This window comes from Oryzias latipes, chromosome 21, assembly GCF_002234675.1.
Source record: "Oryzias latipes chromosome 21, ASM223467v1".
Taxonomy (NCBI): domain Eukaryota; kingdom Metazoa; phylum Chordata; class Actinopteri; order Beloniformes; family Adrianichthyidae; genus Oryzias; species Oryzias latipes.
In genome coordinates, this window is record NC_019879.2 from 28,453,246 (window position 1) to 28,595,557 (window position 142,312).

General features: G+C 41.3%; 6 protein-coding genes and 1 long non-coding RNA gene across 14 annotated transcripts; 3 read left to right on the plus strand and 4 right to left on the minus strand.

The window, feature by feature from the left end:
• Positions 1-13,511: 13,511 nt before the first annotated feature.
• LOC110017347 lies at positions 13,512-15,910 on the minus strand. The gene is made up of 4 exons (XR_002872583.1): positions 15,517-15,910; positions 15,130-15,337; positions 13,883-14,700; positions 13,512-13,698 (listed from the first exon to the last, which is right to left on the minus strand). It is a non-coding gene; the product is annotated as an uncharacterized LOC110017347 (long non-coding RNA).
• A 1,539-nt stretch (positions 15,911-17,449) lies between these two features.
• Positions 17,450-22,884, minus strand: LOC105356863. The gene is made up of 5 exons (XM_011489986.3): positions 22,755-22,884; positions 22,481-22,601; positions 20,715-20,911; positions 19,233-19,402; positions 17,450-18,184 (listed from the first exon to the last, which is right to left on the minus strand). Exons 1-5 carry the CDS (start codon positions 22,801-22,803, stop codon positions 18,074-18,076), a joined length of 648 nt encoding a protein of 215 aa, XP_011488288.1. The 5' UTR covers positions 22,804-22,884; the 3' UTR covers positions 17,450-18,073.
• Positions 22,885-31,399: 8,515 nt separating this feature from the next.
• Positions 31,400-64,337, minus strand: LOC101173752 (cytotoxic T-lymphocyte protein 4). 4 transcript variants are annotated; one of them, XM_023950469.1, is made up of 9 exons: positions 63,129-64,337; positions 60,381-60,570; positions 47,062-47,192; positions 45,632-45,740; positions 45,389-45,539; positions 33,927-34,123; positions 33,520-33,676; positions 33,300-33,442; positions 31,400-31,756 (listed from the first exon to the last, which is right to left on the minus strand). In XM_023950469.1, exons 6-9 carry the CDS (start codon positions 34,044-34,046, stop codon positions 31,652-31,654), a joined length of 525 nt encoding a protein of 174 aa, XP_023806237.1. In that variant the 5' UTR covers positions 34,047-34,123; positions 45,389-45,539; positions 45,632-45,740; positions 47,062-47,192; positions 60,381-60,570; positions 63,129-64,337; the 3' UTR covers positions 31,400-31,651. The 4 variants fall into 4 exon arrangements, with proteins under 4 accessions (XP_023806237.1, XP_020568602.1, XP_020568603.1 ...); XM_020712943.2 differs by lacking the exons at positions 45,389-45,539; positions 45,632-45,740; XM_020712944.2 differs by lacking the exons at positions 45,389-45,539; positions 45,632-45,740; positions 47,062-47,192.
• Positions 52,371-85,874, plus strand: LOC101173988 (leucine-rich repeat flightless-interacting protein 2). 5 transcript variants are annotated; one of them, XM_023950464.1, is made up of 27 exons: positions 52,377-52,973; positions 68,222-68,308; positions 73,120-73,137; positions 73,229-73,300; positions 73,742-73,783; positions 74,272-74,322; positions 74,446-74,481; positions 74,707-74,766; positions 74,838-74,879; positions 74,977-75,033; positions 76,159-76,224; positions 76,331-76,393; positions 76,548-76,619; positions 76,954-77,025; positions 77,271-77,297; positions 77,902-78,027; positions 78,430-78,501; positions 80,491-80,661; positions 80,805-80,897; positions 81,010-81,102; positions 81,223-81,315; positions 81,414-81,543; positions 83,356-83,405; positions 84,728-84,848; positions 84,920-84,999; positions 85,075-85,179; positions 85,260-85,874. In XM_023950464.1, exons 1-27 carry the CDS (start codon positions 52,884-52,886, stop codon positions 85,365-85,367), a joined length of 2,097 nt encoding a protein of 698 aa, XP_023806232.1. In that variant the 5' UTR covers positions 52,377-52,883; the 3' UTR covers positions 85,368-85,874. The 5 variants fall into 5 exon arrangements, with proteins under 5 accessions (XP_023806235.1, XP_023806234.1, XP_023806233.1 ...); XM_023950465.1 differs by lacking the exon at positions 78,430-78,501 and having other exon boundaries at positions 52,375-52,973; XM_023950466.1 differs by lacking the exons at positions 81,010-81,102; positions 81,223-81,315 and having other exon boundaries at positions 52,374-52,973.
• Positions 85,875-86,023: 149 nt separating this feature from the next.
• tyw5 (tRNA-yW synthesizing protein 5) lies at positions 86,024-90,191 on the minus strand. The gene is made up of 8 exons (XM_004084083.4): positions 89,965-90,191; positions 89,259-89,413; positions 89,114-89,183; positions 88,996-89,040; positions 87,562-87,699; positions 87,403-87,490; positions 87,218-87,334; positions 86,024-87,148 (listed from the first exon to the last, which is right to left on the minus strand). Exons 1-8 carry the CDS (start codon positions 90,043-90,045, stop codon positions 86,850-86,852), a joined length of 993 nt encoding a protein of 330 aa, XP_004084131.1. The 5' UTR covers positions 90,046-90,191; the 3' UTR covers positions 86,024-86,849.
• A 103-nt stretch (positions 90,192-90,294) lies between these two features.
• On the plus strand, positions 90,295-93,138 carry maip1 (matrix AAA peptidase interacting protein 1). Its single transcript, XM_004081996.3, has 5 exons — positions 90,295-90,661; positions 91,416-91,487; positions 92,000-92,126; positions 92,204-92,357; positions 92,429-93,138. The coding sequence occupies exons 1-5, from the start codon at positions 90,362-90,364 to the stop codon at positions 92,505-92,507; spliced, it is 732 nt and encodes a 243-aa protein (XP_004082044.1). The 5' UTR covers positions 90,295-90,361; the 3' UTR covers positions 92,508-93,138.
• An 861-nt stretch (positions 93,139-93,999) lies between these two features.
• pgap1 (post-GPI attachment to proteins 1) lies at positions 94,000-108,178 on the plus strand. The gene is made up of 26 exons (XM_004082046.4): positions 94,000-94,258; positions 98,931-99,084; positions 100,128-100,303; positions 100,408-100,579; positions 100,659-100,819; positions 100,921-100,973; positions 101,054-101,120; positions 101,196-101,301; positions 101,806-101,864; positions 101,971-102,054; positions 102,133-102,182; positions 102,256-102,307; positions 102,391-102,468; positions 103,470-103,551; positions 103,636-103,709; positions 103,775-103,826; positions 103,897-103,963; positions 104,039-104,144; positions 104,228-104,266; positions 104,359-104,543; positions 104,682-104,912; positions 104,985-105,120; positions 106,342-106,392; positions 106,477-106,676; positions 106,822-106,926; positions 107,004-108,178. Exons 1-26 carry the CDS (start codon positions 94,127-94,129, stop codon positions 107,140-107,142), a joined length of 2,811 nt encoding a protein of 936 aa, XP_004082094.1. The 5' UTR covers positions 94,000-94,126; the 3' UTR covers positions 107,143-108,178.
• Positions 108,179-142,312: the final 34,134 nt, after the last annotated feature.

Below are 142,312 nucleotides of genomic sequence, written 5' to 3' on the forward strand. Positions count from 1 at the left end.
GCTGCTCTATATCTATTGGTTTTGTATTTGGCTGCTCTGAAGTGTTGTCCGTTGTGCAACAACTGATGCACATTTTCATCGGTATGTCGTAAAAAGGGTATCCATGAATTCTAAGCTCAAGCTGGACGCAAAAATATAAAATTGTGGGCGTGGTACACAAAAAACCCTCGGAAAAAAAATCTACTGACACAGCTAAATAATGAAATTTAGGGAAAAAATGTTACAGTTCTAAGGAAATTAAGTTTTTTTTGTTTGTTTATCAAAATAATCTTTAAACTTCTTCTATTTATACATTGCAGAGCACAACCTTATGGTGTTTGTTGTCACGGCAACAAATATGCTTGAAAATCCAGAATAAAACTGGAATTTATTTCTGATCATGGCTCATTTGATGCCTGATGGAAAGATGCAGGTTCCATCATTTCGTCTGAAGTAAAGCCATAGTGAATAACAAAAAAAAGAAATGTAAATCATAATTTAAAGTCAGACAGTTACTTCCTTAAAAGAATTTAGGCAGTTTAGGCAGCAACTCCATTTTGAAAACCAAACCATGGTCAATACTTTTCTTTCAATTTATTTTTTTTTGGACAAAAAAAAAACAAACCTTCATTCCGCAGGTGTCCTGTACAGTGTACACAGGTGTACAGTCATAGTGTGATAGTGTACAGGGGTCCTGTACACTATCTAAAATAAACAGCCTGTTTATTTAGTTTTTATTGTCTCAACAAAACGATGATGTAACCCGTGACATCACTGAAATGAAGGAGATGAAAGATGACATTAGTGACACGGCACCATCAGTCATAATGCCTCATGCGCATGATGTTATGTGACCTCATGACTGACATCATATAACATCATATGACGTCAGTCATGAGGTCATATGACATCATGCGCATGAGGTAATGGCATTACTTGTCCTTTGGAAGTTTACATATAGGTCTTCTACTGACTTACAGGCTATTGAAACTTGAGGCGCGATCAGTGAGTGTTTAAGACTTTGGAAACTGTTAGAAAGCAGTTTTTTTCCCCTACCGGAAACGAAAAAACTCAAGAGGATTTTCGTTTTCACACATTAGCTTAAAGGCAATAAAAAATTTTCCCCAATTTGTTTCATACCGTTTAATCTTTTACTAAATTTTGAGAACAAAAAGGGTAAAAAATGTTTCTGAATAGACTGTTCCGCTCGTTCTTTGAGCCCACCACGAGCATCCCCCATGAGTTTGTGTCGTTGGAACCCATGGATCCAGAATACCTGGAAGATTGTTCTAGAATTCAGCTTCTGCAGCAGAAAAGCAAGGCTCTTAGGGAAGAACTGCAGGATCTGCAAGAGAAATATCAGAAAAAAGCGGAGGAAAAATTTGATTATGCCACCCTGAAAACTGAGACGACTTCTCTGATGAAGGAGCAATCAAACATGGAAGAGCATCTGCAGGAGCTGAAAATGCAGTATGACTGGGCTCTGAGAGTAAATCCACACAACTTTCCAATCGATCAGCACAGATTAAGAAAGGAAAAAGAGGAGCTTCTGGAAAAACGTGATGGACTTTCAAATACAATCAGCCAATTAGACCAACAAGTGTCCCAATATCAAAAGGATCAAATAATCACCTTGGAGCTGGAAAAAGAAAATAAAGAAATTATTCAGGAAGTGGAAAAGATGCAGAACAAATGTGTTGATTTGTCAAACTTAAGAAACAAGTTTGTTTCTGCAAGAGACACATGTAAAACTGCTCAGGAGCAAAACTACCAACTCAAGGCGCAACTTTCACATCTGAAATCAAAGGTCCAACAAGAGGAGGTTCTGATGCTGACCAGCTTGGATGTTTCTGCAAGTAATATGGAAGAAAAATACAAGAGCGAATGCGATCACATCCAGGCTTTGCAGCAACAAAAAGCAGATCTCCAGAAAGAGTTAGAAGATCTAGAAAACAAAGAATGTGAAGAATCGGCCCTGAGAATCAAGTTATCCCACCTTGAGACTCAAAAGAGCAAGTTAGAGGGTCAATGTGAGCAAATTAAAAAGGTTACTGACATATTCACCAAACAATGTAAAAAGACAGCAAGCTGTCTTGAACAAGTGGATGACCTAAAATCAGACATCGACTCACTTAAAAAGGAAAAAGAATCCCTCCTGAAAGAAAGGAAAGAAGTAGAACTCTTAAAATCGGAATTACAAGAGCTGCTACCGAAATATGAGGAGGTGTATTCCAGTGTCAAGACTTTAAAAAATGAAAAGTTTGACCTGAAAAAGGAAATCCTAAATCTCCGTTCAGACGCCTGCAAGTCTAAACGCATTCAGGTTGAGTTAGAAGCTGCAAAAAGCGAAGAAGCAATCCTGAGGAAACAAAATTTATCTCTGGCTAAAGTGGTTTCAGACTGCAGATCCAAGGTCCAACAGCAAAAACCGATTCAGAACAACCTTCGGCGGGCTGCAGTCAGACACCCGGGTCTGACACTTAGACCTGCATTGGAGAAGAAATCTGCAAAGACACAAGTGAAGAAAGCTGCTGTGAAGAAGCCCCTTACCAAAGAAGCTAAGCAGCAGAGTCTCTGCGCACGTGAAAGAGGTTGGAGATAGACCAGGTGGTGAGACACAAGAAGAACCTGAACGCTCACAGAAAAAACCTGACTGGAACTTTGTCCACACTGTTCATCCAAATGAGAACCACTAAAGATGAGAAGTTTGGACATGCTCATACATTAGACCCCCCCACCCACATACACGGCATCTACACAAAATAATCAATGTCGTGAAAGATAAAGCAGTCAACTGGACTATTTCATCTTTTAGTAATGAAAATGTTTTCTCTCTTCTCCAAGAGGCTTTTCTCTATTCAGAGCTTCAATTCTCAAATCTGAGAAAGCCTGTATGGAGGAAAAATGTCATTTAGAGTAAAAAATAGGTAAAAAGGTGGTTTTAGAAAGAGTAGTCTAGATTTCAAACTTGTAATAAATCTAGCCACAGGGATAAAACCTGTCACCATAGTAGGACTTGAAAAAACAGCGCGGCACTTCAGCTTGTTGGGTCAACTTTGTGACCTCACTGACTTGTGTCTGAGTGGGTTTTCTCCGAGGGGTTCAGTCCCCCCCACCCATCTCAATCCACTAATGCTGTAGAAATTACATTTGGAAGTAGTAGATTAAACAGCACTTTAGTGGATTTGGTTCATATATTAGTACTGAAGACGTTTTTCATCTTCTCCAAGAGGCTTTCTCTATTCTGAAGTTTATTCCTCAGAACTGAGAAAGGTTCTTGGAGAAAAATTTATTTTATAGTTTATATAGGACTTGAAAAAATAGGGCAGCAGGGTTTGTAGGATCAACTATGTGATCTGACTGACTCGTGTCTGAGTGGGTTTTCTCCGAGTGCTTCGGTTCCCCCCACCCATCCATCCAAAACATGGTTTCATGGTTACCATTCAATTTGCAGGTTCACGTCAATAAAAATGACAGTCATTTTGACTTAAAAATACATGAAATATGCAGAAAACACAGATTTAGAACAAAGGCATTGGAGAGATTTCTGTATACGGACCTATGGAATGAATTAAACAAAGACTGTTCCTTGTCCTTTATTAAATGTTATCATTTTATTTTATATTGTATTGATGTTTTGTATTGTTATAAAATGAAATACATGTTGAAAATTAATTTAAAAACTCTTATAATGTAAATATGTAAAGATTTGTAGTTAAAACAACATTTAGGGGATTTGGTTTATTTTTAATTAAGATGTTTTTCTTCTTCTCCAAGAGGCTTTTCTCTATTTTGAACTTTAATTCTGAGAATTGAGAAAGCCTCTTGGAGAAAAAATGTATTTATAGTAAAAAAAATAAAAAATAAAAGGGAAAAAAGTTGTTTTAGAATGGCTAGACTAGATGTTAAACTTGTAATAAATCTAACCATAGGGATAAAACTGGGTCACTGAATTAGGACCTAAAAAAACAGGGCGGCACGTCAGTTTGTTGGGTCGACTTTGTGACCCGACTGACTCGTGTCTGAGTGGGTTTTTTCCGAGTGCTTCGGTTCCCCCCACCCATCTAAATCCACTAATGCCTGACCGGAAGTAAACATGGTGTTCATTTGTTTTAACATGTTAAACACCATCCATCCATTTTCCAAACCCATTTTTACAGTATTCCGTCAAAAAAATGTGCAAGTATTTGAAGAAGCGGGGGTCACCTTTTTTCTCAAAGAAATGTAAAGTAATAAAAATAAATGACATAAATACATATATAAATAAACAAATAAATAAACAAACAAACAAACAAATAAATAAGTAAATAAATATCAGTCACCAAAATATATAGATAATGAACGAAATTAAAGCCTGGCGGTCCTGTGGGTCTTCTCTTTTTTCGGCTTCCCCACAGTAATTGTTAGTGATTGGGTAGTGACTGATAAACACCCCCTCCCTGAATCGCCACCTTATCGTGGTGAAGGGGTTTGCGTGCCCGAATGATCCCAGGAGTCGGTAGCTGGTTGGTGTTCCACCTCAAACCGGTCCTGGGAGACGGGCCAGACTAAGGGCGATTCAAACAAAAAACATTTCATTGCTAGATCCACTTACTCCCCCAATAAGAGTTACCAGGTCCCCACCCTGGAGCCAGACTAGTTCTTGTCTGGTGGCTTTTAATTGCACTGGGGAAGTGGACAGGAGGTTTTGTCAACAGGTTTTGTCTAAAATAAAAAATTAAAATTACCCACGAAAAAATGCTTCCTTCTCTTCATATTTCAACATTTCTTGATGAAAATAAAACAATAGTTCAGATACAAATCTTAATGGTAATAAATGTAACTTCCGGCTGGACGGAGTCGGAGCTCAGATGTTTTTTATGCTGTAAACATTTTAAAGACGCTGGCTGCTTTACTAGCATAAAAAAATACAAAATCCTGTTTTATTTTTGTGGCTTTGATGCTCCTTCTGGGTTTTACTCAGAGAAAGGGGCAAGAATGGTGGAAAACGTCAGAATCCCTTTCGAACAGAACCAATACAAAGTCTATCTCTGTCCAAATTCCCACCCGAATCCCTAACTACTAAAACAATATGTAGTGCGGCACGATATAGTTCTCTAGATTTTAAAAGCAATTCGGACACCATGCTCACTACTTTTTTCTTTCGGGTGTTGTTCATATGGCGCTTGACAAGAAAACAGAGTGGCGCATTACTGCCACCACCTGGTCGGGAGGAAAACTATTTCTATTTTACGCGGGTTATGATACCCATTTTCCAAAGTAAAAACCTAATAAATATGAACATTTTACGAAGACTATTTATGAATCGGCACACATTGGTATAGATTTAATGTATTTGTTCAGAAATTTCCTGCCAATTTACCGATCCATTCCATGGCAATGTTTATATTTATTTTTGTGCCGCTGAACTATTTACGGGCTTGTGCGGGTTGGCATTTTTTTCTGGGGTTTTCTCTTCTACTTTAATGAAAATGGCTTTGAATATTAATCTGCCCGTGTTCCTGTTGGCAATAATTTAACCGTTTTTCGTGAAATCAAACCAAAAACGATCAGATATGCATTACAGGGTGGCAAGGAGGAGAAGCAGACGTCTCAGAAGATTTCCTTTGACTGCCCTGACCAGACATGAACAACTTGTGGGTTAAACTAAAAGGATTTTTTTTTTACTTAAGCATTTTTCACATTTGTCTGCTAGGCAAGAGTTTAACATTCTTTTTCAACACTGGAGTATGAGTTGCATAGTCTAATTACATGTAACACTCTTGTGAATTCAGAAAGTTTTTTTTCTTCTTCAGAGTCAAACCATATCAGCCTTCAACAAAAGGGTTCCATATTAGTTAATTTAGAAAAAATATTTACAGCACTCTTATTTAAACAAAAATACTTTCATTTTTAAAACTTGATATTAAAATCCAAAAACCCAGCCAGGGCCTTTGACATGCCACGGTCCACTGTGAGTGACGTTGTCCACAGGACGGCAGACCACATCCTCCAGGTGATAAGCAGGGTCATCCGGCTTCCCAGTAAGAATGAACAGCCATTAGTCGCCACTGGTTTTGAGCAGCTCGCTGGGTCTGCTGTCTTCCAAAAGGTTGTGGGGAGCATTGTTGGCTCCCACATAAGAATAAAGGCCTTAACCCTTGTGCTATCTTAAATGACCCCACCCTTGCATTGACGTGTTCTCTCTTCCATGACAAAGGTGGATAAAGGTGGAAAGATTTCATGTAAACCATGGACACCAGTGAAAATCACAAATCATTGAAGAAAAAAGGTTCAGAGCACTGTCTAGTGGGTCTAGATGACCCAATTCCCAATGTAACAGTGCCTAGGATAGCACAAGGGTTACAAGGAAATACAGCTTGTTATTTTAACAGGAAATTGTTTTATTCCATTCAAATGCAGGCTGTATGTAAGATAAAATAAGATAAGAAAAAGATGTATGTGATTTCAAACTTGTGATAAATCTAGCCACAGGGATTAAACCAGTCACCTAAGTAGGACTTGAAAAAACAGGGCGGCACGCCGGTTTGTTGGGTCAACTTTGTGACCTGACTGACTCGTGTCTGAGTGGGTTTTCTCCGAGGGCTTCGGTTTCCCTCACCCGTCTAAATCCTCTAATGCTGTAGAAATGACATTTGGAAGTAATAGATAAAACAGCACTTTAGAGGATTTGGTTCACATATTAGTACTGAAGACGTTTTTCTTTTTCTCCGAGAGGCTTTCTCTATTCTGAAGTTTATTCCTCAGAACTGAGAAAGGCTCTTGGAGAAAAAATGTATTTTATAGTTTATATAGGACTTGTAAAAACAGGGCGGCACGTCGTTTTGTAGGGTCAACTTTCTGATCTGACTGACTCGTGTCTGAGTGGGTTTTCTCTGAGTGCTTCGGTTCCCCCCACCCATCCAAAACATAGTTACATGCTTACCATTCAATTTGCAGGTTCATGTCAATATAAATTCATTTTGACTAAAAAAAGACATGAAATATGTAGAAAACCAAGATTTAGAACAAAGGCATTGGAGAGATTTCTGTATAAGGACCTATGGAATAAATTTGTCCTTTATTAAATATTATAATTTCTTTTTATATTGTATTGATGTTTTGTATTGTTATAAAATGAAATACATGTTACAAATTAATTTACAAAAATAATGTAAATATGTATAGAATTTGTAGTTAAAACAACCTTTAGTGGATTTGGTTTATTTTCAGTTAAGATGTTTTCCTTTTTCTCCAAGAGGCTTTTCTCTATTCTGAACTTTAATTCTCAGAATTGAGAAAGCCTCTTGGAGAAAAAATGTATTTATAGTTAAAAACAAAAAAAGGTAAAAAGACTAGACTAGATGTTAAACTTGCAATGAATCTAGCCACAGGGATAAAACTGGTCACCGAATTAGGACTTAAAAAACAGAGCGGCACATAAGTTTGCAGCCCGGCTGCGTGTGAAGAATGTCCTCTGGATGCTCTCTGCACAGTGGAGTCTATATTGACGCCTGACTGAAGATCCAGAGCAGAGTGTGAAGTTCTCGTCTTCTGCAAAGCTTCATCAGGTACTCAGGAACCTGCAGTGATGAGGCTTTGGTAACTGAAGACCAGCCGCTGCATGGGATCAAATAGGTTGCTGCCAACAGAGAGGCTCTCCAGCTGAGAAACTCCTTCATGATCTACTTTCCTGCAGCTGGCAGATCCAGAATGTTTTCTGTCTTTCAAGGACCGACCCACAATGGCTCTTTTGAGAGCCACCCACAAAACCTTTAAGAGCTTGATTCTCTCTTTTTCACAGTTTTTACTCAGAACCTTTAAAGTACTTCAACTACAGTACTGAACATTGGTTTTTGTACGCACTTCTAGCTTCCGGCGTTCACACAGGTCTGTCGCCATCGATGTATGACTGGGTTGGCCGTCATGTGACATGCGACACGCATGTACCATTACTGTTTATTGAGTATATTTCTTCCAGTATATATTGAGTATATAAAATAAATCAAAATACGGTAATGAAACGAAAACACACGTGTCAGGGATATCCCAAGGAAGTTTTGAAATCATTATGGGATGGCCACACGAGCTACGGCTTGGCAGCAATTTTGTGGCGATTTTTGTGTTTTTTGACAACATGGGAAAACAACCTTTTGGTTTGTGCAATTTTCACAAAATTTCCCACACTTGCTGCCAGCTCGAGTCTACCAACAACACAGAAGTTTCGTTGACCTTTGACATTTGGAAGAGGCCGCCCATCTTGAATCTTTTAAATAAAAAGCACCTTTAGTACCGGATTCATACGAAAACTCGTCCTGGGGTTTTTTATCGATCGTCTCGTAACTTCTCGGGCATTAATGGCAAGCTACTGTGGAAAAAAATTTGGAATTCGATGCTGTGAATTTTGAACGGCATTCACTTGGCAAATTCACAATCAATCAATCAATCAATCAAGCCCACAGCTTCAACATAAAGAACACAGCAGAATAAACATTCGCAACGAGGACCAGGGGGGCGGGAACACATTACACCGATTTTAAAGTCGCTGCATTGGCTCCCTGTGCGTTTCAGGATTGATTTTAAAGTTCTTTTAATGGTTTATAAGTGTTTTTATGGTCTTGGGCCTTCTTATTTGAATGATATTCTTTTAAAATATGAGCCCTCGCGGACCTTGAGGTCTTCCGGTGCTGGCCTCTTAGTTGTTCCTAAGGTGAGGACCAAAACTTATGGTGAGGCTTCGTTCTGCCATTACGGTCCTCGCCTGTGGAACGGACTGCCGGAGGGCCTCAGGGCCGCAGAGACTGTAGAGGTTTTTAAGAAGAGGCTCAAGACCCACCTTTTTAATTTAGCTTTTAGTTGATTTTAACTGCTAATTTATTCTATTAGTTTTATTATAGGCTATATTCTATACTATATTTCATTTCATTTTATGCATCTTATTCTCAGTTTTTTTTTTTTTTTAATTTATTTATTTTTTTATTTTATTTATTTTTTTATTTATTTTTAATAAATCTTATAATTTTAGTATCTTATTGTGATTTTAGCCCCAGTGTTTCTTGTGGGAGTCTTTTCTGCCAGGGTTGCCGGCTTGCCCGGTGGCTGTTGTTGCAGTTCTTGCCCTTGCTGGGGCGGCTGGGGTTTAATTTTGCAGCCTCACGGCTGTGAAGTGGACCCTGGTGTTGTCCCGGTCTGGGTTGGCGCTGTGGCGATGCTCCCGTGGCCGGGCTGGCCCCTGGTATGAAGAGATTCCCAAATGCCGTTTCCTCGCAGCAGAGCCAAGCCTTGTTTGTTTGTTTGTTTGTTTGTTTGTTTGTTTGTTTGTTTGCTTGCTTTTTTATTTATTTATTCATTTATTTATTTATTTATTTATTTTAACTTGCATTGGTAGTCAACATTCATTGTCGTAGGTCATGTGCTTTATTGGAGGGGAGTGGGAAGGGTGTAGGGTGGGTTGGGTTTTTACTGTAATGTTGTGTGTTTTTTGTCTTTAATGTTAAAGCGCTTCGAGCTGCATGAAATGCATGATAAGCGCTATTTTATAAATAAAGTTTGATTTGATTTGAATAAGACAACACACACAAAAATAACAACCCCATAAAAATAACAACCAGAGACACTTGCTCTCTAGACCAGGGGTGTCAAACTCATTTTGGTTCGGGGGTCGCACTCAAAGCGTCTGATCCCAAGTGGGCCAGACCAGTAAGATAAAATCAAAAAACTGTTTTTTTTATTCAGTTGGAAAAAATGCCTCAGCCAACATGGTAGCCTAATAATTTATTATTACACATTTATTCATAGAGGCCAATGGATGTAAAATAAAATGCATTTCCCTTAAAAAAATTGGTTTATTTAATTTTATTTAGACTGAATATTTTACATTTGATACTGAATCAATCCTTATAATAAACTCAAGAGGGGCTATGGAAAAAATTAAACACCTGCCTAAAGAGTAAATGTGCAAATCAATGAATAATTTCACTAAATTAAACTTACAAACATTTGTGAACATAACAAGAATTTGGAGTTAACCTCCGTTCTCTCCTCAAACTTCAGCCAGCCATTAATATCAGGATTCAGATCCTGAGCAGAAACATATTTACTGTCATTCAAGTGTGCAAAACAAATGTCCAAGAATCTTTTCCTGGTTTTTGCCTGAATTTTGTGGCAACACCTGCCTTCTTCCTAGCCTTTAATGGGCACCATCAGTGACCAGACTGACCAGACTGACCAGTTCACTCCAACATGGTCCAGCACTGTAACAAGATAACTGACTATGTCCTCAGCTGTTGTTGTGTCCATCAACTCAAGAAACTCTGCTATGACGGTCTTTTCAGCACCTCTAAGAAATATGCACTGTTGTGCAATATCTGTATCTGTGCTTTCATCAATAGTGACCGAAAATACAATAAATGACCGGATTCCTTAATATGGCGCCCAAATCTCCTCAGAGATGTTGTATCTGCAATCATAATCCTTGACAGACTGCTTTTTAGGGAACAAGACTTCGGCAGCCTTCAGCATTTTTCAATAGGTACAGCATCTGAAAATGGTTTGGATGTTTGCTCCAACTTGTCTGCAATCAGGTGTCTGTCACTGCTCCATCACTGACGTCACGCTGCAGTAAATGCAGACATTTTTTTTTTAAGGCCAGGTTTTAGTTGGTAAATCCTCTCTTTTCTTAACTGCAAATGGTGAAACTTTCCTCATTGTCTCATTGTCTCATGGTGGTGCTGAATATTATATTCTTTGAGCACTGCTACCTGTTGATGACATAACAAGCACGCAGGTTTTGCATTCAACTCTGAAAACAAATAAAACTTTGTCCATTGTTCCTGGAAAGCTCAGCACTTCACTTCAACCCTTTTTTTCTTTTTGACAATATCTTGGTCATTAGGGTTTAACTACTGATCATTCTTATGACAATGTAACAGCAGTGGGGCTTGCGGGGAACCAAACTGCATCTTATTCAGACAAAGAGTCATTAGGTTTCACTTTTGGCAGGTGCAAAGATATGCATTTTCACCTGTTTTGCTTAGCCTTTGTTCCCCCTAGTGGCGGAATTGCACATTTCGGTTATTTCTTTAAAAAATCATAACTCGCCACAGGAATGGACTAGAAACGTGCTTGTTTTTTTAAATATTCTTATAATTTACTCTTTATGACTGGGGCAGATTGAACCATTTGGCGTGCCGGATACGGCATTGATTGCCGTATTGATTGATTGTGTATGTTTGACACAATGAGTTATATCAATAGAGGAGACACGCCCGGTTTGGAAGCCTGGCCAGCAGTGGCGGAGCGCGACGCCATCTTGGTGAGGGCGAGGGCACCCACTTGACAATGCTTTCTATAGCCGTTAGTGGCATTTAAGTTGTTTTTATATCATTTATATATATTCATATTTTATATATATATATTATATATATATATATATATATATATATGTATACACATCATTTGTTGTTGTTAAACAAGACAAACCATCAGCCTTCAAAGTTCAAACTGAAATTAATAAGGCATAGTTGCTGAACTTATAAATAAAAAAAATGTACAAAGAAATTTTAAAGAATAAATTCTAAACATTTAATAATTTTAGACCTCTTTGACGTGTAATAAAATTATTTATACAATCCCAACAATATCCAAATAATAATAATAAAAATGAATAAATCTATAGTAAGTAAAAAACAACAATAAATAACAATAGTAAATAAACAAGTCAACAATAATATATAACAATAATCAGTCAATAATGATAATAAATAATCATACATAAATCAAAAATAAATAATAATAATAATAATAATAATAATAAATAATAATAAGTCAACAAAAGATTTACCCTAAAAAAACCCAATAGATTTACATCCCCAAAAATAAATAAATAAAAGAATAGACTTAACCTACTGATTCATTTGAGTAATCAGTTTTGTGTATTTCTGCCTAATGTTAATTTTTCTGCTTTGAGAGTTGTGCAGTTTGGCAACATGGCCTTGTCTTAAACAAAAATAACTTTGAACAAGTAACTCCAACAAATCAAAGTAATGATTGTCAATGCTATATTGACTGTCAGTAATGTGAACCTGTAAATTTAAAGCATCAAGAGCACCAAACTCCGACTTGACCATTGATGATCACCTGCACAGGGCACATGTGCCTTGCTGAATGGATATTCTGGGACCACCTGATGGCTTTCTCTGCCCCTATCAGGATATCCACAACACCTTGAGATGGTATGACAAGCCCCTCGTTGTCTTTCAGCTTCAGCAGGTGATACATTTCATTTAGCTGGAAATTTGCAGGGTGCGACACCAAACAGTCCCTATCACATGTGACCTGAGACATAACCTTCCTAAACACAAAACCAGCAATATAGGCTACAATATTGACCAAAAATTCCAAATGCAAAGGAAGGACCCATTTGCTGTAGTCATGTTCAAACACTGTAGATTCTTCCACAAAAGGTGATGGAGCATCCAGGTTTGATTTCGATGTCTTGGAAACTGTCAGGCACACTGTGTTGTCCTGACTGTCGATGTTGCCTCTTGTACCAGTTTTCACCCCGCTGTGAACCAAAAGGTGCCGGAATGTGGCATTGAACTGCCTACATGTTGGGTTATTATTCCAGCCACCTGCAAAAACATAATACTTCATCGATGTACAATACAACTGATTCTTATAAATTCTGCAACAACTGAACTGAACGAAAGTGAGAGCATTTTACACATAATCCACTCCACCGTGCTAGAAGTAATTGTTGATGGAACTCTCCACACTGCCATGAACCAGCCTTCACTGCGATTAGTAATAACTGATGCAGTCAGAAGACAATAACTGTGATGTTTACATAGTTGCATGAACTGCAGGGCCAAAATCACACATCTCAAGAGACTCCCTCAAACACCAAATTAAACAACTTAAAAATTTAGCCCTTGTACCTGCCCTCCGAATGGCACTGAAGAAAAGTTCTAGGTGATCCTGGCTGAGTTTATATGTCAGGAGAAAACTTTGCATTTGTAGGATTTCAGGCACCAAAGCCAACAAACTTTCGATGTTTATGAGAAAACCCAAAACATTAATAAATCTGAAATACAAATATTAAATAAGATGACCAACAATGAATAGGTTTCTAAAAAGCAGTTTGTTTTAATTAAGGATTGTATATGCGGTGTTCCTAATTCATGAACAGTATTCTTTTTCGGAGGAACATAATCATAATAAAGAAACAAAAGCATGAATTAATAAAAAATTAATTAATTGCTGATCAGGAAGTCAGATTACCTGACCGCGAGGAATGCACTGGAGTTCCTTCTGGAGCTTTCAATGACAACAAGAAAAGACGGATTTCCTGAAGTTTCGTTTTGATATCTTCCCAATTTTTTTCACTAATGGGTTTTTTGTAGCCAGGACACTTCAAATTTCTTGAATTGAAGATGTCAAATAAAGTATCAAACATCTGCAAATTAACAAAGCAATGATGGTAATGTTTTATAATGGAAATTTTTGTAGACAATTCTCTATTCATGACCAGGATATTTCAAAATTACCTCAATGAAAGTTGCTGTTGCTGTTGCAGTCATCATCGCTGAAATTTTGAAGCCCCAAAGTGTTTGCCAGCCGCAGAGCTTTGGCAGTAGAACTGCTCAGGAGTTGTGCCGCTAGATTTACTTTCATCTTCTGTGTCTTGAAGTTAATATGATCTCGCGTCAACTTATTCCCAGCTCGAAGTCCACAATCATCCTGCCATGGATAAGGATAATTAATAAACAATCATACAATATTCAACGAACCAAACAGCAAGACCCCTGTGCTGTGCTTTAAAGGTGTTTTTATTTTATTTTCAAAGTTCTCTTAAAATGTATACTAGGCAAAACCAACAAAGCAAAAATTTCAACCTGATTAACATTATATGTAATGTACTAACCTGAAGCTTCTGGAGATCTTTAATATGTTGCCAGCACACCCTTCCTTCATCTGAATGCACAACCTGGTAGTTTTCCAACATATTTCGAACTACCTTCATCATATGGCAGGCATCAAAAAACACATGAACATCCTGTCTGCTTGCTGGATCATCAAAAGAGGTTTTCAAACTTTGTGGGTCAAGACTGCATCCCAAAATTCGACACATAGCAACATTGCTGGCATGCCCATCCATTGTCAATCCTCTTGCTCTCATTCCAGTTTCATTCATAAGATGAAGCAGATGACGAACAAGCTGTGCCTGTGCCGAGGCACTTAGGGTTCTTGTAAAGAAGTGACCTAATGGCATTTCCCATGATCCATGCAGTCCAACAGCCATAAACACGAGGGCTTCTTTGGCATCATCTTCCCGGTCACCAAGTGGCTCCACGAAACCAACCATTCTTTTGTTAGCATTGACATACTCAATTTGGTGTTTGATTGCCATAGATAGATAGACAATTTTATTTATCCATTTGGGAGGTTCCCGCATGGAAATTGACAAAAAAAATTCCGTATCCATAGGATACCTATCAGTAAAACGTAGGATAAGAAAAAGAAAGAAAAACAAAAAAAGGATTGAAAAACGAGAAACAGTGCTGCGGAGCGGCTGGAGTGGCTGCCGTCTCTTACAGCGCCCTGCTCAATGAACGCCCTGCCATCGCATCAAGGGTGATGTTACAGAGAGTGTAGTTCTTCGGATCTTTTTCATGCAATTCTTTCAAGGTCCCAAAGACATCCTTATTAAAACCTGGTGAACCGTCCACCTTTTCAAGCCATCTATGGAGACCAAAAAAAGAAAATAAATTTTTTTCAAAAATTTGTATGAAATATTATTTGCAGTCAGGATGATAAAGGGAAATATAAAAATTTATATTCGTAATGTTTTGAAGAACTGTTCTGGAGATGTACAAGGTGAAGAGAGCACAGTTAGACTGGAGTATGAACATTTTGTTTCACAATAACACATAACAAAATCAAATAATCATAAGCTTTCAGACTATAGAAATGCAGTGTGAGGGCAAAATCACATTGTTCTTCACTCTATTCCTGCACTGGCTTTTGGAGAAGTTCCACAGGAAAGTCTGATTTTTTTTTTAAATGAGCTATATGTAAAGGTCCTCCCCAGTGAAAAAATAAATATTAAAAAAAAGATGCCTTTCAAACGACTAATGTTTTGCGCTGGACACAATCAGGGACATGACTTACCTGCAAAAGAACTTAGTTTTTCTTGCAATTCACTTGTCAACATGTTTTTTTCACTGAGCTCTTGCAAAAGGCAATCACAGGTTACCCTTGCTCGTTTTTCTCTCCTCCGAACATTTCTCAGTTGTTCTTCTAAATGTTCTCTCTGGGAGTTGAGTCGATCCAACCGATTCTTCATTTCAGCAGCATCAGGCAAGTCATATGTGTGATCCTGCAAATTAAGATGAGTCGATTTTATCTAATTCGTTATTTAAAGACAGGACTGACGGTTGGACAGAAAATTAATTTCAATAGAGAATAACTTAATCAATGCAATAAGTGGACACATATACAACATATTATCATTGATATTACAGCCTCAGAATATAACAGAATTAAACTAATATTCACATTTATTGAAGTAGACAGATTATGATCTTCATCTGAAATCGGTGATTGTTGCACTTCTGTTACATTGGCAGTCTCTGTAGAACGTCTGCTGTTTTTGGTTGTTCTTTTCAACTGTTTTATGGTGTCAACCTGCAAGATGGATAAATTCCTTTAAACAATAAATACATTTTATTTATTAATAATACTAAAATTTTTGTTGTCAGGCATTACTGGTGATTAATGGGTTGGGCCCGAGGACAGATATCATTAATGCCAGAGCAGAAGGCCAAGGGCCCAACCCATTAATCACCAGTAATGCCTGACAACAAAGATTTTATTGTATAATTAATACAAGGTAATGCCCACAAACCCTGATGTTGTTTGAAGAAGGTTATACAATGTTTATGGTGACCATTAGCACTAATTATTTTTGTTCACCTGTAAATGACTTGGAAAATCGAACACAGATGGTATGGTGCCAACTTTCAAGCGAACAGTCTGGCCAGTCTTGTCAAAATCTGTTTCCAAAAAATGTTTAGAGCATAGCCAGACTGTCTTGCTTGTTGGCAACCACAGAGATCCATCTGGGTTAGCTCTTTTTACAGCTAAGGCCCATTTTTTCCTTAACTCAGAATCCATTGGAAATCTGCAAAAAATGTTCAGTCACTGAGTCAGAAATGTATAAATCTGTATTACAATAATAGCCTAGTACTGGTATACTGTATATAGGTTTTTTTAAAAAAAGTTTACATTTATGTCGACAGCAAATTATGCATACATCAAGTAGCATGTTGATCATGCTATCCCTGCAGTATGATCATCATGCATGCCAAAATGTGTACTATTAATGATGCCCCTGCAGCTTTATATTAAAAAAAAATTTATTTACCTGTGAAATGTTATGCCTTCCTCCGTTGTAGATTCATTTCTACAATTTAGGCAGTTAAAACCCGCACAATGAGCTGGCATTTTGGAAAAAATATGTTCACATCCATTCACCAAAGCAGTATCTTGACCTCACCAAGATGGCGGTGCGCTCCTCCCATGAGGAATCACGTGATGTCTCCTCTAGTGATGTAACTCATTGGTTTGACACCCCTGCTCTAGACCATTTATAGTATGTTCAGCAACTTATGGCTGGCGGAACGAACGAGTTCTTATCTGGTAAATGGCGTATACTTTTAAAGCACATTTCTACCTTCTTCGAAGGCCCAAAGTGCTTTACATTCACAAATTCACACACTGGTGGCTGCTCTATATCTATTGGTTTTGTATTTGGCTGCTCTGAAGTGTTGTCCGTTGTGCAACAACTGATGCTCATTTTCATCGGTATGTCGTCAAAAGGGTATCCATGAATTCTAAGCTCAAGCTGGACGCAAAAATATAAAATTGTGGGCGTGGTACACAAAAAACCCTCGGGAAAAAAAATCTGCTGACACAGCTAAATAATGAAATTTAGGGAAAAAATGTTGCAGTTCTAAGGAAATCAAGTTTTTTTGTTTGTTTGTTTATCAAAATAATCATCAAACCCCTTATATTTCTACATTGCGGAGCACAACCTCGAGGTGTTTGTTGGTTGTTACGGCAACAAATATGCTTGAAAATCCAGAATAAAACTGGAATCGATTTCTGATCATGGCTCATTTGATTCCTGATGGAAAGATGCAGGTTCCATCATTTCGTCTGAAGTAAAGCCATAGTGAATAACAAAAACAAGAAATGTAAATCATAATTTAAAGTCAGACAGTTACTTCCTTAACCCTTGTGCTATCTTAGATGACCCCCCCTTCCATTGAGGTGTTCTCCCTACCATGACAAAGGTGGATAAAGCTTTCATGTAATCCATGGACACCAGTGAAGATCACACATCATTGAAGAAAAAAGGTTCAGCGCACTGTCTAGTGGGTCTAGATGACCCAACTCCCAATGTTAAAGTGCCTAGGATAGCACAAGGGTTAAAATAATTTAGGCAGTTTAGGCAGCAACTCCATTTTTGAAAACCTGCAATTTTACAATGACGTTTATCTAGTAATTAAATATGATTTAAGAACTCAATTTGTGGAAAACACTTTTTTGGAAAGCATTTTTCTGATTGCAAAAGTGTTTTTTTCTTTTGAATTTTCCCCTTTGACAACATGACAGAGCTGGAATGTTCCTAACTCTGATCTCTACTGCCCCCCTCTGTTCACGGATGGAAAACATTTCCAAATATTTTTGGATTTTTGTCATGAAGAAGTCACAGAACGGTTTTGAAACAGTTCTTTTTAAATTGAATTAGTTTGGTTTTCATTTTTACAGTAATGAAGATATTTGATAAAAACAGTAATATTGTATGGATGAGAAAAGCCACTGAGAAAAGGTAGAGAGACAAAATAGAAAAAAAAGCATTAGAAACTCAATGCTACATAAAGATGAATATATGGATGCTTCATTTCAGTAATTGATCTTTAAATGTCATGGTGCCAAAATGCAAAGCTGTGAACCTTCTCCAGGGGTGCAGATGAGGATTTGTCCTCCCCTGCTGGTCATTTTTGACATGACACCAAATATTCTGCAGAAACAGCTGCTATCATGAAGGCTACAGCACTGTAGCCGCGCCCAGCCTCAGATTATCGTAGATGTTGTTCAGGGATGGAGGACCTTTCCTCATTTCCACGTAGGTCGGGTTCTCAATGTCTTGTTTGCTCCTCTGTCAAACAACAGGAAAAAAAATCTGAAACACTTCATTAAACCCACAAAGATATTCTTTTAAGTGGGTTTCTCTGTTCATTATGAAAGATCTGGCTGGTTGTGTAACGATTGTGGTGGTTTTTTATTTTTGGTAACAATGACATGATTCCAGTTTGAGAGTCCTGAGAGTTCCTTTTGCTTAATCACTTAACAGAAAGTGGTTTACAACCCACCACTAACGTAAATTGTATCATAGCGGTGCAAAGCTGCTTTTCTCCATGAAAGAATCCGTACTGTCACTGCTGTATCAGCGCTCTTCATGCTACGTACACACCAGGTTTGGAAACACGTGTTCAAGCAGCCACTTTCAGTTATGTTTATGTGCATATATGCACGTTTCTGCATTCAAAATTCTCGCGTCTAGCGCATTCTTGAATGTGCATCAGGTGTCTGGTGTGAAGGTAGCATCAGTATCTGCGTTACTTGCGTAAACGGTTTAAGAGCTGTAGGCTACGTCCGAATTCCCACCCTAATCCTTAACTACTAAAAAACCCAAATAGTGTGGAACTATTTAGAGATCTGGATTTTAAAAGTAATTCGGACACCACGCTTACTACTTTTTGTTTTTCCAAACTGTGAACATGACGTCACCAATTTCACTAAGTGAAAATGGAACTGATGAGAGTCTTACGATTATTCATGAATCTTGATGTTCTGATGATTAAAACGTTGATGGTATTAAAACATACATTTAAATATATTGGCTATGTCCAAATTCCCACTCTATCCCCTAACTACTGAAAAACTATATAGTGCAGCACTATGAAGTGCCCTGGATTTTAAAAGCAGTTGGGACACTCTGCTCACTACTTTTTTTTTTTTTAAATGGCGAATATGATGTCATCGATTCCACAAAGTAAAAAGTTATTAGAGGTTTTTTTGCGGGGGGAATAAATACTTTTCCCCGGCAGTGCGGCTGAGATGTTTGGAGAGGAGTCATTCTTCTGAACTGATCAGGATCAGGTTTGGATCGGGTTCGACCCGATGATTCAGCAAACAGAAGTTACCATAAGGCGGATGTAGCAGCAGGTGACGAAGCTGCTGTACAGGAGGGTTGACAGTAGCAGACCAATCAGGATCCACATCAGGACGGAAATCTGTTCGTTAGGAGGAGGTGCTGCAGTCTGTGTCTTTGGAAGAAGAGTGTAACTTTTTCCGGCTTCATCCACGTGAATTACTGGTGAATTATGAAGTGCAACAATCATACAGAGAGAATTTCTGTTAGAAAAGTAAAAATAAAATTCTGAATAAATAATATTTCATATGAAAATATTAAAATAAATATCTAGATCAAAAAGAAATGCTCATGGAAACTTCCTAGAACATGTTTTACTCACCAGATTAACTTTTTCTATGTTTATTTTTAATAATATTTGCCCATTTTAAATATAAAATGCAAAAAGCCACATGATTTAGGAAAAATGTAATCCCTGTCAATCTAAAAGCCTAAACTGTCCATAATTCAGATGAAAGAAGTCATGGAAAAGTGAAAAAATATTAATTACAAGAAGTGTATGAAAATGAAAATGTTTTTAAAAATCAAGTTATCCATTTTAAACTCTTTCTTGAGCAGTAAAAGTGAATTTCCGTCAATTTAATTTTTTTTTACACAGGTCAAAACCTAAATGATTTTTATTTTTAATTTTTGAAATAGAGATGCAAAAATATCTGCATGTGGTTACAGGTGATGCTGAACGGATAAGGGCTTATCTCTTGCTACACAAGTAAAAATGTGACAGATGCTACCGGTAATTTAGCAGCAGATCTGATTTAAAAGAATATGTTGCACTGGTTCAATCCTCGGTTCTATCTTCTCCTTGACAGAAAAACTCAGTTCTTTTCATCTGATTTGGAATTTTTCAGTCATTATTCTGAAGTTTTCTTCCTAAAAATAGTTCACTTGGGGCTTTCATTTGTGTGTTTTGTGTTTGAAGTTGGCCTGCAGTGTCAAACGCTCCAGCCTTGTTTCCACTGAGCGGTGCGGTCCGGTTTAGAATAGTCCAGGCAGTTCAGGCAAACGTTTCTAATCCAAGTTGGATCCTCACGATGCATGTGGGGTGAAACTAACAACATCAACAATGGAGGTGATCCAGCAGCTCATTTTTTCATTTGCCTTTTGGTTCTTTGCAGATAAAAAGCATTTCATGCTGTCTGAGAGAAGATTGCGGGCGGCTGACAGGAATACAGCTGCTTTCTTGGAGCTTAGGGTTTTGTAATTTCAATCACCAGGTTCCAGCAGTAGCTGCGCCCTAACCGATCCAGTCCATTTTTCTATGGACTTACAACCAACGGGAGCTAAATAAGTGGTACGGTTTGGTCCGGCTTTATGGATCTATTTTATAATGGACATGCTGAAAATACCGGACTGGACTGGACCGCTCAGTGGAAACGAGGCTTTTTAGACCTTCAAAGAAGAGATAGATAAAGAAGAACATGTGGTAAATCAAACTAAATGAAACTACAGACCTCTGCACAAATTCTCCAGTTACCTTGTAGTTTGGATGGTTTTCCAGTTGCGGTGTAAAACAGACCACCATGGCTCAGTGTGAACTCGCACTGGTAGGAGAGCTGCATGGCCTCCTCTCCAATGTTGACCAGCAAGAAGACAGTCTTGTTTAAACTCGCTTGATAAAAAACATTCGCGCAGTTGGAACTTCCCTTCTGGCAGAGCAGCTTTTTATTATTTCTGAAATACAAAACGAGATTACAGGTCCTGGTTGGTTTCTCAACATATTAACAAACATATAAATAAACATATTATCAAAAATATTCAGAATGAGTCAAACGGTCTGTGGCCTAAATTTCTGATCGACTGACAGAAAAGTGAGAGGAGAGGCTGACGGCTGTTTTCAGTGATGGATTTGCTGAGGTGAAATAACTACCTAAATGAAACGTGTGCATGTAGACAAAGTTTTTCAAAACAACACAAATACAACATTTCCTTTAGGTTTAGCATGACTGTTGTGAGTAGAATTTTTCTTTAATTTGAATATGAAATTTCATCTGCTAAATTACTGTCATTACCTTTTGGGCTGTCCCCTCTCCTTTTTATATTTTTTAAATTAAATAATTATTGTCACTGCAATTTTACGGAATATTGCTGGGGATGTAAAGGCAGATCAGGGTCAGTGAACCTCCACCATGAATCTTGGGAGTGTAAGAACATTTCTGCAGCTACAATTTCTTAGGTTAATATCTGGTCTGTATGCAAACTTCAAATTATGTGGAATTACTTTGTCTTTGTAGCTGCCTGCCAGAGAGCTGTATAAAATTCTTCTTCTAAGACAAATTAGAAAATGTGACCTTGAGATGGACCTTCTACAACGTAATGCCAAAAAGACCAGCTTTGAAATAGAATTGCTGGAGCACCAGCGTAAGGTGAGAAAAAGTTTGTGAACATTTAATCTGTTATTTGTTAAATGGAGTATTAAGCAATAAATTCACTTTTTTTTATTACAGCAAATAAATAATAAAGAAAGAACAATCAGCCTTTGACTCTTTGACTAATTTTATTTGACATAATTTTGGCAAATATTGTTCCGTACAAAAAACATGATGCATAAAATGTGCTCGGCGCTCAGCGCTGCTCCACCGTGGGTCACGTTGGCTAAGAGCGGCTTCAAAAGATATGTTAAGTTTCTATCGCAACTTAACATTCCCTGAAACATACCTTTGTTTTTGGAACAGAAGGCTGAGCTTATCCGCTTTCTTAGCCTCAAACCTACCGAGGTAACTCACATAACTTGCTTTCTGGAACAGGGCCCAAGCTGTTGGCCAGATTAACATCAAGATGTTTATACCTCTCCCCCACCTCCACAGAAAAGCGCACACGGAAAAAAGGTATGGCATGTTGCTGCCCCACTTAAAAACCACAATCTTCTCTTTTTTTTCTTGCCAACATTCAGTATGAAATGATTGATTCCACACCAAAGAGGCCCACCATTACTCTGTCTCATATCCATCTCTGATGCAACAGAACAACTGTGAGGTAACCGGAGTATTTCTGTAAAGCTCATCCCATGATGGAGTAGTGAGCAACAGTCGATGTTGCATGTTGGCCCTTACTTTGACCCGACTGTGGACTCAAACCCACAATTTTCCATATTGAAGACGTACACTCACTCTAGCCCACTGATCTGGTGGACAATCTACCCCAAATACCTCCAACATAAAGTCTATTGAAATCAACATCAGCACAAACACGTATTAGGCTTGAGTCATGATGTGTCGTGATTTGTTTTGACGGGCAACTTACCCTGAAATACTATAGAGTCGAAAATCTTCAACATTTCCAGATTGGCCTGTGTGTTCACAGCCAATGATGGCTGACTGATTTGGGTAGACGTTGTAAAGCAGAGACTGGATAACGACAAAACCTGAAAAGTAAAACAAAAAAACAATTTGCAGGGTTTAATTTCAAACCAAAAGTGTTTTTAATGAAGGCATTGTCACAGATTCTGAAAATAAAGCATCAAAACATGCAAATAAAACAATGCAACGTGTTACTAGATGATAAAAATGAATCCTACCGTGGCTCATATGAGCGATGAAGACGACCCTGAGAATGAAGGGTACCATCTCAGCTTGGCTGCTGCTTCAATCTGTGAAAAAACACACATGAAACTGAGCCATCTCATCACAAAGACTACCCTCAAGCGATCAACACGTCAAAAAAAAGGTGTGACGCTGCACAAATAGAGTCAAACAAAGACACCAGAGGTGATATCTTTACTTGAGATCTTTAAGCCCTTTCCTGTTTCATCTTGCTATGCAAACAGAACACCAAGTCATATAAGGTAAAACACTTTCTGATCAAGAGTCTAGTTCAGCTTCCTTTTGTGCAAGCTGAACTAGTAGATAATGTTGTGGGTTAGGGTTAAAACCCAACAAATTCATGTTTTAAAGTTAAATTGCCTGCAGGTTTAAAATGTGAAGAAGTACATTTCTACGAAATAAAAAACGTGTTGTGCTGATCAAAGTATCCTTGAGGCCTGAAACCATTTTTACACTTGTGTGTCAAACTGTTACCATACGAATATTATTTGACATTTCATATTTGGGGATAGGATAGTGGGAAGCAGATGGAGATGGTTTGGACACAGGAACAGTGATGATGTGGGTAAAAGTATGCTGCAGTTGGAGAGGCCTGGAAGAAGACCATGGTTCTTGGATGTAGAGAAGGAAGACACGAAGGTGGATGAGTGAGGATGATGAAGGTCTAGGTGGAAGCAGATTATTTTTGAAGTTGAACCCGCAGTTAGAGCATTCATCTTGACTTGACTTGACTTGCAAAAGTCCAGAGCTAAAGGTCAGAAAATCCACCTAAAGTCCAACTAATAACAAAAAGAAAAAAATACCGATCTTTTACACCAAGTACCAAGAGGCCAAACTGGTTTCAGCAGTTTCAAGGGCCTGGAAAACCAGATGATTGAAAAATGTTTTTGCTGCAGTTGCTGAACAGATACAGAAATACTGAGGTCTTATAATCAATGCATGGAAATTCTGAGGTAAATGTTTGGTCCTCAGAGTTTAAGAGTGCATCAAACACAAATGAATAAACATTTGGAACAAATACAGCTGTCTGGAGCACTTATTTGTCAAGTTTGACTTCTACTCTAATGGGAGAAGCCACAACTTCTCAGAATGGAAAGGTTGGGGATGCCTTTGCATTCTTTAGGACAAGCTGTAGAAGTGACAGATGAAAGAAAGATAGATATAATTATGTATATGGATGGATTTACATAGCCATTTCTGTTTATTGATTAACCTACCTCTGTTTTATATTCTCTCATTCACTTCTACAGCTTGTACACAAGAATGCAAAGGCTTCCCCAGCCCAGCTGAGCGGCAGTCCAGAGTTTGACACAGGACCCCCTCCTGGTTGGACATATTTGTGATGCCTTAACAATAATAAATCTAGCTACTACAGCTGGACTATATGGTCAAAAAATAGTAATCTTGGATTATTTCATACCAAATACAATTTTTGATTTTAATTGACTTTTTTTATCCCTTTTTTTCAACTGTCTTAAACAAAAAGGGCAAATGATGGAATATATTTAACAAAATTTTATTTTAACATGTCCTTCGGAATTTGGCCCCGACACAATTTTCAGCTAAATACAAATTCAAATACAAATTAATTTTATTTATATAGCACCTTTCATGACAGCAAAGACAGCTCAAGGTACAAAAAAACAAAATCAAATGAAATAAAATACAATAAGATACATTAAATTAGCCCCACACAATAAAATACACAAAGACAAACACCAGTGGAAAATAAATAAAGAAAAACCAGAGAAAGCAGAAGGCGCCGTCTGCCCTGTCCTCCTGTTGGCAGGGGTGTCAGTATAAACCCAAACACCCCAGCAAAGGGTGAGAAAACACTCGTAAACAGTCTGATAAAATAAATATGTGTTAAAATATCATAAAAAGTATACAAGTAAAATTCTAGATTAAACAGAGATGTCTATGATAAAATGTCATAAAATACAAAAATTCTAGATTAAGCAAATAAAATGATAAAATGATGTGATAAAACATCATAAAACATAAAAAGATTGAAGAATAAATATATATGATAAAATATCATAAAATATAAAAGTTTAAAAAAAATATATATATATATACACACATACATAGATTAAACAAGTAAAATGTTAAAATTATGTAGTAAAACATACATTTTAAAGAAGACATAAAATCTAATTAAAAGCTAATTTAAAAAGGTGTGTCTTTAATTTCTTTGAAAAATATAAGGTGTAAAAATGTTTGCAGAACAATACAGCAGATGTTTAAGTATCTAAATATATAAAGAGAAATACTAGAATGCACTCAGCAGAGCCTTTTTGATAGCAACAGCTTTGAAACGGAAGTCTCAACCACAAAAACCAAAATCTAATTTTTGACTCACTGGACAAGTTGGCTGCATTTCACAGTACCAAGAGGTGCTACATCAGCCAGAAAATTCTCTGAGGCTTAAGTTGCGGCGCTTTTAGGACATAATCAAAGACAGCCCCTTTATACACATCTGTAAAATACTGCATTTACTTGAAACCATCTATTAATTCATTGTTTACTGGACCAGCTAGATCTGTGTTCACCGGCTCAAGCTCCAACTTTGTCAGTTGGATTTCTGTTTGGGTGAACCTTCCCTCCATGCATACATCGCATTCTTTCTCAGACTCACGGTTTGCAGCTTTAATGTGCATGCTTACTGTTACATCCTGCAATCGCAGGACGCCACGCATTTCGTGCCAGGTTTGACTATCGTAACTGAGATACAAACATCATTTTCATTACAATCTGCAGCTAGTACATCCTTTTAAACACATGAATCGTACATTTTGGGCATCTCAAGAACTTCTTTACCTTCATCAAAGTGTACCTTCACACCATTAGCAGTGGCCCACTTCACTGAGAAGAGTTCTTATGGGAATGAGGGGATGTAGAGGGCGTTCTTCTGCATCACTGTACATACCTGTGCATCTCCTCTGCCTTGTGCCAACCCAAAAGTACGCTTTCTGTCTGCCAGCATCTTAGCATCAGTGTCTGCAATTTAATACTTTTATTGAACTTTCTATTGGTGGTGTGGGTCCAACGGGAAAGCAAAGACAGCCAAGTCACTTTTCCTGAGTTGTAGTCATGAGATTTTGATATTTCTTATTCTGCTTAAGTTGACAATGTTCTTGTGTTTCACCAGAAGCTTTTGCAGGGAGCTTCAAAGTAACTAACCCTTTTAAAATGATGTAATCGTATAGTAGTAAAATACTCATTTTCACCCAGTGCCTACGTGCTTTATCAATCCTTCAAAATGCACACATCATATGAGACTAAGTAAAATGGTGATTACATCTATTGTCAGAACTGTTTGTTATTAGAATAAGTTTAAAACACGTTCTTACCTTCTACTGCACTGAAGTGCCTATAGTTTCTGCTCAGAAGCAAAGTTCTTCAATTACAGAATTGCATTATAATGGACCAACGGTTGTTTTACGGTTGTTGCGTTATAAGTTGTAGACGCCTGGTTTGCACTCTTTATACAAAGGGTAAATAGTCGGGGTGGGTGGGAGGGACTGGATAAGATGCATTGATTACCATCCATAAACCATTCTGAATTGTTTTATGTATTTAAAATAATCTAGAAAAATTAATGGGATTTAAAGTAAATGAGGCAGGGTTTCTTGTTCTTTCTCAATTGGCAAAGAAAAACCAATGCAATCCAGGTACAAGTGTTTCTGCAGATCGAGTTTCTTCTACTGCACACCTGTATCTGAGCATGTGGATCCCCTCAGAGGTTGTGAAGAAGGCCCAACAGCATCTCCACTTTCTGAGGATTCTCAGGAAGACCCGTTTGAAGAGGGAGCTGCTGACCGTCTTCTGCCGCTTCTCCATTGAAAGTGTGCTGACATTTTGCACCCGCTGTCTAAAGAGGGCATGCGGCATCTTGAGGGGCCGCACACATCCAGGACACCAGGGGTTTGAGCGGCTGCCCTCTGGCAGGAGCTTCAGAGTGCTGAGTGAAGGACAAATAGACTAAGGGTCAGTTTTTAATTAACGCAAACCATGAACACCAGGTCATTTGTAACCATTTGTTTTCTTTAGATTATTTTTTTAAACTAGTTATTTCTTTTTTTTGTCTCTCAATGCACTGATGTGGGACAGTATCCCAATTTCATTGTACTTTGTATGAAGTCTCACTGTGCATGAGAAAGATTTATCTTATCAGCTCTGTTCCTACACAAGAACAGGCACATGTGCATCACACAAAGTAACATTTGACCCAGAACTTTATACAATAGTTCATTGTTTCCTTTTTACTTGATGTCAAAAATACAACAAAGGAAATCTTCTTAAAAAGGGACATTTTTTTCCGCCCAGCTGCTTTTTCACACATATATTATCATCCTCCATCATTGCCAAGCATGCAAAATGATCTTGTATAATTTTTGTTAGCAGAGTTTTTTCACATCCTGTTTTTCAGCACTTGAGCTTTTGCTGCTTTTTTGGTGCATCTGCTGAAAAACCACAGTCAACACTGACTGATAATTTGATATTGTGGTTAGTTGGTTCCCCATCTTTCAGACTATGGAGTGATATTTCTGCCACCACGTTGCACACAAAACCATCTAAGTTGCACACAAAACTTTATAAGTTGCAAGTGAAAATAATAAATATTTGCTTTTCAATAATATTTTATTCTGCTCTGATTTTTTTTTCTTTCACATTTTTTTTTTGCTTTCAAATAAGTTTTTTGCGTTTGCAAAACATGTTTTTGCATGCGTTGTGTCAAATCTCGCTTTTGTCCTGTCTTTGATTTTGCTGACCACTTTGAGCGCGACTTAGGCTACGTTCACACTGCCGGGCTTAATGCTCAATTCCGATTTTTTTTTTTCAAAGCCGTTAACATTTCAAAATATATGTGAACATTTTTGATCTCCTGTGTGACCGTGAAATGACCCAGAATTGACCCGCATGCGCAGAGGAGTACTCAACGGGGAACGACGTCTCTCGTTGTTTGTTGAAGTAGCTAACGTTAACAATAGAAGTTTGGCCTGAATAGAACTGTCAGCCCAAATATGAATCCCATCGGCGACCTCGCTTCCCTTCCACTGACTGGTCTCAGAAGCATCGTCCGCCATGGTTGATGTTTATGTTCTAGTTCCCGCCTACTTCAACGCAGAATTATGACGTTTGTAGTGTATCAATGACGTACAGGTCGGATTCATGTGGCCTGGACGGTAAGACGGCGGTCGCATTTGAAAAGATCGGATACGTATCAGATTCAGGACCACATACCAAAGTGGCCTGGGTCGCATTTGAAAAGATCGGATCTGAGTCGTTCAGACTTTCATGAAAAGATCAGATACAGGTGGCATAGGGGCAAAAAAAATCGGTATTGGGTCGTTTCAGCCTGGGGTGTGAACGTAGCCTTAGCGTGATATGACTGCCACTGCCAAAGCCAAAAACGTTTTCGCATGTGTTGTGTGCCATCTTACTTTTTTCCTATCTTTGATTTTGCCGAGTTAAGTTTCAGTTTGATGTGACAAAGCTGCCAACAAACAGCCTGCTGATTGGTCCAGAATCTAACCAATCAATCTTTCCTAGCCATATTTATCTAACGTGTCTGCTACCGAGGCTCAGAGGCTGAACCAGCTCTTTTTACCCTCAATTTTGTCTTTTTGGATGAAGATGTTTTTATTTTTTTTAATCAATTTAACAATAATTCATACTTTTTTTTTGCATTGGTTGATTTTTATGAAGTTAGATTTGTGAATTTTTGGCCAAGGAAACTGTAAAGTTTATCTGCTGACATTAAATCAACAGCTCTGTGTTTGATCTGTGAATCCTGCAGAGCAAATTATGTGTAAAAAGTGTGATTTTATTTAAGATCTGTTTGTTAAAACAAAACAATAAAAGATTTAAAGCACATATTAATTTATCCTGTACACATGTTTGGTATCAGATGAACAGCAATAATAAGCAAAAGAATAATGGCTCACCAAAGGAACCTCAATGTATTTAACAGAAGAAGCATTTTTAACTTTTATGTTCATTTTCACAGTGTCTCATGTTTCAGAAATTGTGAGCGTTTTAAAAAATTAGTCATAAAAAATGCTATTTTCTCTTACTATTTAAACATTTATCGATCAAAATAAAACAAAAGTTCAGATACAAATCTTAAAAAGTGTTACTTCCTGCTAGACGGAGTCGGAGCTCGGACAATTTTTTTTCTGCTGCAGACATTTTAAACAAGTTGGTCACTACACTGACATAAAGAAATACTAAACCCTGTATTATTTTAGCTGCTCCTTCTGGGTTCTACTCTGAGAGAAACGGGCCAGAATGGTTGAAAACAGTAGAACCCAATCAAACAGAACCGACGGAAAGTCCATGTCTGCCTCCAAGCACCGCCAATATGAGACTGAGACACGTGATTGGTTAGAATCTGGACCAATTAGCAGCTGTTTGATGGAAGTTTTGTCACGTCAAACTAAAACTTAACTCAACTAACAAAGATAGGAAAAAGGTAAGATGGCACACAACGCATGCGAAAGCTTTTTTGCCGGTGGCAATAGTTGCGCTCAGAGAAGTCAGCAAAATCAAAGATAGGAAAAAAAGCTCAAAAATCGTTTTTGAAAGCAAAAACAAGTTTTTGAAAGCAAAAAAAAAAAAAATTGAAAAGCAAATATTTAATATTTTCACTTGCAACTTAGAAAGGTTTGTGTGTAACGTGGTGGCAGAAATATCACTCCTTATCAAGCAAAAGAAGATTTTTATAAGAATAAATATGAGCCAGCACCCCCAATTGGGTTTTTATAAGCTTTATATACAGAAGTTTGTAAGTTTTTTCATTCCGCAGAATTAATTTTTCTTTTTTTTGCAGGAAAATGGTATTTAAGACAAGATAATGTAAATGTAAGGAGCGGCATTTCAAGCTATAATTTATCAAATTCATCTTTAAATTACATTTAAATATTAAAAATGTCATGTTGTACAATGGCATTCTTATTTGCACCTTGTATCTGCTCATGTCTCATCGTGAGTCCAGGAAGATCATCTCCCTGCTTCAGAGTTTCTTGTTTTCTTTCAGCTTCTGAAATCGCCCCTCCTACGCCGTGTCGTTTTTAATGCCCACTTTTCCTGGTGATTTATGATACGTTTCGCTTCCTAAAGCTCGACGCCTGTAGAAAAATGTGTTCATAAGCTTGACGCCTGGGCTGTACGTGGGAGGAGCTACCACTAAACGTTTTCAGCCTGATCACCACATGGAGTGGTGTCTGTGCATCTCTTTGCAAAACATGGAAGACATTAAGGATGTTTAGAGCAGTGAGGTGCACTGAAAGGTGGTTGGTGTGGCACGGTTTCAGAGCCAGATTTGCTTGTGTTTATTGTGATTTGCTCTGTTGAACATTTGGAAAAGCTCTGACACTCGTCTACAGTAAAACTCCACAGCTCCATCGTGATGAAACACTGATCACAGCATAAACTCCTGCATGCACACAATGCTCTGCAAATGAGCGACATCTGGTGGTTCCTGCACAACATGGCAAAGATCAGAAGCTAAACTTGTCAGCTCTCCGACAACAAAGCAGAGCACCTTTGTGCACAATATTCAAGACTGAAAGATGAAAGCAGAATTATTTTCCAACTTCCTTGGTCATAAAGAAAAAAAAGCTGGTGTTTTTGCTTGTTTTTTTATTCCTCATTTGTAGTTACTTTGGATAATAGTGTCGTTTAAATAATTAAACTTAGTTGTAAGATGTTCATAGAGGAAAATTGATCTCAGGCAGAGGACATCAGCGTGCAGAACTCCATGTAATGTGATTGGCTTCAAGGTCCTCTAGTAATAGAAAGCCATAGTCAATTGCACTCATACGGGGGGGGGGGGGGGGTGAGCTTTGACTGTATACAAGAACTGGAAGTACCTGCTGGCTATAAAAAGCCAAAATCCCATAGACTTCTATGGAGAAATAAACAGCGGTTACTCAGTCATTCTACTGGTCAGAATAACTATCCTTGATCTGATACATTTTTTAATCTCTTCTTGATAATATTTTTTCATGATACTTTTTAAGTAGTGCAGTCAACTGAGCCATCAGATACCTTAGTAGAAGTAAATGGAGCCTACTGGCCTGCGCATCCAACATTAAAAACGTTTAACAGATTTTATGTGGCTCGCTTTCAAGGGTTAGGGGTGTGGACTTCCAACAAGCTCAATTCCTGACAGGCGAGAGTGGTTGCCACAGAAACGATGACTCAGACCAACTCAGACTGATCACTGCTTACTGATGTCGTCTGGTTCCAACATGAGGACGTCCATATCACGAAAAGAAAAAGCTGACTGAATTTACTTAATTTTGTTGGAGCCGGAGTAAGCTATTTTCAGTGGGTGACCGACCGACCGAGCGCTCGCTCACTCGCTCCTGTTCTCATATGCAGTCAGTAGGGTTGACTTGTATGGGTACAGGAGCTTTTTGGGTCATCTTGGCCCATGGAGGAATGTAGAGAGGAGTGGTTACATCTTAAGGGGAGCACAGGTGTGTCTTGCAGTTCCCTCGAGGGATGTCATGAAAATGGAATGTACCACTGTCGTGCATGTGATAAGTGTATCGTGAAGTGTTGGGAAGGCTAATGGAATGGGGGAAAAAATGGTGATATTAAAACATTCTAAAGATATTTCCACTTTATTTTCAAGAAATGCTACATAATTACATGATCAAAAGCAGTTCTGATGAACAAGTTTCCTACTTCATTGAGATCAATAATCTGATCCATCTCAGTATGAGTGATAAATCTGTACATGGTACTCCCACCTGAACAAAGCTGCAGCTTCAATACAACATGTGTTTACCAGAATGTAAACAGGATTTGGTACTTGACAAGTACATAAGTGTGCACACGTGCACCGGTTTGTGAATGCTCATACAATGCTCTTGGTCAGAAATGAGCTTGGATTGGGTCTGTGATGAACAAAAGGCAGCGGTTTCCTCACCACCTCCCTCCTGTTTCGCTCACACTGAAGAATCTGCAGAAGAAAAGAAAAAAACTTTACTACAAAAGATCTTAAAGTCCTACAGTATTTTTATGGAACGAATTGAACAGTTTTTAAATTACCATTACACAAGCAATCCGCTTTTGAAGCACCGAAATACAGTTGAAGTCAAAAACAGATTTAATGTTATGTAGTAGGAAAAAATAGATTAAATTGAGGCTTCTATTACCTGAAAGTAAACTGAAGTATTTCAAATAAAATAGGAAAATATTTTGGCAACAAGATACGTCTGAGGATGGTAAATACATTTTCCTTATGATTTACCATTACTTATTTATAAATTTTGTTCTGTGCCAATTATATAAAAATAAAATTTGTGCACTTAGATTTGGATCCTGGATCAGTCCTGTACTGCAAAGAGATCATCCCAGATGGCAAAACCATCATAAATTCGAATGGGGCTAAAAGGTAAGTTTATAAATTCGCGAACAACACAAAAACACGTGTTGGGGATATCCAAAGAAGGTTGTGGGATGCCTCCACAATATGGGGAAAAAAAACGTTTGAGAAATCTTCACAAACATTTACACAGCCGACAAAAGGTTAAGCCTGCAACCACAAGCAAAGTTTTGTTGACCTTTGACATCGAATTAGAAAAATAAAAATCACCTTTAGTGTCTACAAATGCAAACTCCTCCAATGGATTTTGATCTATCGCGTCCAAACTCCTCGAGCCTCTCTGCGACTCTACTTAAAAGATATCTTCTTCATCCTGTACTTGACGGTCAGCGGAGGAATCTTTTCCAAGAGGCTACGGCAGCTTCGCTGTCACACCAACCGCTACAGGAAATCATTCCTACCTCACTCCATTGGACTTTATAACCCAACATTCTTTTGCCATATGATAAACTCATTTGATGTTTGCTTTTCTCAAAGCTGTTTGCTAACTTATTGCTTCCCTGATAGTCACTCTCCGTCAACCGAAAAGCTGGGATCACTAAAGTATTCTTATCTTATCCAAAAAGTCTACTCATCACGTGAACAGGACTATCTAGCTCTTCGCTCAGTCATCCATACGACTTGTCTGCATCTCACCTACTTCGTCTTTAATTACCCTTACGTGTTGGATAGTTGTTCGATACAACCTGTTGCTCGCGGCATCCCCGAAGAAACAAATGTTCATGAACCTTTTCACTGTTCGAGCGGTCTACGACCTTGATATTTGTGCGGACCACCTATGTGATCAGTTCAGGTTTGACTATTTTTCACCCACAGAGAGCCTGTATTCACCCGTAGAGGCGGTTGTGGGTAAGCCCTAAAGCAGCAGTACTTACTAAACTTATTACTATTATTCATTATATTTACAACACCCAGCTTTATCTCAAAATGTTGTGATCAGGATCTAATTTCTCTTTAATTTTGCCAGCAGAGCAAACCCTTTGCTTTTGGTTTTAGTTTCAGAAACGTCTCTCTTCCGAACAGAGTGAGTAGACATTAAGGACTCTCAAGGGAATCCCAATGGCATCCAGAGTGAAGTCACCCTTTAGTGAAAGATGGTTTGGTGTGACCTTCTGACCTGAAGGTAGATGATGATCACTAGGACGCAGATGATCACCGTCACCAGAACAGCCACAGGAGTGCTGGCTGCTGCCAGCGTCGCCTCCTTCTCCCCCTCCTCATGCCGTCTCTGTGCATTCACAGAAGGACAGTCCGGATGCTCTGTTGGTGGAAGCAGAGGTTGGAAATCAGACGGAGCAGCAGGTGATTGTGAACATACCTGGCGGGGGGGGCCTCACCTATCACATGGATGAGCGTGCCGTTTCCAGTGAGCTGCAGGTACGGAGGCGGGTAGAAGGTTTGAATCTTGCAGCGGTAGACGTCTGTGTCTGCAGCTTTCAGATCAGACAGGGTGACCTCCACTGCGCCATCTGCAGTTTGACCTGAGCACTGCACCTGAAACACATCCCAGAGTCTGTACCTCTGCAGATATTCAAACTTTTTTCTTTATTCGTTTTTGTTTTTAATGTTTAGACTGTTGTACATTAATGCTGTTTTTTTTTTATTAAAAAGATTACATTTCCTTAAAAAGCTGCAGCAGCATCATCTGTCCTTGTTTTTCAGTTTATTAATTAAACGATTTTCACCTAAAAATGACAAAAACCTTCATCTTTGTTTAGGAATAAATCCTCGAAGAAGCCCTCACCTGTCCTGGTCTCCCTCCATGAGTCTCCGTTTGGCCTGTGAGGTTAAGGAAGAAGGAGCAGAGCTCCTGATGGCCGTGGAGACCTCTGAGCAGAGTCACTCTGAGATCTTCTAGGTTCATCTCCGGGTGGAAGGTACACCGGATCCGTGCAGTGCCGTTGGTGCTCTCCACCCTGTAGGGCTGCACCACCTTCACAGCTGGAAGGCAAAATGGAATTGAGATGTGTAGGTGCTGTTCAGGTGCTGTGCCTGCTTTAGAGAAAAATCTGGGTCTTAAACTAACACAAGTCTGTTTCCACAACCTTTGCACACACTCCCATCATAAACAAACCACACAAGTCCTTAGTGTAAAAACCGGTCATCATCAAAGTCATAAGAGACCAAACAAATGAGAAACAACACCTTTTTTTCAGTATTTTCGTGTCTTTTTTTGTTTTTGTTTTATTTCAATTAGATTGGTTTTTATTTCTGTCAGCTGAGAGACACAATTTAGGAATAAATTGGGCCTAAATGTGATGTGCTTGAACTAAACTAAGAGTATGCTCTCTATCTATATGTTGTAAAAAAAAAAAAAAGGAACTGATCATAATCAACCTTGTTAGCAGACAAGTACATTTTCTAACAACAAATTATGTTACAAACCACTTTGAAAGCAATTATATCATAAGCTTTTTAAATTTTTAAATAAGTTAAAACTTTGGTCCTGAAAATGAGCTCATTTATTAAATGTGACATTGGTCTTTTGTTACCAGATATTTAAAGGTCAACACAAACATTTTCTTTAAAAAAAAATCAAAAGAGAAATCAATTGAGTTAAAGAAGGTTGACCATCAAAAAGGGAGTTCCACAGGGTTCTAGCATTGGCCCACTTAACATATGAGATATATTCATTATTTTAAGGCTTAAAATAAATTCTATACAAGTTTTTTATGCAGATGTATGAAAACAAATGTAGTCATGTAGTGATACGTTACTCCTAATGTTGATATAAAGATACAATTTCCTTTTCCTAATGCCTTGAGTTGAATAATTGGATGTATCCACAAGATAAATAACATCAAACCAAGACAAACTACAGTAGTTAGTGAGCTTGTCAAGGAGCCTTTTTTCTGCTACTCTGATGGTCACTTGGTAGTATTCACATTTATAAAAAGAAATAAACACACATTTTAAAAGATATTTAAAAAATGTAAGTCACGCAAACTTTTTATTTAATACTTAATTTAAATTGGGGTCAGTTGGAAAAAAAGGGGATACCGCAAGGCTCTTTTCTTGGACTCTTTTTATTTACTTTTTAACTTTATGTCCAACATTTGTTATTTTTATTTTTTTATTTTTTTAAATTAAAGCTCAAGAAAGTATAAATTAATAAAAAATACTTAAACCTGAAGTGATACCTCGGACTAAAGGTTGTCAGAAGTTGTAGAAGGTTAAAAAAAACCCTCAAACTTTGGATTTTGTTAAAGTTTGTATTGATCTACTCTTTTGTAATCATCTTTAGAAAGCTTAAATTGTTGTATCTACTCTCAGTACTGCAGTATCTGTACTCAGGATCACTTTCTGATCTCAGGAATAAAAGGGAACATAAAAACTGAAAAGTCTTCAAAGTCAGCTCCTACTCACCACTGTACAGAGGCAGACAGACACCTAGGACTGTAAGCATCCTCCACCCAAACACACAGTCAGCCACGACCATCCTGCAGTGTTTCACTCAGGCACACAGAAAAACCTCTAATTGTTCACTAACTGCAGCCCAGATCAGCCACTGTCACTGATGTGAAACGTTAAAAAATGCTTCAAAAACAATGAAACTCATCTTTATAGTTGCTCGGCTCTGATGGAAACTGTCGCAGCGCAGGAAATGACGTCAGCCTTTGCCAGTAAAGACAACAGTAACTTTGGCAGCTACAGTTCTGCAGGATCGCAAATTCTGTTTTTTCTTTCAACCAATCTGAATAAAATGTAAATAGTAAGTGTGCTCATTAAAATAAACTTTTGTGGTGTCAGGTTGTTTGTCATGTGTTAGAGACATGGGAGAAGATAAGGAGGGGGTTATAGCTTTTTAGCATTTTCCAGTGTTTTTATGATAGTCTTGCACATCGAGGCTGAAACCTGTGTCCTACTTACCAATAAATACGAACGTAAGGAGAAAAAAAACTTGAAGCAGGATTTCTTCTACATAAAGGTTTGTAAGTCCATCTAAGTTCTTCCCCTTTCCACATGTCTGGATCCCAAATTAACTAATTTGTTTTAAACCCTTGTCAAAGATGAAGAAAATGAAGAAGAAAATGAAGGCAGTCCGTGATTTTTTTGCAGGCAAGCATGCAGAGTGGAAACGAAAGAACACAAAGTACAAGTGGAAATATTTCTTCACGGTGAAATTTTGATTTGAATTTATGCGGCTTCTGAAGTTTCCCTTTGAGGCTGAAATAACACCACGTAAGCTGCAAAAACATAAAACAAGCGAGATCGTAGTCCTGTTATTACCACAGCAGATAGTGAAGATTTCCATTCATCCATCCATTTTCTCAATCTGCTCAATCCCTATAGGGATCATTGGGTGAAGGCGGGGTCGCCAGTCTGCTGCAGAGACACATGACCACACTTTCTCACAGTCACACCTAGTCATCAATGAAGCTGTTAAGCACGTTTTAAACCAGGGGGGCTCATTACGTCGATCACGATCGACCGGTCGATCTTCAAGGACATGAGGGTAGATCGCAGGCCAGCAAAGAGAAATAACCAAAAAATATACATATATATTTCTAAAAAAATCTGTCAGTGAATCAAAAGTCCCTCCGAGAAGCACGAGACTTGATTGACATGGGCACCCCTGTTTTAAACACTGTTGGAGGAGACCAGAGATCCTGGAGAAAAGCCACACATGCATGAGGAGAACATGCAAAGTTTTAAAACGGTCCCAGTTGGGATTTGAACCAGGGTCTTCTCAGGTAAGAATGCCATCAACTATGCCACCGTGCAGCCCATTGGAATTACATTGAACTCTCAAAAATCTATTTTTTTTTAAAAAAGGTGACTAAATGCTGATTAAAAACTAGTAGAAACTAAGAATCAGAATCTCCTGCAGCTTTTGAAAAACCTGTAGATTTCAGCCAAAGGAGAGGGCACCTGTCCAGCAGGTGGTCGTGCAAAAAGACAATGAAGATGTTTACATGGATGGCACAGCATGCAGAAAAAAAGACATGTTTGCATATGTAGAGGCAACGTAAGCAAATCATTGGCTTCCCCTCTGCCCTCCATCTGAACTCCTGCTCTCTCAGCAGGACCAGAAACCTTCTCATCCTGGTTTTCATCTCCTCAACCTGCTGCTTTCTAGCAGACATTTCAGGTCCAGACCAACCAGGAAAAACAGACTTGGGGACATTTTATTTCCCAAAGCTGCCGCCATAAAGAGAGTAAATATGTATTTGTTTTTATTCTATATAATTGTCTGTTATGTGTCCACTTTTAATTAATTTAATTATGCTATGCTGTCACTAAAAGAGTTCTATTCTATTCTATTGTGTGTATTTGTTAATTTCCTGAATCATCAAGTAAATCTTTGATGAAAGTACGATGGGGTCACTGTACCTTACCATGGCGTGTTTGAGTTACAAGACTTTTTCGCTCGCCATTTTCGTAGCATCTGTAATGTTAGGTTGGGGTTGTGAGGGGCTGTAAGCTAGTGGGAGAGCATGTAAACAGAGAGCTCTCAGCAAAGGAGAGGGGAATGAGGCTGAGTGCCCACAACTCAGGGGTGAAATTGTAATGAACTCCTCTGCCTATGAAGAAACTATGTGTAGAAATCAACTCACGTGTTTTAATTTGGGGAAAAAACATCTTAATTATGATTAAAATACCACTGGGAACACATTGAAAATAGATCAAAAGATGATCGGAGTGAGACTTTAAACAATAAAAAAAACACATTTATTGTTGAAGACTGACAAAAAAAAGAAGTATTTTACTTTCCAGCTGATATCATCTTTCCCGTCAGCTGCTGATCATAACGCAGAAAAAGCTGGTTTCTATCAAAAATCCCCAGAATGAGCTTTGCTGCAGTTATTTTTTGATATTTCATCATATTTTACGGTACAAGAAGCTATGAAACAGCAAGCAGACCGCCCTGGAATGTTTGAAAATAAATGTACAATTCAACAACATTAAGAGTTTCTCTCAGAAAACAGTTGGTTTTAATGCTTTTTACGAGTTCAGGATGTGATGTGGAGGCAAACGCAGTCATGTCTGTGCTAAAAATTCTAGAAAGAGAAAAGAAGGAAAATGTTTCAATGCCCCAAAGTTCTGGTTGTAAAAACATAAGTGTTTTTTGTTTTTGTTTCGTATAACTGTTTTTGCGGGGTAAACTGTAAACGGATTTCTGTCTTTGGTGACTGAGTCACCCCCCCCCCCTAAGGTGGGTTTCCCATTTAGGGTTCCCACTAAGGTTTCCCATCAACCCTAACAAGACCCAGAGAAGCTGGAGCTCTCCCAGCTGAGTCAATTTAAGCAGAACTTTGCAGCTTCAAGAAGTTTTTTAGCCTTTTCAAAGATTTCTGATTACAAGAATAAACTTTTTCAGAATAAAGTCCTACGTCACATTCACAATTTCTGAGTGTAAACGGCTGCATCTCGTGCAGAAAATGAAGGGCGATAACTAATTCTGCGAAGGTAACCTCCCACTGGGAGCGTGCTGATGCAGAGATTTTCGGTGCCCTCCTGAAGCTGCTTGTGTCTTTCATGTGGAAACTCTCCGTCGGTTAAGCCTGCAGCGCTGACTAAGGTTACAGTCAGGCCTCCGTTACCCGGAAAGCGGCACCTGCTTTCTGATGCTGTCATTCTTACATTGCACAAAAATCTGGTTTCAGTGTTGTGCCGAAGTATCCAAACCAGAGCGTCAGCATCTTTTTCTAGCCGAAGCAGGCAGGTAGGGCTCGACTAGCAAACCGTTTCCTGCTGAGGTGCATGTGGGAAACTGAATTAACTCAAGAAGTTAACAACTGAATGCACTTTATTAATGGTAAAGCACTTCATTGATAAGTCTAAAGGAAGAAGCCAGAACTTAAACTAGGAACATTTTGCACTTTACCAGACTTAAACGGAGCCCCACAGGCTTACTTAACAGATTTATTTACAAGGATACGTGTGAAAATGATCAGAAGTGGGTGTAACATAGCTGAAGATTTGAAAATGCCAAAAATGGAAAGGGTGAGCCAGACACCAAAATCTACAAACTTCCATAAAACCACCATGAAGTCAGATCTATTTGACTTTTGTAGGAAACTTACCTTGGGATCATACATAATGAAACTTTCAAAAGCTGCCACAAGTAAACTGTCTGTGTTTTGTTTGAAGTCTAAATAGGCTCAGTCGCTTAAATGTCTTAAAGGTCATAAAAACATTTTCCTCAGCTTTTCTTGTTTTGTTTTAAATGAGCATAAATCAGATTAATTCTTCAAAAAACAAATAAAAGTAAAGAGGAGCAGAACACATCAGACTGATCATAATAGCTGCAATTATCCTGAATCTTTTGTATTCAGAGGTCCATGTCATTTCGCCCAACTGTAGATGGTTTGGCTCTCGCAGCACTGTGACCCTGAAAGGGATTCAGGGGTATTCTGAAGAGGGATGGATGGAGATCTACAACCTCCTGACTATCAGAAAAAAAAAGTATTATGCGGTCAAAATTCTTTTAAATCCCCCAAAAGCTGCAATTCTCAGAGTCCCAGCTGTACACATTTGGCATCATTGAAAAGCCCCAAATGTCCTCTGTAGAAACCAAAAGGAGTTCATTCAGTGGGATGCAGAGGTCGCGAGATATTCTGGGTTAGAGATTTCCTATGGACAAATTTGCAAAGCAGAAAATGATGTCCAGTGTGAACGCTGCCGAGCTTTCAATCAACAAATGTCTGTTTTTAACTAGGTCAAAAAAAATGTAATACTAAGAAATTTCCTGCCGTATTTCTGACAAATCTCAATATCATAGGTGTGTAGTTTCGTGTTGAGGAATTTCAAAGTAATCCAGCAATCTCTCATTAAAAACAACACATCACAACCCCAAAAAGTGAGTCATAAAACAAAGACTTTATGCTGACGGATTCAGATCCAGCCCTCATGCCACGCTGCATGCCTTCCAAAAGGTTTGCATTTCGGTTTGCGTTGTAATTTCCGACACGTTCTGCGTTTACAGCTGAGAAGCTGGTTCTCTAGCAGGGAAACATGACGGCTGTGTGGTAAATTGTTGCTCGAACTCATTTTAACTCAGGAAACCGATGTTAGCGGACAAAAAAGGAAACACAATGAAGTCAGTTTCTGCAAACAAAACAAAGGAAGAAAGTCTGTTATTGGGTTTGCATCATCAGTTTTATACGTCGATGGACTGACAAGTGCAGGGCGACCGCTGTTGTTCTTTGACCTTGAAGAAAAATGCTGATGATTGGGATAAATGATTTCATTTTTATTGGTTTTGGTTAATTTTTGAGTTTATTAAGTTTTGTTATTTATGTTTGGATTTTTATCTTGCCAAATAAAAAGGCTAAATGATGGTAAAAGGTTTAAGCTCTGTTAGAAAATAAGCTACCCTCTGAAGCACCACAGTGTCGAGTTGCTGTTAAACACCAAAATTTTTAAGTAAAGAATTACATATGTATGCAGATTTAAAAAAAAAAATATTCAACAACATTGTTATTACCAATATTTGGTATTAAAAGGAATAAGAATGACTTAAAAGCACCAAAGTCATAGAAATTGCCACAATTGAAACTTTCATCTTTAATTCAGGTCAATCTGCTGCAGCAGGAGGATTTTATTCAACATGGTCTATTTTATTTTAAAAGGATCTTGTGTGTGGTGCTGTCAAAGTAAAAGAAGTTAAAATTCTTATAAAATAATATAAAACTTTTCTAATTAAATTGGTGTAATTATTTAAAATATACATTTCATAAATGATCGCTTTAATTTCCATTAAAAAACAAAGTTTATTATTCTAAACTGTAAAGTGAGACTTTGCAGCTACTGCTGGATTTTGGTTTGTAAGAAACTGGACAAAATGTCATCTTTAGTGCTGGAGGTTGCAGACCCCTGAACTAAAGTCTCCAGCTTTGTAGGAGCTTAAGTCACAGTCTGATAATTTGCAGAACAGCTTGGGGTGGGCAAATGAAGCTTCACGAAGCACTGAGGCTTTCCTAATAATTGTTTTGAAAAAATACTTCAATCATTTTGACATCTGGTGGACACCTGAACCCATAGCAACCTCTACAGATCATGACTGAAGCGCTGGCACCGGTTCAACCGTATGACCGCTATAAGAAGTCTTTTTGTGGTCTTTCAGGTGTTTTGTTTATCAAGGATTTCATCATCATTATAATAAAATATTCACATGCTATGCTCCATACTCTAAATACATTCCAGATGAACCCAAAGAATAAATGCAAATCATATATTAAGGTTTAAATGTTGGTTAAGGCAGTGGTGCCTAACCCCCGAGCTGCTTACCGGTATCGGTCTGTGGGACAGTTGGTACCCGGTTGCAGTGGAAAAAAAAAACAGACCTATATTTTTTCTATTTTATTTATAATCTGATTCCAAAGAGAGTTTTATTTCGTAAAGCTCCTGGATTCTCTCCACCACATCCGACTCCTTCTTGAGGCATGTCAAGTCACTCCATCAGGTTTAAAAAACACATCTGCTGCTTTCTTAAAGCGGCTACTCTGACTGCTAATTTGAAGCCCCCAAACTAGCAAAGTTAAACGAAAACAAACGTATTTGGAAAGTGTCTTTAAGTTACTACTGCCTAACTATGTAGCCACAAAGGGGCCCCAGGTCTGGATCTCCCTGTGCCGGTCCCCAGCTCGGATAATAATACATGGTTGTGTCAGGGAGGGCATCCAGCGTAAAAACCGGCGTACGATTCAATGAAAGCTGATTCGCAGAGTGATATACCGAAAGTTAAACAACAACTTTTGGCAGAAAAGAGCCAGGAAGGAAACAGAAGAAAAGCTTTTGACTTCAAAATAAAAGAAATCTGCATTTTTAGAGACAAAAACCAGGAATCTTCACTCCAAATATGGATATATTTTGACAGTTGTTCCCACAGATCAGAATAATGAAAATATTCAGCAACCAGCCGTCTAATGTTACAAGAATGTTGCTAATAAAGTTGTTCAAAGGGTGGATTCACCTATATTATTGTATTATTTTTGTGACTTATTTTCTGTATCTATCCATCACACCTTAAAAGTAGGCTGAAGTTGGCGCCTGATTTTTTTTTTTTTAAAGCTTCCTCCTTGACAATTATGGGTTAAGGGAAAATCTATATCACAGCAGCTGATGTTATTTTACAAAGGATAAAGATAAACTTTACCCTCAAAAGTTAAGAGAAATTGGAAGTTAAAAAACTACGATCAGATGTCCACAACAGCCTTGTACAGGTTGGTCCCTGAAAAAATTGTCTGCCATTAAACCGGTCCATGGCCCAAAGGTTGGGGTGCACAAATGCAAGTTCGCAATCACTGTACGAAGCATCACGTAAGCTCCCTCACACATATTAAACTCTTCTGGTATCCCAAGTCTATGGGATCATAAAAGGAAGTAGCATATACTGGGGGCTCGTCCGGGATTTGTTGACAAAAAAAGCAACTATTTACAAAAACAAACAAACGTAACAAGAACCGAACACAGACACAAAAAACCTTTCCTCCAACAGAAAAAAAGTGCTTAAATCTGACTTCTGCTGCAGCTTCTTCTGTATTCATATCTGCAGAACCTGATTTAAGGGAAAGGTTTAGGAAAAACGGTTGCTGTTTGAGTTTTACGCTATAATCAGATCCTTGGGTTGAAAGGGATCAACAGAGACGAAACCATGTCTGCTGTCGTTCACCTAAAACTGTTTCTTTCCTAACATCGGCTGTGCATTTGTCAATTTGCTTTTCAAAGTTTTATTCAGAAACTTTTGCAATTTGCGGCGACATCTTTATGATCTTGAATTATCACCGACTGAGTCAACCCGTTAGTCTCTGAACAGCTAATCACTGTATTTTCAAATCCTTTTTCCAAGGAAATATTAAAAATGAAACTTGAACATTCATTTTCTTCGATGTGACATTTTCTGTTACGCTTCTATTTTTGCTGCAGATAAAATTCTCTCTAACTAATTAAAATTGGAGAAAAAAATGACAAAAGTATCCAGCTGTCAAAACCAGTTTTCCACTCAAAGACCATGAGCCCAAAAAACAGAATGGTGCCTGCTGTAGTGTTTATACGTGCTTCAGTCAAATAAATGCAGTAAAATTAAAAGTAGGACGGTAAAAATTGCTTTGGAAGACACATCAGAATAACTGGTAAATAAATTGAGTTTTCAGTAAAAACATAAAGTTTTGATTAAACAGGGGTCCAAATAAAACACATAGTAGTGTAGTGAATACATAAAAAAAACTTAAACATTTAACAAACAAACTTAAATATGACAAAACCAAGGCAGCAACATACGAGCGACAAAGCAGACGACCTGAAATGACGACAGCAGTGGCTCATCAACCAAAACCTGCTGTGACTGAGAACAGAACCCTACAAGAACCAAGGGAACAAAACTGACTGATCCAAGGGCATAATCCTCACAGATCCTGTAAGGACTGAGGAGAGCAGAAACTCTAAAGGATAGACGTTCTGCTCATGCACCGAAAAGGTTTCTAGCTTCATTTTTACACCTGAGCAGACGCTGAACCTCCTGCATTTGTCAACATCGGAGAAACAGGCACAACTAGAGACCCGGTTCCTACGGTTCTGCTCATTTTATTGTTCTTGGCATCCAGCAGCTGCTTACATTTAAGATATTTTAATACTAAAACATGTAAACAAAATACTTCAGGTCTGTCTAGTAACTATTAGAACAGAGAAAAGACACTAAGCTACAAAAAAAGAAGAAGAAAAAAAGGAAAACACTAAAAGTGACAAAATCTTTAAAGAATATCCTTTTTATTTTTAGGATGAAACATGTGGCTCATTCACTAAATTAACGTTAGAATCATAAAGGGAATTAAAGCAGCATCTAAAAAACCATGTTGATTCAAAAGCTGCTGATGTTAGAGTTCAGTTTGAACTTTTGCCGTTTGTTTTCAAAGCTCTTTTCCAGTTTACTTAGCAGATCTTTGCAGCTGTTCTAGAGTTTTCCCTGAAGGACCCATCAACAGCTTTCTTCTGGGCTTTTATGGACCCGCTGCAGTCATCTTCTCATCTGTTTGCAAAGCGTTCGCAGTGTTCTTTTCATTGTGATTACGCAGTTTTTAGCCTAAATAATGAAGCATGTGTCGTTTTCCAGGACGTAATTTCTGCAGAGCGGCAGGACTTCATGTGAAATTGTTGTGGGCGGGGCTATTTGCATGGAGCAACCCTCTTCCCCCTTTCCGTTACCCATAACTGAAAGTTCTCCGTTTAAGCGGAGCAGGAAGCTCGCGACCCGGCCAGCGCATTTTCTACGTCACAAAACGATCTTTTTCAAACGACATTTGTTCATCTCCTCCTGATTAAAAAAAAAAACAAAAATAAAGAAAAACCCACAAATGCAATTTGAAATTATTTTCTTTATATAAGGACTCCTTCAATAGAAAAAAATGCAGAGAGAGAGAGGTATCTCTCTCTTTAAAGATAATTATCCTGTCAAAGATGTTGTTAAAAGAATAAATAGGATCTGAAAGGATAAAAATTGATTTAAAAGGATATCAAAAGGTTTAATTACAGTCAGCTCAAGTGTATGTGACGGCATATCTTCCTGCTACTCCGTCACATTGCTCTCAAAGTTAAAAACACCAAAAACACAATTTTCATCAAAATGGGTCTTTAAAGTTGATTACAAGATTCTTTGTTTGTATCGTGCTGCAACAAATAACGGCAACCAAATAAATAGAAAATAAAAAATAGAAAAATATTAAAAAAGATTTAAAAAAAAAGAATTAATCCAGGTTTAAGCTTCTTTTCTATTTTTACTTAGAAAAAAAATTGGTCTGAAAAAGACCATAAGTGTTTTATTCAGCAGACTTGTTTTGCTTCAAAAAATAAAATGTTTTTTGCAAAGTTTTGTCTGTTTATTCAGTCAAATTACATGCAGAAGGGTTCTCCTAACTTTGATCAGTTCATTGAATTGTTATTTTAATTGTTCTTCATATTCTTACGACTATGTAGAATTGTTTATTTCTCCTTTATAGAAATTGTTTTATTTCTTTGATTCAGTTCGGTCTTTAAAGGTCAGATAACAAATTAGGCCTTTTGTGTTTCGGTGAAGATGCTAATGAGTTTGCCATTTCCACTTTGCTCGTTTCTGGTTTAATTCAAACGTTTCTTACGTGCTGCCGGATGAGATGGAGACGCTGGAAGTGGAAATCGAGCAGAAAATCTCAAATACTCAGATTTACTGAAGAGAACGTGCGAGTTCTGCTGAACTGTGGTGTCGAAGGAGCCGTCCGGATTCCTCACCAATGAAGCACTGCTTCTTGTTAACGTCAGCTCCTCTGATTGGCTGCTTTCAGCTGAAGAGGAATTTAAAATGGGTTGCAAACGCCCCACAGTCATTTTGACCTCAATTCAGTCAGCTTTGGTTTGAGTCGAGGAGAATGAACTGCAGCTCCTGCAGATGGAGGAAAATGATGTGTCAAACTCAATATGAATGAAAGAAACGTAGAGAAGATAATGAATATATTTCAACGTGAAGGCGCAGACGTTTGGTCCAGGTTTTGTAGAACGTTTGCACGCCTGGCTGCGATCGTGGGTTAGATTGCTGGATGAGACTCGAGGTGCCTCCGCAGGTGGATGAACCACATCCTGAGTTCTGCAAATGCCACACACATGATCAGAGACGCTGGATTCACAGTCAACACATCATCCTGAAGGCTGACATCCTGACAAGTCCTTTGACTTTAACCAACAGCAGACGATGAGGAGCTCTGATCTTTTTGCATGTAATAAACCTAAATTCCTAAACAGAAGACTGTGACTGAAGTTTCTTGTGCATTTTTCTTCAGCATTTGTCGGTGTTGCTGCAGATCTGAAGAACCGGCTAAACGAAGACGCTGCTGTTCCATATGGGTGATGTGCAGACTGCACGCATTGCTTCTCCTTATGGTGGGAAGCTTTTGCAGAAAACATCCAAATAAAACAAGGTTTCATGTCCATGCTCAGCACAGGAACGAGGCTCTTTATCCTCTCCTGATCTCTGGCTGTAGTGGTGCAGCAGATTTACAGAAACGTGGCGCTGTCTCATTGTAACAAACGCAGCAATCCTGTGTTTTTTGGTGAATATTGTGTCCACCTGTGGAGACCAAAAGTAGGTGGATTTGGGCTTGAATCTCAGTCATTTCTTATTCTTTGAGCTTGATAGAGATTGCAGGTCCTGATGGAACCATTTTACAGAGCAAGAAAAGTAACGAAAGCAGCAAAACCAGTGTGAACTCCAAGCAGAAACAGAAGATGAAAACCCGTCAGGCTGAGAGCAGCTGCTGCAACAAGCAAAGATGCTTTTACCCTTTCATAATGCTCAAACTCGTGTGAAAACAGCCACAGGAAGCTGTTCATCTGCATGCTGCTAAAAGGATCATAGCATCAGCTTAAAACAGGGAATATCTGTCAGAAAATAAAGACACCATGACATTGTTGTTGGTGGAAGAAGATCTTTTCCGTGTAGATTATAGAGCATTTGACTGTCCCAGAAATGTGTTGATGGGTAAGAAAAATCCACCAATATGTTCTCTAGGCGTGGAAGATGTCCCATCTGTAGGTGTTCTCCTACTAGTGCCTTAAAATGATTCAACAAAAACATTAACTGATCAGGACTTTGGGACAGGAGAAGTCTGATGTTTTGGAAATCTGGAGATTTTGGATTTCGATTTAGCAGAAAAGGACCTTTCTCAATGAAAAATTGTGGTTTTCTTGCAACTGAATCCGTCCACGAGTTTCATAATGCAAGTCAAAAGTTAGAATTTCTGCAGAACATCTCTTTAATTTCTGAAAACTTGAACTTTCGTGTTCCGGTGCTCCTAAACAGAAGCTGCTGTTTATAGATAGACCATCAGCAGTTTTCAAGCTCTCAGAGTCATTCTGAAAGTCGTCAATGACTCTGACGTGACTCCAGCGAGGACAAAAACTCCTCTTACCTGCGTTCCTCCAGACAGCCTAGACTCTGAGTGCGATGGCCGTCTGTGAAGGTCTCAGCTGCTGGAAGATGGGAAGAGATTTGGCCGTTTGTGGTGAGAGTCTGTCAGACGCACTTTAACCGGCACCATCTCTGCAGAGAAGGTGAGGCTGCATGTAAATTCACAGGAACACTTCCTGCATGAAGCTGTGAAACCAGCGTTCTCACACACGAGCCGACATGAAGAGCAGATCTATAGAACCACCATAGAATGAACTGTCCACTTCTTTCGAACCATCAGCTGACACGTTTCAGTCTGAAAGGGTCACAAAGACCCTCCTGCAGCTTTTTGTCTGAAGAACCGCGGTTAGAAGATTGAAAGATGTACGGACCTAAATTAACTAAATTAAGCCACGAGGGGGCTCAAGCCATGGTCTTAGTGAGCTGGTCCCAAGCAGGGATCAATGTGTCAGGAGGGGTATCCGATGTGAAATCTTTGCCAAACCAAATATGTGAATCAGACTTATGATACCCCTGATTTGCTGTGGCAATGCCTTAAGGAATACAGAGCAAGGAGAGGCAAAATGTAAAGTAGTTATTTCAGTTCCCCTAATAAAATTACCACAAGCTTTATTGGAAGCTCATGTCTGGCATCATTGCAACTAAGATAAATAGGCACATGGTTTAAAACATGAGCAACACACAGAAGGGCATTGGTAGAGACTCCAGAGGAGCCAAACACCAACTCCTGGTTGACAGAACAGTCGCTCAAGACTGCAGGTCACGACACACCAACCTGTGCACAGCCGGAATTGATTACAAGAAGGCCTATGACTCAATGCCACACACGTGGATCACTGAATGCTTGGAGCTGTACAACATCAACAAGACTCTAAGAGCCTTCATAGGAAACTCAATGAAGCTGTGAAAAACCACCCTTGAAGCCAATGGGAAGCCACTTGCACAAGTGTCCATCAAATGTGAGATATACCAAGGTGATGCTCTGTCCCCACTGCTGTTCTGCATAGGTCTGAACCCCCTCAGCCAAATAATCAACAAGACTGGCTATGGATACCGACTCAGAAATGGGGCCAACATCAGTCACCTCCTCTACATGGATGACATCAAGCTATATGCTAAGAGCGAGCGTGACATTGACTCCCTGATCCACACCACCAGGATCTACAGTACTGACATTGGGATGTCATTCGGGCTCGAGAAATGCAGCCAGATGGCGACAAAGAGAGGCAAGGTAGTCCACACAGGAGGGGTCTCACTCCCAGAAGGAACAATAGCAGACATCGAGGACAGTTACAAGTACCTTGGAATTCCACAGGCAAATGGCAACCTGGAGCAGGCAACAAGGAAAGCTGCAACAGCTCAATACCTCCAACGAGTAAGGCAAGTCCTGAGAAGCCAGCTCAACGGCAAGAACAAGAACCGGGCAATAAACAGCTACGCACTGCCAGTTATCAGATACCCTGCTAGAATAATAAGACGGCCAAAGGAAGAGATACAGACCACGGATGTTAAAACACGAAAGCTCCTCACCATGCATGGAGGGTTCCATCCCAAATCCAGCACCCTGAGACTGTATGCTAGCCGCAAGGAAGGAGGCCGAGGACTAGTGAGCGTAGAAGCCACTATCCAGGATGAAACATCCAAGATCCATGAGTACATCAAGCTCAAGGCCCCAACTGACAGTGTGCTCAGTGAATGTCTCAGGCAATGGAGAGCAGAGGATACAGTGCTGGAGCTGAAGACTTACGAGTTAAAGGAGAATTTCGCTGTGAATTAACTATGAAACCTTTAGTGAAGTGCTCAGGAGTATTCCCTTCACCAAAAAGTATTTTGATGGTGATGATGTGATGAAAATGTTCACTTTCAATACACAGGTTTACACTCTCATCCCCATCTGTGGGAGTTTTCCTCCAAACCCGGCAGCAGCCGTCGCTGCCATGGTGTTTAAAATAAAAATACGTTTTTTCAGTATTAGCAAATGTCAGTTACCACCTATGAACTCGCATGATTCATTTACATACCTGAACTGAAGGCTTAAGAAGGGAAAAACCCCAAAACACAAGCAGCCAAACACAATAATCAGATTAAAAGTAAAGACAAAATCAGCGATGACACACTGAGCGCACAATTTAGCACCACCACTAGAGGTCAGCGAAGAAGGATAGAGTTCATTTCTAAATGTTGAATGGATGAATGGGTTTAATTCTGGGTTGTGCAGACGTGAAGATAAATTGGCATCAACTTCTTTAGGAACCTGAGCTGTAAAAAAAAAAAGAAAAAGAAAAAAAAGACATTTGGCGACAGAAAAGTCAAACTGAAAACAACCAGGTGGAGGTTTTTTATTCTGGTTTTCCATTGACGGTCCGTGAGAGTTGTCAGGGGGACGTCCCTCTTCTGTTTGCTAAGGCAGACGGTTACCGTGGTGACGCCATTGTTACAGTCTGCCTTTCTGTGGGCGTTTCGACTTGCAACCTCTGATACTCAAAGTGAGGTTTGAGGTTTGAAATTTGGATCGTTGATGTGAAAACTTCAGGGGAAACATCATTTCTGAGGTTTCAGGACATTCCCACACAGGTCAGCACACATACCTGCAAACGTTCACATGCACGCACATGCAGACACATGAAAACAAGCACACACATGTACACTCGTAGAGACACGCACAAACATGTAGACACAGACATGCACACACATGTAGACACATGCACAAACATGTAGACACATGCACACAAGCACACACATGTACACATGTAGAGACATGCAAAAACATGCAGACAACAAATTTGCAGACACAGACATGCACACACATGTACACATGTAGACACATGAACACACATGTAGACACATGCACACACATGCAGACACATGCACACACATGCAGACACATGCACACACATGTAGACACATGCACACACATGTAGACACATGCACACACATGCACACACATGCACACACATGCACACACATGTAGACACATGCACACACATGTAGACACATGTAGACACATGTAGACACATGTAGACACATGTAGACACATGCACAAAATCAGCTGCAGCTGTCCCCATCTCTAATCGCCTCTTTTGGCAAAAGGTAATCTCGTCTAAAAGAAACTTTTATTGTTTCTTAACTTCACTTTTGGTTTTGTAGCTTTAGCCTTATTAAGACTTTTAAAACAAAACTGTTTTTTTCTTTATTGAGAGATTTAACAAAGCAAACACTTCTATAGTTTTTTTCCCCCTGAAACCATGAGGTTCAACGGAAGAATGTCTCTCTAAAAACAAGTTAAAAAAATGTTAAAATCTTTTTTAATAAGTTTGTTTTTCTCTTAACTGAACAAAATCTACCTATAAAACAAGTAAAATCTGTCTTGTGATTTCCAGATCTTTTAAAACAAACTTAATCCTGACATTAGCTATAAACAGTAATATTTAGATATATTACTCTGGCAATTGGAAAGATAAGTTCCTAAAATAAATGTATATTGTTAAAAAAAGGTTTTACATCTTTAAATTAGGTAAATATGTGCCAATATTCTTTCTCCAAAAAAAGTAAATTTTAAGCCAAAAAAAAAGTCCAACTGTCCTTATTCTAATTAAAATAAGACAGGAGTGACAAATTTTAGGATAAAGTTCTATGTAAGTTAGTCAAACAAACTGGTTTCATTAGAGGCATTACTTAAAATGAGATGATCAAATGAAAATTTTCTTAAAACAAGTCACTACAAACAAAAGTTAATAGTCAGTTTTGTCTTGTATCAAGTGTGAAAAGAATACTTTGGGGTCTTTGTCGTTTTTTGCAGTGCAATCCAAACAAAACCCCCACAGCTGTGACTCTGTCATTGTTGGAGGTTATTTTCGTTTAAATCCATTATATTTTTTAGTAAAGCATGCTCTGATCGCTGACAGATGCAGGTTTCATGTTATTACAACGGCTGAGTTCATAAAAATAAACGCCAGGCTGAACTAAATTTCTATCAGTTTTTTCAGTAGAAACTTCCTGCATGACTCCGTTTCTGCAGAAGAGGGCAGCATTGTACACATTACCCCAGAAGCTCATCTCACATAAAAAAACATCTGGATTATACCAAATTTTATGGATAAATATCAATTTCTTGAAAGCTACAATTGAACTCTGAAAACGTAACATGAATTGAAAGACCCTTTCACACCATAAGTCAAACATGGAGGTGACAGTGTCATGATCTGGAGCTGTTGAGTTTTTTTAATTCAATTCTATGCTTAACTGGCTGAGACCAGTTTTTATGACGATTAACAATTCTTGCCGTTATTTTCCTTGCAGTGTGATGGAATAAGAGCAAAACAAGTAAAACTCAATTCTTCTGCTTGTGAACCGTGTGTGCGATTGATTAGCATTACATAGGCTAGCTTTTTAGTTATCAAGTTATACACTGACCACTCAGATGCCTCAATAAAACCATGTGATCTCAAGTTAAATGTTCAAAACGTTCAATGACCGATTCACTTTTAAGTAGGCGAGTTCCAACAAGCTCACTCCTGATTGGCAAGAGTGGTTGCCAGAAATGTCGACTCGGACCAATCACCGCTTACTGACGTTGTCTGGCTCCAACACAGCGGCGTCCGTATATCAAAGAAATGCCGGTTGAATTGACTTCATTTCACTGGAGCCAAACCTAAACTATAAAGTACATTTTCAAAAACCAATTCGCTTTCAAAAATATTTCTTAAGGGGATTTTCTTGTATTTTAATTAACTGAAATTCATTAAAAACAAACGTTTTCTATGGGTGACGTCACACTCTGTCCAGTTCTCACATACAGTCAATAGTACTTACAAGTTAAACATAAATTACAGGTGTTTTAAACTCCCTGACAACTCTCATGATTTAAAGGAAGAGAGAAACAGAGACATTTTCAACCCAGGTATTTTGTGGGAATAACGTCAGGTCTGGCTGTTTTTAATTGCCCACAAATGTCATATTTTGGTCATAAATTCATGGACGTTTGCCACACGATCAGCCTTTTCAGTTAAATTACAGGATTTGCTAAGGACTATGAGGGGGAAAGCTGCACCTGAGCATGGCCCTACATCTTCTATCACGGTGAGGTTCCATGAAAGAACCTCCGTTCCCCTCAGGAGAACCGTGGGGCCCTGAAGAAGTGTGTTCCTTTAAGACATTTAAAACTCTGTTTAGGAGGTCTTCAGTAAAAATAGCAGAGGGGGTGTGGGAGAGTGCCCGGCCAGGAGCTGAAACTCAACCCCTGAGCATGTGTTGAGCCCCCGCGCGCAGCCTCGTGCTGAGTTCAGGGAAGAAACGGAGACTCTGGCTGGTTGTAGTTTTAGTACTTATTTACACTCGTTTAAAATATGTGAATAAATGCGTTTATATTTGTTAGTGGTTGCTAGTGATGTTGAAGTGAAGGATTCTGGGTGATTTGTATCGTTCATGCCTGTGGTTGTAAAATATTGAAATCTCCGACAGCCCTGAAACGCATCTTCTTAGAGGGACTTTGAAGTCTCTCTGTGGGACAGTAAACGCATCAAGTGCTTGGGTCCTAGAATTAAATTGTAATCAAAAAAATATATTTTGTTTATTTCCTTAGTGTGTTTATTTTTCCATTAATTTGATCTTTTTAGCCCGTTTTTGTTTTTTTCTCTGAGCTCCAGATGCTGCTGCCCCCCCACCCCCCACCCCTACGGCGGCGGGGGGGAGCGGATGTTTGACAATGACCGGCCGCGGCTCGCGCTCTTTCCTCCTCTGTAACGGGACTTATTAACCTCACGTGAGAGCTCGGGAGCACCGAACCGGACCGCCGAACCGTCCCTGGCGGAGACAGAAGCAGACATGGGCACGCAGGGAACGGGACGCAAACGGTCCACCAAGAAGGAGCGCGCGACGGCGGAGGACGAGGCTCTGAACCTCATTGCGAGAGAGGTGAGAGGCGGGCAGCTCCGTTCCAGTTCGGTTCGGAAAAACGAGGCTTTCACGGCTGTCACGTGGTGCGAGCGCAAAAGTTTGGGGTTTTCAAGAGCCTCAAGTGTGTAGACAAATAATAAAAAAGCAAAAATGACCTGGTTGGATAAATGACAGCTGATTAAACACACATATGTTCCCCTGTCTGCATGTTTCCAATTGAAAAAAAAAGGCATTTGACAAATTAATTCAGAAAAGTCAGTTTCAACTGAAACTCCTTAATGTACATTGTCTCACCACGAATCATAATTGTGGACACCTGACTTTTATGAAGGAGATCAGTTTACGTCGTAAAGATCTATTTTACAGCAGCCCTACGACTTCCAGTTCCAAAGCAGTTAAAAATCAGAACCATCTGGAGCCAGGTCACTTCATAAAGTAACCACTAGGGGGGGTGTTACAGAAACTTGCCACTTCAATGAGAATATAGCCTTTCGTACAAAAAATTCCTAAATTCTGGTTTAATTTATGTTATAGATTACACTCGAGAGTGTTGACCTGTAGTCGTCAAGCGGCGGCTGTAGAAAAACCCAATCTGGTGATGTTCCTATATCTGACAGTGGCCTGTCCCTCTTATTTACCTAATGTTTACCAATCAAAGGTTTGTCTGTTTGAAGTATGGTTCCAACAGCTGACAGTTAATGTTTAGTTGTGTTGACATGGCTAAAGAAGGAGAAACTTTAGACCTGAAAAAACCAATATCACATCTGTCTTGTGTGACGTTACTCCAAACACGGTTATTGTGCGTTCAGATGACCACTTTCAATGGAAATTCTATATAATCGTGCATTTGAGGCTTCCACGTTCAAAACTCTTGCGTTCTCGCATCGCTACACAAGTTTTTAAGTCTGTTTTCAGGCTCTTCAAACAAAACCCACAGCTGTTGAGCGGACGTCGTAAGTTTAAATACTAGTTGAACTTTGACCAATCAGGAACTCTGATTTGGTAGCGACATACGAGTAGCACTAATTCACAGAAGTGCCATACATTTGAAAATTGATCATTGAGTAGAAATGAATAATTTGTGCCCGGCCAGAATCCTATGACACCAACTCTTTCATATATCAGAATAGAGCCATGAAAGAAAAAGCCTTTGAGATTTCTCAGCAAGCCTCTTCCAGCTGTAGGGACATGCGCTAGTATTGGGTAGCGACGGTCCAGTGTGAACACTGCAGCTAAAAGCGCATTTAAGAACCCACGTTCAGCCTGTTCTTGAATGCGTGACACATCACTGGTGTGAATGAAGCAAAATACAAACCAGTGGGAGGCATTGCACAACCTTAGACCGTGCTCCTAAAATAATGACGCCATAGCTTCAGTGTAATGGAAAAGTCAAAGGAGTCTGCGAAATTGTCCTTTTGGCTTTAATCTTTAAGTTTAGTAAACTGTGGTAAGACGGTCCATCGTTGGGAGACAGTATGGCACCCAGGCGTCCAAGTAAAGACGAATTCGGTTCAACCAGTTTTGAAGTAAGTGACGTAAATCCAAAACACCGTCAGAGGGGCTAAACATATTACTTTATGAATACGTTTATATTCCACTCAATGTCTTTTTGGTAACGACACACAAAATGTAAAATTAGGAGCCGATTGAGATGTTGAAATGGGTTTGCTAACGTCATGTTCCCAAATTTGAAGCAAACTCTTTAAAATCAATTGTTGCAATTCTTCAAATAACCAGTAGAGGGTAGTTTCAGAAATGAGTAATTTCTATAAAGTCTAAAAAAGTCATTTTACATTTCATTTCTCCATTGTAGAATCCAACGGAGCCTCAGAGATGATCAATTCGGTGTACATAAGTCTATGGGTTGACTACATCGTTGGTGGGTTTTCATCCACCCGTCCATTATCTCCTCTTTATCAAAGAGACAGCTGTGTCAATAAGTACAGACCTCCCTCTCTAAGGCCAACTCCGTTTGCTATTGACCCCTATTGTGTTGACAACAGAACAAACATGTCTAAGATGTATAGTATCTTAAGCAGGTAAAATGTATTTTTGTCCATAGAACAGTAATCTGTTCCAAATTTGTGACTACAATTTGTAGGAAAAGACCAACTGTGAACATGACCTCTGACCTCCCTAAGGGTCAAAATGTGACAGCACCAACTAACTTGACTTCTGTATAGCATTTGCAAGCTTCCGATGTTGGATTATATCTACAAACTGGTCATGAAGTTAACTAAATATAGACCTATGAGCGATCGCAAGTTAAAAACACGAATGTTCGTCTGCTGGAAAGAGTTATTTCACAGTTAGAAAAGACTTTCAAACACTCGGATACATATTTGGTATATCCTGACTGCAATTGGTGTAATCTATTCCAAACTTCACTATAATGCTGGAGTTTAAGCTCCAGTGTTGACGTCTTTGAATTATTGTAGCTCTTCAACTGTTTTTGTATTTCCAATGGACTGTTAAGTGGAAAAAAAAAAAAACTCTTTGTGCTCCACTTTTTGTTAGTGAAGTTTATATGCAATCAATGTAAATCAGCTGACTCTGATGCATAAGAATCTGTTAGAAATACTTTAATTGTGTAAACAGTTGTCGAGTTAGGGTAGTTCAAAGAGTTTGTGTTAGTTTCGTATAGATTTTTTGTGTTGGAAAATGAGCTGGAAAAATAACTAATATTGGATTTTAAAAAAATTGTTCTTTAGTGGGTCAAAGGTAAAATATATATGGATATAGTTTACTCTGAAAGGCTTAAGAAAAGCAGGATGTAGACCCTACAACAATGAAAAAAGACAGTTGGTTCCCTTATTCTAAAATGTAATGGCCTTCAAATCAAATCAAACTTCATTTATAAAGTTCTTTCATAACACATCAACACATGGTGCCTTTCAGAATAAAACCATCTTTAAAACCACATAAACTTAGAGCCCTGGAGGCTTTTATTTTTTAGGGTCAGCGGGGTTGTTTTAGCTCAAAGTAGAGCTGAATCTATTCGGAACCCCACCTGTTATTGTTGGGCTTGGTGTGGTTGCTGGTCCCTCTCCTAAAACAATGGTTGATCGGATAAGCAGACTGTCTGCCAATTGGCTGGTTAGTGGTTTAAATCCCTTACGCAAAAGATCTTCTACTCTTAAGCAAGGCACTCAACCCCACATTGGCCAAAAAGAAAAACATCATGTAATTTTGTTATTTTCAAGCCATAGTTTGGCCTCAGAATAGTAAATTTGTCGCTAAAATTCGGCACTGCCTGTGGTTCGAATGTAATTTGTTTGTTGAAGACGAGCGTGTGCTAATCTGCCATGATGACCCAGCTGGACTACATCCTGTTTTGGAGGCAGGGTCAGCTCGTTACTGCAAGGTTCAAGAGATCAGCATTCCAAGCTCTGCTTTCCACTGGATCTGAGCTCCTAACACATTTCAAAGTTACTTCTGCAGTCAAATTAGCATATTTTAAATTATTTGAGCAGGTCTATGTGGTAGGAATGAAGTCTGCTCTGTGGCTGAGGTCTATTCTTTTCTGCCTCACTATTTACACTGCTGTGGGCTGTCTGAGGTTGCAAATTCCTGTAGCTGTAATCATCTCTGGTTGTAGTGTATTTGCAGTAGCAGAAATCTTAGCCAGCTGTAGTTTTAGTGGCAGCCTGAGGGAGCTGAGGCTCTGAAGCAGGAGCTTCAGAATCCAAACAAGATGATGTGGATTCAGAGACAGGACCAAACCACAGAGGGGAAGTGTATGCCTTTAAGTAGCGCTGGGTGAAGTTTGTTAGAGCTGCTGCCCTGACAGGTCAGCATGCCAGCCCTGATGAGTTCTGCAAAAGAGCTTTAAAAATAGACTCCCATGGAAGATCAGCAGTTGTTGCACCCCAGTTTTAGGCTGTGTCTGTGGGAGGGAGGGGGATGTGCACGGAGGGGGCAGCTCACCAGCTGACCGGCTCTCTTGGAATGGACCGGCACTGTTGTTGCCGTCGCTCTGTAGCACCGAGGGTTTGGCTCGGGTTTAAACTTTGAATGTTGGTGTTTATTGTTCTGATCCTGCTGTGGTTGTTTTTTTGTCAGTTCTATAAACCCGACTCTGTCCAACAGACAGCAAACGAGGGCTAGAAGTATAGATCCAATACTCCAGGAATTGGACCGATATCAGGAAAAATGACTGGCTGAGATATCTAAATCCAATGGTTTAGTCCATCCAATCCAAATTGCATGGCCTCCAAATTATTCATGTTGCCTGGTAGTAAAGCTCAAATGCAAATCTTCCTGATTTTAAGGCTCAAGTGACTTTTATAACCTAAAGATAAAGATTTTGTTTTGCTAACATTTGTATGGCAAACTTGATGCCTATTTACAAAGTTGAATATTTTTTATTTTTATTTAGAACATTTTAGGATATTCATCAATAATTTCAAAACCTTTAGTTGTGTAAACGGGTTAAAATGATGCAAAATGAAAAACAGCACAAATGAAATCATTTTGCAGGCTGTTAGGATGTTGTTTGGAAAAGGCAAATGATGGCATGATTACAGTATCCATGTTGGCAGATCATTCAAAACCAGAATGTTCCAGTTATGAAAAAAATATTTCACGTATGTTTTTGCTTTAAGTAGATGCTACGTTTAGGTCATTTTAGAGCCGAAGTGGTTTGTCGCATATTGGCGTTAACAGGCATTGAAGGATTAAACCGTAGTTGACATCTTTTATCGTGAAATGAGGCTCACTTCTTCTTAGCTTTGAGGTCAGAATCTTTGGAAATAAAAAAAAGTTGGTTTGAATTTATACTTGCAAAGAAATCACTGCAAAACGAACTTATCAGAAGTTAATTGGAGTTCTGACTGCAAACGGAAAACTTTATTGATTCCAGTCTTTAGAACAGCACAAGAGGAGCCTGAAAAGAGTCTAAACTAAACTTAACTTGGAGTCAGTACAAAATATACATTAGAAAATCATCACAATCAGCCTTCTTTAACCAAAGAGATTCCAAATTTCCATGTTTTTCATCAGCTAAGGTCAGGAAAAAAGCTGTTTTTCAACAAAGGCACTGATGTTGAGTCGAGATAACTCCCATCTCTGGGTTATTTTTTGAAAAAATATCCTAATTCTGGAATTTTTTCAAAGTTGAACAGAACACTTATTGGTATTACAGTAGACAATGACGGAGTGTTGATAAGGAAAGTGGAAAAAATGAATCATTTTTACTATAAAAGGAAAACGAGTGGCTCTATGATTGAACCCTGAGGTACACCAAAGACAAAGTGAGCTGAGAGAACCACAACATTGAAAACTGAAGGAAAACATCTAACTCAACTGTTGGACCTCTTGTTTTAAGAGGTTTTTAGAGCTCGTTCAATCCTTCTCTGATCTGAATTCTGATCATTAGAACAGTTTATGTTTTTATACTTTTTTGACAGTATTTGGTAAACCTTTAGGATTCAGTAGAAAAAGTCCCTGAAAACATCTTTCAAGCATCTTCAACCAGTTCCTTTTAGAAATCCTGAAGAACAGGATCGGCTGACGAACAAAACAAACTGACTCTTGGAGATTGTCCAAATGCCTCTTAAAAACAGGGAAATAAACTTTTATATGGACCGAAGGTTCAGTTGAATCGATTCCTTCTGATGATTTGAGCGCAGTACTGAACGAGGAACGCACAGTTGCAGACTTACTGACCTGCAACTGTGCAAAATACTTTCCGCCAAGAATAATAAGAGCCGTTTGCTGCAGGCATGTCTAAAAATAAAACAGGGGATGGACCACCAGCGCTACATAATGAAGCCGAGGGAGGCAATTCTCTGCATTCCTTATGATCTTCATCGTAGACAAAAACAGAATATCAAAACTACCATCCCAGCACATGAACTAAACTAACACGGAAGTTTCCCTTTTACCCAAGAGAGACTAAGTTTCTTGTTTGGCTCAGACTGAACTGACACTTAGTGGCCATCTTTACTTTCCTTGTGAAGATAAATCTTTGCTTTATGAGGTGTCAGACACTATGAACCTCTATCAAAAAAACAATGAGTTGGTCCCTAAAAAGGTAGAGGTTTCCAGAAATTTTTCATAATTCCACGGAAACATGATTTACATTAGTTGATGGCACAGATGTTCATAAACCCGCAGTTCACCTGCATTTAAAGATCAGAGTCCTGAAGATGTGGAGAACATCTCAGAACAAAAACAGGTTAAAGGACTAAAGAGATAAAAACTATGAAAGGGTCTTCAAACAGCAGAGACAGCAGTTCAGACAAAAGCCTTCTTCACAACTGCCCTTACGGGTGGAGACGGGCCGTCTGCCATGGAAATGTGTCAAAACCTGCATGGGCACGCAGGTGGCCCACGCCAAATATCAAGGTCGTAGACCGCCCAGTGGACGCGTAGAGAGAAAATGTTCATGCAAGAGAGGCAAGGGAAGGCAAGTTTGTTTGTAGATTGAATACATTAATTAAATAAATTAAAGTGCTTTGCATACAACATGAAAAGAAAGAATCAAAATAAATAATAAAGGTGTCATCATTAAAACTCAATTTGAAGAAGGCTCAGAAGAGCTGAATTGAAAGTAACAGTGCGGATTTAAACTTTTGAATAAAAACTAATCAGATGTAGCTAAGAACAGGTGGGTCTTTAACCTGGATTTAAATAAACTGTTTCTTCTGATCTAAAGCTTTCTGGAAGTCTGTTCCAGATCTGTGGAGCATAGAAGCTGAATGCAGTTTCTCCGTGTTCTGCACTTCTTTAAAGCTTTACAAACCAGCAACAGCACTTTAAAGTCTATCATCTGGCAAACAGGCAGCCAGTGGGGAGACCTCAGAACTGCACTGATGTGGTTCTTCTTTTTTGGGATTTGAGAACCCGACCAGTTCTGAAAGAGCTGCAGTTTCCTGATAGATTTTTCTTTGGTCGTCTTGTAAAAACACTGTTACAGCAGTCAAGTCGACTAAAGATGAAACTTTCTCCGCATACTGCTTTGACATCAGATCTTTAATGCTTTCAATATTTTTTAAGATATTAGGGTGTTTTTTAATGTGTTTATCAAAGTTTAGGTCTGCGTCCATCAAGAAGGTGAGATGCAGGCAGGTCGTACCCATACAAAGAAGCCCAATAATGCTGTTCACGTGATAAGTGCACGCAGCCTGACTGTTACACATGAGATTAGTGTAGTGACATTTTGAAAACTGTTTAGATTTTCACTTTTTTTCCCCCCACATTTACAATCAGACAGTGTAGTTTGTTTGGACATTCTGCAGGCGCCCTACGAACACTTACGCATCCACGTCCACATCCCATCCGTGCAGCATTTGCGTGCTCAGTAAGGTGCTAGTACTCGCACCTTACCAACGACTTGAGTGTGGCGTAGGGATACCGTATACCTGTACGTCATAAGTGCGTTTAACTTACATCAGCCTTACGAACACTTCACCATACACTTACCTTAGGCACGACAATACCATTTTCACGACGTCCCGTTCTAGCCGCAACAGAACTTCAAAACAGACTTTAGCTCTTCTTAAGATGCAGCTGCCCCTCTCTACGACCCTCCATGGACACGGACCACCCAAGAGGGCTCCGCTAGTGCTTCAAGTCCGGTTTGGGGACCCAAAAAAGGTTTGAAGGGGGGGTGCTGCAAGAAGAATACAAGAAAAGTAATGGGCTTAAAAACCTTTTCATTCAATGCTCTAAAAAACATCTTAAAATGTATTGTAAATTAAAAACAAGACAAAGAAGAAACACAAGTGCGCCATACTTCTGGATCACATATAGTCTCTAAAGATATACATTTGAAATTGTTTAGATTTTGTGTTCACAGTTTAATCTAAAGCTTCTTTGAGGAAAAAAAAAAACAATGAAAAACTTGTCAGATTATCTTATTTTGAAAAGGTTACAGATGAAAAATGCTGATTTCATTTAAAATATTGTAGCACAAAAACATCTGAATGACTGTTTTTCAGATGGTTTCATTTCTATAATAAGATGAACTAGTTTGCTCAAAGAAAACTTCATTTAATATTTGTAAGAATTGTAAACTTTGCTTGTTTTAACCTAAAATATTAGCACAAAAATGAATACAATCAAACCAGTGAAGTCATTTTGCCAGGAGCTGACATAACTCTCTGGAACCAGTCATGTTCCTGTAAAGGCTTTCACGAGAACATTGTTCCTCCTTGTTATGGCGAGCACGTGAACACGCCCGAGTTTGTTCTTTAGGCGTCCTCACAGCCAGTCGTACCGTCAACATCCCTGATGTGCACCTGATTTGATAAATAATCACATGGGCACTCAGTCCCCAAACGCCACCCTCCTCTGGAAGAAAGTCAGCCATGCTTAATAAACAGGAAGTAGTTTGTGATAACAATCTGCATGGGCTGTGCCTGCGGTGATGTCATCCAGAGGAAACCAGCACAGAGAGACTCGGCTTCCTTTTAAGGAGACTAAAGCCGGGCGACTGGAGCCGGTCTTTGTGTTGCACATGTCAGGAAGTGCAGAGTTTGGAGCAGCACCACGTACTGAAGCGGACCCTGCATGGCACCATGAGCTTCCATGTGAAGCTGAAAGCATGCTTCAGCGGGGGATGACCCGTCTGCAGCTCTGCAACGCGTCCCCAGATGACCGCAGCCGAGTAGAGGAGACGGAATAGATCGTCTTTATTTATAAAGCAATTTCCCAGACAGAATCACAAAGTGCTTCACAAAAGGAGCTCAACATCAAATGAAAACACAGAGAAGTAACAAAATACAATAATAAAACAAAACACAGTGAAACGTATAAAGCAAGGAATAAAAACAACTAAAACCTGAATAAAAACGTCTTGACCTGAGATTTAAAACACTCAACGGAGTCAATCTGACACAACGACAATGAAAGGGAGTTCCAAAGACGAGGATGAGAGACGTCCTCTAGCCTTAAAGCGGGTTTTAAAGTAAAGATTGTGACTTGTAATGGTTTATTTCAAGCAGTCAAAGCAAGAATAATGCACAAAACAATACAATCAGCAGTTATACATTCATACAAAGATGTATCAAACTTAGGATAATTAGACATTAAATCAAAGATTGCTTGAAAAGGGGTGGAAGGAAGCAAACTTCTATAATCCCACGCCTGTTCTACCATAACCATTTTATTTACATGATTTATCAATATCCGGTTCATAAATTCTATCTGATGCCTTACCAACAGTTTCAGGTCAATACAAATCCTTAAGTATCAATAAATCACATAAAGATGAATTACTTAATAATTATGTAAAATAACTATTTTGGAAATCAACATAGCACAGGCAGATCGGTTATCTAAAATATATGGAGATTATTTTCATCAGAAAAATTATGACTATGATTAAAAATAAACACCATATCAGGAAAAATAGACACCATTTCCGAAATCATCATAGCATTTGAAGACCAAGTATCAAAAGTTAAAAATACGTCCAGATTACATTTCGTTAGGAAAATCATGAATCACTTTTTGGGGCAAGTGAAGTGATATAATGAGATCAACCAGCTTCAATAATTGATGAAAAAAAAAAAAAAATAATTGGGTTGGAAGAACCCAAGGAACGGGCCAAAGAGGACGAGGTTAAAAGGTCAGATATGTACATCGGGTTTTGACCACGCAGGGTTCTAGAAACTAAAAGTAGAATTTTAAAATCAATTCGAAATTTGACAGGTAACCAATGTAAAGCAGACAACAGAGGAGTGATGTGTGTGTTTGCTGCTTCCTGCTAAAAGTCTTGCTGCAGAGTTTTGGACAAGCTGAAGTCGGTTTAGGGAACGTTTGTTAAAACAGGTAAAAAAAAGAGAGTTACAGTAAACTTAACGAGATGAAATAAAAGGGTGGATAATTGCAACAGCAGCTTCTTCTGGCCCATTGAGGCTCAGACTAATCTGCTGTAAATACTTCCCAACACCTCAATGAGCTCTGGACAGCCCGGCCGCACCATGCAGTCCTCCAGTCATAGGGTTCAACTGACCAACAAGATCATCTGGGGGAATCTCAAAATATGAGAGCATTTCAACACTTTTCCTCATCCCCTTTATCCTGTTTTTGAGAAAGAAAAAAAGGTTTCTCTCTGCCATCTCTGTGGCAATTCCTTACAGATAAGGACGACAAACGCAGCGTTTCACCTGAGAAAAGGTGTGAAAAGAATTGTTTAAAATGTGTTTTGTCAGAGTTTCTGCCTACTTTGATGGGATGAATGTCTTGTAATCCAGGAAACCTTCAAGACGATGGAGGACATGTGGGTCAATGGGAGCAGAAAGAAAATCTCCATTTATGATAAAACTGCAGCTTCATCAACTGTCTGAACCAAAATTTGAAGCACATTTTTGTAAAGCTGTAGTTTGAGCTGCCACACACGTAAAAGGTTCAGTTACATTACCAAACGAGAACTAAAAAGCTAACTTTCTCTTTTTTAACATTTTCTTCAAGTTTTACCCTGTGAAATTCTGAAAACGGTTCAAATTTTCACTTTTTTTTCAGATTTACAATCTAGTTTTTCAGACCCTTTAAGATGATCCTGAGAAAAGTAGCGACAAGCAAGAAGCAGTTTTGACGACACACAAACTCAAATCAGGTGTGAACAAGGGCTGACAGGAAACCAGCACACAGCAGGGAGCGACTGCTTCAAAATAAAAGTCAAGTTGATTAGATAACCTTGTTTAGAACTTGATAAATAGAGGAGACGAGGACAGAAACAGCCAAAGTAAGAAAGCCAGAGGCCTGTGTTAAATATATAAAGATGAAATGTGCTGTGTTGGAGCTGCTCAAGTACAAAATGATTGAAATATTTACGCAATAAAAGTACTAACTAGTAAATGTCTGAAAAAATAAATACATTTAAACAGAAAAGGAAAATACTGCCCCCCCTCCTTTTTTTCTTTATAAGCAAATCATTTCAAACAGCGGAAATCCTGGAAAACAAAAAGCAGCATAAGGGGATTTCTTTAATCCTTTTTAGCCTCATTTGTCTGCCTCTGCTTGCAGCTTGATGATCGACTGGCTGGCGAGTAATTACCAAATCCTTAAGCTGCTCATCAACTCAAATCCTGCGTGGAAGGACTTCTCTAAATAAAACTGTCACACATTTTCAGTTCTGAAGTGTCGCTCTGCAGCAGCAGCTGGAAGTTTGTGTCGCAGAAACGAGAGTTAATTGTCTTTAAGACACAGTTCTTAGTTGTATTTTATTGGAGGAAGCACATTTATTCTTAAGAATTCACCAAATTAAAAGCTTCTGCCGGAACATTTTGTTTCTAGTAGGTTGAAATGAAGCGAATCAGCCTCTCACTGGTTTATCATTCAGTCATTTTCTGTTTAACTTTCTCAAATTTTACAGGCGTAGTTCCAGCCTCACCTTTACCCTGCCTGTTTGTTTGTGCTTCATCTTAACCCTGGAAAACCCACTGAGTCAAAGTTGAGTTTTTAATTTTTTATTATTAATAATAATAATAATTAATAAACAAACATAAAAAAAATCAATTGAATAAATTCTTCTGGGGTTCACAAAGGAACTTGAGTTTGGTTTTTGCCTTTTTAAAGACTTTTTGAGCTGTATTTTGTCCTCCGCCACACTTGTGGATCATCAATTCTTCTACTTTTACTCTCACACTTTTAATAAGATCTAATCCTCTTATTTATTTCTTTACAGTCTCCTTCAAATCTGCTTTTTTTTCGAGCAGTTCACAACCTCAAAATGACGTTTGATTTAGGTTTCAACGTTATTTGATTATTTTTATTGATATATTGATCCTTTTTTTTGTTTTTAAAAACATTTTCACATAACATTTAAATTAAATTAAACAAAGGCGGAACCTTACTTAATAAATTTATTAATTTTTACATAAAAAACTAACTGAAAATCTTTTTTTAACGTGAAAAATATAGAAAACAGATTTAAAAGAAAAGAGATTTTTTGCCTTGATGAATAATTATTGCATCTTTAAGCGATCATTAGTTCGATGAATCGATTGCAGCGTAAACATTTTTTGACCGTTTGTTTTTTCTCTTTGCTGATCTAAGCACTTCTGTTCCACGCGATACCGCCCAGGCCTCAGGAGTTAACCCTCAGGTGCAAACACATCATGAGCTGACTGTGGACTGGGTTTACGTGGATTTGCTGGACTCATCGGAGACCCATTTATTCGAAGGTCCCGCCCAGTTGGAGCGCGCTCCAACCTCAGCGAGGGGCTGAACTCTTTTCTATCTCTCTGTCAGCACTCGTGCTTATGAAAATAACCCTCTTCTTAGTGGATTGGCATGCTGGGCATGTAAATGCAGGCCAGGCAGGTCAGCTGATGCTCCGCAGGGCAGCAGATCTCACCCATTCTATAGAATCGTAGCATTTCAGAGCTGGTAGGAACGTATAAACATCGTTATCTTTGTTCCAAAATGAGTTCAGTGTCAGTAAGGTCAGTGTTTTCACACCTTCTTGTGGGAGGATGCTAGTTCTGCACAGAACTGGCTCATTTCCTCTCCAGGGAGGCGACCCATTTGAAAATGAGCTAAATTAGTCAAGGTCCGATAGGGATGGAGTCCATGTGGGTCAGTAATTTTAGCTATCAGAGAAGAGGAGAGATGGAACTCCTGGCCTAGTTTTGGTTCATCTTCTAACTGGAGACAGATAAAATCCAGACCAACATGCTTAAGCGTGACCGGAAAAAAAAAAATAAACGCAAGACATTACAGCTTTAAAAAAGGCCATAAATTCAATGGAGCCATTGTGTGAACATGGGTGAGTTAAAGTGACACCCCAGCCTCGCTGAGGTTCTCCATGTACAGCAGAACCTTCTCTGTGAGGAGGAGGGTGGTAATGTGTGAATGATCTCACTGTCTCCATGACTCCTTAAGTCACCAACCCTTCTTAGAGCACAAGACAAGCCTGAGCTCCTGCTGCCGCATAGACAGACTCACACAGACTCAGCCGTTCTGCACACTGTCTTTACTTCGTAGCTGCTGCTTTGCAGTAAAACACACTTTTTTTGGCCGATTTAGTTTGATTTGCTGAAACCGGTTCTGGCAGATTCAAACGTCACCGTCTTTTTTTCTGCAGAACCTTGGCGTTTTGTTCAGATCATCCAGGGTTTGGGGGCAAACAGGAGCTGTGCGTCACTGACTGCTGTTAGAGTGTGACCTCATTCAAATCTTTAGGCCACGGACCGTTTTAATGCCAGATATTGTTCTTAATAATCTTGTTTTATCACGATATTTTTTTCTGCAGTCCAAGTTATAAACTGACCAATCAGATGCTCAATAAACGTAGCTGGTCTCACGTAAAATTTGTAAAACGTGGTAGGGGTCTGGCCTTCCAAGAAGCTTACTCCTGATTGATCTCCATAGAAACATTGACTTAGACAGACTTGGAACTAATTCCTGCTTACTGTTGTCATCTAGCTTCAACATGGCGGCGTCCATATCGCAAAATAAATAGCGACTGAATTGTCTTCAATTGGTAGCCGGAATAAACCATTTTCTGTGGATGACATCACACTTAGTCCAACTTTCATATACAGTCTATGCTTGTTACATATTATGCTCGGGGTTTGGGTACCACAGAGCTAAAGAATCCACATGCAGGAATCACATAGCAGGTCTAAGCATGATAGCTTTTTGATTGTAAATTAAATGTGTCATATAACGAGGAAATAATAACGATTATAACGAACAAAAATTCCCTTTATTTTTAGTTCCAGGGAGTTTGTATTTATTTTTCCTTGCAGCTTATCTTTTATCTTACATCCCAGTTTCAGGGACTTTGTTTTGAAAGGTTCCTCCCCAGCAGCAGAAACCCCTGAAGCATGAAGAACAGTAGTCATTTCCGCTGTCTCTGCTCTGCATTCACTGACTTATGCAGGTGAGCTGCCACACCTGCACAAACAGAGTGAACCCCGCAGATCAAACATCTCGGTCTGAAAGCACCCTTAGCAGATTTACCACAGAGATGCTATAGCTTTATCTATTTATCAGGTTTTCCATGTCTGCTTTTCTCATTTTCGACAGTGGAAATGTTCAGGTGAACGTTAGTATTTATCTCCATACGCAGGAGGTGATCGAGGTTTGCGGTCTTCTTAGATCCAAGTGTTTGTTCCCCCACATGGATCCAGAAAATACAACAACCGAGAGTTCTATTGGGCTCTATTGGGCTAAAATACACCGTTGACTCACAGTAACCTGCACAGAAACACAGATTTTTTGTTCTCCATTACTTCCAGTGACCGTCTCGAGGAAATGCATTAGCAGGCATTCAGTCATCGTAGCTAAAGGGCTGCAACCTTAGCAAAGGGAAGGAAGTGCACACACATGCACACGGACAGCAGTCCTTTTAAGGACAAATCCCTGTTTTTGTCAGTCTGCTGAGTGGAACATGGAGTCTCTGAAACTCATTAACACTGAAATCAGCCTGGAGCTCCGACACTACCCAGTGGCTCCCCTTTTTGAAGGGGGGGAGGGGGGGTCCTTTCTGAGAGTTTGACTGCAGCTCTGCATCATTACAATGAGCATGGAACACATAAAAGAGTCATAGCTGTCTCAGTTTTCTTCACAGTGACTCATCAAAGCTGTAATGATGTTTAATCGTCTGATTTTAGGAATACAAATCAATGATACAACGAGGAAATTAGACAGTCAGAGTGTAGTTTGTGTGGACTGTCTACGGACACGTCACTTGCACGCCACGTGGACGCAACATTTACGTGCAGTCAGTGAGGAGCCAGTACTCGCACTTCACTAACAACTAGAGTGTAGCGTATTGTACGACAGCATCATCCTTAGGTCATAAGTGCGCGCAGCTTCCATTAGCCTTATGGATACAGGACAAAGGTACGTTCCACTTTCATTGGCCGCACTGCGCTGCCCTTAAGCTGCGGCTGCTCCTCTCTACGACCCTCCACAGAACCGTACGACCTGGAAAAACCTGCAGCATCCATGTGGGTGCATGTGGAGAAGGCTCTTATTTGCAACCCGCTGCTTTATCCTTTCAGTCGGTCTAATTATTATGCTCAAAATATTTGTTTTTTTTTGACTAATGATTAAAAAAACCTCTTAAACATAGAAGGTATTTCAGATGCTCTCTGGTCCATAAAGACTAACATTCTGCCTGAAAAGATCGCCTGGATGATGATGTCAGATGTTTCTAGGATGCATTTGCGTGGATTCATCCATCCGATGTCACCAGGTTTAGATTAAACTACGCTCGGCGTGTTCAGAACGTGAACCAGCCGAGTTGAAGGTGTCTCACCTCCTTTCTCCCTCCTTGTGTCCTCTCCCTGTTAACCCAACTCCAGGCTGAGGCCAGGCTGGCAGCAAAGCGAGCCGCCAGAGCAGAGGCCAGAGAGATCCGCATGAAGGAGCTGGAGCGACAACAGAAGGAGGTACACAACCGGACACACACACACACATACACACACACACACACACACAATTCCTCCACAATCCACTGAGGGCCGCACATTCAATCCTACCCGGAGTTTTTCCTCAGAATAATGTTGGGAAACGTCAATCTGTTTTCATTCTTCCTCACACAAACGTTTGTGCTGCACTTCCTGGATCCTGGATCCGGTGGGTCAGAAAAAAACGGATTGAGGTGTCAGAAAGGTTGTGAAGAAGAAGAAGAGCAAACGGATCAACACTGAGGCCCTGAAACCTTTCTGGATTTGGTTTCCAAGGCAAACATTATTCATTTCTGAACTTCAGCTAAAAAGATCAAAGCAGCGTTTATTTTAATGGTGCGAAAAGAGGTAGCCTAAAAACAGGAAGAGAACTCTAATCTTAAGAAGAAATTCACTAGAAAGTAGTCAAATGGTCTGTCCATGCAGCAAGTCAAGCACTTATAAAAATATAACCAAAATCTAGAAATAAAGACTTTCACACAAGCATTCGCAAAGGGAAAAATAAGCTAAAAAGCGAATAGTTTGTTAGTATTACTTTAAAATTAATGTTCTACAGCTCAATAAATATTTATAACTAGTTTTAATCAAATTTTTATTTTTTTTTAGTTTTGTTAACGTAATTGTTCTTTGTTTTTATCACAGTGACAAAAGCTAATGTCAAAATACCACCTTAGAAATCCTCCTAAAATCTAAAACTGTCACGTCTTCTTAGAACCTGAGTCTAATGTTGTTGAATACAGAAATATTTGTAATTTATGGTTTTTTGTATTTTCTTATTGTTTATAAAATGTTTGTTCTTAGCTTCCTTTAGTTTAATTATGTCAAACAAATAAAAATATTTTTTGTTTTTCTGTTTTAGCTGGTATAAAATGAATTAAATCGACAAAAATCTGTTTTTAAATTAATGTTTTTTTAAATAAAAATCATTTTTTTAACTGTATGTAATCTTCACAGTATTAAGTTTATTTTATTGATTGCTAATTTAATTTTTTTTTACCCACAAGGCTTAGGTTAAAAGGTTAATCCGCGTCATAATAACTTAAAAGCAGACTATAGTCTGGAATTATTTGATTGTTTTTGGAAGTGCTTTTTAAAAATGATTTAAAAACATTTATAATTGTATAAATCCAATTCTATTTCTGGTTTAAACTTTTGTAGAGTTGTGTTTGTGTCTTTGTGGAGCTGCAATGACACAAAGAACCAAGAACCCGACCCACAAACGTGTGATTCTGTGGAGAATCTGGTTTCCCTTCAGGTCTGATTGAAGGATTATTGATTCGTTTTCACTGCAGGTCAGGAAAAGACCCTAAAGTTGAGCCTCACACCTGCTGTGTGTCCTGCAGGAGGTTTGGGTTTGAAGCTTTTGGTGTGTAGTTTGGGGTCAGAGGTCTTTCCTGCTTTAGCACCCTTGATCTTCACGGCAGGAGGCCTCGCTTTTTCTGACCTGACTATTTTTAGTCTTGTGTAATCTCAAATGGAAGGAGGACTCTGTAGTTTGTCCATTTCTGATCTCCCGCTGATCGTCAGACCTTCTGTCAGTGCAGACATGAAATCCTCCAACCAAACATTTCTCATTTCAAGCTTTGCTTTAAAAACCCACTCTAATTTAAAAAAACTATTTCCTAGACTTGGATTTTGCCTAAAATCAGCATAATCCTAATTTAAAGACCAGTGGAAATGCTTCAAAGATGATCAGAGTGAGACTAAACCAGGATCTACTTAAAGATGGACTGAAAAACCAACAGGGTTTGGGGAAAAAAATCGAAATGGGCCTTGAAAGGAAAGAACTCGAGAAAGGCAGTTTTTAAAGCAGCTGAAATAAAAGTTCACAACGTTACGATGTAGAGACTTTACGACTCCAACAGAACGTTAGTCAGCTGCTGGACCTCCTACTCCGTCTGATAAGGGGAGAAGGTCATGTGAGGAGAAGCACATTTTAGGGTTAGAATGGAATTATAAAGACTTTTATTGTTATTGCATGAGGTACGTGCAGCCAAACGACCCTCATTAAACCAAACAGTCGCACACAAACACACACTAAGGTTGTTAGTGCTCTGGAGAAACGTTCCTGACCTCCTGCAGGAGTCCTGCTGTGACTCAGGCTCGCTCCTGTGCAGGACGTCCACTGTTCACAGATGTTCTCTGGAGTCTTGAAGTCCCACTCTGATCATCTTTGGATGTATTTTCAAAGCCTTCCCAGTGGTCTTTTAATCATACTGATGCTATTTTTAGCCAAAATCCCAAATATCTGTGCCGTTTTATAGGGCATTGTTTCTGCAGAGCGACGGGAGTTCGTTAGAAAGTCACCTCTGACTGTTGTATGAAGAAAGCCTGACCCTACTTCCCGACATCCATTTGTTTACACTCTCTCCCACTATCTTACAGTCCCTCAGACCCCCATCCTAACATAACTGGTGCAATAAAAATGGCGAGAGCAGGAAGACAAAGACGTGCACGGATCTGTTTGTCTGACAGATGCATCAGAATGGAGCAGGGAGCTTGTGGCCCCGCCCAGAGTATTTTCTACGTCACAAATATAATCTTCTTCAACTGCGTTTCTTTGGCTGCTCCTAATTCAATTTGAATAAAGAAATAATCTGAAATACAATTTTGAGCCTAGTTTTGTTAATTTATGTCTTTAATTATCAGAAAAATGAAACAAAAACTTGTTAGAAACACCAAAAACACCATTTTCCCAGCGGGGGTCTTTAGAGCTGCTGAACCATCTGTGGCTTTTTACGCAGAAACACATTCTGAGGCTCCAGATGGCAGCAGGACGAGTTTCTTACTGACTGATTCTGTTGAAGATAAATCTGTATTTAGCAGCTCTGACCGCTTTAAGGTCTGACTCTGTGATGACAGGGTTTTCTAAAAAAAAAAGAAAGTGGCATTTATTTGTAATTTTCCTTTCCTTTTAGGGGGCTTGAAAAGTTTCCCATCTGGTGATTTTTCAAAGTTTTAAAATGTGTTTGACCTGAAGGATGCAAATCCGAGGTCACGATAAGGGTCATCCCCCTCTGACGGCACAGCGGCGGGTTATTTTTATAGGTTTTCTGCGCGGACGCGGACCTTTTCTCCTGATCATGTGTACATACAGTAGATTAGTGGTCATGATTAAGTCTGCTTGTGGTGTGTGCCCCTTGAACCTTTTAGCCGACTTGTAAAGTAGCTTAGTAGGGTGCTCTCCTCGGTTCAGTCTGCCACCGAGCAGGTGTTGCTGCAGGAATGTCGGCGCGCGGCGCCGGCAGACGCTCGTGGACTCTCGTGGACCCTTGCAAAGTGGAGGCGGGTTTCCCGGCTGGACTGTTAGAAAAAAATCCTCCTGGTGGAACCTTTTCTGAAGTCTTTTGGTGAGATCTAAGCCTGCATGTCTGGTGGCGGTGTTGCCTGCTGAAGGATGCCTTTACCGGATCCCTGACGGCAGCAGGACGGCTGGGCGGCGGCTGAAGGGGAGGGGGCTGAGGGCGGTCTTCACCGGACGCCCGAGAGCCCCTGTATCCAAGAAAGGGAACTCGGTGAGTGGAACAGGCCGGGCTGCAGCTCGGAGACCGATTGTGTAAGTCCGGGTGAATGGACTTAAGACGGAGTCCGGCTTATCTGCTAATTGGGCGTCCAGACATGACTTTGTTATTGTCGGAGAATTTTTGTGAGGCGGGAAGCTGAATTTGGTTTGGAATTTATTTTTCCAGAAAACTTCCAGGAAGATATGAAAGCTTGATGAGGTCAGAGGTCACTGAAGTAAAGCAAAGCAGCAGTCAATCCTGCTTTTGGGCAGAAACGACCGCAGACATGGAGGCCACAAATCTGGATTAGCCCTGAAGGAGGAGTTTGATTCGTGTTTGTGGTTCCAGGGAAAGATTTTTGTTTTGGATTCACTGGTGGAAGAAGAAGAAACAAAACAAAAAGAACAAGTTTGTGGAAAACTCATTTTGCAGAAAAGATTTTACATTAAAGTCAGACAATAAAAGGATAAAAAATGACAAAAGATCTCCCTCCAAGCTGGAAACTGGATTCTGACGAGTATCTGAACTCCTGTGGAATATTTTTGTTCTGATGCAGAACATATTTATGCAGTTTAATTTATTATTTCTAATTTCTTCAAGTAGTTTTTCAAATATGTGCATCATAAAGCTAGATAGTAACAAGACTGAGATTCTCTTTTGTGATTGTTTTTTGTTAAAAATTCAAGGTCATCGTGAATCAATGAATCAAGAAAACTGCAAGAATTACTGGCAGAAATGTCAGTGTTTGTTGATGTATAAATACTTTAGTAAATAATACTATAGTTTAGTTTTCTGCCATTGAGGATGCTGAGCTAAAAGTGTGTTTTTTCTTACCTTTTTAGATCAGAAAGATTATTTTTACAAATGAGAGCTAACAAACTTTAAAAAAATGATTTTTTCCCCCTGAAATAAACAAAATCTTTTTAGTAAAAGGAGAAAGAAACTCCTGTGAGCTTCCTCAGGACACAAACAAAACCTTTAACAAACCTAACAAGGTCGTTTTTTGTCTATTGCGTGGACTACTAACCGATTGGTTGAGCAGACAGTTGAACTATAACATAAAGATAAAACTGCAGGGATGTTTATCCGGAGGATGACCACTCTGTTGAAATCTCACGGATAGCAGCTTTAAAAAAGCACAGAGGGTTCTTTGGGAACCTGCATTTGTGACAAAGAATTCTGGGAAAGTCTCTAACGAACCCTCGGTCCTGGATGGATCTCGGTGGTTTGGACCTGCAGAACTTTTCGCCCCTTTCCTGATTGATCTCCTTCCTGTTTTGCCTGCCGCAGATCTTTCAGGTGCAGAAGGTAGGTGAGGTCCTCCAGGACGCCACGAGAACCGTGTTCCCGGCGTGGGAAGGAACTCTGACGGTTCCGTCTGCACTTCCTGTCTCTTCAGAAGTACTATGGCTTGAACCCTAAAGTAGATGAGCGGCGGGACAGCGGATGGGGGGATATTGAACAGTGGATGGTACCGTCTCCATGGAAACTGCTGCTTCAGCACTTCACACGCTTGAAACCTGATTGTTGACGGATTTAACAGAGTTATGATCCAAGATAATTCAGATTAGGTTTAATCCCGGGATAAAAACTGATAAAAGATTTGAGATTAACTCTAATCTCCTTATAAGGTTGTTTTTTTGTGATGTGGTCGTTTGTTAAGCTAACACTGGTGTGGTTTAACGGCACTAATCGAGTCATTTTGCCTGAGTTTTTGAGCATCTTTGCTTTCCGGCGTGTGACGGATGTGTTTGTTCTGCACAAACGCAGTTTAACCATTGGGATCTGGCTCTAACAAAACTCCATCCTAACGGATCGTTCGGTGCATGAACCCATCAGCGTAGCTTTTGCGCTGACGTCCGCCTCCTACTTTACCTCCTTCATCCCCCTCTTCCTCTTCTCCATCATTCAGGAGGACAGCGAGAAGTATGCGCGCTCCTCCCGGATTCAGACGGTTGGTAGCCCGCTTTCTGTCAAGTCTGTTCTGTTTGTGTCAGATATAAGAGCTCGGTCTCCCCCTCCGCTCACCGGCAGGAGCCGTCTCTAGAGTTCTAACTACACTACCCAGAACCCCCAGCACACACTTCCTGGATGTGGCACATCTGACTCTCATTCATTCAATCAACCACAGGAGACTTAAACACTGCAATGAGCCTCACTCAGTGCGAAGTATTGTTACCGAGCGTTACATTTGGATCCGATCTTCTGTTTCCTGACCCCTGTGTCTGACTCTGTTTGCCTGCCGCCTGCCCCGACCCTCCCCTGGATCCTGACCACCCCGTCTCTCCTCTGATGATCTTATGCGTGTTATTGACCCCTGCCTGCATGACCCTGATTTAGATTTGTGGACTTTTAGCCGAGCTAAAAAACCGTCTGCCTGTTCTTGTGACAGTTTGAGTTCTGCAGAGTCCGTTCTCTCTGACCGGTTCTTGTTCCACACAGCTGACCGACAACGATGAGCGCGTGTCGGCGGGAAGCCGCGGCAGCTTCAGGGTCAGTTTCTCCTCCAGATGCTTCGTGGATGAGGATGTGCTGCGTGTTAAACGCTTTCATTGATTGGATTGAACCAGAGGATAATGCAGATTTGTGTTTTGTTTTTTTGGTTGTTTTACACAGTCGGAGCTTGACTCAGTTGGAGCCTATGGTGGGGGGGTAAGCCCTATGGATGAAGCTGCTGTGTTTTCCTGTTTGTTCCCGCCCTGCATGATGAAACTAAACTTTATCTCAGCGATTTTCAAACCCCATGACCGGGTTTTCTTTGGCGTACTGACGGGTGGCTTGGGCTCGAACCTTCAACCTGAGTCCCAGGTGTCTGCATGCGCTGTGGAACCTCACAGAAACATGTGTCCAGTTTTCTTCTCTCTCTGTCCCCCTAAGAGCTCCTCCTCACAGAAGAAGTCAAAGAAAAAGAAGAAGCATAAACACAAAGACAGAGATGTAGGTAAATGCTGAGCGAGTCAGGCTGACGGCTTCTGCTCAGGGGGTCTCACCTTCTTCTCTGTTCTCAGAGGAACGGCTTCGAGGACGATCACAGCGTAGCGTCCGGCAGGGTCAGTAGCTGTGTGTGTGATGGGGGGGGGGGGGGGCTTGGTTGTTGGAAGTCTCTGCTGAAAGGCTCCGTCACTCTGCTGTTTGTGGTTTTGTCAGAGCTCCAGAATCAGCGATGAGAGCAGAAGCTCCCGCTCCTCCAGGATGGATCTGACGGTGAGACCTCTGTCGCCTCCAACCCTCAAAATCTCAGGGGGGGAAGAGACCCAGAAGCTTTAGACGCTTTGGGTCGGCCTGGTTCAGGCGGGGTGTGAAGGTGGTGTTGTTTATGTGGAACAAAAATGTCTCCAAGTACAGAGCGAGGACGCCTCCAGGCGGTTATAAGACCGCTAAGAATTGATGAAAAGAAGGGCAGGCCTCACCGGACTCAGTCAAGGTCAAAGGTCATGACTCAGCAGAAGGAAAGGGGTCCATGGGAGAGTCCAAAAACAGAAACAGAGAAACATCTGGAGTCTAACCCAAAACCTGTTATCAATATTCAGATGAGACACTAGAAGAACATTCTGGAGGCTAGAAAACATCTAAACAACAGATGGCATGGTGGTGGCAGAGTAATGGTGTGGGTTTGCTTTTTAGCTGAATTTGAGCTTGAATTCTGCTCTCACAGGTGCGATTGCACATGTTGCTGCTCAAGGTGTTGTAGATTTGCATTTGCTTGCATTTGAGTTATTTCTATGGGCTTTTAACTTTGTTTTGATCATCTGAATAGATGATTTGGGGGACAAAGACTTTGTGCACAGCTCTGTTTGAACTTGCCATTTAAATTGACATTTAAAAACGTCAAGCTCCCTGTGGGGACTAAGAGGAAACATATTTTTGTGTTATTTTTGCTGTTTTTATGTCTACTTGTTCCAAAACATACCTATTTTATTTATAATTCAGCTTCACATTGTGATCTCTTAGCTTTGTTTAGATCCACACCTTCAAAGAAGCACAGATTTGTTGTGTCGCTGGTCTGTTTAAAGTGGCGTTCCAACCCGGGCCTGCAGACCGAGCGCAGCCCCGGTCAGGTTTCGTGCTGGATTCGGTTGGAGCGTCATCAGAAGTTGTTTCTTGGTTTTGACCTCTGCCTCTCAGAACTCAGACAGCCAACTAACCCTTCAGATTAGACCTGAAGCCGGTGTGTGCGTGAGCGAGTGTGCATGAGAGCTACAGCAATGTGGGCTTTTATTGTGAAAATCACTTGTGACTGTTTTGGGGAGCAGTGGGGACACTTAGGCTGAAAAGAAAGTCACTGATTTCTCTGCTTCTCGTTGCGCGTTCCTCTCGGTTCCTCCTCAGGCCTCTGACTTGTACGGCCTCAACGGCGTGTCCTCTTCCAGGATCCCAGGGTTCAACGGTTATCAGGTTGGTCTGCATGGGAGCAGCTCGACAGACTGATGATGTTTTGTCACATTTTCTGGTGGATCTACCCTGAAAAGTGCTGAGAAACCGAACCGTGTGGTTCCTGCAGGGCTCCTTGTATGAAGAGAGTCTGTGCAGCGCGTCCAGACGGGTCGCCAGCGGCAGCTCCCGCGTAAGGGTCGCGCACGCCGTCTGATTTAACATGCACGTGTGGTTAGAGCACCTCAGTCTGAAGGTTGTGGAGAACACGTCCTGCTGCTCAGGCGTGGTTTCTGCGGCGCTGCATCAGCTGGTGACAGGATGGTGACGGTGTCTTCTCTCTGCAGCCTGTAGACCACACTGGTTACCGCGGCTCCAGAACCTCCAGCAGGGCCAGTTCAGCCTGCGTCAGTCCGGTGGTGAGACCCCCCCCCACAAAAAAAAAGACCCAGCCTTTCCTTGTTCCTGTTTTTTTAACCATGAGTCATTGTTGTCCAGAGAAAGTGGACAGACCTGCTGCTCCAGAACTCCTGCATGCTCGATCAAAGCAGACCAAAATGTCCAAAATATGGTTTTTAACAACGTTGAGGTCTCCGTTTTCTGTCCCCGCTTGGTGTTTTGCGTCCTGCATGCACCTCACAGGTCCAGAAAGTTTATTCATTGAAGGTTTTAGCATCCATGACCCCCAGACGCTCCTCCTGAGAAGCTCTGGTTTTGATGTTGCTCTGCTCTGCCACCTGGTGGCGGTTGCAGGACTCTGTTGCCAGTTTCCTACGGAGCGGCAGGGGCCTCCTGGACGATGTCACTATTCCAGACTTTCCTCACGTGAGTGTCTGCGCCCGCAGGGGGGCGCTGGCAGAGGCGTGTGCCGGCTGGTGGTGTCCGGTCTGTTTTGTTGTGGAATCTCACACAGTTGTGTGGTGTTGAAGTCCAACAGCTAACACCTGTTACCTGCATGGCTTCCCTCAGAGCGGGTGGACTTTGGAGCCCAGGCGCAGTTTGGTAGCTCCTCCTCTATCTTCACGCCGTCTTCCAGCCTTGGTCTGATTTGTCTGTTCTTGTCTCCACAGGCAGAGGAAAGAGAATTTCTTGAAAAGGTGAGTAAAATCAAATCCCTGCTAAGATGAAGTTTTGCTGTCAGTACGATTTAAAAACCCACTCTGATGAAAACTGTGTTTTTTAATGTTTTTAGCATGTTCTGATTGCATTTTTCTGACAATAGAGGACATATATAAAGGAAATCAAGATTAGAATAGCATTTCTAAGTATTTATTAAGTCAAATCGATGTGAATCAGGAGCAGACGAATAAAGTGCTGTTGGAAAAAGATTGTATCTGTAGAAAATACTCTGGGCGGGGCCACAAGCTCCCTGCTCTGTTCCATTCTGATCATCCACCTGCAGACACATAGATCCATGTCTTTGTTTTCCTCCTGGATCTGGATCTAAACTGTTCGGCTGGATAGCTCTGAAATTGTTCACCGTTAATGTTAGGTTGGGGTGTTAGGGCTGTAAGCTAGCGAGGGGGACTGTAAAGGGGAAGGAATGGGGGCGGCATAACCCTCTCTGCAGAAACTATATCCAAGAAAATGACAGTTTTTTTTTTTATTTTGGCTAAAACATCCCAATCAAAATTAAAAGACCGCATTGAAAACAGATCCAAAGAGGTTTTTCACAGTGGCTCTCTCACGTTTCTCTCTCAGGGATGTCGGGCGCCTTCTTCTCTGACGGCGGCGACCCTCACCTCGCTGGGCGGGACTTCGTCCCGGAGAGGAAGCGGGGAGACGGCTTTAACGGTCGACGCCGACAGCTCCATCCGAGAAATCAAGGTAACGTCATGCGGCTGCAGAACATCCCTGGAATGAACCAGAAACTTCGTTACAGCCTGAGGTTAGCTCAGTTTCAGCAACCTTCAATTAGCTGAGTGACAAAATACTGTGAAAAAAAAAAGGAAATGTTGAGCCCAAAGCTTCATCTCAGACCTGACAGGCCTCAGCTGCCGTGCTCTGTAGACTCTTCAGGTCAAGCTGAAGAAAGTTAAACCAATGCGGTTTCTGCAAATGCTCAAAACAGAAAGCTGGTTGAATCGTGGGAGTAGTAGTTGGGTCTCTTTTTTTGGCTTGTGACGTTGATGCTCTGTCATTCCTTCTGCATTCCTTCTCACCACGCGCTCCTCAACCTTCTGCTTGGTCTTTTCTCTGCTCGCTCACGGCCGCCGCTCTCCGCTCCAGGAGATCCACGAGCTGAAGGATCAGATTCAAGATGTGGAAACCAAGTACATGCAAAACCTTAAAGAGGTCAAGGTAGACCATGTTTGCTGCACCTCAACTAGCATGATTTAAACGCCAAATCAAACAGCAGTAATTATGACTGTTTGTGTAAACGAGTTTTTTTTTTAAAATCAGATCCTAAAGTCAAATTCTGTGTTTGTTCTGCTTGATGGAGTTTTCCTCATCTGCTCCTCTTAGTTTCTTTTTCTTCTCCTTCCTGACTGTTAAACCAAATAGAGATGCTGTAAGATATTTTCAGTAAAACAAACAAAATATATGCGTTTGAAAAAGGTTTCATGTATTTTAAATATAAGCTAAACAAAGATTGAAATAAAGCTGATTAAAGTTAAATGAACTGGTCAACCCTATTGAAACTGAATAAAAGAGAGTATTAAATAATACAGTTTAATTTTTTTAATAGACTAATTTTTATATTTTTGGGAAACTTTATTTAGTAGAAAAAAGCTGAATTTTGTTATACAAATAATAAGTTAAAAACAGTAAAGCCAAGTTAACCCATAAGACCCATTTTCCTTAATAAAATGTGTATTTTACCACAAACCAGAATCCATTTCTGATAATTTTGTGCTGTACTGACGTCACCACGAGTTCTTCTGGGTTAATATTATGTTATAGAGTATCAGGAGGATCCTGGCTGCAGAAAAACAGGCAAATTAGGGTGAAGAATTCAAGTTTTAATGAGGCGTCTCCCACAAAAAAAAAAAGACTCCCACAAAAACTCACGAAGACCAGCAAAGACACTGAGCACAGAGAGGAGACCAAAAGCAAAAAGACACTCCGACACTGACGCTTAAATAGAGCTCAAACAAATCAACGTTTAGGGCAGGCGGCTGTACTCCACGGAGAACCACAGGTGAGGGGGCGGAGCCCCACAAGAGAGAGGGGGGGGCAAAACAATATAAGAACAGATGGACTTTGTCAGAATTTTAAATAATTTCTTTAGTCAAGTTTGACTCTTATTTAACTTAAGCTAGAAAAACGCTTAAAAAAAGAGGAAATTGTTGAGCTTAGCTCAACAGGTGAGCTGTTTTGAGCCACTTTTTCAATCTAATCTATCAAAAATGTGAAATAAAAAGAAACTGGAGTCTGAATGAAAAATGTAGTCAGTCTTTGTGAAAAAACACAAAGAAGAAAGTATTAAGTATAAAAGTATAATCTTTTTATATTCTAACTACTAACCCCAGTCTGTTTAAATGAACACAGAAATAATATCCTTCTGTGATAAAAGTTTTTTACACCAAACAGGTGAATTTGAATCATTTCTCACGGCAGACCTATCAGATCTATAGGGATGAATGACAGAAAATCTGCACATTTAAACAATTCTAAATAATAAAAGTAAAGAAAAATCCTGAAAATGTCTGAAAAGCTCAGAAAACAAACAAGAATGTAAATATAGATTTACTGGCAAAACTGAAGTGACAAAACAAAAAATAATGCAAAATTACTAAAAGAATATCGATTAATGGATGAGAGTTTAATGTTATTGTTTTTTTTTTACTTTATTTTTCCGGTCATTAATATGGAGCAATACATCAAAAACCAAATACACAGTAACAGAGATGTTTTTGCTGTTTAATATGAAGCTTAAGGTGTAGAAATCCTCCTAATTTAAGTAGGTTTCCACAAATTTGCATCATTCTTACCCATTTTAGAAAAAAAATGTTTTTATTTCTAGTTGAGTCGTCATTTTTTTTTGGTTGAGTAAATATGATCTCCATGCAGTCATCCTTTCCACTTTGATTATGTTTACATTTCCTCCATAAACTGCTGTCATCGCTTCATTTGTCCTCCTCCAACTGTCAGCTTTAAGCTTTAAATGTAAGCAGAATCACTGAATGTTGCATCAATGGGTTATTTAGATTATGCTGCCCTCTAGTGGTCGATTGTGGTATTACTAGCAAAAGTCGGGTTGGTTTGTGTTCTTCTCTCTGTGGATGAACACAATGCTCATCTGCCTACTTAGACATGTTCTGAAGTTTTCTCGTCTGATGGCGTCAGGACTCTCTGGCGGAGGTGGAGGAGAAGTATCGCAAAGCCATGGTGTCCAACGCTCAGCTTGACAATGAGAAGAGCAACCTGATGTATGAGGTGGACACGCTGAAGGACTCCCTGATGGAGCTGGAGGAGCTGCTGTCCGAGTCACGCCGGCAGTACGAGGACAAAGCCAAGGTCTGAGTTCGACACAAACATCAGAGCCAAAACAAAACATGCTCCGTAAATAAGATAAAAAGAAAAACTCAGAGCTGAGGGCTGCTACCGGGCCGCTTTCTCACTCAGAGTTTAAAGGAGAAGGTCCTCTGTTTCCTATGCAGGACTACGAGCGAGCGAAGCACGCCCACAGCGTGCTGCAGTTCCAGTTCAACGAAATGAAGGAGAGCCTGAAGCAGAGCGAGGAGCTGCTGAACGTGAGCATCTTCACAGCCTTCACTCGGGGCTTCATTCACGGCTCTCCGTTCTTTCCTCACACTGCTGCACGCCTGTCTTTCCCTGCATCTGCTCCCCTCTGCTGCCGTTTAGGAGATCCGTCAGCTGCGCATCAAACAGGACAGCTTTGTTAGGGAGGTGTCAGATCTGCAGGAGACGGTGGAGTGGAAGGACAAAAAGATCGGGGTACGGCGTCTGAGTCCAGCTGCTTCTTCTGACCTGACCTCTGAGTCTTTCACGCATGAACCTTTTTCATTGTCTCCTCTTTCTTGCACTCTTTTCCTTCACGGGGGGGGCACTGCTCAGGCCTTAGAGCGGCAGAAAGAGTACACAGACGCCATCCGAACTGAGCGCGATGAGCTCAGAGAAGAGGTGGTGAAGCTGAAAGATGTTCTGAAGGTACTCGCCGTGTTTTCTGAAAAACATGGCGGCCTTTCCCGTTACCCCAGTTTCTTTGAAATCTCTAAAATGCTGTTTTTTTTCTTCATTTTTGGTAGAAACACGGAATCGTCTTGGGCCCAGATCTGAACGTCAACGGGGAAGCAGAAGACGACGAGTCATCGGACGCGGCGCCACGCCCGGCTCTGGACTCGCAGGGCCGCCCCGCAGAAGGGAACAGCATCCTCGGTAAAGCAGACCCGTCTCCCCTCTCTAGGAAAATCCACATCCTCCTCCAGGATGTCGGTCTGCTGTCTGATTCCAGCCTTCACCATCAGACTGTTCTGTGGCCAGCAGACACTAAGTATTTATCCCAGCAACAAACTTTCTCAACCAATTTGAAGCCTGACAGATGAACGGTTTGTTAGAAAAAATCCACTTTATTCATTCAGTTTAGTATTTATTGTTTGTTCAGGCAAAATGACTTGTTATGGAGACATTTTTAGGAACTTTTTCCTTAAGTTAACAATAAAAATCAGTTTAGGTTCACTCTCAATCATTAACCTTGGCAGCTTATCTGTTTTTTGTGTTCAGTTGTTTTCTCAAAACTTTCTCTGATTTAGTCAAATCAGTGGCTCCTGTGGCCATCCCATAATAACTTCAAAACTCCCTCTGGAAATCTTTTGGTTTCGTTGGTGGATTTGGACTTGAGCCCCTAAAGAGATTTTGGTTCCATTCATTATTTTTGACGCTTTCTCTCGCTGTGATGTCATCGCGTTTTATGGGGGGGGGCGTTTACGATGTCAATTTGTGTGATTTTTTTTTTGTGTCATTTTCGCTCAAATGTGTTGTACGAAAGAAGAATTGGGAAAACTGTCTGGTTCTTGTGGTCCAATATTAAATCTGTTGGATGAGTTTCAGTTGTTTTTAGTCACAAAACTAATTTCTGCAACTAAAGTTTAGAGTAATTTCGGGTGAAACACAGTTTGGAGACTAAACACTGGAAAAAACCTGAATCCAAACATGAAAATCTAAATAAAGAAAAAATAAATAATAATACGTAAATATGGACCCAAAGAGGAAAAGGGTTTCATCAGAGATTTTGCAGATACTCAAAGTGATTCAACTTTCCCAACGAAGATTAGATTTGTTGACAGAACCACACAAAAAAAAGGAAAAATAAACCATAAACAAAGCACAACAGTTCAAAGCCTGGTCAGCTATTGGTTGTTCACTTTAAGATTTCATTAAAGTCATCATGTCTTTTTCTAAACTATTTAATCCACCAAACCAGTAAATTCACAAAGACAAGAAAAAGTTCCAGGTTGACCAGATAGGTTAGCAAAGCTGCACAGCTAGCAAGCTCCAAATGAGACGATTCGTCCTTTTAGTTTATTGACTCTTCTCATCTGCTTTTATGATTAAATCAAGAAAAAAATGATCTTTGTACTTACCGGCACCAAACTCTTATCTTTTCCCACAAGAATTCACGGCAGGCTGCTGTAACTTTACTCACCTGCTTTAGGCTCCTCCCCTTTCATACCTGGCTCTGTTAGCAAGCGGCCTCTTCTGGACAGACGGCAGATTTCTTTTCTCCATGTGTCGTTTCTACAGAGTTCTTCAGCAGAACTTTAAGATTCATAAACTAGATGTTTGACTCTGAGGAGCTTCACTCTCAGGTCTTCATCCAACAAACCAGAAAAAAAAAATCCTCAGAATGATTTTTAAAAGCACACTTTTCTGATTCCTTCTTCCTCAGTTTTAGTGTAAATTAGGCATCAAAGTAGCTCAAATGTTTCATTTGATTGAAATAAGATGGAACTTCCTGGTCTTAATTATTTTTAACACTATACATATAAATAAATGTGTATTTCTGCGTTTTAACCCTACAGTCTATGTGTATGCCCCCCCCCCCCCCCATCATTCCTGCCTGTCAGCCTCTGTCTCCTCACCCCCCCCCCCCCCCACTCCCCCTCCAACCTACAGATTAGTTTATTCTGAGTTTGAGTGATGATAGTCTGGAACAAACCATCGTTTTCAGAGGTGTGTTTTACCTTCCAGAGATTCGACTGAGAAAACTGGTGGATGAGCGGGAAAAAATGATAGAACAGGTCAGTTACCCGTCCATCCCTCCATCCATCCATCCATCCACCCATCCACCCACCCACCCACCCACCCATCCACCCATCCATCCACCCACCCACCCATCCATCCATCCATCCACCCACCCACACAACCATCCATCCATCCATCCACCCATCCATTTTCCTTCTTTCATCCATCTATCCACCCATCCTTACTTTACCCCACTCTATTAATCTTTCATCCATCCATCCTCCACCCTATTTTAACAATCCACCCATCCATCCACCCACCCAACCATCCACCCAACCACCCATCCACCCACCCATCCACCCATCCATCCATCCATCCATCCATCCATCCATCCATCCATCCATCCATCCATCCATCCATCCATCCACCCACCCATCCACCCACCCATCCACCCACCCATCCATCCACCCATCCACCCACCCATCCATCCACCCATCCATCCACCCACCCATCCACCCATCCATCCATCCATCCACCCACCCACCCATCCATCCATCCATCCATCCATCCACCCACCCATCCACCCATCCATCCATTTTCCTTCTTTCATCCATCTATCCACCCATCCTTACTTTACCCCACTCTATTAATCTTTCATCCATCCATCCTCCACCCTATTTTAACAATCCACCCATCCATCCATCCATTCACCCACCCACCCAACCACTCATCCATCCATCCATCCATCCATCCATCCATCCATCTTTAGATAAAGTTTTCTGTCACAGGTGGAGGTTAAAATGCTCCAGTTCAGTCATGACTGTGAAATCCTCAGTTGAACTTTAGTGGAGGCTGATAAGAAGCATTAAAACCAAGAAGAACCGGCCATGACACTCCTGCTCATTTAGAGTCCAAGAGCGTCTTCAGCATGTAAGGTTTCTCTGAAGGTTGTTTTGTCCTTTCATTTCATTAGGTGATCATTTTTAAGATGTTGAGGTTCAGTCAGGCTCATCAGTGTTGATCAAAAGAAGTACAACAAAAATGTGTATCCTGGAGTTGATTGAAGCAGCAACTTTTCTCCTGTTTTCATGGACTTGTCTTTAGAAAAAGCTAAAAGCTCCTTTAAACTCACACTGAGATTGTTGGATTAGATGCGTTCTCCATCCAGACTGACTAGACTCCTTCAGCTTTTGTTTAGTGGTCTTCCTGCGATGTCTGGATCAGTGTTCTCCTGCAGAACTCTTCAGCCTGAGGTCATGAACTGATGGAGGACATTCAGCCCTGCCACCACCACGTTTGACGGTGTAGTCTTTCATGGAGGACCAGGCCGGTTTGTGCTTTCCAACAATGAAATGTGGACTTTTCTGCCCTCCTGCAGGTGAAGAAGCTGAAAGCTCAGCTGGACCAGAAGACGCAGAAGAACAACACGGAGGGCGGCTTGAGCCCCGACGGGGAAATCTTTGAAAACGGCAACGATCCAAACATCATGGACCTGCAGAGTACGTTCACATAAATCCACTGGACCAGTCTTCCTGAAGCCGTTCTCAAAACTAAACCGTTTCTTCTCCAGGAGACTCCAGCCGGCAGATCAACGACCTGAAGTTCAAGCTGGTGAAGGCGGAGCAGGACGTCACTGCGTTGGAGCAGAACGTAAGATCGCAGCCGAGAACTCCAAGCTGAAGCTTTTCTCCCAGGGTCGGGTCAAACGTCCGCTTCGGTGTGCAGGTAACCCGCCTGGAGGGCCACGTGACTCGCTACAAGTCTTTAGCAGAGAACGCGGAGAAGGTGGAGGACGAGCTGAAGGCGGAGAAGAGGAAGCTGCAGAGAGAGGCAGGCGGAGGTTCCTTCCTCTGTTCCAGGCTGGTCGTAGAGGCTCTGGCTGACGCTCTCCTGCTTTTCCCCCCAAACAGCTGCGATCAGCGCTGGATAAGATCGAAGAGCTGGAGTCCAGCAACAGCCACCTGAACAAGAGGCTGGAGAAGATGAAGTCCAGCCGCGGCTTGGCTCCAACGCCGTAGCGGCCGCAGGCGTCCAGGATGGACGATCGCCCAGAGGAGAACCGCCCCGCTTTCACCTCCGCCCCCTGAAGGTCCACTCAGAAAACACCGACGAGCTACGTGCCATGCCCCGCCTTCCAGGAGGTCCTCGCTGTCCAGAGACTATGGTGGAAGCAGTGCAGCACTGACAGCTGACGCCGTCCGTGCACGCCCCGTGCACGTGCGTGCCAGAGCCAAAACTCCTGACACACGAACCCGCAAAGTCTTTCCCCGAACCTCCAGCACCGTCTGTCCGTTAGCTGAGGCTCCCCTCTTAGCCCGCGGAGCGGCGCAGACGTGCGCCTCTGCTTCTCCTAGTCGGTCACTGGTTCGATGCCATGCACTCCCGCCCAATCTGAGACTTCCCGTGAAAACGTCTCGACCGGGACTCAAAGCCGAGATGCTGCTTCACTGTTTACAAAGCTTTAAAATGTTTGTAAGGAAACATACCGAAGTGAAACATTTGTACAATAAAATGTCAAACTTCGAGCTTTCAGTTTTCCGCACTGACAGACGTCTGCTGGGTCTCCGGCGTCCGCCGAGGGGGACGCAGCCGAGACCTTCTGCTCACGTCTTTCTTTAAACCGGGTTTGAGGCTTTAGATGACATCAAACCAGGAAAGAAAACACAAACTTAAATTTAAGGGAATAAAAAACGTTTTTAATCTATGAATTTCTAAAAGCTCTTCAGGATGAACAAGTGAAACAAAAACACAATCCCATCTGTCTGCCTTCACAAAGTCCCAAAACGGAACCCTGGAGGACACACAGTGTCCGATTCGGCTGCTTTTCTTTCTCCACGTTCTTTATTTCATTTTTTGGCTGCTTCCCAAAATGAGACTAAGTTCATTTCTTCTTTCATCGACTAGTTTGTCACCAGCAAAGTAACCAGATTTTTAAATAATTTACTTTATTAGAAAAAAAAAAAACACAAGGTCCATTTATATCCAAAAGGTTTTTCTGATTGTTGGACGATGACCTCTGACCTTTTGTCCATGTCCTTCTGCTTCTTTGATGCTGTGAGTCGCTCCGTTGATCCAGGTCTTCTGGATCTCTGTGGTCTCTCAGAAACGGCTTTGGGGGTCGTTCAGATCAAAGAACGTCAGTGACTTGGTTCATGCGTGACAACTTTCTGAAATCTTTTTCAGACGGCAGCTTGATGAGTTCAGGTGACAGTTCAGAAAGTGGTTTGTAAAGAAGTTGAGACCAAAGTGGGTTGAGCTCAAAGCTCTGGGATGGTGGTGGAAGTATGAGCATGTGGGCTCATTTTCTGCAGCAACATTCAATAATTCCTTTAAAACTGATCATACGATCTACATTTACTTGTGTTTTATTCTTTTTTAGAAAATAATTTAGCTTTTTAAGACCACATTTGAATGTCTCATGTCTCTTCCACACCTTAGAGGGATTTTCTATTATATGAAACACATTTTGGTGAGTAAGAAGTTAAAGTTTCTCTGTTTTGCTAGTCACAGCAGGATGATGCAGTTTCCTCCTGTGCCTCTGCTCCCATCAGTCTGCCGCAGAGCGCCCTCTGCTGGATGCGCTGGATCATCCTGCGGCCGTAGAAGTCCCTGTAGTCTGCGGGCAGCTCTTCCAGAGCGCGCAGACCTCTGTCCAGAGCCTGGAGCGCCCGAGCAGCAGCCTGCGGATCTTTGTTCCCGTACGGGTCCTTCCTGTCGTAGCTGTTCGCAGGCAGGTGGCGCCAGAACACGTTCACGCCCACGCCAAACTGCAGTGCGCGCGTGTTGTGGAACCACAGAGCTGGGTGTTCAGAATGAGGAGGTCAGGTTCCGTGGAGCAGCGTCTCAGATCAGAGAGGAAGCATCTTACCGGGGATGAAGAGCAGATCACCGGGCTGCAGCTCACACTCGTGTCTGCTCGCTCTGACGAAGTCAGGGAACCTCTGCAGGTCGGGTCGGTCGATGTCCAGAACCTCAGACTTGTCCCCTGTGGGGTCACATCATTAACCGTGCTTCTGCATCCAGAGGGAGCTCACCTTTCCTGCAGAAACCTACCGGACAGGTAGAGGTGCAGAGCATCCTGGGGGCTGAACAGAACCACCCTCTTGGTGCCGCTCACCTGAGCCAGCAGGTTGTCCATCACCTGCAGCCACAGATAACCCCTTACAATAATCCAGAACTTCCTCGGGAATGACAGATGTGCAGCAGACTGACGTCGTAATGCGTCCACAGCTGCAGGCCGCAGGAGCTGATCCGGAAAACGCTGGAGAAGAACTGATCCGGTTCGAAGAAGGGGGGGATGAGAAAATCCTCTGCCAGGTCAGGAAACTGCTTCCTCAGATCGGCAGGTTCCTGAGCAGAACCCAGATGTTTGTTCAGTTTGATCCAGAATAAAAATTCTATTTCAGATCTTGGAGTTGTGGCTCTTGTCTGCAGAAATATTAAGCCTAAGTTTCTGAAGCTCCAAACCTTCAGGGCTGACCTTTTCAGAGTCCCAGCTGCTTCATGTGGGACCCTTATCTGTATATGAGAACTGGACTGAGTGACCCCTCCCCTCCCTTGCGGTTTAAGTCTGGACCCGAGGAGCCGGGTTCTGGAGGAACTGCAGCCGGTTTACAGCATCTCTGAACCTGCTGGAGATTAGTGCCTCTGGTTCAGACAGAACCCCTTCAATTCTGTTTTTGAGGAGCTAAGTTTCTGATGAAGATGTGGATTCATGTGACCGTCACGCGCTAGAGTGACTTTTCCTTTGTTTCTCCAGGAAAGAGACGGTTAATTCAGTGCGTCTGAGTTTAACTGCAGAAAGTTGGTCTGCATCCGTTCAGAGATCGGATCAAATCCACTTTAAGGAGGGGAAAATTCAATTGTCCCAACAACTGGGGATTGGTCATCATGGTGCACTGAAAGGGAGAAAATGTGCAAAAAAAATTCAAGCTAAAGAAAAAAAAGAAGCTGATCTGTTGGATGCAGTGATGGATGGAGTCCACTGTTCTGCATATTGTGGTAAAATACACAACATTTGCTGCTCTAGAAGTTGGTATAGATTGAACAAAACAGGTCCCAGAATGGAGCCCTGGGGAACCCCGCAGGTCTAGGCCACTTGGTCTGAGAAACAGTCACTCATGCATCACTCAGATGAAAACAAACTACGAAGGAGGCTTTGCCCCGCCCATTTCTTTGTCAGCTTGATAAATAAGCTCAGGGTTTGATTTGGACTGGAGAACTGTCTGGACCAAGCCCAACAGAACCACTGAGCAGCGGAAGCCGCTTCAGACACATGACATTACTAGTGGCATGAAGGTTTTCATAATTATCATCTTTAAGAGACGTTTAAGTTAAATACAAATATTTTTATTCATTTTGTATTTTAAAATAATTTGAATCAAATGTTAATTTCAGAAAAACGTTTTTATAATTAAATTTTAAGTTGTTTTACTGTAGATTAAAGTTAAAAAAGGTTTAGAACAAAGCTGCATCACCACCTAGTGGCAGGAAAATGTAACTGCAGAAATAATTAAAAACATGTTCATTTAAGTAACAGATTCAACTGTTTTACATTTTAGAAAGTAAAAAAAACAACAAAGAAATTTAAAAAGTTTAAAAAAGAAAAAAGTTTTTTTTCTGAAATGAAGTGAGGTGTTGATGTACCTTCCTGACGTCTTCTCCCAGAGATCGAAGGTAATAACTTTCCTCCTAAAACCAAAGCAGAAGTCATCAAAGAACCAAACAGACATGACCTTCACAGGTTCCTCCTCCTCATCCTCACCTCACACAGAAAGAAGTCAGAGTGTTTTTTCTCAGAAGCTCTTTTCACAAACTCATTAAACGGCAGAGTCCTGTGAAAACGAGATGTTCTGCGTTTAGTTCTCATTTTTCTCAGACAGACTGTGTTTTTTGTGCTGCTGGTTCACCTGTACACAAAGTTTTTGCGCAGAAAGTCCATTTGTGGCACCGTGGAGACGTGAATCTTCACCTCCTTGTCTCCTCCCCTCCGTGCCAGATATTCAGTGGTCCAGAGCTGCTGACACGGGCCCAGAGGGACTCCTCTGAGGATGGCGGGCCGCCGCTGAGGAGCAGGAGCAGAAACAGGACCACGTCTGTGAAACGTATCTGATGCAACTTAAACCAACACATGATGTTCCTCAGAGGATGAAGGAATCCTAAATAATTAAATTTCCTTTTTTACCAAAATATTTACGATTTAGATAAAAAAAATTATATTTTTAAAAATGTCTTTAAGTCCTAAACCTTATTAAACGGAAAGATTAAATAAATCAAAGTCAAAGTGATATGGATTTTTAGAATTAAATCTGAGCTTTATTGACACTATGGATTATAAAGCTTTTATTTTTTCATGAAATCTTAATCAGACCTTCATTTAATCAAATTAAACTTCAACAGGATTATGGCCAAAGAAAAGTCCCCAAAACAAACACAACTTTACGACAATAATTAAAATGAATAATGATAACGTTTGTTGTGGCTCTGGCTTGTCAAAATGCAAAGAATCATAGCTAAACTGCTGCAAACTGCGTGAAACCTTAGAAAAGGCAGAGTTGTCAAAGAAACCATGATGAGGTGTTTAAATGCTTGTTTTTTTATGTTTCTCTTCTTTACCTCGGGATAGATTTCCTGCAGGAACGTTTCTCTGTCCACTCCAGTAAATATCGGGACGGATTTGATTTCCTGCTGCTTCATTTCCACCGATGTTCTGAGCAGAAACCATCAAGTCAACCCTTTCAGTAAGCAGCTGTAATCAAACACGCCGGTGTTACACCGTTATTCTTCCCTCTTGAAACAAGGACAAGCGTCCTGACCAACAAAATCGATCTCACAACTATTCTCTGTATTTACGCAAAACAATACTGTATATTTTCTTTACATTAATTAGAAGTACTTCCCTGCTTTAATATTTCCGACAATTATATTTTTATGTTACTTTTGAAAACCATATTCCTTGTTTCTACCCGGAACACAAAGAAAGACGGACAAACAGGCTCCGGACGGGACAAAGATGGTTCTGTTCTTGTACAGACTTCGTCCAAGGCGGCCTGCAGGTTTCAGCTTCACCCAGCAGCCCTTCAGTCTAAGAACCGTACTGAGCAGATCCGGTCCGGTCCAGTTGGACAAACCCTGCGCCGCCGCAGCGGCTCGTTTTTACAGCTCCCAGCGAAAGGAGCAGACCCAGAAGGTGGTGGTGGTCGGCATCCCAAACCCTTTCATCTGGTTCCGGACCAGAATTTACTATTTTCTCATCCGGACCTACTTTGACAAAGAATTCAACATCGAAGAGTTCACAGAGGGGGCAAAGCAGGTGTGTCTGTGCGCATGCGTGTTTTGTGTTCACAGCAAAATACTAAAATCCATGGACATGTAAATTACAAAAATAATAATCAAAGACATGTAATGATGACGTCATTCAACTGACTGTAGTAAATAACAATTACAATGATTTTACAAAACCACAACTTTCAATACACAAACTTGTTAAAAACTAGAGTTAAGGATCAATAGCTGCAAACTACAGTAAACATTAAAAATACCTGCTAGTGACTGTTTCTGGTTCAGGAAAAAAGTCAGCTTTGGATTTGGATTTGCTTTATTTAAAGCAAACAATACTAAAGGAGATCAATAAGAGACAAACCGGTTCACATTTATACAGAGTTATATCAAACCTTGGATGATTAATCATGACGTGATTGGAAAGTGAAAAATTTCAAAGTAAAGCAAATACACTTCTATCTTTCTGCAGTTGTCATTTCTCTAAATCATAAGTAAACATATTTGTACTTGTTTATACAAAACTATTGAATCCACTAAATGTGAATTTTGTCAAAAGAGTGTAATTATTAGCTCAGACAGGAGTGTAAGGAAGCAAACATATGATTCCTCCCCTATTGGGCTTTACTTGTAATTTCTAACATAATATTCATAATTCATAATCATTATTTCACAGGTCAAGTATCAAACTGGAGTTAATTATCATCAGAAAAATTTTCAGAAAGGATTCTGATCACAGATCCAGCATCTCAACGTGTCAGTGATGATGATGATGTTCTTCCTCGCAGGCCTTCTCCCACGTTTCCAGGCTGCTGTCTGAAAGCCGCTTTGATGCTCTGGATGGGCTCGTCGCTAAAGATGTGAGTTCAAAGCAGCAGGTCTGAACTGGACTCAGAACAGAACTGGACTTCCTCCTCCAGGATTCCTTATTAACCCCCTTAACCCTCAGTAGTCTGGGCGTTTTTGACTACAGTTTGCTCTGATAATGTATCTTTAAGCAGTTTTTGAGCCTAATTTTCTTTATATATGTCTTCCATCATGGGAAAAGTGAAACAAAAACGGGTTAAAAAAACACCGGAACAGGATTTGGAACGAAGTGGGTCTTTAAGTTTTGAATAAAACGTATTTTAATGGCAGGTTGGTGTAATTTCTGCGTCATTGTAAACAATCGCCCATAAGTGGACGGGATAGGCTCCGGCAACCCCGTGACCCCGAAAGGGAACAATGAATGAATTGTAAACAATCGATGTGTCTGAGCTTTAAAGGTTCTCATTTTCTCATACAGCTACTTTTTTTTTCTAGACATGAGTAGATCAGAACAGACTCAAAGTTAATGGTGGGGATGAAATGTTCCTGCATCTGCTCCACACAGCTGATCGGAAAGCTGGAGGAGAAATGCAACTCGCTGCCGTCAGACTGCAGGAAGGCGCTGTCAGCGGATCCTGATGAGGTCATGTACGCCACACCTGGAGACGTGGGGATCTACTACGACGACAGCGGTGAGAGGAAAAGCTCAAACCGGCGGGGCGGGGCTCCGTCAGGCTTCTGTCCTGCTGAGAGGTTTTCTCTTCTCCAGGGAGAAAGTTTGTCAGCATCCTGATGCGGTTCTGGTATCTGACCAGCGTGCGGCTTCCCGACGACAGCGTGGAGGGAAGTCGCATCTTCAAAGTGGCGATCGGAGACAAAGAGGAAGAAACGGAAACCAAGAGGCTGCTGACTGCAATATATGAGTGAGTGTGTCCGCGCCACAGTATTGATCTGATCTGAAGACGCTGCTCTGAACAGGATTTCTCTGGGACAGATTCCAGAGGGAGTTCACCAAAGGGGTGCCTCCTGACTGGACCATCACCAGGATAGAGCACTCCAAGCTTTTGGACTGAAGAGGCTGGACCTCTCAGCCACGTGGTCCAGAACCATCATCATCTCCAACAGCATCCATCAATGATCCGTTTTTTTTTCCTCCGGGACTCAGCCGACAAGGAAAGAGGTGCTGGACTTGATGTCAGTCCTTTAAACTGGGAAATCTTTAGCCTACATGGAGATTTTAAATGTCTTTGAGCAGCTGTTTCATTCAGCTTTCAGTCGTGGATAGAGGAGCGTCCAACACCAGAAAGTGTCTCATCAACGTATTTCTGCCCTTCACAACACCCCAAAGTGTTCCCTATGGGTCAAATAATGAGGTGATTTATTTAAGAGAACAGTGAGGAAGAGTTGTGGCGATGCTGTTCTGAACATAAACAGAGCCAAACACTGAAAACATTTGAATCGGTTTGGTGGTTTGTTTCTGAGCTGCTCATCATGTGACCCCGGAACGCCCAGCTGTGCCTCCCTGTTTCTGCATACATGGACTTTTAATAAAGATACATTTACACTTTGATTTCTTTCAAACGGCATTTAGTTCTTATTTGTGCAACTTTATAAAATTGCTGACGTTTTTGGATGTTTGCATCAATATTCAAATCACTATCATATAAAACATTTTCATAGATAATAAACTTAAATTTCAACTTATATTATGGTTGTTGCTTTTTTTGTGGTTTTATTCAACATTTTTTGTTATTTATTACATTTCTACACATGTGGACAAGAAAAATAACTTTTAACAAACCTAAACTCATACGTTTGTTATGCATTTAATTTTAGTGTAAAGAATAAAATCTTGTAGGACTTTGTTTTGTAGACCTTAAATGAAGAATAATTTGCAACAAATAGAAATTGTTGGTGTCTGAATGTTTGTTCTGAGGGCCAGCAACCATTCTGTCCCCGCCCTGCCCTACTTCCTGCTGGTCACACCTGGATCAGGTGGTTTTTCTTGTAAATTTAAAAAAACGGTTTAAAAACACCTACCGGTAGTTCTTTGGAAGTTTTTTCTCCCATAATTAACAGTGATATGCATTTGTCATTTGACCGTTCAATATGCAATTTAGGCTTGGAATGCGATAATGCATGAAGCCATTTAGAATTCAATATGAAAAATTCAAATTCAGTTTTCTGTTTTCAAAATAAAATACTAAATAAAAACAAAATCAATTGCCTTTTGAATTGTCATGACAACCCTTTGTACACTATCCAGGCTTGTGGATACATATTTAGCTAATTTTGTTATCTGTAAAAAAAACTAATAAATAATTGTGTTATATATTGATAAAATAAGCGGTTAAGATAACCATAAAATACAACTGATTTTTTCTGTGTGGAAAATCTAAATTTAATATTTTAACATTTTACCGTGAATTCTATATTAAACGACTAAACTGACCAATCATTTGCGAAGAACAGGCGTGTTCCTGTTGAATGTGACGTCACAGACTAGCTGTTCGGCTATTGGTCTGTATCCCCTCATGGCCTCTCCTGATTGGCTGACTGGCACGTCGTCCCTCCCTCCTTCCTGGACGTCGTTCCTGTTGTGAGCTGGTGTGTCTGACAGGCGAAAGGCTTCAGCGTGAACATGGAAACGTGGACTTAGGCGGCGCGTGAGCCTCGGCGGAGAGAATCGGAGATGAATTTGCCCGCCGTGGCCTTTTACGCGCTGGCCGCGGGGCTCCTGGCGGTGGGCCTGCGGGAGGTCCTGACGGGCTTCGAGGAGAACCGCTGCAGCATGACCTACATGTTCGAATACCCGGAGTACCGCGTGAGTGTTCCTCCTCCTGCTCCCCCATTTAGACAGCTATAACTGACCCAACATCTGCCCCCCAGTTAACGCCCCACGGCTGCTGCCATGATGGGGAACGGGGGTAATTACAGGTGCAACCAAATTAGTTCCGATTATCTGAAAGAAGCCGGATTAAAGGCAGAATTCAGACTATGATCCCCGAAGCCTAAGCAGATCAGCTTCACCTGACACGTACAGGTGAGCAGAGCTGATCAGCGGGTTTTCAACCAGTCTGAGGACATGTCCACCAATAGTCTGGTCATTATCTGATTTACTCAGTTTATCCAACTCGATAATCTAAGATTATAATCCGATTAAGGACAAGGATTGTTTTTTAAATAAACACAGAGAGTTCTTTATCAATAATTTGTTTTCTTCTAGCCCTTTAAGTCAACATATCTGATTTATTTTGTTCTTTTGAGAGAAAACACACTGTGGGTGCTGAGTTTAATGGATTAAAACATGTTTTTATTTTGTTTTAATGGGAATTATAGACAAAAGAACAAGATGCTTGTATGAAGGCAGCATTTTTTTTAAAGATGTCTCTTATCTGTAGTTTATTTATTGTCTTAACATTCTTACCAAAACCAACAAAACCATCTTAACTCTCACTAATGTGAGATACAGTTTTAGGTTTATTATACTTGGTTATTTGATCTTTTGTATACTTGCATGAATATTTTATTTTTTAATCCTTAATTCTTTTATTTGTTTTGTGTTTATTGTGGCAAATGGACTTTGAGTCTGTGATAGAGCTTCTTCTATTCCTTTATAGAGTTTCCATGGTTTGTGAAGTGAAAACCGTTGGAGAATTTTGGAAAACTTTTAGAAACCGATGTCCGCTTTCTGAAAACAAACTTCTAGTTGATTTGAAGGAAGTTTATTTGCCACAATTCAAGAGATTCAAGATTCAAGAGATTCAAGAGGTTTTTTATTGCCATATTCAGTGTAGCTACACAGAGTAGGAATTTGTTTCGGTGCAAATGTGCAACATAAAACAGAAGAACAGTAAGCAACAAAATTTTTACACAATGGACAGAACAAAAAATATAAATAGAGTCAGTAGTGCAAGGAGTGTCAAAACAGTGCAAACTGAGAATGTTCAAGGTGCAGGTAGTGGGCTGGTGACTGGTTGGACATTGACGTGAAATTTAGGGGGGGGTTACAGGGCGTTTAAGAGTCTGACTGCAGAGGGAAAGAAACTGTTCTTGTGTCTGGAGGTTCTGGTCCTGATGGACCTTAGCCTCCTGCCTGAAGGGAGTAGTTTCAGTAGGGAATGTCCAGGGTGAGAAGGGTCGGCAGCTATCCGGCCTGCACGTCCCCGGGTTCTGGAGACATATAGTTCCTGGACAGATGGGAGGCTGCAGCCGATCACCTTCTCTGCTGAGCGCACAATACGCTGTAGCCTGTTAATGTCCCTGGTTGTGGCACTAGTGTACCACACGGTGATGGAGGAGGTGAGGATGGACTCAATGATGGCCGTGTAGAACTGCACCATCATCTGGGCCGGCAGCCGGGCCTTCTTCAACTGCCGCAGGAAGTACATCCTCTGCTGGGCCTTTTTGAGGAGAGAGCAGATGGACGGCTCCCACTTGAGGTCCTGCGTGATGGTGGTGCCGAGGAAACGCACATAGTCCACTAGGGTGATGGGAGAGTCTGACAGGGTGAGAGGGGGTGAGGGGGCTGTGACTTTCCTGTAGTCCACTATCATCTCCACTGTCTTCTGAGTGTTCAGCTCCAGGTTGTTGATGCTGCACCACGAACCCAGCCGGTCCACCTCCCTCCTATAGGCAGACTCATCATCATTAGAGATGAGTCCGATGAGGGTGGTGTCATCTGCAAACTTGATCAGTTTGACAGAGTCATGGCTGGAAGTGCAGCAGTTAGTGTACAGGGAGAAGAGCAGAGGGGAAAGTACACAGCCCTGTGGAGTTCCTGTGCTGATGCATTGGGTGGTGGAGACATTCTTTCCCAGCCGCACACACTGCCTCCGGTCCATAAGGAAGTCACTAATCCACCTACAGGTGGAGTCAGGCACGTTGAGCTGGAGGAGCTTTTCCTGGAGCAGAGAGGGGAGGATGGTATTGAACGCAGAGCTGAAGTCCACGAACAGGATCCTAGCATAGGTTCCCGGGGAGTCCAGGTGCTGCAGGATGAAGTGGAGGGCCAGGTTGATAGCGTCGTCTACAGACCTATTGGCTCTGTAGGCGAACTGCAGAGGGTCCAGGAGGGGGGAGGTGAAGGATTTGAGGTGGGGGAGGACCAGACGCTCGAATGACTTCATGACTACAGACGTGAGTGCCACAGGCCTGTAGTCATTGAGGCCAGTTATGCGGGGCTTCTTGGGGACAGGGACGATGGTGGACCGTTTGAAGCAGGCCGGGACGTGGCAGGACTCCAGGGAGGTGTTGAAAATGTCTGTGAAGACCGCTGCCAGTTCGCCTGCGCAGTGTTTCAGGGTGGCAGGCGAGATGCCGTCCGGACCCGGAGCCTTCCGTGGGTTTTGCTTCCGGAAAAGCTTATGCACCTCCTCTTCTGTCACTGAGAGGACAGTGGTGGGGGAGAGGTGGTCTGGGGGGGGTCATACTGTCCTCAGTGATAGTGGTGGGGGAGGAAAGTGGCACCAGAGTTTTGAGGAAACCTGTTCAGTGAGGGGGGAGGAGGAGGGTTGTGGGACCTCAAACCTGGCATAAAAGGTGTTAAGCCTCTCAGCCAGTTGTAGGTCGTCAGCAGCATGTTGGGCTCTGGGCTTGTAGTTCGTGATTTGCCTGAGCCCTCTCCAAACAGAGGTGACGTCGTTGACAGAGAATTGGTCTTCCAGGCGTTTATTGTACCGAGCTCTCGCCTGTTCCACCTCTTTAGAGAACTGGTACTTAGCAGCCTTATAGCTCTTCCGCTAGGTCTTCCGCTCTGTAGGCTGCTTCTTTCTCCTTCCTCAGCTGTCTCAGTCTGGGTGTAAACCAGGGTTTATCATTGTTATAGGTGACCCTGGTTTTTGTTGGGATGATGCTGTCTTCACAAAACTGGATGTATGACGTCACAGTGTCTGTGTAATCATCCAAACGGTCTGTGGCAGCTCTAAACACATCCCAGTCCGTTGTGTCCAGACGCGTGCGAAGCTCCTCCACAGCCTCGCTGGTCCACATCTTGGAAGTCCTCACTGTTGGTTTGGAGAGCTTCAGCTTTTGTCTGTATGCGGGGATGAGGTGAATCAGGGCGTGGTCCGAGAAGCCGAGAGCCGCGCGGGCCAGTGATCCAGCGTGTTCTGCTCTCTTGTTGGGCATTTGACAAACTGTTTGTATCTAGGGAGCTCCTTGTTCAGATTCCCTTTATTAAAATCCCCGAGGATAATGATTAAAGAGTCCGGAAAAGTTCGTTCCACACAGAGAATCTGCTCCGCGAGCGCGCGCTGGGCCTCGTGCACGTCCGCGCTCGGCGGGATGTAAACAGCGGCCAGAATGAATAAAGCAAACTCGCGTGGGGAGTAGAATGGTTTGCAGTTAGTGAAGATGTATTCCACCGAAGGAGAACAGTGCGTGGAGATTACAGTCACATCCGAACACCAGGCGTTGTTGATGTAAAAGCAGACACCTCCACCTCTGGACTTTCCTCCCGAGAAGTCCCGATGTCTGTCCGCGCGGAGAAGCTGGAATCCCTCCAAATCAAGCGCGCAGTCCGGGATTTGCTCATTGAGCCACGTCTCCGTGAAGCACAGGGCACAAGAGGAAGAAAAGTCCCTGTTCCGACGCATCAGCAGTGCCAGTTCATCCATTTTGTTGCTGAGTGAGCGAACGTTGGAGAGGAAGATTCCAGGTAAGGGCGAACGAGCGCCCCGTCTCCGGAGACGCACGAGCACTCCCGCGCGCTTCCCTCTCCTCCCGCGTCTCACTTGTTTTGCTCTTAAAAAGTGGACTAAATCTGCCGCAGCTGCCAAAAAAACAAAAAACAGGTAGTAAATCTGACGGAGTTGAAGTTCTGATGGTAAGAAGCTCTTCACGGGTGTAAGAGCACGCTGACACACACGATTTACGAACAATAACAAACATAACACAGAGCACACCAGCACCAGGGCGACCATCCTCGGCGCCATCTTGGATCACCTTTTCACCTACAATTGCAATTTATTTTGCAAGAATGACATTGTATCTAATCTGCATGCTTGCTTGGGATTTTTGAGATTACTTGGTAGTCGGCGGTGGCGGTATCATGGTCTGGAGTCTTTAAATAAGGTCAAAGTTTAGCAGCAGGAAAGCTGAGGATTCTAGTGATGAAAATATTAAATGTGCAGGTTCCTCTGTCCAGAGAGTCAGGATTAAAAGTAAACAGGCCTCTACATTTCTGGACAGAAAAGGGCGTTTGCCTGTCACACATGTTGTGTCACCTTTGACCAACGGTAGGTAGGATAGGCTCCAGCAGCCCAGTGACCCCTGAAAGGTTTCCGTGGGTTCTGTTCTGTCGGAATTCCCTCCCTACCTAAAGCACTATATAGGGTGTTCACCATGTTGTCGGAGTCTCCAAGTCTACAATTTCAAAATCTGGTTCCCTGGATATTTCCCAGAAGTCTTTGCAAAAAGTTAAGGAGCACTGAGGGAATTCAGTCTTCATTTTAGTGTGTTTGAGTTCCTAAAACTGCGTCTGCATTTCTTCCCAGCGGGTGGCGCTGCCTCGCCGCGTGGCCAGAATGTACCCGGCGTACGGGCTTTACCTGTACGGAGAGGGCCTGTATGCGCAGGAGACCCAGGTGCTCAAACTCACCGGCGCACCTGTTCTCTTCTTACCTGGAAATGCAGGAAGTTACAAACAAGGTAAGAATCAAATGAAATTAAAAAACAACAACATGCATTTCTATTGGAAATAATGCAATAAATACATTAGACTAGAAAACATGAAGATCAAAATTGCCAATGAAAAAAAAAAGACATATTTTTAACCATCTGAAAACAATAAAAACATATGAAAGATATGAAAGAGTTTGACTTAAACTAACTTTAAATTAGGGGAAAAAAAGTAGATTTGGTCACTTTTTAATTTGAGCGCAAATTAAACTATAAAAAACAATATTTGGTTAAACATTTCCAAAATGATCCAATGAACATGAACCTTTTCATTATTTCCTAACCCAGTGTGTGTTCCCTGACACATTGAGTCTCACATGAAGCTCATTTCAGATTCCGTTTTGCTAACAGCCGTCTCAAAGGCCTTAAAAACTTGGGGGGAAAAGTGAGAAAGTTGTCCAGATCTTCTAGATCCCGTTTGAAGCTTTGGAAGCCTTGCAGGAAAGGTTTGAAGGAGAAATTAGCTGAAAAGAGGATTAGTCTTAATCATATTTGTCTCAAACAAGATCCAAAAACACCATTAAACCCACCTCTGAATGATTATTTAAAGGAAGTGACTATGTGCATCATGTAATTTTCCAAATCCGTGCGGCTCTGAACTTTTTCTTGGCCGCACGGACCCAGAGGAAGGGTTAAGGTTAGGATTACGGTTAAACCACCCAATAGTTCTTGAGCGCAGCTGTTTCTGTTTCTCCAGAGAACGGATGAAATGTGGAGAAAATTTCACAGCAGCGTGGCAGATAGCGCAACTTTAAGTTTAACTTTAAATATGTGCGGGGAATGCAGAAATGTGCATCCTGGCTGTACGTAGCATAACTTTCTATCACTTTTTGTGCTGGTCGCTTGTAAAGACGTGCGAATACCATCAGCCGTGTATAAAATAAAACCCTCAAATGAACGTTTTGGAGTGGATCTTTCAGTTCCAGTTAAGAGTGTCCGCGGGGTTTCTGGATGTAGCATGTTCTTCTTTTGGAACCCCGTCCTAAAGATATCCACCTGTTCTCCTCGTGCAGCTCGCTCGCTGGGATCTGTGGCCTTGAGGAAAGCGGAGAACGTGGACGGGGGGCTCCACCTGAACATGTTCACTGTGGACTTCAACGAGGAGCTGGTGGCTCTGTACGGTGGGAGTTTGTTCAGACAAACCCACTTCCTGCACGAGAGCATCAAGGCCATCCTGCGGCTCTATAAGGTCACACACATTTTTTAGGAACGTGTCCGGATCTTCTGTCTCTGAGGCTTTCTGTGGTGTCGGTGAGAGTTGGAGAAAGTCATGCGGCGTGTCTCGTCCTGCAGCACCTGAAGACCCCCCCTCAGAGCGTGGTGCTTGTAGGCCACTCTATGGGTGGGGTGGTGGCCCGAGCCCTGTTCACACTGCCCCGCTTCAACGCTCGCCTGGTCAGCCTGATCCTCACACAGGCCTCGCCGCACCAGGCTCCGGTTCTGGCTCTGGACCCGTACCTGCTGGGTGAGCAGAGCCTCTTCTGTGCTGACATGCTCAGAATGCCGAGCAAAGACGCCTTTTGTTGCTGTTTTTTTCCCCCTAGATTTCTATTCTACCGTGAGGCACAGGTGGGTGAACCAAGCAAACAAGCTGACGAATGTTACCGTTCTCTCTGTTGGGGGCGGTTACCGTGACTACCAAGTCCGCTCCGGCCTCACGTCACTTCCTTGTCCCTCAGAAGACTCAAATAAGTTCTCATTGGTGGTACGGCTGCTGGTTTCATTTACATTAACATCCAGTTTCCATTTTTTTTTTTTTTTTGGTTTTGGTTAGAGATGATGTAATTGGTGGTGTTTGATTTTTAGGTAACCGCTGTCCCAAGAACATGGGTGTCCACCGACCACCTGTCTATTGTTTGGTGAGACCAAATAGCGGTGGAGATGTTTTACAGCATCCTAATAAAAAAAACAAAAACAAAGACATTTGTTCTGCTTTTAGGTGCAAAGAGCTTGTTCTCGCCACCGTTAGGACTTTTTTTGACCTCATTGATCTTGAAACCCGACAGGTGAGGAAAACTGTTGTAAAGCAGAGATGACGACGTTTCAGAAAACGGTTTCCAAAAAACGTTTTTTTCCAATAGTTCACAGAGAACCAGGAGAGGAAAGTGGCCGTTCTGAACCATCATTTCATCAGAAATCCTGCCAGATTTGTGAAGGAAAGTCCGGAAACATCTTCCTCCGTTCAAGGTGAGCAGAACATCGTATAATAGACCTCGTGTTGTCCAGGTTCTGCAGTAGACCTCAGTAATTAGAATTTCTCATTTTTATTTAGTAATTATATTTCTTTACAAAGTGATTTCTCAAAAAGGATTTTTCAAATCAAACTTTTCAATTAAGCTCTACTTGACTTTGATTAATGATCACTATTTAATTAAGAAAATGTGATTTTAGTCTTTTATTTGTTTAATTTTCTGTTTTTTTAATCTCTGTATTTCATCATTTCTGTAATGAGTTTGATAAATCTGTGTAAATTCTTTATTGCTTTGACTACAATGCTTGAAATAAATAAATCCAATCAACTTTACTAAAAATATTTGTATTGAACAATAACAGATCTAAAAGGTTATCAGGGTCTAACTTGCCTTCCCGTTGGAACGTTTGGAGTGAGATTTCTACAGATTTTTGTGGGATGTATTTAATAAATAAAAGAGCAGGTGTCGTGGGAATCAACTGTTCATTTGTTTTTTCCAGATATTCAGGAAACAGGAAGTGAAGTGAACACCCTGCGCCTGACCTACAGCACACCGAAGGTACCAGACCTCTCAAAGATCGTACTGATGACACATGTCCAAGCTGTCGTTTGAGTGTCTGGTTAGGAATCTTGAACAGCTAAGCTTTCATGCCTTTTCCTGACAGGAAGGACCAGTGAAGAACTTTGTGTTTGCCCTGTCGAGTCGCAGGAAGGCCTACAGCCACTTCTACTGCCGCAGCAACAACCTGGTCCGTTTGAACGCTCAGACTCTGCTGTGGACTCAGTGGGTTTAATGGAAATGATGATGGTTCACGTTTCTTCAACAGGAGACGTCAAGCTGGGTGTTTGGCTGCACGCGAAAGAACGGCTCTTCTTGGTGAGAGGAAGACTCCCTCCAAGTCTCAGACCTGTTTTCTGGTTGTGTGTCAGCAGTTTGTCTTTCTCCTCAGTGTCAACACTGAGGATCTCTCTAAAGGAACCGAACTTCTACCCCCATACAAGGTGATTCCCCTGGAAAAGTTCTCGGTTTGGTCTGCAGCGGAGCAGCTTTTTGAAGGCAGTGCATTTTTTTCTCTCTTTCTGAGGTCCTCGTTCTGAGTCTCCATGACCTTTCTGCTTTTTCTCACCTGGTTGTTTCCGCCTCCAACATCAACGGGAAACAGGTGAGGGACAGCCCCGATCACAGGGCTCCTACCATCACGGGAAGAATGAATTGAGTTTATGCTCTGGTCAGATGCAGTTTCAGTAAATGTGTAACAATTCATATTAACGGTTGGTGTCACTGACCTGAAATGGATCCAGGACATCTTTAGCTAAAACAAAGAAAGAAATACCTGGTACTGAACAGTGCAGGTGAAGTTTTCCAGATTCCTCAGATTTCTTCTAGACAATCAAGTGTAAGTGAAATATGTGACCAAACAAACAAGAATGAAGGTCAAATCCATTCACATTTTAGTTTCCTAAAGTTCAGCCCACTGTTGTTTTTCCACATCATCAAAACAATTCCAAAGTTATTAGAACATTCTACTAATTTAGCTTTTTTTTAGCAAAAATAAAAAACTGTGGAGCAGCAGGTCATTAGGAATTAGCCTCTGACTGATGGGCGGGACTATTAGTGCAGAGTAAGCCCGCCCTTACTTCCCATCATCCATCAGTTTACACACTCTCCTGCTATCTTACAGCCCTTACATCTCCCCAACATAACATTACCAGTGCAACAGAAATAGTGAGCAATGATGGAGATGTCCAGTCGTACAGTTTAGACCCAGATTCTGGGTCAGACGAGGAAAACAAAGACGTTCATGGATCATCAGAATGGAGTGGAGCAGGGAGCTTGTGGCCCGCCCAGCATATTTTGTTTTTCAAACTGCATTTTTTCGTATGCTCCTGATTCACAGCTATTTGAATTAAGAAATACTCAGAAATTCCATTTTTATTCAAATTTTCTTCATATATGTCCTTCATCATCAGAAAAATACTAGAACATGTTAAAAACACCAAAAACATGATTTTTTTATTGGAGCAAGTCTTTGAAGCATTTAAAGCAGCATTTCAGTCATAACAAACTTCCTATCTAGATGTTTTCTCCAGTGATATTTAGTTAAATGAGAAGTTCTATCAGGTTCATGTCCCCAACACTCATGCATAAGAAGTTTGTCCTCAGTTCACAGTGGAGTGTGAGTGGCAGAGACATCAGTCGGACTCTCAGACCCTAACGCTCTCCGTTCCCAGCGTCTTCTCCTTCGGTGAGTCTCTCAGATGTTGATTCAAACCTCCAGCCTCCTGGTGAAACTGTGATGTGTCTCACAGTCTCTGGGTTTCTTCTTTAGGTTTCACCTCCAGTGAAGTTACGGTAAACTCTTCCGGACTTCTGCACCACATTCGTCTGCAGCACTTTCATCAGGTAATCTCCATCGTTTCCTCCGCTTTTGCTGTCCGAGTTTCCGCTAAAGTCCCGTGTGTCTTCAGGCCTACCAGGCTTTCAGGATTAATGTCATCAGTCAGTGCAAAGCTCTGAAAGGTAAGCTGGCTTTTGCAGCCTCAAACACGTGTGCAAGAACTTCTGCGCAGTGGTGTGTTTGTGTCTGCAGACCGATTACCCAGTGTGTACCGGATGAGGGTCCCCTGGTTCAGAGAGGACTCTCTGACCACCGTCAGGTGAGTCAAGGAGCTTCCTCTCAGCTGCAGGTTCACACTCAGACACCCACACTCACGGTTCATGCGTGTATGCAGTGTCCCAGCAGTGACGGAGATCTCAGGGATGCTGCACACCAGTCGTCCTGACAACAGCTCAGGTGTGCTCCTAGAGCTCCACACTGCCCCCAACTGCCAGTATAAGGTAGCTGCTGCACAGTTTCTCACAATCCAGATAAAAATAAATTGTTCTAGAAAGATTAAAGAAAAGATCTCCATCTGGTTCAGGTTTCAGTTAGAAGCTCATTGCCTAAAGTGCTGGGACAGGTATGACGCCTCTTGTGTGGTATCCAGCATTTCTTTTCTCAGTACACGCGCCTGCTGTTGTATTTTCTGAACTACTCTCTCGCATGTGGCAGGTCCTGAGATTCTGTGGCCCCACGCTGCCGGTCTACACTGCTGTAACGCTCCTCCTGGCCTGCAGGGGGCAGCTGTCGTCCATCCTAAAGAGGAGCCGAACCGTTGACATGAGCCAAGCGGCGGCCGCAGGGCTGCAGCCTCACAAGATCAACCTGCCCGTTTATGTTCTGCACGTCTTGCTGTGGTGAGCCGGAAGCTGAAAGTCAGCTGGTGACGCTTAGAATTCAACCTTTATACGATTGGGGAATCTTTTCTTCCTCAAGCTTTTAATGTTTATGAAGTTCTCTGGAATTGAGGAAATCTTCTGTCATGATTCTTCCAGCTGCAGTTGGTTTCAGGAGGTCTGGTCAAGTCTTTGGCTGCCACCCATGGATACAATCCCTCCATCATCCCCTGATGGGATGTTTCGTGAGGGCATGGCTCCAGCTGAGGAGTGGCCTCACCTCCTATCTCCTTTCCTTTATGTCCTGGGGGCAGCTGTGGCGTTCTGGGGCAGCTCGCTGCTCCGCCTCCTCATACGCCTGCTCTCACTGCTGCTGGCTCCTCTGCACAGGTCGGCTCCTAAACCGAAGCACTAAAGGGCTGCCTGAGATGGATATCTCACCTGTTGTGGTCTTTTCTGCAGGTCGTCTGTGTCTGGAGATGGTGGCACGATGGGACCACGGGTTCAGATCTTCATCAGCCTCTGTCTGACTGTTGTGGGCGGGGTTTCCTGTGGGGCGTTGGCGATCGCTGCCTCCTCTCTTCTCCACCTTTACAGGGTGAAGCTCTTTTTACTCACAGTTTACAGAACAGCATAAAAAGACAAAAATCTCTAAAAACATTTTAAAGTTCGTGTCCAGTACAGGATACATTTGAGTTTCTTTGCAAATGGTGGGATTTACAGTACGGATGTTAACCTGTCAAATGTTAAAGAGGAGTGATTTTATTTATAACAAAACACAACAGCATAAAGAATTTGATGGTAGCAACACATTTTCTTAAAGTATTGAAGGATGGTGTTTCTCGTTGGACATTACTGCCCAGTTTATTCAACTTCAGTTCACAAAAACAAGTTTTTGAAGATTCTGAGTAGATCCATTGACCTTTCAAACACATACATTTTTTTTCCCTGTCATTAAATGAAATTAGTCTCTTCAAAAGAGACAAAATAGTACAGCGAGGGGCAGCACTTTGGTTTCTAACAGAAAGGACAGCATCATCTGCATGGTGTCTTATCTCTACCAGAGTGGTTGCAAACATAAAGGGTCCCATGACAGATCTCTGTGGGACTCCTAGCTGTACAATCTTCCCTTGTTTATCACGGGGCTTACATTCTGGAAAAAAAAATGTGAAGCAGTTATCTTTATTTATTTATTATTACAACAATTCTAGATGTTTTCATGCTCACTACAAACTTTTCTCTCTCACTTAAGGTCAAACCTTTGTAGAAAAATAAATCCAGAATTCAAGAATGAAAACAGAGATCTGCTCGCGATCAAAGATTCTTGTAAATGTGGCAAACTTAGTGCATTCTGTACTAGAGACCCAACACAGGGGAGGTTGATTGACAGTGGTTAACAGCCAATCAGGACCCAGAAATTGGAATGCAAAAATATTTAAAGAAATTCTGTAAACAGAGAGGACGCAAAAAGTGAACCTCGTTATAGCATCTTTAGTTTTCTTCCTGTTAACTCTGTCAGCTGTTAGATACCCCCCCCCCCCCCCCCGGGTTTTCTTTCCATCCATCTTTCATGTTTATGTTCAATTTTTGACATGGCTTCATATTGACTACGGATAAATTAAAGGTTAAGCATATATTTTTTTTAAATGGCGTTTTTAAGAAACGAAATGTTTTCACACCATATGCTCTAAGCCTGTTTGTGTGTGGAATGCAGTAACTTAAAGTCCACAGTTTGAATGAGGAGTTTGTGGTAAACAGGAGCTGTGCTGAACTTTTCTGTTGCAACAATCCATGAAGGTTGTGTGTCTGTGGCTCTCAGGTTCTGCGGCTGCAGATGACGGAGAGGTATTTGAGTCACATGCTGAATCTGGTAAGACTCTCGGCTTCTTCTGATGGAGGGCTTTGAGTGATGTGACACCTGGAAAAACGGGGGTCTTCTCTTGGATCCCTGCAGGCACCGCAGAAGCACAAACTAACGGAGAATGGCACAGTCCGAGAAGAGTCCTCAAGCAAGTCTAAACCAGGCTTGCTGTCTGAGTGGGCCCTGCAGGAGGTAAGGGACAACCTGGAGCTGCACCTCTGCCTGTCGGCACTCTTCACGCTTCCCGTCATGCTAAGTGCGCCCTCACTCCTCCACTGGATCGGCAACCTGAGGTACGGGTTTCCCTCTAAATACTGACCAAGTTCTAATATTTAGACTAAATGTTTTCTGTTTCAGATTAAATCATCATCTTAAACAAATTTTACTTTGCTTGATAAAAAGGTGTTTTTGTTGCCCCTGGTCTGGGACCTTTCACAGATATGCCTCTCAGCTGGATCCTGATCCTTGCTGGCCTCACACTGTGCCTCTGGTTATCGCGAACCTGCTGCTCGTCAACTGCACCACCCTCAAACTCAGCAACAGGTAGGAGCTCAAACGTCAGCGCACGTCCACGTGCTTTCACGTGATGGCCACCTAACGCACGCCCCGCTCTGCCACAGCAAACTCCTGCCTCTGGCCTCCTGCCTCCCGCTGCCCCTGGCCGTCACCATGGTGACCTTCTCCTCCCTTCACCTGTACCGAATCACCCACTTCCTGTCAGCAGCTCTCATCCCGCTGGCCTTGTGTTGTCTCCTCTGACGGTCTTCGGGCCGTAGACGTCCACATCCCGTTTAAATGTTGCCGCCAACAGCTCCAAGGGTCCTGGTCCAGGGGCTTTTGGTGTTGGTCCGCTGGATGTCCTGATACCGGTTTTGCCTTTCTCTGCAGTTCTGTGGTTCTGCCTACAGGGAGCAGGAGACGCTCCATTGGGGGGGGGGGGTTCTGGGGTAACTGCGCCGTAAACTATAACACTGCCTGCAGCCCAGCACTGAGCTGGACTACATCCTCAGCAGCAGCAGAACACCAGGGAAACGTCCAGTGAGACTCTCCTTTTTGTTTTTAATCAACGACGACTGTTAGATTCTCTAAATGTTCGACATTCCTGTGAGACTCCATGAAAATATCCGTGTCGATTCCCAAAAATGAGAGAAAAATGAAACTAAATCATAGTGGGCCAGTCAGGGAACTTCCTGGCCAGATCTTTCAAATTAAAAGCTCCCCAGAGTCTCACAGAGTGTGACCGTGCCTTATTGGAGGCTGCTGTAAATTCATAAAAAAAACACAACAGCTTCAGAACGGCAAACATTTGAAAGAAAAGTTCAGTTCAAAATGGTGCCATTAAAAAAACAACACAATATACATATTTATTTGTTAAAACACACAAATTGCCTTTAGTTTTTTTTGTACGTCCTTTGAATTTATGCAGTTGGTTTAATTCATGTGTGGATTTATTGTTTTTTATTTGGAGGTATTTTGACTTTTGTGCTGTGCTTCACAGTTTCATGGGATTCAGATATTTGTTACCTTTTGATCAAATGTTTGGTAAATTGTTGAAGTGGAATTTTTTTATTTCCCGTCTGGCTTTAAGTGCACAGCCAGGAGTTTTTGATGTGGGAGGATTTGTCGTATGTGGTGCAGATGTGGTGTTTTCACCTGTGGCTTTTGTAGACAAAGAAACACCTGAACTACAAAAAAACAAACAACAAAAATCAGTTTCTTGTAGTTGTGGAGGGAAGTTTTTGATGGATTGGTGGATTATCATACAGAATCCAATAAAAAATGTGTTGTTTCTAAACGAATCCCTTCTTTGAGGCGACTTTACAGGATGTTTCCTGTTGGATTGGTGGCGGCTGCCTCGCCTTCCCGCTCTTTGGTATGATGGGATCTGTGGATCAGGCGTGTCTGCGCGGCGAGCAGCTGTCTTTCTCAATACGAATGTATTTGCACTGAATGGTTTTTAAACTTAAGTGATCAGCTTCTCTGTGCCGTTTTAGTGCTTGGTGGTGCACGTGGTCTGCCTTGTTGTAAAGCAGTGATAGTCCGTCTGTCTTCGGGTCTGCGGAGACCAGGACTGCCTTTTGAACGAAGCGTTTCAATAATCAGCTTAGTCACTGTCTTAAGTCTTTCACTTCTCCATAACCCCTAAAAGACCAAACATGAACATTTTATGAAGACTTGTTATAAAACCCGCTGTGTTCGGATGATGACAACTTGGAGGATTTATAAAAAAACACATTTGCGCACGTTTTTTTCAAATAATGGAGGATTCAAAGGCAATGCATTGTGGTCTTTATTTGCCAACCGATGCAGAGACTTCTGGAAACATTGTATTTGTAGATCCCCCCCCCCCCCCCCCCCCAAAAAAAAAATGGTTAACACCCTACTTAGTGAATGAATTTGGGAAAAAACATTATTACTATTGAAATAATCTTTATTGATAACAATATTAAAAATAGTAACAGAATTCCAGTTTTGCTAGCAAACAAAATAGAGAAATTATTTTATTTATACATTTTCTTTTCTCGCTTAAAGTTGACAGAAATAGAAAAAAAACATTTTGTTGTTTTTCTAATTTGAAGTGTAAAATTGAAGCTGTTGATTTCTGCTGAAATCTATTTAAATTGAATCATTTTTAATGAAGTTTTCAGTCCATTCTTTGATTAGCCAAAGCCATGTTCCTATTTGGAAGAGACTCCTGGAGTAAATACACCTGTGGATTGTATCCGTGTTCACTGTGATTCTGTCCTTCCTTGACGTGCTGTTTAAAAATATTTCGCTATTTTTGTGGCTTTGAACTAGTTGTAGGATTCCAAAAAGTGTCGGTGTCGTCTTTTGTTCTGGCTTTCTCAGAAAGATGGAACCATCGTGCTTTTTTTAAAGGTGGAACCGCCGTGCGTTGAAGGCATTTTCTCTAGTTTCTGATAGAAATGGATCAGATTTGAGGTTGGTAAATAGTTTCTATTCAGTTACTTATAACAATAATAATGGATTGGATTTATCTGCACTCTTCCAGACGCTCAAAGCGCTTGCAGTGTGTCAAATATACATTCACTCTTCATTCAAACTTGGTGATGCTAACACAGCTGCCCTGGGCAGACTGACAGAAGACCCAAGGACACAACGACAGTTGGGGGGAGCGGGGATCGAACCACCGACCCTTCGATCATTGGACGACCTGCTCAACTGCCTGAGGTCACTGCCGCCCTCTTACAAGCGTTTGAGAGGTTTAGTTTAGGTATGAAGAGGAACAAAAGAACGGATTTTCGCAGCCAGGTCCCGACCATTTTTTAAATTTATTTTACCCGGAGGATCAGTTGAGAACAAATTCTGAATTACAGTGATGACCTGATCATTGAACACTCATTTAGATAGAAGTCAGGACTGGTCACCAAATGTGAACTGGACCAAGCACAAAGACTGGAATCAAGACTCTGAGTCTTTGATTCAAGTTTAAATTCTTGTATTTGAGCTCAGACTGGACTTGTGAGCCTAACTTGAGGAAGGAGCCATTTTGGATCCATATTTATAAGGATTGTTACAATTATCTAAAAAGATCCGCCTTTTAACCAAAAACTGGCCCAAACCTACCTGAGACTAAACTTGGACTTGTGACTTGATGTAGACTTTAGAAATTGGACTAGGACTCCTTTCTCTAATTCTGCGAACTGAGCATGTGTGGCGCGTTGAAGAATGCATTTTTAGCCTGTGGTATTCACACAAGACTGTCACTACCCAATACTGGTGCCTGTACTCACAGTTGGAAGAGGCTTGGTGCAAATGTCTAAGCGGTTTATCTCTGATGAATCTTGCTTTAGGCCTTTTCTTTCACAGCTCTATTCTGATATATGAAAGACTTGATGTCACATAAATCTGACTGGGCACAAATCACAATTAATAATTTCTCTATCCTGATCAATTTCCATTGGTTGGCACTTCTGTGTTTTGGAAAGGACGCTACCTCTGTGTCACGATCAAATCAGAGTCACTGACTGGTCAAAGTTCAACTGGTGACTTAAAAACGTGCGTTGCAACATGTGAACACCAGTTTTGAACGTGAACGCTTGAAACGCGCGTTTCCAGTGACCTTTCATTAGAAAGGGTCACTTGAACGCGTGTTTCTGAGCCTGGTGTGAACATAGAATGAGGCATGGTCGGGTATTGATGCACTTTAATATTATAAACCGTTCCGTGATTGGCGAACACATGACCTGGATTTGACCCAGAGATTGAGCTCGGGCAATCTTCTTATAAGACTTTTGACTTTGACTCAAGCATTTAGACTGACTTTGACTCGAGCAGACTAACTCGGACTAAGATGAAGAGAGATCAGGCAAGGAACCATTTTAGATCTTGTTGCCGAGATAGCCTTCTTCAATGCTGTCGGCGGTATCATGGTGAGGCTAAGGGACTCTGATAATCCCACGCTCTGAAATCTCAATGCTCTGTGTTACACGTATAAAGTTGAAAGCAAACCTCATGTGTGAAATGTATAGCCCACTATTGTTTGTTACTGGATCATAGAAGCGGCAGAAGAACATGATCCGTATATAACTTAAAGGAGTTCAAAATCTGGTGCGTAAAACCACTCAACCCAAACTAGCAAGATATTCAAATAAAAAAAGAGACAATATTCACTTTTAGCTTTTCATTTCTCACATTTGTGTATCTGAAGCATCACAGGAGTTGTTGCCGTTTGTTCGTTCTTCCAGGACAGAAAAGGAAACCAAGTCCTTTAAAGGAGTCGCTCTTGGCTCCTCCCACTTTGAATGTGCCATGCGGAGTCATCATGCGCTCACATGCAACTGTTTTTTTTTTTATTATTTGCTTTTGATTCAGAGCTCTCAGATGGAAATCCTCAGGTTTATGTGTTGTATCAAGTGCTTTGATGTTTTTATATTCCTCACTTTGTATTGATGTCACTGTAAATGGGACTCTTTTGGCACTGGTGGTGTTGCAATAAAAAAAGTAATACATTTTTGGGTTTATGTGTGTATTTTTTTAACTGTAATTCTGAAAGGGTGTTCCACCCCCCACCCCCCCCTTTTTTAAATAATTTGCTTGTGCTGACATAAACTGAAATTATAAGAAGAAAAACTATTAGTTTTAGCCAGAAAAATGCCGTCAAGTCCACCAAGGTGAAGTCTGGCAGGTACTCTTTGCGTAACCCTTGTGCTATCCTGGGCACTTTAACGTTGGGAGTTGGGTCATCTAGACCCACTAGACAGTGCTCTGAACCTTTTTTCTTCAATGATTTGTGATCTTCACTGGTGTCCATGGATTACATGACATCTTTCCACCTTTATCCACCTTTGTCATGGTAGGGAGAACACGTCAATGTAAGGGTGGGGTCATAGGATAGCACAAGGGTTAATTTGAACTCTAACCCAAGTCTACATCACCGCAGGTCTCTTGTCTTTCAGCACAGAATAAAGGATGTTTGTGTGTGTGTGTGTCTTTGTGTAGCAGATCAAACAGCAGCACCGGGGTTGGGTGTCATTTCTTATCAAAGTTGTGTCCATCAGAGCTGAAGCCCCCTTCTGCTCTGCTGACAGGGCAGGTGCAGGTGAATTCCAAGCTGGAGCTCAGTGAGACACAGGTGCAGCTCAGAGTCACAGGTGGAGCTCAGAGTCACAGGTGGAGCTCAGACAGACAGGTGTCAGTCTATAAAAACAAGTCAAACAGATGGAGATGGTGGTGATGTGGTTGTGGTTGACGGTTTGGTCATTGACAGCGATTGGATCAAATCTGCAGCTGCAAGCAAACCCCTATAACGCTCAAACGCTTTACATCAAATCAAATCAACCTTTATTTATATAGCATTTTTACAACACGTCACTCAAAGTGCTTTGCATAAAATATAATCAAATTTAACAAACAAAATGACACGACAAAAAATTCCGACAACCCCCTCTCCACACATACACACACCATGATAAAAAGAGTGATGAAATGATGGAATGTAGAGAACTGGCTTTGTACTGAAGTGGGGAAACGATATTTTGGGGACTCAGTGGTAGGCGGGCGCCTGTGTTTGGCAGCGGAGCGGCCACCAGTGTGTGAATGTGTGCGTGACCGGGTGAATGGGTCCGTGACTGTAAAGCGCTTTGTCCTTGTAGGTAGAAAAGCGCTATAGAAGTATACGCCATTTACCACCACTGGAGTTACAAACAAAATGTAAAAGGAATAAAATAAACATATATTTAAAACAAGAACAAAAAACATATAATCATATAAATAAATCTTAATAGACATATAAAATGGTAAGTGTGACTAAAAACGTAAAAATAAATAAATACCGGTACATACAAATAAATGTATATACATACACATGTAACCCTTGTGCTATCCTTGGCACTTTAACATTGGGAGTGGGGTCGTCTAGACCCACTAGACAGTCCTCTGAACCTATTTTTTTCAATGATTTGTGATCTTCACTGGTGTCCATGGATTACATGAAATCTTTCCACCTTTATCCACCTTTGTCATGGTAGGGAGAACATGTCAATGGAGGGGGGGGGGGGGTCATCTAAGATAACACAAGGGTTAAACTAGTAAAAAGAGAATATAAACAATTCAAATATCAAATACATTCCTAAAATTCAACTAATAGCTAAATTAACCCTTGCGCTATCTCACAATATCAAGGCCCAAAACCATAAAAAAACATTTATTAACCAATAGAAGAACTTTAAAATCAATACTGAATTGCACAGGGAGCCAACGCAGGGATTTTAAAATCAGTGTACTGTGTTCCCGCCACCTGGTCCTCGTCAATACGCGTTTTGCTGAATTTTGCAGCAGTTGGATGTTTGATATCCTGGTTCTGGGATGACCAGAGAGCAGGACATTATAATCTAATCTGCTGGAAATAAAAGGATGCATTAGCACCTCTATGCTGGCAAGAGAGAGAAATGGGCGGACACTGGCAATATTTTTAACCCTTGTGTTATCTTAGATGACCCCCTCCCCCCCTTCCATTGACGTGTTCTCCCTACCATGACAAAGGTGGATAAAGGTGGAAAGATTTCATGTAATCCATGGACACCAGTGAAGATCACAAATCATTGAAAAAAATAGGTTCAGAGGACTGTCTAGTGGGTCTAGACGACCCCACTCCCAATGTTAAAGTGCCTAGGATAGCACAAGGGTTAAGATGATAAAATTATGTTCTTGTAATATTTTTAATTTGTGGTATAAAATTCATCTCTGAGTCAAAAATAACACCCAGGTTTCTCACACACTGAGAAGTTTTGTAATTTTTAGATAAAACATAAATAAAGGAGTTTCCCAAATGAGAAAAATGGTGATAAACTCACGTGATCCACTATCCAGTCTTTATTTACAGGCAGAAAACCTGAACTTTGCTCACATGACACTAAAATCCCAGCAGACTAAAGATAAAAGAAACCGTTAAACAGCCTTTTGTCCACACTTCTCTGTCTGTGATGACGGGGAATTGAACTCTTCAGAAGATGAAGGTGTTTCCACCCGGGCCCTCAATGTGAAGTTCACACGCAGGTTCAGATTCAATCTGTTTCTCGGTTGGAGACGACTTGAGCAATATTTACTCAGAAAAGGAGAAGCGTGCTGGGCAGGAACAAAGACGGGAGGAGCTCCAGAGGAGCTACTGGAAGAGGACCGGGAGAAGCCGGGTTGTTCAGAGGCTGGATGGAAGATGACCTCAGGGAAATCTGGGGAACTCGGGGAACAGATGTTCTCCGTTTTGTCTGTAGGCGTCTTGTACTTGTGGTTCATCCTAGTTTGGGAATCGAAAAGAAGAACAGATCCTGATCATCAGTCTCAGTAATGAAACCACGCCGATTACCAGAAAATAAATCAAACCGCTGAAACAAACAGAATTTATTTAGAAAAAGAGAGTCTTTCGCCTCACTCAGGCTGTGGGTAAAAAGACATTTTCACTGTAAGAAACTTGGATCCGTGGGGGGGGGGGCGTGACGGACAAACAAGGGCTCAAACAGGAGGTCACAGAAACAGCAGAAGAAGATGAAAAGAAGTGCTGGCCTGGCTTAACTCGCTTCAGGTCGGATTTCATGACTCAGCAGTCAGAGGGACACATTTGGACAAAAATGGATCCATGGGAAAGTTCAAGCACAAACACACTGCTACTCAAAAACAACAACAAAACACTAAAAGGTTTCTAACATTTGACAAACAAATATTTTGACTGTTGAGAAAAGAAGAGGGACTTTCTGGGTCTGTTGTATCTTTAGTAAAATTATGGTTAAGCATGGTGGTGGTAGTGTGATGCAATTTTGAGCTTCATTTTCTTCAAATGTGTCCTCCGACACCAGAAAAATGCCACAAGAACATGTTAAAAACACCTTTTGTAATCAGACAGCGAATCTATGTGTGGCACACAAAACAATCCTTTTTAAAACAGCAGGTTTTCTTCCGGCAGACTTCACGTTAAATGTCCTTTCAGGATTTCCGAGCCACGTGCCCGCACCATTTAAGGTTCCCCTTCAATATGTAGTGAGTCATTCTACAAAAGTCATTTCCACAAGTGCAGAACAGTCTGGACCTTCTCACAACCTTTTCAGGAGCTCAATGTGAAATCTGGAATCAGCCTCTCTGACATTATGCAGAGTTTTCCTTGCAAAGTTCCTTATTATTAGCGTGTGAAGGGAGCAGGAACCATGGAGAACATACAGGAATGAAGGGACCCTTTTTCCCTAAGCAGTTTCATGAAATCAGACAGGGACAGTCCTTACAGTACGGTTGGGATTCTAAAAAGCAGAGCAGTTGTTTTGGACAGCAGAGGGCAGCCTTTTCTCCCAAACAGGCCTTGTTTTTCAAGCTGAAGCTCAACGACATTCTGCTCTGTGAACTAGCAGAGTCTTCATCCAGGAGCAAGGAGACACCCAAGGAAAACAAACCAGAGCAACCGAAAGACTATAAGTGGAATGTGGCTCTGGTCCTCCCACAGCGGTCTGCCACGGCCTCAGCAGGTGCAGGAAATATGTGCGGGGACGACTTCAGCACTTCCACATAATCAACAAGTTTCAGGATTTATGTTCATGAAAACCATCAATATATGTGGAGTTGAAAAAGTCAGGAGCCTTGAACATTGGAAAAGTCAAACACACTTTACATCCTCGTCTGAAACTTATAGATGTTTTTAGTGTTTAGTGTGTTTATTAGGTTCACGGTTATTTTAACTTTGGTTATCAAAGTGTTCACTCCTTTAGGATATGCATGGTGGCCCCGAAGGGCAAATCACGTCGACAAATCACTTGACATGAAAACATTTTAAAAATCAAAACGCCAATTAAAAAAATAAAACAAAACTTCAGAAACCAAAATTTAAAAAACAAAAATGAAAAGAATTTGTTGGAAAACAAAATTAATTACCAGAAAACAAGGTAAGTACTGAGGAACATCATCAGTGATGTCCCATGCACACTACCTGCCTTTTCCGGTTCCTCATTGTGTTTCGTTTTTTTTTTTTTTTTTTTTTTTTTCTTTTAACTTGTCCTGTCCAACAGCTAGGCAAACAGATGAGAGCTGAGGGCCTCTTGTGTTGGACATATTTTATTCTAACAAGAGGGGTTATTCATCTTCAGACAAACCAAAGGTATGTCTGAATAAACCCCTTTTGTAATTGAGGCCAAACTTTATTCATTTCAATCATGTTTGAAAATCTTTGGTGTTGGACCGGACGGAAAAGGAAAGAGGGGAACAAGAGAGAGGGACGTTAGAGAGAGGGGGGGGTAGGAGGGTGATAATAGGAGGGGAAGGGGGGTAAGACCATGAAGCAGCATAGAGCAGGCAGGTTTACTGGTTGTTTATCGTTACGGTACGGTTCAAATGTAGTACAGAAAGGGCGGGGCCTGTTCACACACACCCAAATATTATCAACACACCTGCTAGCCGCAGAAATGTCCACATGTCAACATGCACACAAAACAGATAGTGTTCACGAACGCACACTTATGCCTCCAAACCAACTAGTGTGAAATCTTTCATTCATTCAATCATGCAAACTATCAGTGCAAAGGTGAGCCAACACCCGTGCTCAGGCGAGTGTTTATGCTCTTCCAAAATGGATGGTGGAATGCGAAAAGAAGGAGGAGGAGCGCCCAGCCACCCCCACACCCACACCCCCGCCGCAGCAGCAGCGGCAGCCGGAATTCCCCCAGCGCCACACGGGAACAGGCAGGGAACAACCGCCCCCCGGGCGACTAAGACCGCCACCCAGGCCAGGGCCAGCAGGACCGCCGCGAGGCCCCCAGAGCCAGAGAGCAGGGAGGCGCAGAGGGAAAGAGAGCGCCGCCCCAGCCCAGCCAGGAAAGCAGCCCCCCGCCGCGCCGGAAGAGCCCAACGCAGGGCCCCACCGGAGAGGGACGCCCACAGCCCCAGACGAGCACCCCACCACCACCCAGGAGTTCCGGGCATCCCCCCGCCCCGACCCCAGGTACGAGCCAGGACCCCCCAAGGGAGACCCGCTCCGCACTCCAGGCAGCCACCCACCCGGCCCACGGTTGGTCCAGGTAGGAGCAAGGCAGGGGCCCGCCGCCCCCGCCCAGGAGGGGGGAACCCCGGGGAAAAAAGGGCGGCCCATAAGGGATGTTATAAATATGGCCCGACCAGGCTCGGCCATGTTGGAAGTTTGGCGGGGCCCAGCGCCCAGGGGCAAGGACCAGGACCCACCCCCCAGGGACACGAACACCCCCGGCTCAGGTGTAATATGAACCCCCCCACCGTGCGGAGAGAGCACCGCCGGGCCCAGGGAGCCGGCACCCAAGGGACACGGCCGCCATCGCCAAGGGGCCCACACCCCCCACCAGGGACGGGGTAGGGGACAGATGGACCCAGGTCCCACCTTCCTTGTAAAATGTGTGTGCGTGTATGGGTCTGTGTTTCGTTTTTTAACATTTAACTTTGTTTTTAATTTAATTTTTTTTTGAACATTCCATTTTGTTTTCTGGAAATTGGTTTTGTTTTCTAAAATGTTTTTCATTTTTTAACATTTTGTTTTCTGGATATTAATGTTGTTTTCTGAACTGTTTTTTCGTTTTTGTTTTCTATGTTTTGGTTTCTGAAAGCCTAAAGCTGCTTTTTAACAGTTGTTAATTGTTGTTATCTTTAAAAAAATATTTTTGTATAGAGTGATTTTTTGAATGATTTGCTCTCAAGGGCCACCTTGAGAGCAAATCAAATTTGCTATTTTAGCTAATTTAAACGTTGAAACCTTCACATATTTTCTAAGGGTATTATATTTATTTTCTTTCGCCAATTTGTGATCTATTTTAGTATTATTGTATTTACAAGTCACATTTTTTATTTTTTGTGTATGTCAGCCTGTGGTGCGACTTATATTCCGGTGCAACTCATAAGCAATTTAAAAAAAATAAAAAAGCTCAAATGTTTGTTACTTTGCCACTAATAACCACTAGAGGGCAGTGTAGGTGTGTAACTCAGTGTTTGCTCAGTTTAATTAGCGGGTGGCATCTGAAAACAAATGCAGGAGAATTGGATCTTCCTCCTGCTGAACTTCATATTATTTTTCTTATTTTATGGATACAACAAAAAGTTCCTCCAACTTTAATTTCATTTTTTTCCTCCTTGGCCTAATGCGGGACAGCAAGTCATCAAACTGGGTCATAGAGAGAGATAGAGACATTTTTGGATTAGCGTGGAGCAGCGAATTTGACGCGCAAATTGCTTTTTCTGCGACCGAAGAATTAGGCCGGGCTTGGCGGAGTTGTTTAGAAGCACTTATATTTATTTTTTCCTCTTTATTATGCATTTTTTTCGCCTGCTGAGACATAACTCGGCAGCGAAATACTGTATAAGACTTTTTTTTGTTTGTACTAATTTAGCATTTTTCTCTCTGCATCAGACTGGCGGCCTGTCCAGGGTTTGCCCCGCCCTCGCCCAACAGTGGCCAGGTTAGGCTCTGGCCTCTCTGTGACCTTAAAGGAGCTACAGGGTTGGGAAGGTTGATGGACGGTTGAACGGATGGATTGATGAATGTAATTTAGCAATTTTAGAATTCATGGTACAGTCTCATTTGCTGTCACACACCTGGCTGTGTGAAACGTCCTCTCTGCATTTGACTCCTCCCCTAGGGGGGCGGTAAGCTACTGACACGGGAACCATTTGGTGGTTTAAACCCCCCCAATCCAACCCAGGAGGCACTGGGACTCATTTTGAGTCACTGGTATGACTTGACTGTAGATTGGAACCCACAACTTTCCAATCTAGGCTATTTAAAGTACAAAGAATCCTTCAAAATGATCCAAGAGTTTTGAAGTTTCTTCCTGAAGCTGATCATTAACTTTTGCATTAAGAATAACACAAGTTCCTTATAATTTTTCTAAAATTTTCTTGGTTCTTCTGCAAAAGACTACAGTTTCTGGCTTCATTTGTCAGCCATGTGTTTTCACAGGAAATGCAATATCTCTAGCATGCATTCTGTTTTTTGCAGCCCCACAGCGGGCCTCTTGTGCCGGTCCGCCATCGTCCCACACTGCCTCTGGTGCCCTTGATGTGGTCTGGGAGGACATGACGCGGCCCAGCGCGACCCAAAGTGATCAGTTGCTCAGGAACATCTGAAAGACATTTCCCCACAATTAAAGAGAGAAGAAACCCATCAGGACCAAACTTTTCCTATTTCCATGGCACTGAGTCAAACGTCTGTGTGTGCGCGCTGCACCTCCACACTACAATCACTCCCAGACACACACCCTTGCAGTGACAGAGCGTTTCCAAATGTGTTTACTTGCTAAAATAACCAGTTGTCACCAGAAAGACGATACGATCCCATGTTTCGGAGCTGTAGGGATGCATTCCTGCACACACCTGTGCGCTGTAAATGTTTGCAGAGCAGGGTGGCACAGCAAAGGTGGCATCATGTAGGAAACTCCTCCCCACCATCTGTGTGTATTCATGTGTGGTTTTGCGTGCAGCGGCTCCATCTGCATGCTCATCGGACATCAAACGCAACACAGCAGTGAGGGGGGAATGCGGCTGATTGCTATCTCCAAATGTAAGCAAGCCAGTCCAGGCCACGGGCAGCCTCCTCACCCGGTGTCCTCGACTCACTCCTGCTCCCAGGCCTCCCCGCCTCAGATGCTCTCACCAAGCCCTCGGCCTGGCTGGGATGCACGGCGAATCAGAGCGCTGCTCTTTACTGCGGTACCAGCGGTTGGCCGTTTTACAAACATCCTCCGAGACGACCTGTCAGCGGAGTTCCTCTCTGCTTCAGCCAAGTGCTGGAGCTTCCCATGACCTCCAGCTTTAATGGATTGACCCCCAGCAAACCCAGAGGTGACCCACAGCAGCAGCAGGAGGCTCCTGAGCTTGAATGGACGAGGCAGGGAAGTGATGACAACTTGTTAGAACAATGGATAAAGACGTACATGAATGTATTCATCTACAAGGATGCATCAGAAGGTTCCACGTCACACCCAAAAGATTTTTCCAACTACATTTTCTCGTCTACTCCTGAGTCATTTGATTAAAGAAATTTAAAAAAATATATAAATTCAAGCATAATTTTCCTCGTAAAGGTCTTCATCACGAGAAAAAGGTCACAACATGTTAAAAAACCAAAAACACAGTTTTCATCAGAGTGGTTCTTTAATGACCTCAAAAATATTTTTCCAATCGGTGTGCGGCTCTAGTTGGGTTTTGGTCTGTAAGAAACGGTCCCAAATGCCTCTTTTAGTGTCTAATCAGTTTACAAAACATTTAAAATGTATCGCGTAAATTCGGACATTTAGGTTATTAAAATGAAAAATACCAATTCAAATCTATTTCTATTGATGTACAGCAGTGGTTCCCAAACTGGGGGCGCGGAGGTATTGCAGGGGGGGGGCAAGGCTACGGCTTGAAGCAAGCCAACACCAGTCACTGAAAAGATGTGGACATTAAAGGTGCAGTTTTTGCAGAGTTAAATGTTCAGGATTTTGTTATTTTCTTCAGAGAGCTGGTAAAGTGTAAAAGGCCACTTTCATGCAGGAATGGAGTTTATAAGAAGATGTGTTGAAAGCCATGAACACCATTACATGGTAACATTTTATGATACATGATGCAGTGTCACTTTTAATAATGGTAAAGGTGATTTGTTTAGTTTTTTTAGTTTTATTCAGGAGGAAGTTGCCATTTTGTATGACTTACAATGTTAAGTAAAGTCCAGTAGAGTTTAGAAACAAAGGATTTGTATGTTTGTGTCAGTGTGGGGGGGCTCGAAAATATTCTAATCTTCAGAAAGGGGGGCCCTGCAGGAAAAGTTTGGGAACCACTGATGTACAGTAAGGCACAAATATTCTTCAGGAGAAAAATAGATAACCAATTCCCAATATTTAAATATTTGCTTGCCTTTATTAAATAAATGATGATTATTTCTTAGCAATAAACGCGGAATAACTGCGGCTAACATCCCTGCTGCTTTAGCAAACCCGAGGTTTGTTGGGGAAACTCGTGAGTTTGTTAATTACCGTCGAAGCTAAACCACATTGGTAAGATTTTACTTTTGCAGTTTTTCATTTGGTTATCTGCCAACACAGATATACTTGGTGTCAACTATATGAATGAATGGTACAAATGCTACCAAGAAAAAAACTGGTAGAAGGTTTTAGCTAATCCTAGCTGTATGGGAATAATACTGAGTTTTCATTTATACCATAGACCAGAGGTCCCCAACCTTTTTAACGCCACGAACCGGTAAGACGTCACAAAAGATTCTCACGGACCGGCCTTTTTGATGTGGTGGATGATTATCGAAGTAACAAAGTACTGTCTATCAAATATAGCTTTCTTGTTTTGGGAGTCAAATGTTACCGACACCAGGAGTGGCGTCAAAGCAACAAAATAGATTTTCTGTTGAGAACAGAAGAAAATGCCACAGCAATGAACACAGGATGCTTCTCTGTCGTCGTCCAGATTGCGTCTGTTTATTTACAGTCACTTAACATAAAACCCTTTGTTCATATGCACCCAGTTTTCATTCAGCATTTTCAAAACTGCAGTCTTTATACAATCATTACATACCAGTTCAATATTAAATAAAATCTTTCAATTCTCCAGGTGTATTATCTCTAATCTTTACATAAACATATATACAAATACACCTTATCAGCCAGTGTCTGACCATTGAGTCCCATCATTTTATGATGCACAAAATTAGAAGCAACATTCTGCATTCAATAACATTAACATGTTCAGTCTGGACAGCTTAAATCAATTTCAATATAATACTTTTCTGATTTAAACTCAATAAACATTCTTCACATAAACTCAAACCACATCAAAATCCTTGAAAAACTGTGTTTTAACATTTTGCCTGCAAGTTCTTACACGGGGCATATTGTTAGCAAAATACGTTGTTAGCAAAACACGGTGCCTGCCAGGCAGCGCTCAGGGCAAAGACACGCCAGAATCACAGTGTAACGGTTTCGCAGCGGCAGTTAAGCCAGATGTCTTTCAAGTTGCCGTCCGCTCCGTAAAGTTTCTTTATATTTCCCTTTTTCTTTCAAAGTACTCATAAATAATATATACTAATTTTATGTCAAATCAAGTGATCAAAAGAACATATTTATGGTACACCAACCTGTTGAGAACAGAAGAAAATGCCACAGCAATGAACACAGGATGCTTCTCTGTCGTCGTCCAGATTGCGTCTGAGGTGCTCATGCACAAACCCACCGTCAGAAACAACCCAGCACACAACTGTCCGCATCAGTTTTGTTCCTTCCGTTCTGCATTTGTTAAATTCCAAAATTAAACATAAGACAAAATTGTGCGTTTCACATTTAATAAAAAATATATATATATTTTTTTAGATACTTAAATTTAAGTTGTGCATTTAAAACCAACAGGCTTATTTTTGTGTTTACCACACACTCCCCTACAAACAAAAGTGGCTCCTGACACTTGCACATGGCCTCAACTTGGATTAACTTTTTTTTCAAAACTCTTTAGAACCATGAAACATTCAAAATAATAAAAAAAAAGCATGTATATTCAAACTAAAAGCAGTAGACTGGATGGTAAAACGTTGGGTATGTTTGTGAGGTGAAAGTACTAGGCTGAACTGAATAGAAATGTGTTTGTGGGAAATGGTAATTGTAGGGTGTTAGTTGAGTTGCTACTGCATTGATGACAGCACAAGGTTGATAGGATGGCTGGCCAAGGGTGTTGTAGGTGAATATCTGACCAGGGCGCCTATTTCTGGTAGATTTCCTCAAGACGGGTGATGAGTGACTTTGGATATCTTCTTCCTCATCGATCTGAGGAACATTGTCATCTTGTTGCAAAGGCTGGTCTATGAATGGCAGACTTTCATTCTGCCTCGTCTGTTCTCCTACAGTGAAACTATTCCTCTCAGATACAAGTTCAGCTGGTTCCGATTCTTCAAAGTCAGCGTTATCATTTTCACACAATATTGGTTCATTGTAGTAAGCTGGTTGATCAACCAAACAATCAGCTGTCCTCTGTGTTTCCCTTGGAAATCTCAGCCAGTAAGTCGGTTCCTCTTCTTCCTCATCAGACTCATTTGAGTTATGTGACTGGAACTGTGTTGGTGTTAACAAGAGCCTTGTTGACCTTTTCGCCTTAGCATGGGCTTTTTGTGGTGGTGGTTGTTCAACAGGTAAGTCGTTCACCTGGAGCAACAGATTTCGGTGTAGAGTTCGAATGGGATGGCTGTTTGTTTCAGGACTTACTTTATAGACTGGGTTGTCACCTAGTTGTTCTCTGACAACATAAATGGTCTTCTCCCAGTAGGGCTTCAACTTACATGGTCCTCCACGTTGTGCTACATTGCGTACAAGTACTCTGTCCCCTGGCTGAAGAGTAACACCTCTATTTTTCTTGTCATAATAGCGCTTTCCTTTGGCACTCGATTGTTGGCTATTAGTGCTGGCTATTTTATATGCTTCAATCATCTTCTCTGCCCACTTGTCTGCATAGTCTGTGCCTGTTTGGGCTTTGTCTTCTCCAACCAATCCAAAAATGAGGTCCACTGGGAGTCGAGGGTGTCGGCCGTAAAGCAGATAGTATGGGGAGAACCCTGTTGATTCATGTTTGGAGCAATTGTATGCATGCACAATGTGGGGTAAGTGATCTTTCCAATTTTCTTTTTCTTTCTCACCCAGTGTGCGGAGCATCTGCAATAAAGTTCGATTAAACCTCTCAGCAGGATTACCCTGGGGGTGGTAAGGTGAGGTTCTTGAGTGGTTCACACCAGCAAACTGTCTGAGAGTTCTAAAGAGTTCATTCTCAAACTCTCTACCCTGGTCATGGTGGAGTTTATGTGGATATCCAAAACGGGGGACAAAGTCATTGAAAATCTTGTCGGCAGCAGTTTTCCCAGCCTTGTTTTTAGTAGGATAGGCTTGGGCAAACCTGGTGAAATGATCAACTACTACCAGGACATACTCATATCCGCCTCGACTGGCCTCTAAGTGTAGAAAATCAATACACACTAGCTCTAGTGGCGAGCTAGATGTGATGCTCCCCATGGGTGCTCTTTCAGGGACAGCGGGTTTCTTCTGTTTAATGCAGCGACATCTGCGAGTTACATAATCTTCCACATCCCTTTTCATAAATGGCCAGAAGAATCGCTCTCTTACCAGGCTTAAAACCCTCTCTACGCCAATATGTCCCATATTGTCGTGCAAGTGTGTCAGTGCAACCTGCTTGTAGGTGTCTGGCAACACTAACTGTTTCCGTCCTTGGGTTTTCCTGTACAACAGATCATTTTCCACATGGAGCTTGCTCCACTCTCTAGAGAGCTTTCTTGTGTTTGTGTCCAAAGATCTGCGTTTTTCCTCTGTTAGTTCGGTGAAATTTTTCTTCAACTCCAGAATCTTTCTGATTACAGGGTCCCTCTGTTGTTCTCTCACCAGTTCCTCATGGTCTATCACAGGAAAAGACTTTGTGTGAGTTGGTTGTTCGGATGTGATGCTAAGGGAGGCCACCCATGCCACATCATTCTGCTGGGCTGTCCTGCTACCATCCCAGCTGGCACCCACTGCCTCCTCAGAAAGTCTCTCCGAACACTGACTCATATAGGTGTTAATATCTAGAGGACAGCGTGAGAGAACATCAGCATCAACATTCAGCTTTCCTGGTTTGTAGCGTATGTCAAAGTTAAAATCTGCTAATTGCCCCACCCACCTATGACCAACTGCATTAAGTTTGGCGGTGCCCATCACATATGTCAAAGGGTTGTTGTCAGTATAGACAGTGAAATGGGGGGCATAAAAGAGGTAGTCTCTAAATTTCTCACACACTGCCCACTTCAAAGCTAAAAACTCAAGCTTACCACTGTGAAGGTGGTAGCTCTGCTCTGCTGGTGTTAATGTACGGGACCCATACCCAATCACTCTCATTTTCCCATTTTGGTTTTGGTAAAGCACAGCTCCAAGGCCATTTTGAGAGGCATCTGTATGAAGTGTGAAAGGTTGGTCAAAGTCTGGGTAGGCTAAGACAGGTGGATTGGTCAGGATATTGATTAGATGTTCAAGGATCTGTTGGTGTTCAATCTTCCATTCCACTGGGGTAGAAGAGGATAATTGCGGACCTTTGTTGTTCTTTCTCTGAGACTTTGTTTGTAGGACACTGGGGTTTTTCTGTAGCAATTCATACAGCGGTCTTGCTATTCTAGAAAAATCTTGGACATATGACCTGTAATAGCTAAGGAAGCCCAACAGTCTTCTAACATCTCCTACTGTTTGTGGCGCCTTCTCTTTCAAGGCCTGCACTGCTTCAATGTCCTTTGGATCCACTCTCACCCCATCTGAGGAAACAAGGCGACCCACATACCTGACTTCTTTGCGGAAAAACTCACACTTTTCCGGTCTCAGCTTTACCCCATGACGTTTCAATGCTCGGAGTACATGGCGCAGAGACTCAACATGTTCCTCAAATGATCTGGAAAAGCAAAGAACATCATCTAAATAAGGAATGCAACATTCGTCCCTCAGGTCTTGTAGCATCTCTTCCATGCTTCTCTGAAATGCTGCTGGTGCGTTTGATAATCCAAATGGGATCCTGATCCACTCGTATAATCCCCAGGGTGTAGTGAAGGCAGTCAGATGTCTTGAGCCTTCGGAGATGAAACCTTGATGATAAGCTTTGCCTTGATCTAAGATAGAAAACCAGCTAAAGCCTCCGAGTGAATCGATCAAGTCTTGTATGCGTGGAAGAGGGTGTTTGTCTGGCACTGTCTTTTTGTTGAGGAGACGGTAGTCAATGCAGAGTCGCAACGATCCATCCTTTTTTCTGACACATACAATAGGTGCAGCATATGGAGACTGTGACTTAATAATCCACCCTTTCAATAGCAGTTCCTGGATGTATTCTTTTACCTCTTTATAGAGTGGTTTTGGGACTGAAGAGTACGCTCTTTGCACGGGGATGTCATCTGTGAGTCTAATGGGCATTTGGAGGGATGGAATGCACCCAATATCAGTGCTGTCTTTGGCGAAAGCCGTACTCTCTTCATACAGCATTTTCTCAACAATCTGTTGCTGTTCTGGGTTGAGGTGACTGAGGTCAACAGGTGGTTGCCATAGCTCAAATAAGGATGTGATAGGGGGCGTTGACATTGTTGACTTCAGCCGGGCTTGTTGGTTTTGATATTTCAACTTGTTGTGCCTTTGCATCTCCTGTCTCAATAACTTTGCTGATGTGTTGGATGAATCCTATTGGGTGTCTTCTAGGAAGAGTGATATCCTGTTTGGTGTGGTTGGAGACTGGCACAAAAAGAAGAGGGGTTTTACTTTCGTTGACTTTTAAAAGGCTCTCTCCGACACTCAGTTGATCCAGTGTTGTGTCATTGTCTGTTGGTTCATACAGAACAAAAGGATCAGAGGTGTCAAAGTTGGGAGGTACCCTGCACTTTACATATACAGTTCTTCCAGCTGCTATGATAACGTCATCTTTTCCAACTCTCACTGTTGCCATGGAGTCTGGTGTCTCTTTCAGCTGAATAAAGTTCACCATTGCTTCAACTTGTTCTTCTTCAGCACCCAATGTTTTTCTGAGCAGCTCAAAAACCATAGCATGTGCTTCAGCAGGAGACTCTTGTAAGTTAATCATAGCTTGGAGAACATTAGCACCTAATAGAGGCTGGGGCAGAGGGAGCTGACTGACCAAAAAGGGGACCTGTATAGCAAGGTTTGGATTTTCATTCCCCATAAGGTTGACTGTAAGCTCCACCCATCCATCATAGGGGATTGATTGTCCATTTGCAGCAACCAGGTCAAGGCTGTCACCTGGATCGAGAAGCTCTTTTAGTGGCCGCACAAAGTGGTTTGGAACAAACATCTCTCTCCAAGCCCCATCTATTATGCTTACTTGAGATCCAGAATCAAATAGTGTAGTTGTTGCAAAGCCATTGATGAAACAAGTGAGCAGGCATTTTTTTCCAATGAGTGGTACTGTGCGAGAGAAGTTCTGAAGAGTTTTAGCTTCTTCTGAGGGGTTGCCTCTGCCTAGTCTTTTACTTTCTTTTTTTCTGCTTGAGTGAGTGCGGTTACTTCTTGGGGTGGTACTGTGGGACTTGTGTTGTGAAACGGCCTCTTGTTGTCCCTCCACGGAGACCGCTCCTAGTTTAAAGGCTTCTTTGTTCTTTTTAGGCAACCAATAGCCCTGTGGCCTGGCTCTCCACAAACAAAACAGTGACTGCAATCTTCTAAACCTTGTTGTATACAGTTCATACAGCAGAAGGGCTTTTCCTTTCTTTGGGGAGGAAGAAGATTTTGAGAGACGGCTGTTCTACTGGCTGAAGGAGGGCACTGTGTGTGGGGTTGGCCCAGCGTTTGGGAAGATAGGCCCTGTGCAGAGGCTGCATGGTTTTTTGTTGTTTTCTGGTCCATTAAAGCAGCAACCATGGTTGTTAGTGCTTCAACCTGTGCACTGAGTTTTTGGATGGCCTGGTGGTCTTTTTCCATCATGGCATGATTCTCATCACCTACCCTTACACTGTGCATGTGTGCAGGCTTTTGTCTGGAAGTGTAGCCCAATCTACGCTGATGTTCATTTTCATCTGCAATAATTTTCATTACTTGTGAAAGAATTTCTTCATCAGTCACTTGACTCCTAGAAAGGAGTGGTCTCAGTTGCTGTCTTATGTCTGTGTGTTTTGAACCTAAGCCCTGGTAGACTGTGTGCAGAAAAACTCCCTGGATTGTTTTTGGATCATAGCATATCTCTGAGTTGCCTTGTTTGGACTGGAACAGTATTTTTTGTTTGAGCCCAATCATGCGGTATAGGAATTGCTGAGGAGGTTCATGCTCATGTTGTTTTGCACATACAAGCTCCTGAAATAATTCTGTGCTTGCCTTTTCACCAAGATGCGATCTAAGGAACCCCTTGAGCTCACAAAGCGCCATCTCCTCTTTGTTGGTTAGCATGTCCCTAAAGGCTCCTGGCTTGACTATTCTCAAAGCCCCCCGAATCACTTCAGTCTCTGTGAAGCCCTCTTTGATCCCCTCATCCAGTTGTTTACATATGTTATTGTAGGTGATGTCAGAGTTCTGGTCTCCTATCTGCCCACCATGCACTTTGAATTCTCTGCGCTGGAGGAAGGGCAGATCCTTCAAGCATACCACCTTCTCTGTGTCACCTTGTGCTGTAACTTTGTTTCTCAGATGAGGAACTGATGTTTCCTGTGGATCGTACTGTCTGGCTCCATGTTTGTAACTTTGCAGCTTTTTCCCTAATTCTTCATGTATTGCTTGCAGCTGTTCTATGTCTTGAGTGGAAGAATTTGTGTTGTTGGTTGGTGGAGTCACTCTTGGTATGGAGACAGTGGGTAGTGGAGCTGGTTTTGTCACATTACCATCAGCCTGAGCTAATGTCCTAGCTGATGCAGCTGTGACATTCTCTTCCCCTTGCGTTAAACTACCCCTGGTAACCATCAAGTCACGATTCTCAATAATGTTGCTTACAAGATCATTTAGTGCTAACAAATGACTCATCCCTTCATCTTCAGTGTCAAGCAATGCATTGGACTTCATATATTGAAGGATATACTCAACACATCCTTCTTCATCAGATGAGTCAAAGTTAACTGCTTCCTGGAAGTCTCTGGACACCTCCATAGCAAGCTGGTAAACTTCATCACAGGTGAGCTGGTACAGGCTCTTCTTGATGCTCCATGTGAGTTCTTTACGTGGCGCAGACATGACTTCTTTTGCTCTTGGTTAACAGCAGTGCGGCTCCCTTGGAAGAAAGGGTCCTTTCTGGCTTCAATCTTCCCTCGTGGACGTTCACTTGCTGTCACTTCGGCTGTAGTCACGTTGCGGCACCTCAGCTTTGGTTCTTTTGTTACTGGATCTGCTCCCCTGGACACTTGAGTGGCGCCGGAGAGAGATCCCGGACGAGCCCCCACAATTTGTTACCGACACCAGGAGTGGCGTCAAAGCAACAAAATAGATTTTCTGTTGAGAACAGAAGAAAATGCCACAGCAATGAACACAGGATGCTTCTCTGTCGTCGTCCAGATTGCGTCTGTTTATTTACAGTCACTTAACATAAAACCCTTTGTTCATATGCACCCAGTTTTCATTCAGCATTTTCAAAACTGCAGTCTTTATACAATCATTACATACCAGTTCAATATTAAATAAAATCTTTCAATTCTCCAGGTGTATTATCTCTAATCTTTACATAAACATATATACAAATACACCTTATCAGCCAGTGTCTGACCATTGAGTCCCATCATTTTATGATGCACAAAATTAGAAGCAACATTCTGCATTCAATAACATTAACATGTTCAGTCTGGACAGCTTAAATCAATTTCAATATAATACTTTTCTGATTTAAACTCAATAAACATTCTTCACATAAACTCAAACCACATCAAAATCCTTGAAAAACTGTGTTTTAACATTTTGCCTGCAAGTTCTTACACGGGGCATATTGTTAGCAAAATACGTTGTTAGCAAAACACGGTGCCTGCCAGGCAGCGCTCAGGGCAAAGACACGCCAGAATCACAGTGTAACGGTTTCGCAGCGGCAGTTAAGCCAGATGTCTTTCAAGTTGCCGTCCGCTCCGTAAAGTTTCTTTATATTTCCCTTTTTCTTTCAAAGTACTCATAAATAATATATACTAATTTTATGTCAAATCAAGTGATCAAAAGAACATATTTATGGTACACCAACCTGTTGAGAACAGAAGAAAATGCCACAGCAATGAACACAGGATGCTTCTCTGTCGTCGTCCAGATTGCGTCTGAGGTGCTCATGCACAAACCCACCGTCAGAAACAACCCAGCACACAACTGTCCGCATCAGTTTTGTTCCTTCCGTTCTGCATTTGTTAAATTCCAAAATTAAACATAAGACAAAATTGTGCGTTTCACATTTAATAAAAAATATATATATATTTTTTTAGATACTTAAATTTAAGTTGTGCATTTAAAACCAACAGGCTTATTTTTGTGTTTACCACACAAAGACTCTTCTTCTGTCTTCTGTCTCCTGGCTGGGCCTTTTCCCCTTGGCTAAGAAACTTTCCAATGACTTTTGTTTTTTATTAATTTTGCTAGTTCCTGGATTTCATTTTAGCTGTAACTTATCACGTGACGGAGAAGAGCGACTTGGCCTGCGTCAAGAATGACAGACGGAAGGAACAGAGAATGGGGCGGTTTTTCAAGATAGAAAATCTTTCAGGTTCCGAAATAAATTAAATGGAAGTAATGCAAGTTATTCATTCTTTCAGTGTGGCCCGGTTCCAAATGACCCAGGGCCGGGGGTTGGGGACTGCTGCCAGATACCATGAACCAAATTGGATTTGCGATAAATTCGCCTAATAGAAACACATCAATTTTTGAAAAAACACGCATTTAGTGATAACAACTTTTTGCGCTTGGAGAAGTTGACTTATCACGTGAGTTGGTTTGGGTTTATTCACATCATTAAGGTTTAATGGAAAAGGTGTCATTGAAACATTGTTGTTTTATTTTGTTTTTTTTAGAATTTTGATGAGGTTTTGCACATATGTGTGATGGAAACGCAGCTCTTGATGTCACCACAGGTTCTTGTGTGTTAAGTTAAAGTAAAACGTTTGGTGCCATAAAACAACTCTTTTTCAGGACAACTCTTCTAAAAAGGTTACTTAAGTAAAGGTAACTGAGTGGATGTAATTCCTTCCCACCCACCTGTGGTTTAACCCCAGCCCATGGAGGGTGTCGCCCACAGAGTCACAAGAAGCAGATTTATCTGAAGCAGAACTGCAGAGAAGGTAAGAGGATCCTCAGAAGCTCTGCTGACGTCTGATGATGTCCGGCGGAAAGCACAAAAAAAAAGCCAAATGTTGTTCATTCTGCGGTTCATCTTCAGGCCACGACCAAGTGAAGCTGATAATCTGTGGGCTTGGAGGTCTGGAATGTGCGATCCCATCATGGACACAACTTCAGCGGCGGCCTTTAGAAAGCTTCTGCATCATTTGATCGCTCACCCAGAGTTTAATGAGGAGCACAGCTTCACACACGCTGCTGAGTGGATTAAATCTAATCCCAGCTAAGAGATCTGCAGATTAGAACACAAAATCACGGGTCCACGTTTAGTTTGAGGTCTGGCCTGACATTAAAAGGTCAAAGTTCATTGTTGTTAAACTAATGTTGCCTTATGGCCCATGAGGCAACAACAGTTGGCTGTTTAACCCTAAACAGGCCCACTGCCCGTTGAGGGTTCAATTCTTGGTCCGTCAGCCCTGAGAACTGATTTTAATAAGTGCATTTAATATATAAAAAAATAAAACCTTTGCAGGAGTTTCAATAAAGATCAACCTTTTACAAGTTCAGTCTGTGGTGTTTGCGTTTTTCTCAACAAAGACAGATGTTCATGCAGCATCTGGATTTTATGTCGACGAAGGTTCTCCTTTCTCATAGATTTTATAAAGAAATTTCAAATCTATCACCTCCTAACTCCTTGAGGATTATTGGGAAGCTACTCGGGGAAAAAGGTTGCTATAGGTTGTGGATTTCTAACAGTTTTTGACATGGCAGCCTCACAAACGTGCCGTTCCTTGTTGCTCACACAGTTTTAACCCGAATATTGTGGAAATGTAATCCCTGAATCCCTGGCTCAAGCTGAATAAAACAATCTGACGTATGATACAAACACAGCTGGAATGTGGGCGGAGTTAACAAAAATCCCTATTGCCAAGGAAATCCGAAAATGTACTTTTACCGATTCTTCTAAAAAACCTAGAGACATGCTCGTGACCCCCAGGTGACCAAAACAAACAATGGTTGCTATGGAGATAAAACCAATAGAAAAGCTGACATTTTTTTGGAATAACTTTTTTTTTTCATAAATTTGTCATTTAATTATTAGGACATTTAGTTATTTGATATAATTTTAAAAACAAAGCGGATTTGTCTATTTTATTCACTTCATGTGAAAAATTAACAAAAACTATCACAACAAGGTGGTGCTAGTATAACAAAGTAACTAGGAGCTGTACGAGAACAAAATACAACCACAAGTTAAACCATTTCTAAAATATCAATAAGTCTTTAACCCTCACACGCTCAGAAGAGACAAGTTTCCACGCCTCCAGTTTCACTGTTAGTCCATCTCACAGCTGCAGCAGACCTTATCCTTCATCTACTCATTTTATCGTCATTAACTAAACCTCTAAAATTCCACAATACCGCTGTGGCCATCACTAACTTGGCACTGCTAAGAGATAAGACAGGTGTGCCGAATATATTCAAAGTAGGATAACCAGCAGAAAAACTAAAACAAAAATGTGGACAGAAGTTAAGAATTCAAATAAAATAAGACTTTGAATAAATCCAAAACCATTTAAACTAAAACCCTTCTTTTACTCCTTTTCTTCTTACAGTCATATATTCATAGTACCAAAAACCTCTAAAAGCAGCTAAAAAACTTTTTTTCTTATTTTTATTTAAATGCTTGATAAAATTCTATTTATTTGTTCATTTTAGACCAAATATGCTTCTTTTTTTCAAATTTGACCAAATCCCTGAAGTTGTGTTGAATAAACAGAATCCTTCACAAAGATTTAAACCTGACATAAAACTTCCTTTTTTTTATTCTAAACAAAATTAAAGTATGATTAAAAAAATGGGATTAAAATCGAGCCAAAGAGGAGGAATAAACAGAAGAGCAAACGTGCAGGAGATCGGAATCACAGGAAATGCGGGCTTTTGTGGTAATTCAAAACAGCTTTGGTGACTAAAACCTGCTGTGATAGTGAGGGCAGAACTGCCAGAGTAAACATGGCATCACAAAGCAAAAACAAGAAAGAAACCAGCAGCAAACCAAAGGCAGAGGTCCTCACAACCTATTCTCAACAGAAGCAGACTTTTTTCTACAACTTTTCCTAAAAACAGACATTTGAATCCTAAACTCTGACTGCAGCCTGTCGCCATCAACACAAGCCAAAGAATTAGAGTTTTTCTAGAAAAGTCTGAATGACATCCAGCAGTGATGGGGGATCGGAACAGTCTGGACATGTTCTGGCCTCCACCCGTGTCAACGTGTGGGTGCAGTGCCCGTCCCTCCCCGTAGAGGGCGCAGCAGCCGCTCTAAAAGTGTCCCCGCTGGAGGGAACACCTGCCCTCCAGATGTCCCACTAACTTAGAAAAAAAGTTGTGCCCTAACCTTTCTGTTCTCACATCTCTGTTGCTCTTCTTTTCCAAACTGAAGGTGTTTACACTGGAAAAGGAGCCGGAGGAGAACAGATGAGACCTCGGCAGAGCTTTTTCATCCGTGAACAGTCTCAGCACCAACCAAAGTCCAACAAACGGCTTAAAAAGTGACAAAAGTAACCCGTGAAGATGCAGAGGTTTAATAAAACTGGAAAGGTTACTTCAAACACTTTTAAATAAAACACTGGACTCATTGTGTGTTGAGACCCACCACAATAAAAATAGTGTTCTTTGGGATTTCCTCACGATGCAGGACTTTTATAAAGCAAATTTCATCCTAAAATTGTATTTCTTTATACAAATCATTGTGAATCTGGAGCTTTTAGGTGTGAGGTAGTAAACTAAAAGCCACAAGCTCCGCTCCGTCCTGATGCCTCCCCTTGCAGACAAAGAGACCCACCAACGTCTTTGCTTTCCTCGTCTGGATCTAAACCGTACGGCTGCATAGTTCAAATATTCCTCGCCATTTTTGTTGCCCCTCTAACGTTGGCTTGGGGTTGTGAGGGGCTGTAAGCTAGCAGGAGAGAGTGTAAACAGATGGATGACGGGAAGTAGGGGCAGCCTTACTCTGCAAACCCACCCACAACTTAGAGGCGCATTTTGAATTAACTCCTGCCACTCTGCAGAAACTATGTCCTAGAAAATGACAGTTTAAAAAACTTTTGGGGCTTAATCGGGATTAAAAGACCACAAGGGAATGCTTTGAAAATAAATCAGGACTGTAGTGGGTCTTTAAATTGGAAAATGATTCCATTAAATACCTTCAATGTACCATAGATGCTTTACAAATTCTTTTACTTGGAAATGATCTTGCAGGACCAGGTGAGGCAGCTATTCAGTGTTCCTGTAACCTTTAATTGCCTAATGGTAGAAAAAGATGAGAGAAAAAAGAAAAATGAACCACTTTTGTAGAAATGCATAGATCACCTGATCAGAGTTTTGAATGTACTTGTTTGCTTCTGCAGATATCAAACTAAAAACAGGCTCTTTCACCACAAAATGAAACTCCAATAAAAAGCAGCACAAATGGCCAAAAAGCAAAAGCCAGGTCTTTAATATTTGTCATGAGAGGGAAGCCGCAGGGAGGGTGTTTCCCTCCGAGCTGTGGCGAGCGCTGCCTGCCCACCGGGGCCGCCTGCTCGCAGCAGAGTTTTATCTCGTCTGGAAAAGCTGAACTCCATCTGCCCGGGCTGGCTGACTCCTGGAAGCACAACAGTCAGGCGAGCGGCGGGCCTGCCAAGAACCAGCGCAGCCGCTCCGAGGGTGAGAGCCGCAAGGGCCGCTCAGGGAACGGCCTGAGGAACACGTGGAGAACCTCGGCATGTGTCGCTGCGGCCCTTCACGGATGTGTGGTGTGAAACACAAATGAGTCAGCAGCTCCCGCCGAGTAAATTTAGCTGCCTGACACGAAGAACGTGAAGTTCCTGGTAAACAGCGCTCGTTCACACGCAGTTGTGATCATTTTAAATTGATCCAGTCAACATGTTTTTTTTCTGTAAAAAAGGTATGAAAAAAAAAAAGCAGCTTAAACCTGCCTGTGTGAAAAAGTAATTGCTCCCTTAACCTAATGAGTACTTAGCAACAACTTGGCAACAAAAACAAACATTTTGGGCATTGTAGGCACTTTGAAGGGTTTATGATGGTCGTCAAACAGAACCATCATTTGTCACTTTGATCCATGCAAAACAGGACCTACTTCTGCAAAAAAAACGGCACGAAAAAGAATCATTTCGAACTTCTGCTAAGCTTCGTGTTCCTCTAGGGTTTTAGCTTCAACACAGAAGGCTTTTTCTGAGTCCTTTCTTGGTGCTCAAGAAAAGCACACAAGCCAGTGACAATGACAGCAGTGAGAGCAACCATGAGCTCTGGAGAAGGTAGTCAGGATTTCTTGTAGAACTCTCCTCGCCATCACCATCACCTGAACACAAACGAGTCATTACAGCCAGGATGGTAAAGACTCGGATGATTTCACCTGATTTACTCCCTGCTTTGCTCCTCCTTTATCTCCGGCATCAGCCTCCGGAGCCACAGGAAGCTGGTTTGACCTGCGAGCGCTGACTCAACCGAAACCACAAAAGCACTAACATCAAGTCCAGCCTCAAGTAATGCGACCTTTTCAGTGACGTAGTAAAGTCCTTCAGTTTCATTAGTCCCTAAAACCAATCCATTTAGATTGTTGTTTGAGTGTTTGTTCAGGAAGAAAATCCAGATCATCGGAAAGAACCAGCTGCAGTTTTTAGGGTTTTGGTGTCATATCTAAAGGGATTTCTCTCCTTTATTTTATGTGCTGCACGTCTGACAAAGCTTTTGATGTTTACAACTCTTTTTCTGGGGAAGGATCTTTGGGAAGATGTTAAAAAGGACAAACAAGCAAAAAGCAAACAACTCGTGTGCATGTGTGGACGCTTCTATAGTTGGAAATGGTTTAGTTTCACCTGGACTGCAGATGAGGCTCATCCTGTAACTGTGAGGGGGATTGTAGGGAAAGCTGAAGGAAAAGTGCTAAACCATTCAATCCCACCATTCTGCTCCTGCTCTGGATGTTTGGATTAGACAGTAGTTGCTTTACGAGTGTCTAAAGAATAGAGAAAACTGGATTTTGACTCTGATTGAGGACTCCATTGACGATGATCAGACCTTACAGATGACAACCAATCCCAGGTTCACAGATGAAGGCCTAGTCTTTGTTTTGTGCAGTTTGTGGCATCATACGGATCTTATTTATAATGACTCATGAAGCGCCATCAACAGACGCTGCCTGGAGCGTAAATGTAATTACCCCAATTTCAGTCACCCGATGTCAATCAGGTCCCGCTGGCTAGCCAATGGGCTCAAAGCTCCACCCCTACATAAAAATAGGATCAACTCCGAAAATGAAAAGTATAAATTTAAACTGAAAAATTGAGGACTAAAAAGCAAAGAGTGTGAGAAACAAAAATAGATAAATACAAAAACAGCACTTTTTATAATCTTTTGTTTTCTTCGTTTAACAGTATTAGGTTTTAAAATGTTTCATTCAAGTTTTCATTATTTCTCCTTTTAATATACATTTTTTTCAAATCTTCAATATTCATTTACCATTTTTAAATGTGTACTTTTGAGATTAAAATGGTTCCATCCATCCATCCATCCATCCATCCATCCATCCATCCATCCATCCATCCATCCATCCGCTAAGCAAACACATCAGAGCTGAAGGCCCTTTTGTGTTGGACAGATTTTGCTGTTGCAGTAGGGGCTTATGAATCTTCTGACACATGAATTGCATATTTGTATAAACCCCTTTTCAGATTCGAGGCATAAGTTTATTTAACCCTTGTGCTATCTTAGATGACCCCACCCTTCCATTGACGTGTTCTCCCTACCATGACAAAGGTGGATAAAGGTGGAAAGATTTCATGTAATCCATGGACACCAGTGAAGATCACAAATCATTGAAGAAAAAAGGTTCAGCGCACTGTCTAGTGGGTCTAGATGACCCAACTCCCAATGTTAAAGTGCCTAGGATAGCACAAGGGTTACAACTGTTTTAAATTTTTCTTTTTAAATTTCATTTTTTTAATTCACTTCAGGCAGCTTCTGATTCGACCCCAAATTTGAGCTTCTGTTTTGTGAACTGAAGAAAACCATGGTGTTCTGCAGAGGATGAATGGATGGCTGTCCAATCGGTTTTGGTAAGTGTTCCTACCATCTCAGTGGTGACTTCCAGAGAATGGGTGGAATTGTGCATCAAAGAGGTTTGAGGCGCTCAAAGAGAAAGCCTGACAAATGGGGAAAGAATGTGGAGATAAAAGATCAAACTATGGCACATTAGGAGAACTGCTCTTCTGAGGGAACAATCACCCTATCAACCATCCTGGTTTGATTTCTAATGAGACTCAACTTCTGAGGTGAACGGAACAGTTTGGAAAAGTGGAATTATTATGTCTGATGCCATATTTACTCAGAAACAAAAGCAGCAAAGATAAATGATCATTTTTTGACGAGTTCTGATCAGTGACAATCTTCACGACTCGTGTAGGAACGTTTCTGAAACTTCACTAACTTTCAGCCTCACACGAAGGATGTGATATACAAGCAAACAAACACCATAGAAAGGTATACAAGCAAAATCTACAGTGAAATCTGATTATTTTCACGCGTTATGGGCCGGTGGTACATCTTCATACTTCAACATCGTCTGTTCACTTCTGAAAATGGACACATCATAAGGCATTACATTTTAATGTCCTCACATTTATCTTTATACATGTTTGTATTTATCATATATTCTTGTATTGTGACCATACCAAACATGCTTGTTGCTGAATTGACAAATGCCAGTTGATTCGTACCACCTGTTAAACTTTCCCGTTTCTCTTGGATGATGGGAATTTTCTCCTACTATACATAATTTCTGGATGTTATTTGGCAATAAGAATATGCTTCATGTGATATTGTGATAAGGGGTTGGATTTTATAAGTTTGCTTCTTCCCACTCCTTTTCAAGCAATAAATCAGGCTCTATTTAACAGTAGTTAATGATCACTGTATTTAATTAAGTAAAAGGGATTGAAGTTACTTCAACATTTCTGTAATGAGTTTGATAAATGTGTGTAAATTCTTTATTGTTTTGACTACAATGCTTGAAATAAATCAAATCAATATAAGTACTGATATTTAACAAGATCCTATTGTTATTATTTTGACAGTATAAAAAGTTTGCTCCAAGTATCCTACTTTGATCTGTCATCCCAACACAACTGAACTGTCACACATGTTTGACAATTACGTATGTTTTGTCATGGCTAGCTAGGCTAGGCAGACCCAGATGCTGAAACCCGGAAGGACGACAGAAGGTGAGTTTAAATAAGTAAGAGTTTTATTTGCTCCGCTGATGGGGATGTTCCGGTGCGGCAGGGAGGCGGCGTGGCTGGAGAGGGTCCGTGGGTCCGGGGCGAGACCTGAGGTCCGGCTAAGGCTCGTGAGGCAGTTTGGCGTTCGGCGAGGTTTCCCAGTGAGGTGGGTAACTCCCGATGGGCGTCTGCTTGGCGAGTCCAGATTTGAGCGTCCAATCGTGGGCATGAGATTCCTGGAGACAGGACAAGGTGTACGTAAGACAAAGGCGAGAGGTACATAACAAGGGACTGTGAGGTGACCAGACTAAGCACTGTTAGAGGCAACGAACTCGAGTTGAATACTGGTCCTGGAGCTCCTTATGAAGGTCTGGCAGGCTGATGAGTTGAGTGGCGGCAGCTGTGGTGAATTAGGCCAAGCAGAGAGGGGAGGGGGGAGGAACCTGACAGAGGCACCATGACATGTTTGTCTTATTCTGATGAGAAAGACCTTTATAAGTTGTATTAGGCAATGTTAATACTGTAGTCTTTTCACTTTATTTGCTCCCTAAATAAAATGCACAATTGGTACCTGTGTCACATGACCTAACTTTATTGTTAACTCTCCCGCTGTTGCCACTTTAGCAGAACCTGAAACCACCAAATACACTGTCACCTTAAAAGAAAAAAAGGAATGGGCAAAATAAATTTGCCTGGCACTTGTTTGAAAAAAACAGAACATTTCTATTTCATGTTTAAGCCGACAAAACTTGGCAGTTCCTCATGTGACCACAAGTTTTGTTTATTTTTCCATTCAGTAGTTTGGTGGAAGTTTGTGTGAAAAAATTGAAAACGTTTCACGTTTGCTTATTTTCAGATGTGGGCATAAGTTTTGTAGTACTCTTGTATTTATGCAGTTTTCTAAACTTTGAACTTTGTCATTCATACAATTACAGAATCAAGTCTCGGATGGGGGACCTGAGACAGAACATCAATGGGGGACCTTTCTGTGTGGAATTTGTATGTCCCCCCCCCCCCCCCCCCCCCCCCCGAGTGTTCCTCCCACCGTTCAAAAACATGCTTCATAGGTTTATTGGTTACTCTAAATTGTCCCTTGGTGTGCATTCGAGTGTGTATGGTTGTGCGATTGTGGCCCTGCAGTAGGCTGGCGACGGCCTTCACCCACCAGTGGCCGGGTAAGCCGCCGGCAGCCCCGTGACCCCTAAAGGGACAAACAGGATTAGAAAATGGATGGATGGAACTTTTCTGCGTTTAAAAGCCTCCCTGTTAGGATTAACAAATGCAAGAATGCTTTAAAAAACCGGAGGTCTCAGACTGAAAGCTGATGTTTTCCTGTAGTTTTTTAAATAACCTTTCAGTCCATTAGTCAGAACTTCTCAAGCAATTGAAAGGCAAACGATCAGCTTGTGGTAGTTTTTTTTTTTTTTTTTTTTTTGCCCAGTCCTTTGAGGGTCGTTTAGCCCAAATGTTTTTCCTCCATTAAACTCTCACCTCTGAACTGGAAAGTCCCCCGAGTTAACCGGGCAGCACAGGGACCCATCACAGCTCTGGATAAGTCACACTGGTGAGGGGCAGGCACGCTACCGGCAGCTGGCCCACCACATTAGAGCAGTTGAGCGTGGATTGGTGTGTGCATGCAAGTGCACATGTTCATGTGTGCATGGGAGTGCAGGCGTGTGCGCACAGTAATAAGGGCCCTGCTGTCTGTCAACCACAAGGCAGCAGCTGCTCGGGCCTGCAGATTAGAGGCTTGAGCTGCACTGGATGCCCCCGGTGAGTGGTTAGGAGGATGGACAAATGAACATGGATGGATGGTGGTGATAGTTTGGGAACTCTTCGATGTAAATCTAAGAGCCAGCAGCTAAAAAATGCTGCTCAGTCATTGGTTTTTGAATTTAGCAGCAAGAAAGCTTTTGTATGTCAAGAACAGTGCATCATTTCTGCTATACGCCTTTAAAAATCCAAAGATGCTGAGGAATGGACTCGACTTCCAGTATGAATGCAAAAAAATTGTGGTCAAAGGTGGAAAATTGAGGTCAAAGGTGGTCTTAGAGTATAACTGACAAGGTTTTGCATTTTTGAGCTACGAACACACTGGGCACGTGATGCATGCTTTTAGAAAGGTGCATTCTTAAATGCACTTTTAGCAAACAGTGTTTACACTGGACTGTTTCTACCTGATACTAGCCTGTGTTCCTACAGCTTGGTACGAAATGCTAATATATGAAAGACTTGGTGTCATATTTATTGCCGGACACAAAATGCAATTATTAATTTCCCCTCCATCATCAATTTTCAATTGGTTCGTAATACTGACAAATCCCTGATTGGTCAAAGTTCATCTGGTTTAACTTTCAACCCGCTTTCAGTGGTGTTGAGTTTCATACATGGAGCCTGAAATGTGCATTTTCGCACATTTACATAGACTTATCAGCAGAAGTGGTCGCTTAATTGTGCGTTTTCGAGCCTGGTTTGAATGTAGCATCACAGTCTCTGTTCAAATTTAAGCCGTGGATTATACATTATTATGTGACATTTTTTTTTTAGGTATCAAATCCAATTTTTTTCATGTAATCCAACATTAGCTAAGAGAACACATTGAGCAGCCCAAAATGTTCATTGGTGATATGGACCTCTGGCTGGAAGGTCTTTGGTTTAATTCCAGGTACAGAGAGGACTAAACCTGGGTGGAACAGACACAGAAAAGCTTAATGCAGTGGTGGAGATGCTCAATGACCATAACTTGTTCTGCTGTTGCATCGTGTCAAACTCTAAGACATCTAACTTTCAAAAGGAAATTGTTTCCCTGTTAGGTTAGCACTCTTGTCTCACAACAAGGGGTTCCTCATTCACAGAGTTTGCACACTCTCCAGTTTCCTCCCACAGCAGAAAACATGTTTCATAGGTTAATTGATGATTTTAAATTGTCCCTAGGTGCGATTGTGAGGTTGTGAGGTTGTGTGGCCCCGCAACGGACTGGTGACCTGTCCAGAGTGTCCCTCCCGCCTTCACCCAACGTTAGCTGGGAAAGGCTCCAGCAACTCAGTGAACCCTGAAAGGGATTCAAGTTCAGAAGATGATAGATGCTTTTTCAGAATAATGCATTAGCAAAAACAGGCCTATAACAACTATTTTTGTTGGACACAGACAATATGAAGAGTTGGGCAAATGCATTGGGTGTCCTCTCTGACCCAACATTTGGGGTAAATGGATACCTTAGACCAGTGTTTTTCAACCTTTTTTGAGCCACGGCACACTTTAACCTTGACAAAAATCCCGCGGCACACCAGCATCCAAAAAAATAGATAAATAAAAAAAAAGAAAAAGCTCAGTCTGTATTGATCTACAGCCGCTCTGCAATCTCACATGCATTTTTGTGATAAATGTTGCAGAAAAAGCTGGAAGCTCCAGCTGTTTTTTCTAAAAGATGTATTAAAAATTAAGTTAAAAGATTCAAAAACTGTTTGATGTGTGTTCGTTGTTTTAAGACGTTAAGAGGAGATACTCATTGTGCGCTAAGACAGTCACTTTACTGCATCATGGGAGATGTAGTGCCCGTAATCCGCCGACCGCAGAAAGACCAGCGTCTTTGAGCTTCATGGTTTTGTTCACTTGTTCCAGTCTGATACCAGATTATGTGGAAAGCTACACCGCTAAAGACGAGCTTTAGCTGGTATTTTTGTTAGAACAGAGAGACTTTTTTGCGCTAAATCGAAACAAGGAAGTGAATACTTTAACCACTTCTGATTGGTGAGACTGATGACATGTGATTAAGCCTTCAAGAATGATTGGTGGAGACAGTTAAAGGGGCGGGACTTTTCCTTACATAGTTATAGCTGCAGCTAAATCGCGGTATCCCCTTATTCTTATCAAAATATCTTTAATAGAATCAAATAAACACAAAGAAAAAATAATTTTATGATATTTCATATTCTTAACTTCTCAGTGTTTTATCAGGGCCTGTTTGGATGAACAAAGAGCTGATTTCCTGGAGATGGTAATTGCTTTTAGATCAGTTAATGAGGGCAATTTCTCACGGCACACTTGACCATCTCCCACGGCACACTAGTGTGCCCCGGCACACTGGTTGAAAAACACTGCCTTAGACAACCTACTATTTTATTCTGCGTTATCTGTTTATAGTGGGTCTTCATTTTCCACACTCACCAACTGCGTGCTTAATTCAAAACTTCACATAAACCCTCTTCTATGAAATGTCCTGGTCATTTTTATCACGAGGTACCTAGCTGCAGACAAGATAACACCTGACATCATTGGCCAGAGGCAGAAAATATACAACTTACTCTTAACCTAAAACTGGAAAGGTCGCCAGCTAAAAGTTTTTTTTTAGCAAGATGGGGGGATTTCCAGTTTTGGTCGAGGACTTCTGATTCTGGACGTTAATTTCTTCAGCCAGGGCCTCTG

Bases quoted from the DNA above. Each gene is read 5' to 3' on its own strand.
- LOC105356863 (XM_011489986.3), bottom strand. From the start codon at position 22,803: ATGGTACCCTTCATTCTCAGGGTCGTCTTCATCGCTCATATGAGCCAC. The intron at 22,602-22,754 runs GTAGGATTCATT...TTTACTTTTCAG, and splicing joins CATCGCTCATATGAGCCACG to GTTTTGTCGTTATCCAGTCT. The intron at 20,912-22,480 runs GTAAGTTGCCCG...TTTGTATTTCAG, and splicing joins CGACTCTATAGTATTTCAGG to AAATAATAAAAAGCTGCTCT.
- LOC101173752 (XM_011489989.3), bottom strand. From the start codon at position 35,621: ATGGTCGTGGCTGACTGTGTGTTTGGGTGGAGGATGCTTACAGTCCTA. The intron at 33,443-33,519 runs GTGAGGCCCCCC...TTCCACCAACAG, and splicing joins CACGCTCATCCATGTGATAG to AGCATCCGGACTGTCCTTCT. The intron at 31,757-33,299 runs GTCAGAAGGTCA...TTTCTTCTGCAG, and splicing joins TGATCATCATCTACCTTCAG to ATTCTTCAGTGTGAGCGAAA.
- LOC101173988 (XM_023950464.1), top strand. From the start codon at position 52,884: ATGGGCACGCAGGGAACGGGACGCAAACGGTCCACCAAGAAGGAGCGC. The intron at 75,034-76,158 runs GTGAGACCTCTG...GTTCCTCCTCAG, and splicing joins CCTCCAGGATGGATCTGACG to GCCTCTGACTTGTACGGCCT. The intron at 80,662-80,804 runs GTCTGAGTTCGA...TTTCCTATGCAG, and splicing joins AGTACGAGGACAAAGCCAAG to GACTACGAGCGAGCGAAGCA.
- tyw5 (XM_004084083.4), bottom strand. From the start codon at position 90,045: ATGAAGCAGCAGGAAATCAAATCCGTCCCGATATTTACTGGAGTGGAC. The intron at 89,184-89,258 runs GTGAACCAGCAG...TCGTTTTCACAG, and splicing joins CGCAAAAACTTTGTGTACAG to GACTCTGCCGTTTAATGAGT. The intron at 87,700-88,995 runs GTACATCAACAC...GGTTCTGCTCAG, and splicing joins TGGGAGAAGACGTCAGGAAG to GAACCTGCCGATCTGAGGAA.
- maip1 (XM_004081996.3), top strand. From the start codon at position 90,362: ATGGTTCTGTTCTTGTACAGACTTCGTCCAAGGCGGCCTGCAGGTTTC. The intron at 91,488-91,999 runs GTGAGTTCAAAG...TGCTCCACACAG, and splicing joins ATGGGCTCGTCGCTAAAGAT to CTGATCGGAAAGCTGGAGGA. The intron at 92,127-92,203 runs GTGAGAGGAAAA...TCTCTTCTCCAG, and splicing joins GATCTACTACGACGACAGCG to GGAGAAAGTTTGTCAGCATC.
- pgap1 (XM_004082046.4), top strand. From the start codon at position 94,127: ATGAATTTGCCCGCCGTGGCCTTTTACGCGCTGGCCGCGGGGCTCCTG. The intron at 102,055-102,132 runs GTCCGTTTGAAC...TTTCTTCAACAG, and splicing joins ACTGCCGCAGCAACAACCTG to GAGACGTCAAGCTGGGTGTT. The intron at 104,544-104,681 runs GTGAGCCGGAAG...TGATTCTTCCAG, and splicing joins GTTCTGCACGTCTTGCTGTG to CTGCAGTTGGTTTCAGGAGG.